The sequence below is a fragment of the Homarus americanus genome, unplaced genomic scaffold (genome assembly GCF_018991925.1).
Source record: "Homarus americanus isolate GMGI-L3 unplaced genomic scaffold, GMGI_Hamer_2.0 scaffold28, whole genome shotgun sequence".
Lineage (NCBI taxonomy): Eukaryota > Metazoa > Arthropoda > Malacostraca > Decapoda > Nephropidae > Homarus > Homarus americanus.
Genome location: NW_024742238.1, coordinates 4615037 through 4736932, shown reverse-complemented (window position 1 = coordinate 4736932; position 121896 = coordinate 4615037). Strand labels below are relative to the sequence as shown.

The 121896-nt window shown below is 39.9% G+C and overlaps 10 protein-coding genes across 16 annotated transcripts; 3 read left to right on the top strand and 7 right to left on the bottom strand.

Annotated features, from left to right (window-relative positions):
- Window positions 1-211: 211 nt before the first annotated feature.
- On the bottom strand, window positions 212-7394 carry LOC121876644 (succinate dehydrogenase cytochrome b560 subunit, mitochondrial-like). Its single transcript, XM_042381937.1, has 5 exons — window positions 7337-7394; window positions 7171-7233; window positions 3498-3700; window positions 2757-2899; window positions 212-734 (listed from the first exon to the last, which is right to left on the bottom strand). The coding sequence occupies exons 1-5, from the start codon at window positions 7351-7353 to the stop codon at window positions 630-632; spliced, it is 531 nt and encodes a 176-aa protein (XP_042237871.1). The 5' UTR covers window positions 7354-7394; the 3' UTR covers window positions 212-629.
- A 3030-nt stretch (window positions 7395-10424) lies between these two features.
- On the bottom strand, window positions 10425-22141 carry LOC121876643 (phosphatidylinositol 3-kinase catalytic subunit type 3-like). Its single transcript, XM_042381936.1, has 6 exons — window positions 20369-22141; window positions 18585-18719; window positions 17659-17787; window positions 15543-15695; window positions 14257-14385; window positions 10425-12590 (listed from the first exon to the last, which is right to left on the bottom strand). The coding sequence occupies exons 1-6, from the start codon at window positions 22010-22012 to the stop codon at window positions 12003-12005; spliced, it is 2778 nt and encodes a 925-aa protein (XP_042237870.1). The 5' UTR covers window positions 22013-22141; the 3' UTR covers window positions 10425-12002.
- A 4922-nt stretch (window positions 22142-27063) lies between these two features.
- On the top strand, window positions 27064-28928 carry LOC121876642 (C-type lectin domain family 17, member A-like). Its single transcript, XM_042381934.1, has 4 exons — window positions 27064-27145; window positions 27693-27899; window positions 28108-28230; window positions 28527-28928. The coding sequence occupies exons 1-4, from the start codon at window positions 27079-27081 to the stop codon at window positions 28649-28651; spliced, it is 522 nt and encodes a 173-aa protein (XP_042237868.1). The 5' UTR covers window positions 27064-27078; the 3' UTR covers window positions 28652-28928.
- Window positions 28929-33236: 4308 nt separating this feature from the next.
- Window positions 33237-43526, top strand: LOC121876561. Its single transcript, XM_042381761.1, has 15 exons — window positions 33237-33264; window positions 33717-33845; window positions 34185-34397; window positions 35045-35223; window positions 36351-36470; window positions 37009-37154; window positions 37361-37538; window positions 37821-37967; window positions 38559-38837; window positions 39494-39724; window positions 40216-40438; window positions 40662-40831; window positions 41480-41593; window positions 41859-41968; window positions 42226-43526. The coding sequence occupies exons 1-15, from the start codon at window positions 33237-33239 to the stop codon at window positions 42875-42877; spliced, it is 2919 nt and encodes a 972-aa protein (XP_042237695.1). The 3' UTR covers window positions 42878-43526.
- Window positions 43527-46689: 3163 nt separating this feature from the next.
- Window positions 46690-48279, top strand: LOC121876582 (C-type lectin domain family 17, member A-like). Its single transcript, XM_042381787.1, has 4 exons — window positions 46690-46838; window positions 47344-47523; window positions 47720-47845; window positions 47973-48279. Exons 1-4 carry the CDS (start codon window positions 46796-46798, stop codon window positions 48095-48097), a joined length of 474 nt encoding a protein of 157 aa, XP_042237721.1. The 5' UTR covers window positions 46690-46795; the 3' UTR covers window positions 48098-48279.
- Window positions 48280-49904: 1625 nt separating this feature from the next.
- On the bottom strand, window positions 49905-53150 carry LOC121876538 (vitelline membrane outer layer protein 1-like). 2 transcript variants are annotated; one of them, XM_042381731.1, is made up of 5 exons: window positions 53040-53150; window positions 51677-51795; window positions 51278-51440; window positions 50375-50560; window positions 49905-50134 (listed from the first exon to the last, which is right to left on the bottom strand). In XM_042381731.1, the coding sequence occupies exons 1-5, from the start codon at window positions 53080-53082 to the stop codon at window positions 50037-50039; spliced, it is 609 nt and encodes a 202-aa protein (XP_042237665.1). In that variant the 5' UTR covers window positions 53083-53150; the 3' UTR covers window positions 49905-50036. The 2 variants fall into 2 exon arrangements, with proteins under 2 accessions (XP_042237665.1, XP_042237666.1); XM_042381732.1 differs by having other exon boundaries at window positions 51677-51792; window positions 53040-53137.
- A 187-nt stretch (window positions 53151-53337) lies between these two features.
- Window positions 53338-58869, bottom strand: LOC121876537 (vitelline membrane outer layer protein 1-like). Of its 2 annotated transcripts, none has more exons than XM_042381729.1 (5): window positions 58551-58869; window positions 57320-57486; window positions 56967-57123; window positions 54998-55183; window positions 53338-54182 (listed from the first exon to the last, which is right to left on the bottom strand). In XM_042381729.1, the coding sequence occupies exons 1-5, from the start codon at window positions 58591-58593 to the stop codon at window positions 54079-54081; spliced, it is 657 nt and encodes a 218-aa protein (XP_042237663.1). In that variant the 5' UTR covers window positions 58594-58869; the 3' UTR covers window positions 53338-54078. The 2 variants fall into 2 exon arrangements, with proteins under 2 accessions (XP_042237663.1, XP_042237664.1); XM_042381730.1 differs by having other exon boundaries at window positions 57320-57459; window positions 58551-58861.
- Window positions 58870-59247: 378 nt separating this feature from the next.
- LOC121876536 (vitelline membrane outer layer protein 1-like) lies at window positions 59248-62415 on the bottom strand. 4 transcript variants are annotated; one of them, XM_042381725.1, is made up of 5 exons: window positions 62121-62415; window positions 61201-61367; window positions 60848-61004; window positions 60383-60568; window positions 59248-59550 (listed from the first exon to the last, which is right to left on the bottom strand). In XM_042381725.1, exons 1-5 carry the CDS (start codon window positions 62161-62163, stop codon window positions 59447-59449), a joined length of 657 nt encoding a protein of 218 aa, XP_042237659.1. In that variant the 5' UTR covers window positions 62164-62415; the 3' UTR covers window positions 59248-59446. The 4 variants fall into 4 exon arrangements, with proteins under 4 accessions (XP_042237659.1, XP_042237661.1, XP_042237658.1 ...); XM_042381727.1 differs by having other exon boundaries at window positions 61201-61340; window positions 62121-62400; XM_042381724.1 differs by lacking the exon at window positions 62121-62415 and adding an exon at window positions 61770-62009.
- A 1083-nt stretch (window positions 62416-63498) lies between these two features.
- Window positions 63499-70685, bottom strand: LOC121876535. Of its 2 annotated transcripts, none has more exons than XM_042381722.1 (7): window positions 70185-70685; window positions 69882-69985; window positions 69021-69233; window positions 67572-68669; window positions 66774-66958; window positions 66129-66456; window positions 63499-65725 (listed from the first exon to the last, which is right to left on the bottom strand). In XM_042381722.1, the coding sequence occupies exons 2-7, from the start codon at window positions 69964-69966 to the stop codon at window positions 65001-65003; spliced, it is 2634 nt and encodes an 877-aa protein (XP_042237656.1). In that variant the 5' UTR covers window positions 69967-69985; window positions 70185-70685; the 3' UTR covers window positions 63499-65000. The 2 variants fall into 2 exon arrangements, with proteins under 2 accessions (XP_042237656.1, XP_042237657.1); XM_042381723.1 differs by having other exon boundaries at window positions 69882-69982.
- Window positions 70686-74470: 3785 nt separating this feature from the next.
- On the bottom strand, window positions 74471-79330 carry LOC121876629 (annexin A13-like). Its single transcript, XM_042381907.1, has 7 exons — window positions 79221-79330; window positions 78746-78928; window positions 78348-78520; window positions 77258-77430; window positions 75900-76064; window positions 75012-75193; window positions 74471-74710 (listed from the first exon to the last, which is right to left on the bottom strand). The coding sequence occupies exons 1-7, from the start codon at window positions 79227-79229 to the stop codon at window positions 74657-74659; spliced, it is 939 nt and encodes a 312-aa protein (XP_042237841.1). The 5' UTR covers window positions 79230-79330; the 3' UTR covers window positions 74471-74656.
- Window positions 79331-121896: the final 42566 nt, after the last annotated feature.

Here is a 121896-nt window from a genome sequence, read left to right as displayed (position 1 = left end):
GGTCTTCGTGCTTAGAAATTTGCAATAATCTGGATATATTGCGAATCTGGATCACATTTTCCCCCAATTGATCTGGATTAACGAGGTTTCACTGTACAGCATGTTAAGCTAGCAGGTAAGTGGCTAGCTGCTTGTAACCTCAATGTTTCCTTGATAACAAATAAAAATTCTTAATTAAAAATAAGAGTTGCGATACAATAAAATTACTATAATACAATTAGCTTTATTATTAACATAATATTTATATACAGGACTGTACATACAAATTAAATTGAATAATTTTCCAATGGTGTTCTTAGAAATATATTATCGTTCTATTCTCGATGAGACATCTTTCATTTCTATTCAATAATGCATTTTTGTACAAAAGCATCCAAACTACCACTTTAAAAGGGATTTCATACAACATGTATGACCTTATATATTAATTTTATGGTTTTTCAACTCAGTACTATTATGGGGCGTTGTTATTACCAAATAAAATAGAAGGTTGTTACAACTTACTAAATAATTCTACAGAACTTAAAAATATATACAACATTGCATGAAAAAATTTATACAATGAAACCAATTCAAAGATGATAAATTTTACCTCATTAATCACAGCTGGCCCTCTGCTTAACTTATGTTTACATAACAGCAACTACACCTGACAGAACCAAGGAAAGCCCAATTACAAAATAACCAGTCTGGTACAGCGTTCGCAGTGTGAATCCGTAACCTAAGTCCCATACCTGGAAAAAAAATAAAAATTATTAGAATTTTAATTTACTCCTGAAAGCCCTCTCCCTGTTTTAAGTTGTGTAAAATGGAAAATCACTTCTTGTGCATAATGTAAGTGATAATAAAAAAAAATAAATAAAATAAAATTTAAGTTAGATAAATTATTTCTTTAAATGACAACCAGGCAACATTATTGATTTGAAGAAAAGCAGAAACAGTTTACTTACTCTGCTAGTTTTCTTTCTTCAGCCTTATTCAAACTGAAGTTCACTTTATGATCTAGTGTTTTTTTCTGCAGTTCACATGGCCTACCATTTTCTTATTGCTCATCTTCTACTTTAATCATTTAACCCTTAGGCCCTGGGTGATCTGACTAGCGTGTCCAGGATGACGTTCCAGAACGTCCGCCCATTTTCCCGCCATTTTATTTTTATTTGTAAGTTTTTAAACTATTTTTGGAAAGGTTGATTTTTTTCTCGATTTAACCCCGCGAGGGGAGGAGGGGGGGGGTACTGCCAGCAGCACCCTAACCCGGGGCTTATGGGTTAACTGTCATGCTTTCCTACTTTATAAATATAAAGTCAAAGAAAAAATTCATGTTCCAAAAGCCATGACAGAATTTGGGTAAAGTGACAGCAAAGGTTCAAGTCTAAATGGAGAACTTTACCTAAATTCTTCTTCTTGGATTTCAAAACATAAGGCACAGTATGTGTAATGTAACTTTTTTCTTTAACTGTACCTTCTGTCTTACCTCAACTACTGTATTATAATAAATCATTCTGCATCCCCAACTTGCTTTACTCTTCTCATGTAATCTAGCTATGCCTTAACTTTGCTCTGGAACAACCCAAACTAAAGACTAGAGCAGCAGTTCCCAAGCATGGAGTTGCATAGAGATCATGGGGTCAACAGGGTCACACAGAGCTCATAGGGTCGCTGGACTCCAATAGAGCTCAAGGGGTCGCTGGAGCCACCTGAGTCTTGCAGCAGTCAAATGTGACTGAAGGCTGTGGCCGGCAGGTGCTGTCTGCAATCTGTAAAATGCTGCTACGACCACATATTTGGCAAGGGCAATCCTTGGTGGAGACTCCCATTGCTTTAGAATACGATGAAGTAGCAGGCTTTGAATGAAATGCCAAGGGTTACTTTTGTTGTCCTTGTGGTAACGTGGTAGTGATCCCTGTTCACACGTAGAGTTCCTGGATTCGATGCCTGACTCATAAGTTATAGTACAGTACATACAGGCAATCCCCACACTACAGAATCACGGGTAATGGAAATTTGCTCGTGGAATTATTAAATTATGACCCAAAAATTTGTGATACAGACAAAAAGCTCATCTTTACGGAATTTTGGCAATTTTTTTTTTAATTTTCAAACATAAAATTCGCGATATTTAACAACGAAATTCACTGAAATTAGAAAAAAAATTTCACGTGGATTCTTGGTGGTAACTACAAGACGGTTGGAGGGCCACTGACCTTCCCAGTCGCCAGCCACCACCACAACAATAGAGCTGCTCAGTTTGAATTCTTTCCACAGCTTGTGTTCAGTTATGCGTGAGTGTTTAGGACTGCTGTCGCCTTCATAGAATTATGGTTAATTTATTAAGATTTTCAAAAGAAAGAATCATGACATAGAAAAAAAAATTTCACAGCTTTTTATCAATTTATTTCGTGTGGATTCTCATAGTGGCTACATGATCACTGGCAGACGGCTCACCTCTCCAGTTGCTAGCAGCCACAACAACAATGGCACTGCTCAATTTGAATTCTTTCCCCAGTTTGTGTTCAGTTATGTGTCTGTGTTACTGTGTACTCTTATTCAAGATGAATGGAAAAAGACCATTAAGTTCAAGTGGTGATAAAAAATTCCATAAAAAGGGATTGCATTGGACATGCAACATCACTGGATAAGGTCACACTGGAAAATGCTTTGGAATCCCTGGTCTAGACTCGAGAGGATTAGCACCACTACTACTATATTAAAAACTGAGGGAGTTGCACTACATTTCTCCGAAACAATAATCTTACCAAATGTCTGACACCATTACAAAGGTGATACATGAACGGCATAGCCAAGAGGAACTTCACACCACAGATAAGTACTCCACCAAATTCCATGGACTGGACCAAGCTCAAATAATGTGGATAAGATCCAGGCAGAGCCAACATTCCTGTGGGAAGGAGTAGAATAAAATAAGGTGATTTTATCTTAAACCAGGGACAAATATATACGATTTCTAAAAAGTTACAAATACCTGTACACAGTATGGAAGTCAACAGGCTTCTGTCAACACAGCACACTGAAATAAGTTTCAGCTAGAGCATCCCCATTCTGATGAAAATTGGCACACAGTCTGATACTCTCAATTTACTCTGCACTTTCTTAATGTTACAAAATGTTGGTACTATACTATATATCTCAAACAACCACATCAGACTACAATTTCCAATTCTGCACCATTTGCTATACAGTCCCATGGATGATGGTAGGAATTAAAAGCAAAATTTTAACACAGTATATGTGGGTCACCTAATTTTCAAGGAAACATGACCCGAGTCACAAAAGACAATGAAAAGTGCCACTACCCTACATAAACAAGGGACACAAGTACCACATCCCCATTGTCTGTAAAACAACATTATCCAATAGATGGTGTGTTCCATTTGAAAACTATTATCCAGCATTATCAATGAAGTGTGCTAAAGAATCTTTATTGGATGTTGTTGTTTTACAGACACTGGGATATCACCCTTGTGTTAGTAACTCACCAATGCTAAATCCAGACATCAGTCCAGAAAGAGCCAAGCCAGAAGCACGATGAGAAAGAGAGAGCATCGATGTTATCTGTGGCTTATATATCGTCATATGAGGCGAGACAGGGCGACGCAGACGTTTATTCTTAGCCCAATAGTCCTCAGCTGTTTGATTATTCATTGCTGTAATAGTGGGCGTGGTGAAGAGTGCACGTGACCTGTAAAGTATTTTATAATGTAGGATGTTACATAATAGGGTAATAATAAAAAAAAAAAAAAAAAGCTTACACTACCCAATGTTTTCCCAAAAAAAAGACAATGTACTGTATACTGTACAGTATAGCAAGGTACCAATCCGAGATGGAATAGCTGGCCCCAGTCATGCTACTGTCACTGAAGTAGCAAACCCTATACTCATGAGGCCATTACAGTATTCAATCACATTTTTTTTTTATGAGCTTACGAACTAATGCAAGACGTTCAAAGGATCTCCATACTAAATATGAAAAGGGTTTCCCTTTCGGTTTCAGATACAGTATTACTGTATATGATGATAAAAATTTAATTTTCAATTTTCATGGGGAAAGAAATGGGGGTAAAAATTATGGACAGTTGCTCAAGTTTTCAAGCCAACTGAAGAAGTCTCTTAATGTTTATGAGAAAAATAATTTCTTTTATCATGACTAGAGCCAATCGGATGGAGGAGTGGCCCTTTTCCTGTTCAGGAGTTTGGTTTTAGTTTTCCCGCATATAACAAAGAAAGACATCAGTATCACTCAACCATTTCGATGCCAACACCTTTTTTGCATAAAAAAATTAAAAATGTAATGCAAAATGACACCTATTAATAGACTTCCCCCCATAGGAAGAAGTCTTGTCTGTCATTTGCCAACATGAACTTAATACAATAGTAACCTAATTTGATGGATAATAATAAGATAAAATTTTCAAGTAAAATAGTGTACTGTAAATAATTTTTACATAACTCACAATATTCCGACATGATTACACAATCTCAGAATGATGTAACAGGTGCGACCCACACGGGATTCGTGGGGGCTCTGCCCGCCCCCAGTGACTGCCCGCCTGAACTGCGTCACGTCACCCAGAGGATGGTTTGAGTGTGGAAGGAGCTATTCTTTGTACATAAAATAATGTATATTGTACTAGTAAATGTGATGAATAAATAAAAATAATGCCAATAAACTAAACCCATTGCATTGCCATTTGTCAATTGTGTCACTACACACGAGATTGTGAACAGCTGAGGACCCCCACTCAACTCCTGCTCTATGTGATAACTTCAGTGCACGTAAGAAATGTTTTTGCCATTATGTTTTTTGCCTACCGGGTAATTTTTTTTTTGCACTTTTTGTATGAAAGATTATGTGCATGTAAAAAAAAACATTTATCCACCTGAAATAACATGTTGAAAAATAACTGCTCTGGCATCCTTATCTGTCTTGCACTGGTTCAGTAACCACCTCCCAGGAACCCCCTGGTAAAGTTGGTGCTGTAATTGCTAACAATACAGAACTGTACTGTAGTGCAGTAAGTTCCCATCACCTCTGACACCTACTACACAGCACCACAAATTTGAATTATCCTCTTCTTTTGCTTGCAGTGATGGTAAGTGTTAATGGATAAAGTTGAGGTTAGGAGGTGCCATGGCAAGACAAAGACTGGGAAGGATGAATGAGATTAAAAACTGGGTTCCCATAGAGATACAAAACCTTGGAGGATTGATAAAAACAGCCAGAGAACGTTTAGGGTATGGAACTTTGGTCAGCAACTCTAGGATATGAGGATGGTACTCTGATTGATTGATTACTATTTTGGTAATAGGTAAGCAGATACAGTAGTTAACACCAGAAATACTTTATGGAATTCGTTTCATATTTCAACAGGTATTGTTTGGATGATAGTAAGTACAATACAAGTACTGTAATAAAAAAATATATGCCAACTTAAAAATTGTCATATCGTTTTTATTTTAACTTTAATTTTAAGCATTTTTATATTTTTTATTTCCTTTATTTATGATCATAAATCGCCCATTGTGGGCAGGGCATGAAAGATGAGGGAAATTATGGGGTAAAACATGGCAAAAAAACTGATCACATAGCAGTAATTTCATGACCCTACATGCATTGTAGGCAAAGAAATACAAAAATTTAACGTACTGGGTAAATAATTCTTATTATGTTTATCTATCAGACCAAAGCATCCAGGCCAGTAGTAGTATAACATAGACTTGGCAGTAACCAGGGGAGCACGTATTCACCCACGGAAGTTGACCCAAGGGAGGTCAAGTTCACACGGGAACCAGAATTCTCACCGCCACTCAATCAGCTCAACCCGGCGTCATGACCTTGTTAATTCAAGGAACTGCTAACCGGCCAGCACTTCTGTTACCCAACCTAACACCCAGTTTAGTGTTAATTGGGAGAGGTCATCTGCCGGTTGGAGACCTCCAATATATAGGCCATGCAGCTCCTTTCACAACAGGAGTCTTGTAAGCATGAAGGGCCAGCAACTACGACCCCAGTCCCGCTCGTCGTCTCATCAAAGTTGTCCGTCACTAAGGGCAACGAGGTCTCAGCCGGGTCCATCGACAATGTGCTGTCGACTCAATGTGTAATAGTAAGTGCTGACTGTGTAGATGGTAGTAGTGGGGTGATCCTGAACCTCCCCAAAAATCGACTTAGTGGGAGTGCCCATTCTACTTGTTTGGTTATAAGAAAATATCATTATCTATTATACACTGTGTACGAACCCCCCCCCCCCGTTAATTCCACCTATTGAACTACAGTAGTAAAATAAAGCTGTAACACGCATTTGTGTTTTCTATACTACACTTGTATGGAGCCTGTGTTAATATACAGCATTATCTTCACACCCTCGAGTCACGCTACCTACTTCCCTCGCTATACGACTGTACTACTATAAACTCCTACCTTACCTCTTCATATGAGCTTTAACCTCATTATATTCTCCTGTGACGCCACATATTGTTGTCTGCCCTTAAACTAATAATTTTAAATCCAATCTTCGTGAAAATTAACCCCAACGCACCGGGCTAGGGTGCCGCTGGCCGTACCCCCCACGCGGGGTAAATCGAGAAAAATCAACTTTCAAAAATAATTTTTAACCTTTTCAAATGATAAAACAAAACAAAATAAGAGAAACTATATATTGACCTTCTAAAAACTTCCCTGGGGCTGCAGTGCAGTTGGAAACCTTTCATATACTATTACCAGCTACTTAAGGATCTTAAAGAAATTTTAAGGTTTATTATCGTTTCGGTCATCCAGCAAATTTTATGATGGGTTAGGTTAGGTTAAGTTGAAATTATATTGGTTAGGTTAGAATAGGTTTGGTTTGTTTAGATATCTAAATACAGGGATGACCGAAATGATAATTTATCATTTATACAAAACTATGTTCAAACTGTCCCATCAACTTTGCTTATTTCACATTAATATAAAGATTATAGTAACGTGTATCATTACCATGGTCAACAGATTCCCTTCACCACTAACGTAAACATTAAATTTTAACCAACTAACTACTATTACTTAATTACATTACATTAGGATTAAATGAATATGAAAACACCTAAGAGTAGTTATTGCTATTACATGGTTCACTTTTATTTCTTCATAGTAATGTTAAGGTCATCACTCACCATTGAGGACCCTGCAGGCTGGTGGGGTGTCTACTGGCCCCCCCACACCCTCTTGTCGCAAATCTGAAGAAAAAAATTCCCATTACTACCACGCAATACACCCCAACGTTAATTTCTATTCCAGGAGTGTAAATTCAACTAATGTACAGTAGAAAAGACTATTTACCGCAGCACCAGAGCCATCCTCGATGACGAAATCAAATGACAACAAAATTAAAGTTTATTATTATACTTTCCAAGTACCTGTATTTATAATCGTTAAAATGTTATAAAATCCTATTAAACTTTTTAAATGTTATCTAAATTATCTATGTGTTAAAAATAAATAAATATATATTTATAAATATTATAGCTGCTCGTTTACTCTTCAAAGATATTCATGGTTTGATTGGAGGGAATTTTGAAAACCCTTCAGCAGTATTACTTTCCGTTTCCTGTTCTACAACCTTCATATGATATATATTAAGGCTTCCTACAACATATATATTATCCATTACCCGAACCATGCATACTTTGTATGATAATGAAAATTTATGAAGTACGTACACAACTAATACACGAGACAATTTTTAGATCTAAAAGTTAATAAAATAATGAAGAAATAATAAGTGGACTCTATAACAGATAAAACTTCTATTTTGGGTAAGTTTTCAGTAAATAAAATACAACACAGTACTGTACTAATGCTGTTTCATGGATAAGTTGGGTAATGTGATACTTCTCCTTACTGTTGGTCTACCACAAGCTTAACCTGACAAGATATGCATTCAGTACTCTAATATGTAAGGCTTTTTCAGTTTGCAAGTCTTATTTACTTCAATCCTTTGAGGTAATTTTCTTAATATTTTAAAAATACATACTGTATTTTAAAGTGAGTTATTTAACATTTTATTCTTATTTAACTTTTTATTATACTGTATTTGCTTTGATATATATACCTACCTTTACTAATAAAACTTATTATTTTTTTGGCTGTCATCTAAACATAAACTGTTATCATAAAACATAGCTTCTGAAGAATAAGTCCCTCTGTTTAACCTCTTTAATTTAGCTTTATCATACTGTACTGTAGTACATAGTACGAGCTTTCAGAGGCGACGCTATGGAAGAGAATTTTCGTTTGCTATCCCTTTAGGGGTGAAATATTTATGGCCTTTTTTAAATGTACAAATGTAATTCGTTTCTGTGACAGTGAATCAAAATTTAGTGTAAATCTCTACCAAATTGTGTCTACTATTGAAACAGGATGGCTAATGGATTTGGGGAGAAGATGGATGGGTGGGATTGGGAAGACAAAGTAACGAGGCAGTTCATTCTTTCTTGCCACGTTCGTTGTGATGTCTTATCTTGGATGGTAGCGGCAGTTTGGACAGCATATTTCCAACCGAAACATCTGATATTGTTTGATAAGTTAGATCATACTTTAAGTGGATGCAACACTACGAACTACCATACATTATAAGAAGGTAAATCAGGCAAATAAATTATTGGGTCTTATAAGAAGGTCGTTCAGATATCTAGACGGTCCGTCCCTCGTGACGATCTTCAGGAGTGAAGTGCTTCCCCATCTGGAGTACTGTCACCCCATCTGGTCCCCGAGATATGCTAGGGACTGTCAGTTGGTTGAAAATGTTCAAAGGAGGGCCACCAGACTGGTGCCTGCACTTCGGCACCTCAGCTACCCTGAGAGATTGGAGCGCCTGAACTTGCCTAGCTTATACTACAGACGGGCAAGGGACCTAGTTGAGGTGTATAAGCATCTCAGGGGGCACTACTCAGTTGAGTGTCCTTCCTTGGAGCTGGCGGACGCTCGCCCCACAAGGGGTCACAGCTCAAGATTGAAGAAGCCGCAAGTCCAGAAAACCGTGAGGGCAAACTTTTTCGGAGTGAGGGTTGTAAACTCTTGGAACAATCTACCAGAGTGTTGTGACGGCACCGAGTGTGAGCTCTTTCAAGAGAAGACTTGACCAACACTGGAGCGGGTTCAGGTACATTCAGGAGCCGGTGCATGCCCAGTATTTGCCAACAGTGCGTGACAGAGACGTGACCGATCGCCCGGGCGGCTAGCGAGCCGATCTTTTGGTGAAGAATATAAATGAAAAGAGACGTGACCGATCGCCCAAGCGGCTAACAAGCCGATCAGTGGCGAAGAGGATAAAAGTAAAAAGTTATGTGATAGGGAAAATTTGTTTCTAAATGGTATAGTGAATCCAGACATTGTACAAGACCTAATTCAAGTATGTCAGCAGCTTGAAAGTCAGATATAACAACTGGAACAGTTCAAGAAGTCATCAATAATGCCCAGAATTTGATGTGTGTTGTCTAAGTCAAGCAATTTGGTAAATATCTTACAATCATGTATTTTGATCAAGGCTGATCAACCACAACCTGTCTTTCCAGACCCATTCAAGCTTGGTTGGGTGTCAGATGATAAAGTCAAACCACTATTGACCACAGTTTCACCAATACCAGAAATCCTTGCTACATCTGCATACAAGGGACTTTGTGGTTTTAAATAACTGTACCTTCAACATGGGTCGTGTGAACTCGTGTATATGTGGAGGCAAACCAGAGTCATTTTCACATACGTTACTTTCATATATAGACATGGATAATATTGATTTGTGAGTCATTAAGCTGGAGAGTATTTCTTGTAAATTTTAAAATATAATGCATATCTGGTATCTGACATATATATACAGTAGTATGTAGCACAGGTAATGCTATTCATTAAAAAAAAATACATACACTATCTCATATCAATTGGATATTGTTGAGCATTAGATGTTTGGAGTTTTGGACGGGGGTTGTGCCTTCCCCCCCTCCCCTGTAACGTGTGATCGGAACCACTAAACACCATAATAAATCCCAAGGTTCCGTCAGTCAAATATTAGTACCCCCACCTTAAATTGTCTAGACAGCATAATCTATTGAAAAGAACCGTAAAACCTCCTGCAGCTCACCTTGTAAGGTACCACTCAGACTACAGTACTAGTACAGTATTTTACATATTATACTGGTCAAGCTCACTGGTCGATAATTATACGTGGAGTGGTGAACTCCCTATGATCACCGAGGACAACCAGCTCTCTTCTTTTATCAGACCCAAGCAGGAATCAAACCCTGATATCAGTAGCGAGAGGCAAGAAGTTAACAATCGTAAATCAGGGGATACATGTACCCCTAATTCAGGGTTGACGCGTACATTCAAATTATACAGTACTATATATAATTAAGGTCCCATTAAAAATTGCTTGATATCAAATATTTTATTTCTTGTACAGCATACATATACAAACAAAGCAAAAAAATATGTGTAACTTTATATTCACAAATCTGAAAATTATAAAATCAATCAAATTTTTATACATTTGTGTTCAGAGAATAAGTTACATATATTAACCTGCTTTGTAAACCAGAAATAGGCATAATACAGTACAGTACTGTATACACAAACAGTAATGATAAAAAAAATTACAAATGTCATTCACACTATTGTATTGTAGTACTGTACACACAAATATAATTCTAGAAAGCTGTATATACTGTACAGTTATATGAAAAGAGAAAAATACAGTACAAAACATCATTAGCATCAAGGTTAAAAAATAAAGATACCTGTACTACTGCATAAAAGGAACATCTGCAGATAACAGCTGAGGTATCACAAGGTATCTACAACCAAGATGTTAATTTTCTTTACGCCTGATTCTGAGATCATTTCTACTCTAAGTCCAAAATCATAAATCTTTTATCTTCTATGATGTAATAATGTTCAAAATAATTATGTACACATTCTGACATGTCTAATAACAAATTCAGAAATGATCAATTACCCCTCGGACTCCTTCATGAATCATACCAAAACTACTACTACAACTGAACCTCACATCATAATACTAGACACAAACATACCCTTTCCATTCCTGCTACTAAATCTTAAATTATTTTCTTTATCTAAACAAATTACTTTCTCAGAATTTCTATCTACAGCAATGATATGCTGAATGACTTGAAACCTTAAAATGTCTATTGATAAAAATATCACTGTACAGTACAAGGTTTCTGATAATCAAGAAAAAGAAGAAAATGATCTCAAAATTTCAGGACACCAGCAGACTGAGAGGCACATCCCATATCCTAAATCTTAAGTCTCAAAGATTCAATGATTTTAATATATGCTAATGACTGGATTGAGCAGGCAGACAAGGAATTCTCAAAGCCAGCAAGTGGCATCAAATATGAATCATTGTGTACTAACTTCACATAAAAGGCATTTTCTTAGCTGATTTTTCACACTGAACAAGTGCTTAACCATAGACCTCATTATTAAGATATAATTTATTATGTGGAAGCATTTAGAGTATTGTGTATGCTAATGACTGCTTCATTTGCTCATTAATAATCTAGTTTAGTATCCACTAACTAATCAATGAATCACTTGCCAGGTCATAATAAAGATACAATATCATGATTCCTAATACATAGTATCACAATGGCACAGCTAAAATAGCTGGCTTTATGCTCATTAAAATTAAAATTCTCTCTCTATGTATAAACATACAGTTGACTAATATAACTTTCTGAAGAATGATGAAGCAGACTTGCAGGCTTGCATGCTTCTTTACACTGCTTTGTAAACTTTAAAGCCATTATTCTCGAATGTAACAGATTAATATAGGGTATAAGATTGAAAAATGATAGACAAATGTATAACTTCCTTTAAACATCTCATTACATTAAAAATATTTGAATCATAAAAACAAATTCATGATGGGCAAATTATCCAGATCAAAATATTTTGCAAAATGCTTAATACTCTTCACATGCATTTATTTTCTAATATACTGAGCAAACTTGTGCAGTTGTTCCACCACCACAGCTACAACAGCGTTAACCGAGTCATCGATGAGTCCCTGCATGTAGCTGACAGCTTCTTCATCGCTCAGGTCTAGCCGGAACTTGTCCTCTACTTTCTTCACAGTTTTATCAGGTTCAAGGGCAATATCTGGCACATTTGCATCCACCATAAGAGAAAACAAATTGAGTATTAAGTTTGCATGTCGGCGAAGTTGATGGAATGCTGTGTAACAAAGCTTGCGAAATTCATGGTAATGCTCTGACTGTGCACCACCCATCCCTTCAACCATTTCTTTGCTTAGCTTCATTGGAGGTGGAAGTGGCTTAGGGTCCCTTCCAAGGATGTATCCAAAATCAATATGAAAGAGGTTGCCATTCCTGGTTAAAAGCAGATTATCCAAATGTCGGTCACCAATACCAAGTAAATATGTGATGACACAGTACCCAGCACAAGACTTTATGTAAGTATCCATAACTTCAGGAGCAATACCATAAGCTGCTGTTTCTGATGGTGCATACTTTCGGAAGAAGTTCTGGATTCCTCCTTCAGTACGTAAGACCTACAAGAAACAGTCAACCAAATAATAACATAAAATTCAAACGAAAAACATGTACCATACTATACTATACACAGTACCAAATCTATTAATTTAAGTTAAACATGTTGGATATTGGTGAGGCTCATCTGTTAGGAAGGGGGAATGAAAGATGTAAGAGAGAGATTGAAGTGATACAAGTATATGAGATGGGATGAAGTTTGATGGTATAGTCTGGTTTTGAGGAAAGTATAAAGGGAAAAAGAAAAAGATTGGGTGGCTATAGGGGAAGAGTGTACGATAGGAATCAACAAGTATAAAATTTGTATGTATCTCTGCTCCAGAACAGTAAATAAATAAATAAATAATCATCACTCACCCTACACCCGAGAGACAGAATTGGTGGTAACCCTAATCTGCCACCTCACATTCTCGATTCCGACAATAATTAAACCAAGAAATAAATGCTAGTTTTAAATGTAACTGTACAGACAAATATAAGTAAAAAGCATGGGTGTGTATGTGCAGGAAGTGAACGTGTGTGGAGGTGGTGGGCTATAAATGCGTCGCTGACTCACCAGCCCAGCCGCGGCATTTATTGTTTCATGTGATGAAACTATAAAAGTTGTTGAAAAATTATTAAAAGTATAAAATAGGTAAAATGAAGAGCATGGGTGTGTCTGTGAGGGAAACGAATGTGTGTGGAGGTGGTGGGCTGTAACCAAGGCCTTGGCTATATCTACGTCATTGACTCTCCAGGTATTCCCCTATTTATGATGGGGTTAGGTTCCTGAAAAGCCCATTACAAGTTGAAATACAGTATCGTAAATCGGGATCAATATAACAAGGGCTCAATGATATACATTCTCAGCCAATCGGACACCCACATGTATCACAGAAAAAATTCTTACACTAATAATATACAGGTGTACCTACATCACAATTAAACAATAGTCACCATACTGCTTCAAAATGTCAAGCTTCACCTCCCGAGAACACGGTTTTCCTGGGTGCCTTGGCATTCCCGGATATTTTCAAATTACACTGCTTACTTCAGTCACAAAAACAGTGTGAAAGCACTGGTCACAAAAACAGAGAGATGATAACGTTATTGTGGCAGACACTGCTCACATTACGTTCACAACAGCAAAGGCAAAGCACTTTACAGTCACCAAAAAACTACCGAAAATCACTTTGCAGTTAACATTAGTCAATTCTCACTAATGATAAGTAACAACAACAATTCTGATCAATAATCACTGAGCTACACAATCACGGCCATGTTCAATCACAATGGAACAAAGCTTAGTATAGTGCATAGTGTTGCTGTGTCGAGGCGCTTGGGTAAACCACAGCTGACAAGTGAATCGAGAGAAGCATACGCGCTGGCCGGATGATAACCATCGTTCATGCGGATTGTTTATGTCATACTTAGGAGTGTGGTCTTAATATTACACCATTGCTAAAGCGGAATGCCGTAGATCAGGGTGTGTGTGTGTGTATATATATATATATATATATATATATATATATATATATATATATATATATATATATATATATATATATATATATATATATATATATATATATATATATATATATATATATAAACCGAAAAGACCCCAGCTAATTAATAAGGTGCTACAAAAAAGTCTATAAATGAGCTATATACCTGTACAGTACTTACATCTGCAACAGCATGAGACTCAATGAACTGGACAAAGCCGTGCTTGCTGCTTGTTGCTAAAACTTTATATGGAGTGAGTCTCAGGTCCAAGTTCTCTCGACGCAAAAGTCTGTCCATGAGTGTTATGATCTGAAAGAGACGAGACCTTGTTGTTCTACAGATGTATCAATGTCTTCACTCTCTTGTCACATCCTCCTTTTATCATTCCACACATCTCGTTGGCTGCCTCCAGTGTAGCACTCATAATATGATACTACAGTGGTTCTAACTAAGCTAGTCTACAGTGTCTGTTCAATGTCTAATCCATTTTTTAAAATCAAATATTCATAGCTTTATCCTCCAAATTATCAACCTTTGTTGTACGGAGTACTTGGCTTTTTATTTGCTTTTCTTATTCTGAACTACTTAGCTAAACTTTAATGCTCCCTCCCATGCATCCAACTGCCATGTGCTCAGACAGACCATCACCCAAACAGCTTTTAGTTATCTTACATCAATGTTATCATACATAATGTACTCTACCCATCCTTCATATTTCTCATACCAGAAACACATCTATTAAACTTCTTCCCAACCTGTCTTCCCAATGTCTATATAATTACTATAATATGTGATGTGTACAGTAAATGTTTGTGTTCAAAATAGGTGTCTTGTACCATACTTGGTACACACCCATAACTACAGTATTTTGCATTTCCTAAACCTATTCTTATTTTCTCCCAGCACTCCAAAATGTCCAGCTATTCCATACTTCACTCTTATTACCTATCCATTTAATCAGGTTTCTCAACACACTCAGCCTCTACCTTATCTCCACACTTTTAACTTCTCTTAACATAATCCAAGAACTAATTTGATTTAATTCTTCCCACCATTACACACAGCACTATTCTATCCACTTTGAATCTAACAACTATAAGAGTAATATTATACAATTGACATACTGATATACTATATATATATATATATATATATATATATATATATATATATATATATATATATATATATATATATATATATATATATATATATATATATATATATATATATATATATATATATATATATTCTTGTTAATCACTGCAATACCTTCAATCGTGTTTCACAAATTCCTAATGCATTTTTATCATCCTTTCTAAACATTTTCTTTGTATCCACTCTAACAATTCTTATTCATGCCACTTATGACAGTAGATACACCAAACTGATTATAGTCTCATAAATTTCATGGAACACAGAATCTCATAATGGTTTTACTTGTTAGAGTAATACACTGTTCTCACCTGAATAATGAGTTGATCCTGTCGCAAGTCATCTCCATGTTTGAAAATGGCAACATACTCCCCTCCTGATATTGTGTTAAATGTCAGTCGGGATGGCTCCAGTGCTGATTTGAATAAACTTGCACGTTCTGGCACAATTCCAGTAACTATTACCTGAAGATAAATACAAAAATATATACAGTACACATAATTATGTGTGTGTGTGGAGGGGACGGGTGTGTGTGCAAACATGACACTAAAAAGGTAATACTGTATTCAGGGCTGGATTAAGAGTTTTGTAGGACCTGGGCACTTTTCTATCATAGGCCTCTAAATGTGCCAATGTACTGTTGATTTATAAGCCTTATTTAAACTTAGATCAAAATTGTTTCCTTGGGAATGCACTTGTTTTCTTAGCACTATAGCTAACTAAACTATATATTGTTACGGTCATCTCCCCTTTCCCTCAATATTTGTTTCAGTTACCGATTGTATTTAGTTTCTGTTGTTTCCCGTTTTTCTTTAGAATCAAATTTCCAAGCTTATGGTAAAGACTTTAAAAATTGTCTTGTATGTATACTAGTATTTGTTTCATTATGTAAACTTTGTAGAATTTATTCTTATTTTTTTCATACAGTTATGAAAGACTGTAAGAAGCAGGTGTGAAGTATATAAGAAGAATTAGAAATTATATGTTGATTAAACAAGAAAGTATTGGAATATTGTTTTGGTTTTGAAGTACTCTCGGTAGCTAGGTTGAGGAGGATAGGAGGGCACTAGTAAAACATTCACAACAAATGTATTTATAATATATATGTAGGAATAAAACAAATTACAGGTCATTTTGTAATTTTGTCTGTTCTGTTCAGGGCAGTGTTACCAGATATTTTGTCTCAAACACGAACCGTAGGTGTATACTTATTCTTGTGGCCGACTGTACACACGTATTTAATTAATTTATTTTTTAGAAAATACACACAGTATCATACAGCATACTGTACAGGAACATTACAACATAGCTAAACAAATACTGGGGAATAAAGACCAAAAATAATCTATTATAGCTCCCAATATATGTTCACACCTGTGTACACATGTGTGGTATTTGTGTCACAGGTGTGGATGAATGAGGACACTAGGAGAGTACTGTACTGAATTCCCTATAAGTGAAACAATACAATGACTCATCAAAATTATAAGTACAAATGATTTAGATATATGTCAATAGATATGATAACTATTCCTTACAAGGGTGACCTAGAAATAGTTCATAATTTAACCATTAAAACTCTAATTAACACAACCATAACCTAAACCATCTTCCAGTCAATACATTAACAGGTCTGTAGAGCCTTGCTGAGTGATGCTGAACAAATATGGTGAAGAAATAAAGCAAACAACCACAAGAAGAGTACAAAGAAGAGTATCCAAAGAGTTTCAATCTGTACCGATAAATGATCAAGGAGGTCCAGACAAATCCTGAGCTGATATATATTTTCTTTTATGGACCAATACAAGTGCTGTACATGATACATGAAGAATGAAGACAAATATTTGATTACCATGTAAAGAATCACATTTTTAAAAAGGCACAGAAAAAGTTTAACATAAATAGATTACAGATGAAAATAATGTTCTCTATTCATTGAAATGTTCAGCACTATAGTAAATACAGTAAAGTATAATGTAAAAATCACTTCAATAAAATAAGAGCCAACCACATCACTGCCCTATTGACCTTTCTGGACCACAGCCATGGTCAACCATCTGTTGTTCATAAACTTTTCCAAAACTACAAGTTCACTTCTGAGGAAACTTTCCAAATGTGTTAAGTGGATAAATTTCTTTTAAAATTCTGTCAGTTACAGACAATGATGCAATACCCACTGCATTGCAATACAAAGTAGTGGTTAAATAAAATAGTCATATCTTATATAGTGATAAATGAATCTATTTACAGGTTTCCCTTGGGTTGGTGCTTTTTATCTACAGGTACAGTATACCCTTCTACCCCGATGTATTATGTACGTATTAGCAGGCAGTCTTTAAAACTATGTGGCATAGGCAAGAGAGAAATGTACATGATAGAACATACCGTAATATAAATATTGTGTCTGCAACTTTTGCCAGATCTTACCTCAGGGTCCAAGGGAAGAGCCAAGGGTTCAAAGCTGGCAAAGTTAATTTTCAAATTCTCAGAATCAGCTAACATGGTCTGTAATTTCTCAATTTTGCGCATGCGATTACCACTTTCACGTGCTACAGCCTGAAAAACACAAATACACAACAGTAATGATATTAAATATTATTCAACAAATTTTTACTACTTCTTCACTACTTCTAAGATTTTGTTTACATATCCACCAACATTTATTTTTTCAAAACATCTAAATAATGTGAATGATGGTGATGAAAAAGTAACTAATGAGTTTAGAAAAGTAAACAATCATGAAAGAATTCAAACAGTTTTAAGTCTTGTTAACTTTTGTAATGCTGCATCATTTGAGGATAGAGGACTTCATTAAGGTCTCTTGTAAGCTGTATTGCACATAAGAAATGAAGTATTGTATATAGTACAGTACAATTTACACACAGATAGAACCAATGAAAAAAGCCCTCAGTGTAAGAAAGAACTTTCCTTTACTTCTACCACAAGTGTTGCTATGAGCAATCAAGGACAATCAACTTCATTAACATTAACCAAGAGCTTTGTCATTCAACAAATATTTCGTAGCCACGAGTCTTCACTATTAAGGAAGGTGTTTTAACTCTACAATTTATGTAATCTTAAATATGAATCACATTCTTTGCCCAACTCACTTTGTGCCCCTTCTTAATCAGCCAGGCAAAAATGTGGTCATTTTGCGTAGTTTAAAATTTTCCTTAACATAAGAAAAATAAGTGTAATAAAATGTATAAGTAGGTCAGTATAAGGATGCCTAAGAAGCTTGTGAGAACATTTCTGCAGTCACTCTTGATGTAATTAAAAAAAAGTCAAAGATGTTAAGATATGCTTAAGGAAAAATAATTAATCTTATACTTAAAACAATAAAAACAACTTACCTTTACAAGAGCAACAAGTTGATCTAAGAAGTGATGTTGTCTTGTCAGTAAGAGTCGAGATGACCGTGCTTCTCGGCACCCTTGCTGCAGAGCTAACTTGAAGCGGCGCAGTACCCACACATACATTTCACGAACCTAAAGCAGAAAATGATTGCAGTTCTAATTTCATGAAATAATTGTTTTTAAATGGTAGCACAACCCTCTCTCTTAGTTGCAGCAGAAGAGCTGTCTCTCTGTCTACAATGGGTATACAGTACAGTACAGTGCAGTATTGAGTGTATCAAATTCACAGCTAATACTTTATATACCCTGTAATGTATTGTGTTTCTCTTTTTTGCAGCCGATAGCTAATCCAAACAATAACAGTGCTAATGAGAGGAGTTTTGACATGATGAATGTAAATAATTGAAAAACAACACGCAATTTTGAGAAGAGACCAACAAGCAGGAGGAAAGATGTCCAGTAAACTCCCTCGAACTCGCTTAATCTGGATCCCCTTGCAAACCAGACTGGAGTCCAGCACCAGGCATATGAATCCCCCAACCCAACAGAAAAAAACCAAAATCCAGTTAATGTGAAAGTTTGTTTAAGTGGGGGCTGCCACTGTGGTGGCACAGAAGGGTAACTTAATAGCTGCTTCTGAGGAGGCAGTAGAAGTGTCTAAGAAATATGAATAGTGTACAGTACATAATTATTGCCAATGAAATTAGCAATGAAAACATAGCCTCTGCTCTGCCTTTGGTGGTGTACATTGCGTCATACAATCATCTCTTGCCTCAACCACCTCAGAAACAACCACCTCATGATAATTAATAATAAAAAAGTACAGTAGCTACGTACATTATTATTAACATGTACTAATGTGCTTCTATTTATCATAAACAGACATATAATAGGGAAGTAAATAATGTATACCAAAAGAAATATTGTTAGCACCAGAAGGACTTATGGAATTGCATCAAATTTTCAGATGTTGTTTGGATGATACTGAGTAATAATATCAAAGTGACATCACTGTTGTATTTGTTCTTCTTTTTAGCCTATCTTTTGATCTTAAGTAACTTGTTAGTAGATAAGATATAAAAGAAGAGGGAAACAGCAGGGTAAAAACACTGTGAACACTGATAATATGGCAGTAATTTCACGACTCTACGTCCATTGTAGGCGAAGAAATAAAACATTTACCGTATTTATGGCACTTTCGGATCTCCCGTGGCGACCATGATTTGGTTCACGTCGTCTGTTATGCGGGAGCATCGGCAGTCTTTGTTTACATCAAGAAATAAACGATGATCTCATCAGGCATGTTTATTACAATTTATATCGGATTGAATGTACCTACAGTACTGTAGTAAAAAATCGAAACGACAATGCACAGGTTAGGAAGTTCGGTCAGGTTCTAATAGGGTCTGTGGATTCTCATTTCCATTTTCATGTTCAGTATAATGCAAATAGTATCTCCAGAGTTTGGGTTAAATTTCTGGTGCTAACAGTCTCCTCCACCTTTACCCCCCCCAATTCTTTAACCATCATACTATACTTACCTTTTCCTGTTTTCAAAATACGGAAGCTAAATACAGACTGACAGATCACCTGCAGTTTAGTTCCCCGGCTTACTTCACCTGACGATTAAACACCCTAATGCTACCTGGGGTAAGGTTAAGTTAGATTACCTTAGGTTAGCATTAGAGTAGTTAATCTTCAGGTGAAATAAACTGGTGGCTAATCTTCAGGTGATCCAAAATAACTCTTCTTATTTTGATCCAAGTTGTTCTCCCAATTACCTTAGCATCGTGTTTGAGCCCTGCATCTTGGTCCTCACACTCTACCAGCAGGTACCAGTACAGGTAATTTGCCAATGTTGGGTTTCTTGCAGCACGCTGAATAAGAAAGGAGGCCAAATCCAGGTCTGTGTCCATATCTGCTAATTCAGGCAACAACCCTGAATCTGGAGCAGTAGCTGATGGATCTGAACTGTCTGGCTCTGCTAGGAGTGAAGACGATGGGGATCGTTGGATTGTTGCCGCTTCACTCTCTTCTAGTGATGATGAAGTGGACTGTGTAAGATCACCACCAGTTGAGCCAGAAGATTCACACATTTTCTCCTGAATAGAATCCTCAGGAGTCCTCTCTTCTGTATGACATGTATCCCCACTTGTGTCACTTGCTGATGAATAATGTGATACATCACACAGGCTCATGTCAACATTATCTAGTGCCTCATATTTCAGAGCCTGGACAAGCTGCAACAGGTAGAGTAAAAGATCTTCATCAGTAGCAAGACTCAAGCGTTCAACAGCATAGCGTCGGACATCAGGATGAGTAAAGCCGGGACCGAGTAATTCTAGTGCATCGTCAGCATCTGGTGGGACCCAACGTCCCAACAACTCAATGGCTTGTTTTGCTTCACCTGTTAATTTCCAATTAACACATTTGAGAAATTTTGTCAAAGCCTTTTTCTGTGTGCTTAAGTAAAAACGGTACTTCCATACCATGTCCTGCTCATCACTTGACAGCTGTTTTGTGGGAGGATATTCCATAATTGTGTGAAGGCTGTCTCTGATGGCTGAATTTGGTTTTAAGTCTCTGTCAGTCACACCAGAACGCAGGGATCTTGCTAACCTGTGGTGCTTGGCTTCTTGAAGGTTCTCAAGAGCAATCTCAGGATCTGGCATACGAACCATATTACCCGAGGTTCGATGATCATACTCGACACTGCCCCCTCGCTCCCACCACACTATGGAGTAAATAACTCCTTCGTGCTCCACCCGAGGAAACTCCACCATCAGATACATTGAGTTTGATGAACGCTTCTCTTGTTCGTTTATCAGTTCAATTTCACGGAAAGTTAATCGGTCTAACCAATCCACTTTCATCATTTGACCATTACGGTGTTTCTTGGCAAGTTTCGCGAGGCGTTGCATTTGATCCTTTCCATGGTCTTGTCCCTTTCCAGGAGTGTGAATATGGTCAGCGATACGGTTTGGCCACACTCGTAAATCATGGAGCCCCTGCCGAAACACTCCATGTTTTCCAAAGAAGGATATGGTTGTGCCACCAATAGGCTCATTCCTGCGAGGTCCATAGGTATCATATATTGTGAGAGCCAACACAGCATTTCGTGGTAAATCACTAAAACGAAGGGGCAAAGTTAACCACTCATTCCAGTTCCAACGAGCGGAAAATGGTTTGTATGATGTGCGCACTGGAAGGGTGAGTTCTCGACCATCAGAAAATACCTGGCAAGACACATAGAGATCGGAGCAACCCGGTTGGTAGAGCCCAGAGTATTTAAGCAATGGATTTTTCAAGAGAGCCTCGTAGTTAGGCTTCTCTCTCTTCCCATCTAAAGTTCCAATTTTCACTTGTATATCCACATCTAAATCACAACTGTGCACATACCAGAATTTATCACTGTCAGGTTCCATTTTGTACTTAAATAATAAAGAAAGTCACACTCATTGCAGCATAAATGAAGACACATTCGTCAACTCAGATCAGCCTGACTCGCCTGACTCGCCTCCGTCCCTCAGCTGTAGGTAAACATCACACTGAGAGGCTACGGGCTTAAACTATTTACTGGCATGAAAGGAAAAACTGAACGGTGTTAATATTTACCATATATATTGAATAATTATGTTCATATAAAATATTTAAAAGTGAATTAAATTTTATAATAATTTAATATTGCATAGGGAATGAAAAAATTATAAATGTGCTTTATCCTATTTACTACGGCCGAACTTGGATTGTTTCCTTGTTGAATGGATATTTATCGAATATTTTAGTTTTTTCATCATGTGAGAAGAATCATAAACTTTTCCTATTATAGCATTGTCGTGTTAGAGAGCGACTGTCCTATCCTTTAAAGTAACAAGTAGAATAAAAACAAATATAATTCCTAAAATAACTCACAACTAAAGCTCTACTGAATAACTTTGATTAGAGCTAACTTTAACTATAATAATTTTCAGAACTAGTTATTCTTAATTTTGTAAATCAAATATTGAAAGAAATGGCCAGTTCCAAGATGGTGTAGTGCCCATAAATTGTCAGTATCCCGTCGCCGCCATTAATTGTCCTCTTACTGAAAAGGGTGAATGTGTAACATGACATTCCACTCGTTTGAAATCATTTATCTTGCTTGATTTGAGGCATTATTCAGGTTTTGTTTTCAAAACTTTCATTTTCTAAATAAGCATAAATAAGTTTGTGTTATGATATCTCGATGAATATCAATAGCTAATCGAGGATAATTGGAAGCACCTCAAAATAAATCTATAAAAAGAATATATACAGTTCTTAACCAAAAAACAAGTTAACAACTTAGTAGGCCTACTGATAAATTGTACATAATATACAAATAATAGTAAATATGAGTTAGGCTTTGACAAATCAGATTAAATGTAAGTAGAAAAAGAAACTAACAAGGCGAACACCAAACGACGTAATTTTTTAATTAAGAGTCCAGTGACAGCTGTGATAAGCAATATGAAATGCTACATCCTCTCTTCACAGAGGCAACTCCCGTCACCACTTCACGACTCCTACCCTCAAATATATACAGATACACACAATACTATTGTTACAATGTTATATGTAACAGATTATGTAACTCAAACTCATAGTAATAACCAGTAACAACTGTTGCTGCTTCACGTTGGTAAACATATATGCACACAAACACTTAAGAAACGCTTGGACACACACACCAATAAACACCTACATCAGACAACATTCTAGCTTATACCCCACACACCTACGTATAACTTGTCTTCCTTCAATTACACAGTCGAATGTGTTACTATGAGGTAAGAGTCCTTCGTCACTCCCCCATCTTAATTACAGTGTTTATCACCAATGTACTGTGCGTCAGTAAGCCCGGATCAGATTACAGATTGCCCACGAGGGGGCTAGTTTATTGGGCACCCCCTTACATCCTGTGTAAGGTGAAGCGCAGAAGCGTTTACAGCGCCCAACTGGGAAGCATGCGGAGTTCATGCTTGCCTTTATGACTCATGCATTAAGGGCGTAAAGACCTGAAGGGTCATTGGTTTTGTCAGCAAGTTACATAAAGTGACATAATGATGAGTGTGTGGGGAATTCGGTACAATTTATCTGTTTATGGCAAAGTGTGGCAGGTCTAGGATGGCAGAGGTTCTTGGCTGACCTAGAATCTTAATCTCGCCAGGCAGTGAACTAAATAAATAAACATTACAATTAAAACACCAAGTAAAAAGATTGACACGAGGAGACGGAGGAGATTACTGTAATCGTAGTAGCAAGACAAAGATTTCCTCTCTGAACTAGAACATGATCATTGGCCACGGCAACTTACTGTGAACTTATGATAGTAGGACGCTCAACATTGTGTACAATGACGGGAAAGCAAAGTTAAAATTAAACAGCATTACTCACACACAAAACCAAAATTAAACTCCTTTGGTATAGTTTAATAATCATAAACACGACAAAATAGTAATTCATATACAGGAGCTAAGTGAAATATATATCAATGTTTGTTAACAAGAATATATCACACTTGTATGTTTTTTTTTATCTCCCCTTGTCGTGTACAGCATGAGGTACGATATGTCTGGTCATCCAGGGATTTCCGCCTTGTCTGAAAAAAGAAAAAAAAAAAACTATCAAGTGTGTGCGTTGATACTCCGAAAAATAAACCAAGCTGTTATATTCATGATTTTAATCTCTAAAGCATATAGAAATCCAGATATGCTCAACTGTTAAATAATGTGAGACTGAGAAATGTGTAAAAGAGGAAGGTACACAAGAGCAGTGACTCAGGACAGGTGTAGTGACTGGTAAACACGGGGAATGCCAGGGTGGCCTCATACAGCCACAAACAAGGGTCACGTCACAAGACAGACTGTGAATTTGTTTCAGAATATAATGAGGACGATGTTAATGCAACCACAAGATTACTGATACTGGATGAGTGTACAATTACAAGATTTGCTGTACCGTACATCAGTTAGTATCAAGACTGAGTTTACGTGCAGCGTTGTGCAATGTATCTTGACTAGCTGAAAAATTCAACCTAGTAACGTTTAATAATCAGCATTACGTAAAAATAAAACTAGGCTAAAAATTATATGTAAATTCAACAACTAGGATCTGAAATCTCTCCTACTGACCTCCCAGAGTCTCTGGCCAAAACTTCATAATGATATGATCTAAAACTTTAACAATTCACAGTGTTCTTGGTAAACCTTATACTGCAGTGATAGACCCAATAATGCTCGGAATTTTGTATAAAAAAAAATTCGTCTTGATTAATCGCCATAAAATTCTGTTTCGCATCAGACAATCTGCGACGACAAATCAGAGGACGCTCAGTACAGGATATATACCCCAAATTAGTACACTTTACATTAGCTAAATAAACAATTAACAGCTAAACAGTATACAAATGACGTCCTAAAAAATCACCATTGATTTTTGCCTCCGATTGTATATTTTGAAATCCTTACAGTAAAGGAGATATTTTTGTATTTACAGTAACTTGTATCAGAGAAGAAACGTCCACATTTTGTGTCAACTGAGAAATATATAGGCCCTAAATTTAAAAGCCACTAAAATGTATCCACGAATAGAAATAAAGTAATATCAACGTGTCCTTTAATTTTAAGCCAAAGGTAAATATAATTATTTTTAAGAGCACCATGGCAGGTAATCATTATAGCCGAAGGTTGTCGTGTCGCTGGGTCAGCCTTGTCATAATGTACTTATACATTTATTTATAGATAAAGGATCGGTCCAGATATGAAGGTATAGCCTGCGAATGTAATTACTGAAAAAAAGATAAAAAAATAATTTCCACCTCATAGAGAGGAATATAAAAATAGCAGGCAACGGGTAAGTGATAAGTTTGCTGAATGATTGTTGTTTTGTCAATTGAAGGAAACTAAGGAAAAAAAGAAGAAAGGATTAAAACTCTGCACTGGGATTCACTGGACACATTTTAATCCAAGACGAATACAGTATATTTCAGTCAATCTTACTCGACTTTTTTAGATATGATAAAAAATAAATTGAAAGTGTATAAATAATTACTCCCCATGCAAACCATAGAGTACCTGAATAAAAAACTAAAATGAATAACTAAATAAATAATAAATAAATTGTTTTTGCCACAACACTGTTAGTCGCTACCGTGTGGTCTGATGTAGTGTAGTGTAGTGTAGTGTGGTGGGAACGATACAAGTGTTCATTGTTTCTACGTAACCCAGATAATGCCATATTTTACCCTCCCATAACTCCTCCATTCCCTCCCATTCCTTTCCTTTATCCCTCTTCCACCACACCACTCTCATTACCCCTCTCTCTTCACCCTATATTTATCCCTCTCTTATAACTTTCTTTTTACCCTTGTCTTCTTCAACCTCTCTATATTTCTCTTATTCCCTTTCTATTATCCTCCCTTCACACTGTCTTCCTTCATTTACCCTCTTACTATCAATTCTCCTTTTATTCCTCCCCATCATCATCCCCTTATGGTCATCTATCACTTCTCCCTTCCCCCCCTCGTCTCCCAGCTGGTCCTTCACACACTACCCGTCTGATAGTCATTTGTTTCACATTAGACATTTAGGTATGAAGAAGATATTCGAACGAGGATAGCTATTACTCTCCCTTTTATTTACTGTTTACAATATAGTTAATTATTATCCTTTATTTTATTATTCTCTATTTACCACACAGTTGATCAAGAAATATACGTAGTGACCTGTTGAAATATTTGGGCCTAAAGCATGTGTGAGTAGATGTGAGTATATCCACGCCTGGGGTGAAGTGGAATGGGTACTGCTTTCCCTTTTTGTCTGTATATTCACAAACGTAACGTAACGTAACGTAACCTAACCTAGAAAGATGTGGGGAGCATTAAATGAAAAGTGGGTAGTGACGTCAGGGAGGATGAGGAGAGAGAACCACTGAGTTGGAGGAATACAGTGAGTAAGGTCGGGGGAGGTGAGACAAGGCAAGTCCAAGGAAAACACGAGAAAGGGTATAGGAGGAGTCCACGGTGGTATATCCAGCGTATCAACAGAGATATTAAAATGAAAACGATTAAAAAAAAACATACAACAGCAAAAAAGAGGAGTGTATTGATATAGTAATAGTGAGGTTTTCCTGCTCGAAATTTTACATTAGGTTGGATTATCAGGTAAACATGTTTTCGTGGCCCACTGTTGATGTAAGTTTCATGAGGTCTAATTGCGTTTGCGGGAATTATGAAGGAAACACAGATACTGTAGGTACATGAATATTAATAAGTATACATGAATATTGTCATTTATACGCCCACTTCATAGTCAACAAGGTAAATTTATGAAATGAATTCACTTTCGCAAAGCATGACTAAATTTTAAAGGCACATTTTCATCATTATGTCTGATACTGAACTTGTTATGACATCCATGGGAAAGTGATTACGTCGCCCCGTGTGAGAGATATATAAGGCGCTCTTGTTGTCATGGCTCCAGCTGCCTCACACACCAACATGATCCTCTACACCGCGCTAGTGGCCGCGCTCCTCACAGGTACAGTAAGTCGCTTATAACAGAAACAAACGAAATCAATATAGTGTCGGGTTACAAGACTCAGAGGTGTGTAGACTCATAAGTGCTTGTCATAACTGGTGACATAAACAACGACATGGCGCTACGGGGTACTTTACCTAACTTGCTGACCTACACCAGGGGGTGAAATAACTCCCTGAGGCAACCAATTTAATAGATAGATAGATATTTCTTAAGTAAAATCGTCATATAAGGTCACAATGATTCTACACGTACATTGACAGAGCAAGTAGGTATATAAACAATGGTAAACAGTAAGTCGATCCGATAAAATATCTTTACACAACCCGTGGCCCAAAAATCTAAAAATCATAAAATTCTAGCTTTTAACACAAGCATTACCCAAGAACTTAAAAAACAACAACAACAACCAAACGTTAAATTTTGAAATAATAATGATATTCTATTCGCTATAACACAAATTGAATATGGTGTAGTCGACCTATAATCTTTAAAATGTAAAACAATGATACACAGTTGACGAAACAGGATACTTTGCTCATCATAGCTCCGACGGCTACCCTGACAGGAGTGAACGGGTGCTCTCCTGGGTTTGTGGACATCAACGGTGAGTGCTTCTCCTTCAGACCGGAGGTGTCCTTGGACTGGGAAGACTCTCAGGTCTACTGTACCAACACCAGTTACTCCATCGGCCTGGCTGAGGTCAAGAACGCCAACACCCACAGGGAAGTCTATGAGTACATCAAAACCTATGGTGAGTGTGTGTGTGTGTGCGAAGGAAAAGTTTGTGTAAGAGAGAAGGTGTTTGTGTGTGGAAGACAGTACCCGGGGGATCAGGGGATATCTGCGCTTTTGTGGAGAAGTGTTCGTGTGTTTGAGTGCGTATGTATGGGTGCGTTTACAGATTCCCGGTTGTATTAAACTAAGCATCATCTTAAATTTCATGTGTGTCTCCCCGCCAGGTCTTACTGGTTCCTTCTGGCTGGGGGCGTCAGACCTTGAATACGACGGTGACTGGGTGTGGCTGGACGGCACCAGGGTCGAGAGAGGCACTCCCTTCTGGTCTCTCCACTACGGGGTCCTTGGCACGTATCTCCGTCTCAATAGTTTTCTCTCTCTCCAATCGATAGCTTGTACCAACTTCCTCTCTCGAATTAACCAACTCCTCAACTCCCTGCCTTGTTTCATTAACACATACCACAACTTCTTAATGTCACCATTGTCTTGTTACCATGCAGTAAGCACGACAGTATTAACTTGACAACTTGTAAGGCCTACACAAGGATCTATAAAGGTTTCATCCAACGTAAAATCCTTATCTAACATAAACTCTCCTGACCATTAAAACTCAACCCTCCTCCGTCTTCATGGCGTCTTACAGGCTGGTCCCAGGAACCTACCGGCGGCGCGGAGGAGAACTGCCTGGCGTTGGACAGCGGACGCTTCTTTTACTTCAATGATGTCGCCTGTGACAAAATGAACCACCCTATCTGCCAGGAGGCATAGACGAAGATTTTGTGATGAGAAGGTGGCGACGGCGCTGCTGGAGTAGCGATTATGAATGAAGTAGAGACCATCGGGTGACGAAGCTGCTGTATAATCTATTGCAGGTATACTCGTTGCTACCGCTGAAGGCAGATCCCCAAAAGTTATCGTATTACTGTACTCTAAGCAGTAATATTAAATTTATTGTAGGAAATTGAAAATAAATTACCGATGGACCTTCCGTAGTGTTGTATGAGACGTAACAGTGTAAAATAAACAATAAATATAAGACAACGAACTATAGGTTTTCCCTGGAAAGTAAATTTACATCCCGACATTCCAGACCTTCTTATTCTATAATATAGTAAACGGAGAAATTAAAAAAAAAGTTTATTATTCATCCTTTAGTTAATAAACACCAATAAATTGTTAATATTAATGGAGCAAAAGAGACACGGCAGACAATACATCTTGTTATTGTTTATGATCTTGTGAACAATATAGTATGTACGTGTATATACTACTGTACTGCACGTAATAAACCATATCATATCCCTTCGAAAAAGTCGTGAGAAAGGACACCAATTTCCCCCACCTTTTCTTAATTCTGTCTCGTGTCATTTTCTTCGTTGTCACTTCTTCCTTCTTAACACTTTTTGTACTGTTTTCCTCTACTCACTCTTTCTTTACTCTATTGTAAATCCCTCTTCTCTTACTCAATCTCTTTTTAATGTATTTTTTTTATTCTCTCTCTCTCTCTCTCTCTCTCTCTCTCTCTCTCTCTCTCTCTCTCTCTCTCTCTCTCTCCAGTGACCTCTTCCACTGAGTTTGAATGAATGAGTTTAAAATAAATAATATAACTTGAAAATATAAAGTCATAGTTTTTTAATATATACCAACAGCTTACTATATAAAGTAAAATATCAATTTACCAAATATACTTTAGATTTATAACGCATAATTTTATTTTACAATGTAGAGTTTGAGTTAAAATGTATAGTTTAAATTTATAGTGTATAGTGTTCGTTTATAAGCAGTAGTGCACCTGCCTTATACAGTGTTGCATTTAAGACCCTTTAGTCCTGGTAATTAAAGCTCATTCTCCCTCATTACTCCCGGACTGGCTTGAGAGGTGGTGGAGTGCCTCAAGGGAACACACTTCCCACTTTGTTCTTAGTCAAGTGCCTCTACACCAACCTAAAAAAGAAAGACAATTTGTAACGAGAAGAATCTATATGCTGTGAATAACCAATATAAACGAATGAATAATATAAACAGAATGACTGGATGGATAAGGGGGATAATATAAGGACGAATTATAACAAAGGATTAAATATACATTGTTCATTATGCATATTAAGGTACAATAAAGGTAGTATTTCTTCATCAGCTGTTGTCTGGATTTTAGAAACTTTTTAGTGAATGGATATCTTGTCTCGATGACGTAAGAACACTGGCAGTATTTACGTGTAATGGAATATATCTGTTTTCAAGCCCAGTTTATTTAGGACTGACGCTCATATTTCATCAGTATATAATTATTGACTTTGCTGATAGCGTTGGTATATTCGTGGAGGTGACCTTGGCAAGACTAGTGCGTGTTTGCTTCGCTTGAAAACAATAATGTATAAAATTATGCTCTTTTTCCCTTGACGGGCGGCTCGCGTTTAGGCTAAGTGGTGTTTTTTGCTGGATGAGTGGCATAGCTGGTAGAGGTAGGTGGAGGTGGGTGGTGGGGCAGGTGGAGGTGGGTAGTGGGGTAGGTGGAGGTGGGTGGTGAGGCAGTTGGAGGTGGGTAGTGGGGCAGGTGGAGGACGGTAGTGGGGTAGGTGGAGGTGGGTGGTGAGGCAGTTGGAGGTGGGTAGTGGGGCAGGTGGAGGAAGGTAGTGGGGTAGGTGGAGGTGGGTGGTGAGGCAGTTGGAGGTGGGTAGTGGGGTAGGTGGAGGTGGTGAGGCAGTTGGAGGTGGGTAGTGGGGCAGGTGGAGGAAGGTAGTGGGGTAGGTGGAGGTGGGTGGTGAGGCAGTTGGAGGTGGGTAGTGGGGTATGTGGAGGTGGGTGGTGGGGGTAGGGGAGAGGGGAGATGATGGATGGGGCATTGTATAGTTGAAAGGTATCGCAAAAATCGCCAGGAAATTCACACTAATTCAGCACGACCATAAACAGTACAGACATAGAAACGATAAAGAGTACAGTATGTGGATTTAACCGATGACCGCCCAGGAAAGCTGTTGGAGGCTTATATCTTCTGTGGTCCTAATGACTCTATCAAACTATATTGTGTTTAGACTGATTAAGACTACAAGGGTCTCCCAATAGTACATTACTGTATATCAGTAATTTAAATGCCTTTCAATATTGCCACAGCGTCATCACCGTATTGTTTGGGTCTATTTTTAAAAGGCTCTATTTTCAAACGTAAGTAGACCTTGTATTCTATAGAAACCATGCACCTTACAACACTGACCTTTGAATTAAACTTTGACCTGTGCGCTAATACAAAATTCATCTCCCAAGGAAAACATTTACATATTGTTGTTTATATACCAGTTTATTAATATTTTATTTTAACCTCATTCTGATGCCAAAAGAAACATCAAGCACAGTACAATTTGCTCTAGATTCATCATAATTCTGTTACAACACCTGACACATTCTCGAATTTTAACACGTGAATTTTGACTTGTACAAGACCAGACCCAGCTGTGAGTGACGGCTGGCTCAACACTTATCACAACTTAATATTTTCCTTCAATTTAAATCACAGAAATCTCCTCCTCTCAGGTTTCTTTATATCACGAAAGAAATGAGATTTGGTTCTTATTACTCACCGTTGCCTTACGTGTGTGTGTGTGTGTGTGTGTGTGTGTGTGTGTGTGCTTAATAATGGTTGCCCCTCTTGTACAAGGATGAGACGCCCTATGAGCCACCTAGGCGTGAGTCTGTTTAAGGTGTAGAAGCTGTCGCCAACACAAGAACCACACCCTCAGTTAATGGGCTGCTGACCCAGTGTCAAGGAATAGTCCAAGAAGACCGGACAATTCGAGTGACATACAGGTTCCCAATTACTGCTGGGTTGACAGAGGTAAATGGCATAAAGAAACTTGCCCATAGTTTTACCTTGCTGAGTCAGCATGCTCGACCAATACACCGGTGTGTATTGTTGATGGTGAAATGCAACATCTAAAAATTAGCCCTCCCCAATTTATCTCACCCTAAAATTAACTTGGGAATGTTAAGTTAGGCTAGGTTAGGTGAAATCAGGCTAGGTCAGGTCAGGTTAGGTTAGGTTAGCTTTGCGTTAGGGTGTTTAATCATCAGGTGATGTAAGGTGTGATGCTAATCTTCATGTGATCCAAATTATTTGGTAATGTATACTTTAAAATATGTATAAATATTCCTCAGCACCGAGCCATTATTAGTGAGGGTTAGTTAAGTAGGTCGCCATGCCACTACGTCTTAACCGAACCTAAACATCAAGAAATGTCACGAGTCTTAATAAAAGGTGTTTTAGCCCAAACAATAGACTGCGTCAACTAAAAATATTGTGCGTGATATCCTGCCATCTTGAGTACACAGTTACACCTGAACTTATTTATGTTTTTCTTGCGGGACAATTTATTTTTTATTTTTATTTTTTAGTGTGGATTAACGAACCTAACAAATAATTCTTAGTAAGTTTAAGCTTATCCTTGTATCGTTGAAAATATTATATTGTTTTATTTTATTTTTCTTTCTCTTTGACCATTTCTTGACCACTGACCCACGTCACCTTGACCTGGATACACCTTCTTCAACCTCCTACACAAACAGGTGACCTTGACCTTGAGGGAAGTTCATAAGGATCTCATTTCTACAAAACCTCTCCCGCTCTGTTGTACTTGGGATAATGACAGTCCTAGGGTGGGTGTGGACAGTCAGTATTATTACTCCTGTACTGTGATTGGATGCTGAATATGTCTTGGATATCATACACTCACTCACAGCTTTCAATCACCCTGCTATTATTCTAAAAGCATTCTATATGAGTTTAAAATGCCCAAGCCAATCATGCAAGCAGAACTGTGTGGCTGAGAAAACCCCCCCGGAGGAGGTGTTGTCAGAGCGGCTCACCACCCCGGCCAGGTAGGTCCTCCTCTTTCCTCCTGCTGCCAACACCCCCTGGAGACCATAATAGTAACAAGTGATCCACATTATCAATGTAAAGTAAGTAAAAATACATAACGTCTCACACCAGATCCATTGACCACTGAAGCCCTTATTAAAAATCCTGATGTCTCCAAAATTTCGTGGTGAAAATACGTTACTGAATTTTGTAGTTAAGGAAGATATGAGTGGGAGAACATCCGTATGAAGAAGTACTAATATTAGCAAAAACTTCAAGAGAAATAATTGAAATGCAAATAAAAATAAAAGGAAGATACTTTGGTCATAAGATTAGTGATGAGGGGATAATAACAAATATTAATGAGCAAATGTGAGGGTAGGAGGGCCAGGGGAAGACAGAGACTGCGGTGGATGAATTAAATTAAAAACTGGGTCCCCAGTGAGATACGAAACCTTAGAGGATTGATAAAAAACAGCCGGAGAACGTTTAGGGTGTAGGACTATGGCCGGCATATTTGAATATGAGGATGGTATTTTGATTGACCAACAAAATACTAACTCAGACTGTTGTCGTTGGTATGATTATAAAATTATCGTCACGGGAATACATCCAGGGGTGGCAGCGACCTTCTCAGTCTGCAGAATGTAAATCGTTTAATACAATTTTCGAGAAAATTCCGACACAATCATGAATACGGCAACATTTGTAGCTCATTAAGTGTACCTTACCTTTAATTTCCAAATTTATGGCAGTGAAATGTATGATTGTTTGATGAATGATGTATTAATGTATATGTATAATTGGGCAGAGTTTTAAATACGCCTGACCCAAAATTATTGAAATTTGTCGATTTTCCCTATTTAGCGTGAAATATCTTTATGAACTGTGTGTGGCAGAGAGAGAGAGAGAGAGAGAGAGAGAGAGAGAGAGAGAGTTATGCTCTTGATAGCTTATTATGTTTATTCAATGTAAACATGACAGGTGACCACGAGGCGACCATCCCCGTGACCACCACCAGGAGGAACTTCCCCCCTCCAGCAGTGATCATGTGCCCGTTGTCTGCCGCCCTCTTCCTCTACTGCCTCCTGGTGGCCGCGCCCCTCGGCCCAGGTAGGTGGCTCACACCTCACAACCCTTGGAAGAGAACTTAGCACAAATAGCATAAGTTTCCCATAACCAGACGAATTACTACGTTGTTGTTGTCATAATGTAAAAGATGTGCTATTGCATAGGTCAGAGAAGCTGTTATGACATCTACACTTCACTAAAACTACATAATTGGGTGTTGTAGTTAACTTGACATCGTCGAGGTTCTGGACACCATTCTATAGTAAAAATATAAATTAAAAGACAAGGTATTCGATTTATATTCTTGTTATACAGTATTAATTTCAACAAACTTTTCTTTCTATAACTAAACTAAAACTGGTAGTTGTCTCACTGTGCCAGGAGGCGGTATAGTCATGATAGCAGCTGGTGAGACTAGCATGTTCGGCCTACACACTGAGGAGTCACCCAGGAGGAGACAAATGTGGATGCAGAAGGAGTTCGAGTTCCCGGAGACGACAAGTGAGGTGACCGTGTGTCTCCACTACCAGCTGATGGTCACCTACGGCCCTACAGCCTATATCTTCACCCTCGCCAAGAACCTCGGCTTCCTTGGTCAGTCGTCTCTCTACAATAAAAGACTTGAGTGAATCACATTAAGATTATCTCTCGCCATATCCTAATTCAACCTGATCTAATATAACATAACCTAACCTAACCCAATCTAATCTAACATAACATAACCTAAACTAACAGTAACCTGTCCCACCAGGTAGCGTTAGGGTGCTTAATCATCAGGTGAAATAAGCTGAAGGGACTAGTAGTCTCCACGTGATCCATTCCAATATTTAGTAATGTTTGTCTTTTGTCCATTCGCCTTTCATTTCCTCTCCCTCAACAATACACTGACTTATTTCAAGATTTTCCATCTTGTCATCTGTTTACTTTCATTTATATTCATTTCCTTGAACATTACACACCTCTCCCACCTACCGACATCCTCCCGTCTTCCCCGGATCAGCCATAAACAAATGAGAGCTGTGTGACCTCCCGCACATTAGGTCGTCGTATAGCGCACAGGTCTTTAGAGTTATATGATTATTATGATCCATTTACGGACATCTTCCTTCATTTCCTTCAAGATTGGGAGTTTCATTTAATAAGTCTCCTCCTTACATCGTGTTTCTTTCACGGTATATGACAAGCTGTAAGGGTAGTATTTTATTAAGTTTGTCACTTGTTGTTTTGACGTGTGGCCACAGTTAAGGACGAGCAGTACGGGGTGGCGCTGGACAAGATGCACCTGGAGCTGGAGGAGACACCTGTACCCTGGAGGTGGACGCACGCCTGTGTGGTGTTCGGGCAGGACCCAGCCGTCTACCTGAACGGTAAAACCACCCAAGGCGAGCTCATGGGACCAGGACTATCACTGAATATGGCGGTGAGGGCATTCTTTGACAACTTAAGAATTCATTAATTATATATGATACAAAATATATATAAAATAACTTAATGATTTATACCTATATTTTGCCTTGTACGTAGGAAACTTAATTAAAAACACGTATTGTGTCTTATTCTGGCTTTAGAGAAAGCAATTCTCTTTGTCAATGAAAATTGAAGAGGATATCAGCGTGTGTTTGGTTAGAAATATATATATTTTCATATTCTGTATATAATTGTAAAGTTCCTATGGCATGTACTGTACTGGGTTGAGTGCCTCTAAAAGTGAGTTTAGTACAACATGATTTTCTTAAATATGAAATCCAGCCTTGACATGTTAGCTGTCAAGAATTCTATTACTGTCACGAAATATGTTTATAATTTTTTTTTTTACACTGAGTGCCAATCCAGTGATTGGAGAGTTCAATCGTGATGTCACAGCTGTCAGCTAATAACTTTTCATGTCGTGAACAGCTCCGTTGGGTTAGAAATCTGGTGGTGACTTTTTGATGATTTATTGTAACCATAACAACCAACACACACCACTGCCCCAGGCGGTGGTGACTGAGGCAGGTGTTTGTTCTGAAAGTGCTCATAAGACAGACGAGTGATCCGTACATGGCTTTCAATTGGCTGTTGGTCGACTTTACTGAAGAAAGTAAGACGAATATTCAATTGACGGATAAGTTTTATTTACCTGTATCTAATACTTTAACAGCTTCCAACAGAGGAAACACAAAGCATAATAAGTTGCCGTCTTGAGTTTTGAGATAAATAATCGACTTTGATATTGTTTTGTCCTTGTGAGAAAATATATTAACATAATGTAACACAGTACCTGGAGAACGTTCATCAAGACTTAAGAGGTAACTGTTGTGATTTTTTTCTGAAGCATTTATTTGTTTTAACAATAAAATAATAACTGCACTATATACCACTGGACTAATCACTACCCTTGTAAAAATCCCACCTACAACTTATCAAGATTTCCACCTGTATTTTGCAATTACTCTCACCTGGATTTCATAAATAATTTCACGTGTGTCTGCCTTGATTCACATAATTAGAAAAAATGCCATTAGTAACAGCCTCAGTTTACACCCATGGGTCTCCCTTCCCCCACAGGCGAACTTCAAGGTGACTGTGGGTGTTCCTTCAGACTACTACGACGTGAGCCACCACCCTGCAGCAGGCGTCTTCGTCACCGTGCCCAGGGTATACCCCCGCACCCTCTCTCCTGCTGAGGTAGGAAAGGACAGGTGATTGGGTAGAATTCATGAGTGTGTGTCCTGATTGGTGTGTCCTCAACTTCTGTTTCTCCTACTACTTCCCTCATACACCTGACACCAATCTAACCTAACCTTATGTGACCCTGACCTACCTTAGACTAACTTAACCTAACCTAATCTAACCTACAAAGATTAAACCTAATTTATCACTATAAACTAGATATGTCGGTGAAGTATAAAGATGCAGGAGCCAATCAGCGTAAAGTACGTCATGTATAGATATTAATGGACTTTGTCTATGTCGTTATATGGTGGTTGAGGTGTTGTGTTATATAAGTATTACAGTATTATTGTGTCTTTTATTGCCGTTATGTTGTAATATATTCACTGATATTTATCTTGGGTTTTGTGATAAAGATTATGTCATTCAATTGTCATCAGTATGCACGTGAGATAGACTGTCTCCTTTGTTACAGAGAGAGAGAGAGAGAGAGAGAGAGAGAGAGAGAGAGAGATAAACTTAATGTATCTACCCCAGTGTTTTCATTACACAGGTCGCTTCACTATCAGGGTGCGGCCCAATACCCGTTGGTGACCTGGGGGAGGGGGAGTGGATCGTGCTGGGAGATGACTTCGTGGAGCTGGGCGTAATCACCAATACCCCCGAGAGCGTTACCTACACACCTCAACCACCCACGGGGTAAGGTGTCCCTGACGAGGATTTATCTCCCCCCCCCTTCTCTCTCTCTTAGTCTTCAATACTATCCCACTCTGCAGAACACCCCTTTCAAAACATGGCAAAATCTCCTTCCCTGTGTTTTCACACCCCTCTCCTCCTTCCCATTATTCTTTCATCCTATTTTTTCTGTGTTCGTCAATACTTTCGTTAATGACACTAACCATCAGGTACCTGGTTGAGGAGAAGGTCGACTTGGCAGAGATATGTCCGCCGTACCCCGCCCACGATTACCTGGTGGTGGAGGGGTCGCAGGTGAGCTACCCCGACGCCGCCAGGCACTGCGCTGCCTACGGGGGAGAGTTGCCCGCAGCTGACGACCCTGCCCTGCTGGACAAGGCCAAGAAGGTCAGCCTTTTTCTTTAGGGTGGTGGCTACGTGTGTGTGTGTGTGTGTGTGTTATTTCTCTCTTTATTTACACCTCTCTCTCTCTCTACTCCCGTTGTCTGACTGTCTGTCCCTCTCTTTCGTTCTTTGTCTCTTCATTCCTGTTTGTCTTTCTGTCTGACACTCCGTCCGTCCGCCTGTCTGTCTGTCTATTCGTCGGTACGTCCATCCGCCTATCTATCTACCTACATACTTATCTAATTTTTTCCCCTATATCTATCATCTTTCTATCTCCCGGACCAGGTGTTAGACGACAACCCACACGTGTCCCTGGAGTACTGGGGAGCTGGGGAGGGGAAGGCGTGCCCCATGATGCTCCTGAAGGAAGGGTGGGCTGCACACCACATCCTCGACAAGTGTGACCAGCTCCTCAAGTACCTCGCCTGCAAGGTACTGCCGGAGGGGGGAAAGGGGGGGTGGAGTTGAGGAAGGACGGGGTGAGGGTGTGGGTGGGAGTGAATGAAGGAGAGAAGGGGAGGAAGGGAAGAGGTGGGTGATGGAAGGAAGGAGGGAAGGGAGGGAAAGGGTGAAGTAGGAGAGGGGGAGAAGTAACTAGAGATAGGACGGGGAGAGAGGGTAGGACTGAGGTAGTAGGGAGGGAGTGAGAGTGAGGAATATACCAAAAAGCTGCGATAACACAACTGCTACACCCATGTTTGTTAAGATGGCAGACCCGATGTTAGGGAACAGCCCGGAAAGACTGGACAACTCATTAACCGCATTAGTTATTTATATCCCAGAAACAAGATCCTCTAACTGATTTACATTTAGGACTTTGCAGAGAGACAAATGGAACTTTCCATAGTTCCACTCTGGCCGGGAATCGAACCCAGGTCCTCTCGTTTGTGAGGCTTGAATGCTAACAAATATATTGGTCATTTTTGCTATTGTTATTATCGTTATGTTACGGCAGGTTTTCTTTACAGTATGAAAGTCATATCTGAGGTGTACGCTAACAGCTCTTCCCCCCCCCCCCTTCAGGTACCGCTCAGCGCCCCCTTGAAGCTCCTGCGTAACAGCCCAGCAGGCACTGACTACGACGACACCTTCTATGTAGTGGCCCGGGATACCAAGGTTAGACTGGTGTCTCTGGCTGGCCGGCAAATCAAACAAGAAGGACAGAGTCTGTTTCTGACCAACACTGAGAGGGATATAGTGGCTACCGCCCCCGCCACCAACAGCCAGCCTGTGGGCCGCTACTCTTGGACTTACATAAACAACGACACCACTGTCACCATGGTCATCACCAGCTGCTCCGTGGTAATGTACCTTCCTCACCACACACACACACACACACACACACATACACATTTATGTAAGCTAATGAAAGAATGTAACCCCATGTATCTACGCCCAAGCGGCTAACGAGCCGATCAGTGGTGAAGAGGATAAAAGTAAGTAAAGGTGACAAACGCTTACGGAACCTTCTACATGAAGGCGTCTTCCCGCTTTCTTTAGAAACGGAAGGTCACAGCAGACACGAGATAACACATACAAAGGGAGAGAAAATATGGATGTGTGAGGCTAGTAAATAGTACAAGTGTGTGAATGTTCTAAAAAAGTAGTTGTGAGTGGAGGAGTAATGGAGGGTGAAGCGCTGGACGATGCGACGTGTCACAGTTGTTGCGGAATGGAAGCGACAGTACTGCTAGGGAGAGTGTGTGTGAAAATTGTGTATTTATGAGGTAGAGTAGAGTACTCTGTAAGTTTAATTTGAAACTTAATTATGTTTTTACTTTATATATTAAGACAATAAAGATATTTGATGAATAAATGTATAAAAGGGAACCTTCGAGTAAAGTTGGAGTGAAGGCAGAGGAAATGGTAAGTACGATGTAATGGGTAAGTTATATAGTGTCCCTTGGTGTTGTGAACTGAAGGTGGGTGTAGGACTAACCCGTCACCATCACCTTCAGGAGCAGTTCACGTGCTCGGACGGGTCCTGCCTGCCACTGTCTCACCGCTGTGATGGAATGACTCACTGTCACGATGACTCAGACGAGACCTGCACCCTCCTAGCGCCCCTACCAGACTCCTACCGCAGGAACCGTCCCCACAAGCCCCGCACTCCCCTCCAGCTGTCCGCCAACCTCCTCAGGATCCACAACGTCGACGTGGAGAACACAGTCATGGCCACTTGCCTTCAGGTACCTCACTAACTCACTAACAATTACTTTTTTATTACCCCGCTTGTCGGCCCTAGACGATAAAGCAGTATGAAAACTGTCTTTTTGTTAACCATTTGCTTGTCCTCCCCTGAAAGGAAATTTTTATTTTACTTGAGGAACATTTTTTTTTTAACTTTTCACTGTGGTTGTAATAAGATCATCTCTAGCTGATTTATTTCTTAATTGAGATAGGTTTTAGCCCTTTGGCTGCTGTAGGTTTCCTTATGCTGAATAAAATCGTCTGGCGATAGCCGGAATATTATTATACAGCTGTCTTATAATTCCTTTAGTGTTCCAGTAATTTTTCCAGTGTCAAGCTAAATCATCCATTCAGCTCATATATTTTTTTTTCAACGACTTGTAACTCCTCCAGCGTTTCTATGTATCCCAACCAGTGTTGTTTCAGTTCATCCAACGCTCGTACAGAGCTTTGATCAGCATCTTACCGCTAGTCATTACTCCTCGTCCAGCTCATCACGAAATGGGAGGACGATCGTGTGAAACTCTCCCAGCTGAGCCCCAACCCAGCTGACAACGGTATGCCGGACCTGATTGTATGGGAGCCCAGCTACAGGCTCAAGAACGCTGCCTTCTTCGACGCCATGGCCTATATCGACAGGGAAAGTACTGAGACCTTCATCAGGGCTCACCGCTCAGGCAACGGTGTCGTCAACATTGTGGATGGCACCGAGGGTAAGATCTGCCTTGACTTCCTTCATTTACGTCATGATCTGTCGTAGATAAGCGAAGCCGTTTGTTTACTATCGTCTTTCAGCGGATGTGACACCAGTTATAGGTTTCGGTGTGCTTACAAGCCAAAGTGGTGAAAATCAGGCACTTTCTCTCAGTATCCGTCTCCTTTCTTCTATCTTTCATTCCTTCATCTTGCTCTCTCACCGTTTTTCTCTCACCTTAGGATACGTGTACACAGCCGGGAGCAACGCCTTCCTTGAGAGGACGGAGGGCTTCAAGGCCTCCTACGTGTGCAGCTTCCAGATGGACATTTACCCCTTCGACGTGCACGAGTGTCAGATGCACATTGGCATCCAACACACCGGGGAGTTTAAGGCCTTCTTCGACCTCTCCGTAGGTGTCTCCTGTGCCTAGATATGAAGGAGAGGGAGAGTAGAAGGACAGAAGAAGGGAGAGAAGGAATAGGGATAAAGGGAGAAAAGAAAGGAGAAGGGTAATAGAGGGAGAGAAGGAGGAAGACGATAAATAGAGAGAGAAGGAAAATGTGGAGGAAGAATAGAGAAGCAGTGTCAGGGGTTAAGGAATATATATATATATATATATATATATATATATATATATATATATATATATATATATATATATATATATATATATATATATATATATATATAGAGAGAGAGAGAGAGAGAGAGAGAGAGAGAGAGAGAGAGAGAGATGAGGAAAGAAGGAGAAAGATAATTCCACTCAACCGTCATATTCTCAACTTCATAATACCCGCGGACCTTCGCTTAGTTTTCTGTATACTTATGGTTCTTAGTCGAGATAGCTGACACGTCGGTTGTCTAATAAAAAGCCTTCCTGTAAAATGAATCGTAAAACGTCAACATTATTGGGGTATTTTGACAGCAACCATAAAAAAAAGGCAGATTAATATTATTATTATTTTCCTGACCTTTATTCTTATATTACCTGACACTTAATTTTGTTGAATCAATGAGAATTTGCCGACACTAATTCCTGGATGACTTTGTTGTACAGAAACTGACGATCGTGGACTCTGAGCCATCAGTTCTGACGCTCTTTACCAGCTCCAAGATGTGTTACACTTACACCGTGGACGAGGACGACCTCATCACCTCTCTCACCTTCAGGGTCAGTCCTCGCTCTCTCTTGCCACCACCACGGCAAACTGTTATGTCCTTAACACCTTCAAGAAAAGCTCTCTCTTGTGCCATAGATAATTGTTGTATTAATTATCATAATTCTTAAGAAAATATCTGCTCTCCCACCCACACTACAGCCACCCTTGAATCTTGTACTCTCACAAGAAAAGCTACAGCAGAATTTTTCAGTATTTTACAGCAGTGTCATGATGAGAATGCGCTAATTCACTCTTCATCTGGGGTCTCTGGTACAGGTGTTGCTGACCCGTCGCTACGGTGCCTACGTTTTCACCACCTTCGTCCCCTGCATTATCCTCAGTATCATCGGCTCCTTCACGCAGTTCTTCGGCTACACCAACTTCAGGTGAGTCTTAGTGCACGCAGGTTAAACTAAAATCTTATTAGCAAGAACTCGATGTCCATAAACGTTCACTAAGTTATTGTCATTAAATTGCGTCTAATGTCCGTTTTTATCATCACACGTGTTTCAGTTATATTTATTTCTAAAGCCTTTATTATTAACTTGCATTATATTTGTTTCAGTTTACTTTAATTAATAGAATAGTTAATGCTCTTGTCACTGATCTGATCCACAGTGTTAACACTTTCCCTCCCTGCTAGTGACCGCATCATGGTGACACTGTCCTGCCTCATCGTGGTGGCCGCCCTCTTCTCCCAGGTGGCCGTCACCGCCCCAGCCTCAGCCGCTCCTAAAGCCATCGACATTTTCTTCTTCTACTCCACCATCCGCATGTTCATCACCTTCCTCCACCATTCGTGTCTCTTCTTGGTGCAGACTCACGTGAACCTCCAGAGAGATAAGAAGAAACAAGAGGCAAAGGAACGCCAGGACACTGTACAGGTCATCAGCACCAAGCCCAAGAGCGCCCTGGAGCGTGACCAGGACGACATCCCCGAAGCTGCCAGCTATGATAAACCCCCGAAGGTGTACCTCCCGACCCTGTCCTTCCCCTGGATGGGGTCTGATCCCTCAAGCGGCGTAAAGAAAGACGACGTTAAGTATCCAGAATACGACAGAATTTTTAACATCATCAGCATCATTCTAGGCTACCTATTGGATCTCGTCTGCGCATGTGCGTTCTTCTACTGGGTGGTTTACAATCGCAGCGCAGTCACCGAGAAGTTCTCAAATGCCAGCAAGAGTTGTAGTGAAGCTCTGAATCCAAGGGAGGCCGAACCCGTACCCGAGTTCGAACCCATACCCATGTTCCAACCAGAACCTGAACCCGAACTCCAAGCTCCGATAATTTAATGGTAACCTTCAGCCTCACCAGTCTCCCCGGAAAATAATTTGAGATGAAATTCTACGTTGTTGATGTCGTGTATATACTGATAAACTGTGTCCATAAAGACCTCAGTTGTTAATGTTTAGTAGTACAGTAATACATTATATTATCAACAACACTATTTTACATATTAACAGTAATACCAAACTTTATATAAGCTATTATAACAAGACAAATACTGAACTATAACATCATAAAAGTTACCAAGTATTACCATATGTAACAGTTCTAGTATGATCTTTGTGGGACGAAATTAACAAGGGCCAAAACCTAACCTAACCTAATATAATGTAATCTAAGCACCTAACCTAATCTAACCTTAATACCTAACCTAACCCCCCAGGTAGCGTTAGGATGTTTAATCAACAGGTGAAATAAGCTGGGATGGTCTAATCTCCAGATGACTCGACAACAGCAATTAGGATCGACGACTGTAACCTTGAATTCCTTGTGTGTTGTTTGGCATATGTTTCAGTATACCACAAGACCACGAGTAACACAAACAAGTATATCCCCCAGTAGATGTTATACCAGCAGGAGATGTAGATGTAGTGTGTATACTTGTGGTAGCCACAGTCCCCTTTCATAGTGCGTTTACAGGGGTTCGTCATATAAACATTCCATAAATCATTATATTGAAATATTTGTTTTTAATATTGTTTAACTTTGATTCCATAGTATGTTTACTACAGCGAGTTTCCTTGTCGAATGTAATCAAACACAGGGTTGCCACGCTGCACAAAACCTGACGAGCCCCTGCACTAGAGAAGGGGACTGTACATCGTGTTCGCACCTATATACTGTTCCTGAGTGGTGTTGTGATATCTCTAGCACGTTTTGTAGGTGTTAAGTTTGCCAGTATTAATTTATAACATTGTTTGAGTGGTATACCTATATAACTGTTTATTTTCATTACACACACACAAATAACACGCGCACACACATACGCACACACATAAACACTAACACACACACACACACACACACACACACACACACACAAACATTTGTAGGAGACCTAACGCATCAGCAAGTGAGGACAATGCTGCTTTTACCATACAATAAACCACGCCATCTCCATGAATATTTATAAGGCAGTGACAATAACTATTTTTGAAACACCCTGTATGTTAAACCTTACCTCTGGCGGCCAATGCTTATAAATTATACAATTAGACAACAAGATAAATTAATCCCCAAATATAACTTACCATGATGTATAATTTAAAGGAGGAAATAGCTGAGAAGAGTGTTAGTATGTTACCTGAGCTGAACTGTATGTCTTTGTTCTTTGTTTGTCTTTAAGAATAAAAAACACATTAAATTTTGTAAGTATTATACTTGTGGCAGTATGTGGGTTACCTGATGTTCATCCTCCCAGGTTATTTTACCTAAAGATTCGCCATTTTAATGCTAATCTAACACAACACAACACAACACCTACCCTAATACAACCTAACCTAACCTAACCTAACCTAACCTAACCTAACCCCCCCAGGTAGCATTTAGGTGTTTAAGCATCAGGTAAAATAAACTAGGGGCTAAAATTCAAGTAAATCCCAAAATATATATGAACCACAGACAAACTTATCAGTCATATAATAATTCACAGCAATAAAAATCACCATAAAAATGTAACCAGACACTCAATGAGAGTCTGAGAATAGAGGAGAGTAGTGGTGGTGATACTATAAGTTATGGTAACACTGGTAGCGGTGTGAGAGGTCAGGTGAGTTGGTAATACTGGTGTAAGCGTGGGAATTTTAGTGAGTTGGTAGCACTGACGGGATTACAAGTATAGTCGGAATGGTTGACAGCACTGTGAGAGAGTACAAGGGTGAGAGGGGCCTGAGGGAGAATACGAGGGTGATGGGTACCTGAAGGAGAGTACAAGGGTGAGGGCAGAGCTGAGGGAGAGTACAGAGGTGAGGGGCGCTGAGAGAGAGTATGAGGAGGGAGACTTTTGCCACAACTTTGGGATATAGAGTTGGAAAGATGTTATGAGAAAGGGAGATTAAGGGGGAGGGAAGAGGGATGGAGGGCTAAAAGGAAGGAGGAAGGAAGATAAGGAGGGGGAGAGGGAAGGAAGGATACAGCTCGTGTGATAGGGGCGGTTCACCTGGTGATGACTCATGAAACAATGGAGAGAGAGAGAGAGAGAGAGAGAGAGAGAGAGAGAGAGAGAGAGAGAGAGAGAGAGAATCTATATAATCAAAGTTAGAACAAAATTAGACCCAGTAGGCGGTGTTAAAAGCAAGGTTCACTAAAAACATGGACAACTAAATAAGGGTCCAGAAGGCAGCTATAGGCGGGGGTCATGGTGAGAGACGGAGATATAAAAAAAAAGTGCCCTCCCTCACCCTTCTGACATACAGTTTATGTACATGTGTGTGTGTGTGTGTGTGTGTGTGTGTGTGTGTGTGTGTGTGCGCTCCATGTGTTTCCTTTCCCACTGACGATGGTTTGGTTCTCCGAGATGTGAAGATCATGACTCAGGGACTACATAAGTACTTCCCCACTGTGAACACATCAGAACAACGACCAGCTGTTCTCCTGTGCTTTTTTGTTCTCCATGGACAGAACATTTAGCGATGTGGAGAATAAATGAACACAAGAAGCATGTTATTGAGTCTTAAAGAACATTTGGTAATAATTAAGATCCGAAGAGAACGTCGAGGGATTTAGAAAAGTAATGGTCCTTGTACAGTATTTTTTATCACTAGGAGAATGTTCACCCCGCGCCTGTACTTTACTTGGACCAATCAGAAAACTCGACGTAATCTTGAACACGTTTATCAGCGGCCCCCGACAGCGACGATGAGAGAGCAGTAAATAACAACAAAAATAATATAAAATTATGTTAGTATAACTACGGATGAATGTAACCCATAATAGCTTGTCTCCAATAGTCGTAGCTGAGTTAATTCTGATTTGTCAATAAGGTTACGTAATGATGGTCCAATAGTTCCTTAAATGGTCTTACCTACACATACGATAGCTCGTTAAATGAAACACACTAGATAATTTATCATACCATGCATACTGTCTTGGTCGAATCATTAAGAAAAGTATGAATTATTGTATACTAGAGCATTAACTTTAGACTACGGCTTAGGGATACTGCGGGAACTGTATGCTGTGTTCGAGCTGTAAAGAACATTTGAAGCAAGAAACTAAACAGAACTCGAAGTGCATTTCTCAGCGCTTGACTGAAGACGTTTGAGATGTAAGTATGAAGGTGTAATGGTCAGCATCCTCGCCTCGCAAGCGAGCGGAACCAAGTTCGATCCTTGGGCAGGGTGAAACTATGGGCAAGTTCTTTTACGCCATTTACCTCTGTCTAACCACTATTCCGTGACACTGTGTCATGCAACTCGTTAACTTAGGGTGTGGTTGTGTTTGAGACGGCTTTTACACTTTGACAAATTCACACTGAGGAGGCCCTTGGGCCGGCCATCCTCGATTTCCCGGGGCTTCCATTATATAACATTGGCGCTGTACTATGACTGGTCAAGTTGGGATATATTTTATTGTATGGATTTTCTTTTCATCTAAATGAATCAAATGTCGCCATGAAATAAAATCGAGTTGTGGTGTTCCGTGTTGGAGCTCGAGACAAGAGAGTAACACAGAGACATTACGAGTCGAAAACATAAATATAAAACGCCTGAACAACTTCGAACTTACCTCGGTTGTCGTGGGCGTCACAGGGGCACAACTGACCCTCCCCCCGTTTTCCCCTGATAAAACCAAGGGGTGGGGGTAGTATATAACCAAAAGAGACACCTGGCGGTACACTCAATCACTCACTGCGACCCACTAAGCTCTGGTAGGACACTAAACACGAGTACAAGAAACACTGCTACAGACAAGTGAACATCAACATGCGGGGAATATCTTGCCTTGTTGCAGTTATCTTAGTAGCTGGTAAGTGTGTTTGTGTTGACAGCGTGGTTTTATTTTCTTCTCCGAGACTAGATAATTATTAAGCAGATGGTTGGTTATAAATTTAGTCAAAATATGAAAAAGCGATGTTAACTTTAACCTAGATACTTTTTTTGTAAAATGTGAGAACAAGACAAGATGATAACACCTCCAGTCGTCACTACACAATACCTTATTACTTACGGGTCATGACAGGTAAAAATTCATGTAGTGTTTTCTTATCTGTTGGGAGTATTTCACCTTTTCCAGAATGGCCATAGATCGAATGACAACATATTTCCCTTATGTAATAAATACACCATACACAACCACTGTATAATGTACTATACCTCGACACCACACCAAGTGTCTTCTCTTCACTGCTTAGTGTGTCCTAAGGCGCCTGTAACATATATTTCTCCTTTTCACTTGGTCACACTGTGTAACTTTTACGATGCCATAATCTCTAATGTTAACCTGTGTGATTGGGCTGTGTGGTGTGGTGCAGGCTGCTACGGGTGTGATCCAGGCTGGGTAGACATCGAAGGATCATGTTACATGTTCCACATGTCGACGGCGATGCCGTGGAGCGACGCTCGCGCCTTCTGCCAAGAATCTGGAGCTGATCTGGCTAAGGTGATCGACTCTAACGTCCACAGGGCCTTCTGGGAGTACATCCATACCTACGGTAGGTGAAGGAAAGGGCTCCTTCCACAGGCACCCGCCTTATACTTCATGTTTATACAACTACTTATACAGTATAAGGTTTGAAATATTGATGTATAATCTGAAGAAAATAAACCCCAACTTATTAAGTATTCTTTAAACTTCCTTTGTACGCTTCAAAACGTATCCATTAAGAGGTTACTGTACCCATGTGCCAGGCTTGAGTGGTTCATTCTGGCTGGGAGCTTCTGACGAGGCCGTGGAGGGCGACTGGCTGTGGGTATTTGACAACACCAGGGTGGAGAAGGGCACCAACTACTGGGCACTCCGCACTACTGTCCTCGGTGAGTTGTTCTTCTTGGATCATAGCTTCCTGTTTTACTGCCATTCTGTCCTCTCTCTGCTTCTTTCTTTCTTTCCACCTTTTAGTCTCACAGTCTCTCTAAATTACGGTTGTTGTGTTCCCTGAAGGAGGCTACCAGCTGGAGCCCTCTGGCGGGTCCCAGGAGAACTGTCTGGCATTGGATGAGGGGCGTAAGCACTACTTCAACGACGCAGCCTGTGAGACTTCCTACCACCCCATCTGTATGAAGTAACACCTGCAACCTGATGTAACACCTGCATTCTAATGTAATACCTGCAACCTGATGTAACACTTGCATCCCGATGTAACATCTGTATCCTGATGAAACACCTCCATCCTGATGTAACACCTGTATCCTGGTGTAACACACTTTGATAATATATAAAAATGAAAATAAAAAACTTTCTCATACAATATGTACACTTCATACTCTGATAATGTGATAATGTTCAGGTATTTTGTAAGCGTTACTGTTGTACAGTTCTCCTGCTGACACATATACAGTACATACATATATATCATAAGTAGAGAGACGTACTTGAAAAAAAAAATCATGCTCACATAGAACATTGTCGGTCAGTCAGTCAGGAAGGGCAAGCATTGGGTTTACTCACGCATCCAAACATTATGTGAAATATTAGTTTTTATACAAGAACCTCTAATCACACGTACTGTATATCTTCAGTAAAACCAGAGAGTTTGGAGCCAATGAAAGTAATAGATAATATTAATAAAGGATAAGTAATGAGAGAGAGAGAGAGAGAGAGAGAGAGAGAGAGAGAGAGAGAGAGAGAGAGAGAGAGAGAGCATTAACTTGCACCCTGAGTATACTGTCGTGTAAAATACAGAATATAAGACAACCGCTGGTCACGGTTGTATAATTTATATCATGGCGTCAAATATTTCGTGACCAAATACTCTCTCTGATATGATCTGTCGCTACACACTCCAGCACCTCACCACATTTTCTTGATAAATGTCAAAATAGAATAAAGAAACTCACTTTTATTTTTTATTAATTTTAATGAATTGTGATGGACTTTGAAAACACACTCTCAGATACGTTAGGTACAAGGTTCACGTTCCTTATCTTTATTTAGTGTTTTTCTTATACTGTGGTGGTCAAAATATTGTTAAGAAGAGGAGAGGAGCCTTCCTAGTATGGTACTGGTAAAGAACACGAATAGGTCATGAAGCCTGGTATCAATACCTGATCTAACCCTATGACCTTGACCATGAATCACTTTCAACTGACTGTGAACCGCTTCAAGGATTAGGGCACAAATATACACCTTGACAGTTACATCACTTGAAGCGTTTGGAAGATACTGTACAGCAGCAGCTGATCCACCGATTAATCCAGACATTTTTTTTTAGATGAATAATTTTCACCAGATTTTTATTTAATTTTTTTAAATTTAATATTAAAAAAGAAAAATAATGACAATGAATGTGTTGATGTGGCGGCACGAGTCACCAACAACCAGTAACCAATCAACTTTCATAAATAGTAGAGGTTGCTAGGGGATTAGCCCACCCGGGCACAGGTTACTGACCCACATCAGGGCCTGGGGGGGGGGGGATGTAATAATAATAATACAGTAATTCATAGCAAATAAAATTTATAATAAAAAGTAAAATAAAATAATAAATGATAACACTAATAATAATAATAATAATACCAACACTGTAATAATAATAATAAAGATATACAAAGAAAAAATATTCAATAGTGAGAAACGCTATATGTATGTTGAGTTATTGAGACCCTGCAATTGTGTGTAAATGAGGTAGAAAGTCAGATCAACAACCTGGGACTTGGTCACAATATTCTTGATGCCATATAGCAGCAGGGTCTACCATTAGACAATACATTATGCTTCCAATATCTTCCCAGGCGGTAGTACCTCCCTGTTTGGTAGCTGCCTACTACCTACAAAAGGTAGTGAAGGTTCCTCAGTGATACGGAGACTGACCTTAAATGATCATTAAGAATATGAATTACAAACAAAATATTGGGAAATGAATAAATACCAAAATTAAGAAGCTTCAAATATTTAATTCACGTTTCTTGCAAAAAGGCAAATTTTTTTTTGTCTGATCATGGCATAGACTCGTTGCTGAAGCTCCCGAGTGTGTCTGTAGCCACTAGGACACGGTTGAGAGGAAACTTATACCTGACGACAGAACATATGCACGTTGTTCAGCGCTGTGTTGTCTGTTGAGGAGAACTCTTGGACACGGGTCTGGATGGCATATATTGCCATTCCTGTAACATAATATAAACGTTTTATATTATACACACAACAATGTTTTATCTAGGCTATAATAATGTTCCTCGCAGCCGTGACTATTTCCTGAATGAAAGTTCCCCTTGGGATTATTACTGATTGGCAGGCGTCTAAGTTGCCAGTGATCACTATTCAATAATATATGTTCATATGTCTTGTTTGCTTATTGTATTCACTACGCAACAAATAGAGAAGTTTCGTGTTAAAAAACTACGTACCATAAGGACAATTAGCATAGTTGCTCCAATTTCCCCTGTGGTTACCGCCGCCAATCAAGGTCTCATTACCATAATTACACTGCATCTCCAGGTCATTGGCGGTTGTGTCGTCCCCGAAGGCTCCCTGGTCAGACTCGCTCCTCATCCTGAAGCCCGTCAGGAAACCCTTGTAGCACTCCCGCTTACCTGTCCCAGGAAGAGATACTCGCTGTACATATAAAAATCTGCCAGGGGATACAGCAAAGGGCCTGTCGCGGGATGATTATTAAAGGCAAAAGCCATAGGAGATAGCTTTTCAGATTTCTTAATATACTCTCCATATATTCACATATGTTCTGCTAGACCAAACCAATACCAACACACTCTTACCTCTTACAAACTACTGGGAAGTGAACGTCGTAGTATCGGATGGTCAGTTTGGACGACCAGAGTAATAGGGAGGAATAGAAGTCTGAAAGACTCATCGTAAAGTCGGAGCTCAAGATGGCGGCTGTTAAACAGCAAGTGACTTTACTATATCGGAAAAAAAAAGACCAGGCGTCTGCTGGCTTTTGTCACGGGCCTAAAAGATTTGTGAGCCAGAAATGTTTACAAAGTACAAGTACTGTGTGTGAACCAACCAAGTGATATTATTTTCATGGGACCAGGATGAACAGTGTGTGTGTAAAACGATTAAGAAACAAAGATTTGATGTTTCCAAGGTGTAAAAAAAGAACGCTAGAGTTTCTTCAGTGCCTCCCTGTGATTGATGCACAAATTCCGTCTGTAATATCGACCAAATTTTCATGTTTTTAATCTTTACAAGGGCCAATGGAGCCGTAAAACTGTGTATTATACCAAGAATGTTTTTATAACCAGTAAATATAAAATCATCATGGAGCAGCTCACACATGGAGGTCTTACCCCGCCATATCCCCCACTGGTCGACGAAGGAGCTGATAATATAATCCGGAGCATCTGCTTCAGGTAAGTTGTCGCCATAATAGTAATTGGCATCACTGGGGTTGCTGCAGTACAAATTGATGCCGTTCATGGACGTCTCGTCGATGACGCCCTCTGAATCTACCTGCGAAAACAAAAGGCACTCATGGTTTTCAACCCTCACCTGTATGTTTAAGTTTTATTTGTCCGAAGTCAATATTTATCACTTTAAAACACTTAACCTTTTATCTACATGATACTCCCTTGTGTAAAATTTCTACAATTAGTGAGAATTACAATTACTTTGTTATTTAAGATTTTAAGTTTAAGACTAGATACTCAATCAAAGTCTCATTTGAGTCTCTCCTCTTCCTTGCCCACCTTGATGTCGAAGGCATAAACAAAGGATCCAGCGGGGCACTGCTCTTTTTCATGCCAACTCCCCCAGTTCATGGCCCAATCTACTTCAAGCCTTTCGTCGGCCAACACACCTGCAGCTACTTTGGGGTGAGTGAGACAAGGTTAATGTTGCGTGGTAGAGACCCATTGGAAGGGAGGCAGAATGCGTGATAATTGGGAGGAGGTGAAGGTACTGGTGTTAATGGTGAAGGTGTTGGTGTGTGGTGGAGGTGTTGGTGTTAGTGGAGGAGATGGAGGTGTTAGTGGTGGAGGTGTTGGTGGTGGAGGTGGTGGAGGTGTTGGAGGTGGTGGAGGTGTTGGTGGTGGAGTGTTGGTGTTAGTGGAGGAGATGGAGGTGTGAGTGGTGGAGGTGTTGGTGGTGGAGGTGGTGGAGGTATTGGAGGTGTTGGTGGTGTTGGTGGTGGAGGTGTTAGGTGGAGGAGGGAGGGAGGAGGAGGGGTGGTGGAGGTGTTGGTGGAGGTGTTGGTGGTGGAGGTGTTGGTGGTGGAGGTGTTGGTGGGTGGAGGTGTTGGTGGTGGAGGTGGTGGAGGTGTTGGTGGTGGAGGTGTTGGTGGTGGAGGTGGTGGAGGTGTTGGTGGTGGAGGTGTTAGTGGAGGAGGTGTTAGTGGAGGAGGTGTTAGTGGTGGAGGTGTTGTTCGTGGTAGGAGTCTCGAGGTGAGACAGTGGCAACACTTGTAAAAAAAATGATAAAAATAAAAGTTATCATGAGAAGAAGTTCACCTGTTAGTGACAAGCTGATATGTGGGTAAAGGGGGGGGGGAGGAGACACTGGTGAGGAGGAATATACTACATCACGTGCTCCTCCCTGGGTGTCGAGGATCATACTTATTGATGCTGTTGGGTGTAAGTCACAGCGAGTTGATCTATTTTAACATTAACACATTTAATGAGGATGTGGGACTAAAATATTTCTGTTCACGCTGATTATTTTCTGGTGGAAAATTTGAAGCATCGGTACAGTAACGTCTGAAAAGTGAACTAAAGAAATTTAAATATGCTAAATTCCGACTATATCTCGTTACTTAGTGTACGTTGGGTATACTTGATTTTACTAAACACTAATTATTAACGCCGAATCATTCTTCGTAAATTATAGGACTGAAAACTTCCTGGACGATTTGACCAATAATTCACCAAAACTACAAAACTTATTATTAACTTTAATTTCAAACAACACTCTCATCATCTTGCTTCATTAATCAACACATAAATAGAATATAATTTTGAAAATAACTGAAACATATATAGTCACACACACACACACACACACAAAGAAAAAACCATATCATGTATAACACAACAGAAGAACTCAGCGCCAACTTACCCAACAGACAGACACACACAGCTGACCACCAGAAGGCTGCCATGATGATGATGATGGAGGAGAATATGCGGTAGCGGCGGCCACACCCAGTATATATACCCACCTGCAGGTATCCTTGTGACACACTCACGCAGTTGGTTCAAAACACCAGCTGGTCAGGTTCTCAACACCAATAGATATTTCAAGAGCATCCAGATAGCCAAACTTCTTTGTGCATTATTTCAGGAAAGTGGTGAGAGCTTAACACAGCACAGCAGTTTAATATACACTATATAAAAGGAAAACGTTAAAATATATCTTCATTAGACTCCAAATTTATTTGAAGAATGGAGGACAGTTAAAACCTTCGGTATTATAAACTACATAGTTTACAAGCTCTTAAAACTATAACAATGTCGTTTTTAGTAACAACTGATTTTGCCTCAACTGTTCATGTTTCAGGGTTTGGTAACCTCGGGATCGATTTTACAGGATGGCAGTTGCCACTTCCTAAAATAGACTGCCAAGAGGAACAAAAGATTCACCAGGCAGGTCACAACGTAGTGGTGGCGGAGGACGGGCGAATATGAACCTACTTACAGCCCCAGTAATAAGACTAAAGAGAACCAGAAACCCGCTGTGGAGGTTACAAGGACTTGGAAGTCGTCGAGGCTACAAACCGACTAATATATCAAAATGAAGAAAGTTTATACCCAAAGTGAGCTCTCAGAGAAACTTCATTGCGGCTTTCTCAAGAGAGATCGAGTAATTATTGGATTAGTGGTGAAAATCTCCAATATCACTTTTAAAGAGAAAAATAAAGCCAAAAGTAATCTCTGAGGCCATTTACTTTCCCTTCTTGTCGTCTAGACAACTCTTAGTTAGTGGTTGATGACAGAAGAGGAAGGTTACAGCCTAGACTTCTCCTGCTGTAGCTGAATTATCCTCTAAAGCTGCTGGTGATAGAGGTTACTTGTGGCTGATGGTGGTGATGAAGTCTTTGAGTTTTCTGCAACAAAACATCGGGATGTGGAGGTCATTCCGGGGGTTGTGAGGTCATCTAAGAGGTCGTGTCACAACAAAACATGCGCACGTCGTTCAGAGCTGTGTCATCTGAAGCAGTTTCAGCCTCGACGCGGGTCTCGATGCCACATATTACCCAACCTGTTAGAATGGAATACACCGTAGTTTTGTGCACTGTATAAATATATATTTTTTATTCCTTTATGTTATTTTGGAGAGAATTATACTTATAATATTAATGGCGTAGTTTTCTCTTCAAAATTTATAATTATTCACTCAGTTGAGTATTATGTGAGTATCATTCATCCTATTTCATTGGTTAAAGAAAGGTTTTATAAACGTCATATGAAGACCTTGGCAAATAAAGCATTTTGTATATGAAAACAAGGAAATCTTTAACAAGGTTTTTATCCGCAAAGAAAGATTGTAAGAATGATATGAAATGATCCATCAGTATAACTCGGGTCGAGCACATGTACACAAGACTGCCTCAGCCCGCCTCAAGTCATCTTCTCGCAGCTGAGACTTAAATCTTTCAGGTTTTTGTACGACATATTAATTTAGCTCAAATAAATGAGTGGTGAAAATATGTTCAAAAGATAATAACATAGGATATGATATGAGATCCTGTTACAGAGGAAGCAACATCCCTACACCCACACATCAGAGGAACCATTTTAGTGAACGTGTAAGTGAAGAAGCGACAGTGTATTGTACAACGTTTGTAATGGTAGATATCCGAAAAGTGTTGGTCTGTCACAGTATAATATATTCATTACTATTGTGACCTCATTATCCTAATAAACGTTCTACTTAGGATTATTATTAATTGACAGGCGTCTCAGTTGCCATTGATCACTATTCACTGTCATATGCTCATATATTTCTATTTGATCACAACGAAGATAATTTCTACACAAAGGAGAGTTAAGTACAATGTAAACAAGACTTCTTACCATCAGGACAATCAGCATAGTCACTCCAGTGTCCCCAGTGGTTGCCGCCGCCGTTCAGGGTCTCGGTGCTCCAGTTACACTGCATCTCCAGGTCATTGGCAGCTGTGTCGTCCTCGAAGAGCCCCTGGTCTTCCTCGCTCTTCATTTTTAGGCCCGTCAGGAACCCCTCATAACACTCACGCTTACCTGGCCCAGGCGGGAGAAACACTCATTGTACACCACGAAAGAGACGAGTGATACAACATACAGATTGTCGCCGGATAATTTCACAAAGGTAGAACCGCAGGAGACGCGACTGGAGAAAATCAATCATTTTACGTCATAAACCTAGATTTACGTTAATATTTTTTTAACATTCTTAGCAGATATGTGATCAACATTTTCTGGACAGTATGTAGCCAAAGCTTGGTATGGAGAGTGTGCATCCTAACTTAAAATTTGTGTTCAATAAACTGCTTCACCGAAAAGCAAGACCAAACCAATACCAACACACTCTTACCTTTTACAGACTCCTGGGAAGTGAACGTCTTAGTATCGGATGGTCAGTTTTGACGATCAAAGTAATAGGGAGGACTAGAAGTCTGAAAGATTCATCGTAAAGTCGGAGTTCAAGATGGCGGCTGCTAAACAGCAAGTGACTTTACTATATCAGAAACAAGACCAGGCGTTTGCTGGCGTTTATCACAGGCCTAAAAATTTTGAGAGCCAGAAATATTTACTAAGTACTGTGTATGAACCAACCAAATGATATTACATTCCTGGGACCAGGATGAACAGTGTGTGTAAAACAATGAAGAAACAAAGATTTGAGGTCCCCGGCATCGTATGGTTTGTTCAAACCACCCCGGGCGAAAACCGTTTTTTGTTGGAAAGCACTATTTTCGGCCTAGCTCTATACGATGGTAGTTGATAAGATCTCCATGCTACACTGTAAATAAGGTTGAAATACCTTTGAAAATAGGGTAGAACATCGATTTGTGGCAGACAGAAAAGTATGGGCTTAGCTTTCGTGTCGTCAGGTGCTCTTGTCCCATCAGTGAGCAGCTTTTCAAAAAGTCATGGGTTGAACGACGCCATTTACGATGACCTTCTTGCCCTGATATTTTGTTCAGGAATACCACCTTTTCGAAGCTCTGGAGAGATCTCGAAGTTTCGATATTTTGAGTACGGTACGAGCTAATAATTCCCACCAGGAAACTTGCTTCGAGACTCCTCCAAAGCTTCGAAAAGTGCAGAGTTCCATGTGTTAAAGGCTATATTGCTGAAAAAAGATCAGGGCAAGAAGGTCATCGTAAATGGCGTCGTACACCCCATAACTGTTCTTGAGTGAGGAGCGGGCGGTCAATCACAGGAGCCGGCCTGCAGCCTCCTCCCCCCGTCTCGGCCAATGACAGTGAGCGTCTGCTATCTACGTCGCGGCCCCTCCAGCCAATGAGGAGGAATTCCTCTCCCTTAGTTCTCTTTTGTTGTGGTGGGATCTACATTCTGATATCGAGTAAAGTAAAAAAAAGAAGTGGGTGGGAGCTTTATTGCTTCAAGTCAACATTGAAACAACCGAGTACATTATTTTATGACGCGCTACCTACCATCTGCAAGTACAGTCCTTTAGCTTCAAAATGAAAAAAAAAAAAAAAATACTATATCTCAAAAAACAACAAAATTATGCATGTTTGAAGTTGGAAAAACTTTAAACTCCGGTTTCTCGGCATTTAAATTTTGGCGGGAATAACCCATACGATGCGGGGCGCCTCATTTTGATGTTTCTATGGTGTAAAAATATGACAATACTGTACTAGAGTTTCTTCAGTGCCTCCCTGTGATTGATGCGCAATGTCCATATATATTCCATATGAATAACCAAGTATCCTTGTTCTCACTCTTTACAAAGACCAAAGGAATCACGAAACTGAGTCATATACACATTCGCATCAGTACAACTTCAATAATATGAACAAGGTGGAGGTCTTACCCCGCCAGTCTCCCCACCGCTGGACGGTGGAGGTGATGGTGTATTCCCCAGCGTCCACCTTAGGCGAGATACCGTCATGGCCGACATCACCCGGGGCGCGGCAGTACAACATGATGCCGTTTATGGATGTGTCGTCAGAAGCGCCCTCTGACTCTACCTGCGGTAAACACCCTCAGGTAACCTTTATCTGTAGATCTGTTAATTGCTCTATTTGCCAAGAGTAAATATTTAAAACACTCAACCCTTCCTCTCATACATGATATTTCTCCGCGTGAAACTTCTTAAATTAGTGGTAATATTAAAATCAGTTTATTATAGGGAAAGCTTAGGTTCCAGATTATGTTCTATCCCACCTTGATGTTGAAGCCGTAGGCGTAGGTTCCTGTAGGACAGTAGGCCTTAGGGCCCCAGACTCCCCAGCTCATGGCCCAGTCCAGCGTCAGGGTTAAGTAGTTGTCGCCCACGGGGTTCTCCTCCCCCCCAGCCCCCATACCTGTTGCCACACATAGGTCAACGGTCACTGATAGAAAGACAATATAAAATAAAGGAGAATAATTAGAGGAAGAACTGTGCTAAGCGGGAGGGAATGGTGGAGACATCGTTGGTGGTGGGGGTTTGAGTGGTAGCTGTGAGCTATTGATGACAGAAGTAGTAGGAGTAAGGGTTACGTAAAGAGACGGGAGGTAGTATGGAGCCTCGGGGGTGAGGGGGTGGCAGCACTTTTATAAATAAAACCAACATCTCCAAAATAAAGTTATCATGAGAATAGGTTCACATGTTGACAAGGTGATGTGGCAATGTGTGAATGTGGCGGACGGGGGGGGGGGGGGGTGGGGGGGTATAGAGTGGGATACGTGGTGTTAGGGCAGTATAATTAAAAGTTCTGTACTTACCTTTTAAATAGCGAGGTTTTAAGTCACTAAGCTGCATTATATTTTTATATCCGTGATATTGAATGGTAGAAGATTCGTTATTTTTGTTTTTTCTTTTTGTAATCAACTTATTAACGATTTAATTTACAGGTTTTTCTAAATATTTAATGCAGCACAAATCTGTAGAACTATACCGTAACTTTAATTCAAAATAATACAAAATGGAACTGTGGATGGACTCCAGTTACCTGTGTTTCCTCTAAGACAAACAAATGTAATATTCATTATGTTGGGCTATACTGTCCACGCTGAATATTGTCTGGTAGAAATTTGGAAGCATCGGTACAGCAGCGTCTCAGAACTGATTAGCGAAACTAAACGCACTTTATCCAATCTAGATTCTTTTACAAAAGATTCACCAGGTTAGGTTAAGTTAGGAATGGTGGAATTTACAGAAAAAATCGAAAATCGAATCTTCCTATGTAAATTTAAAGGCTGAAAATTAGCAGGATGACTTCATCACAATTCAACTAATTATATCTCAAGTAGCGTCTAAATATGAGAATCACAGAGACGTGTCCAGTAGTTCACACACATTCACTTTATGTTGACATACAGATCTGAAAGAAAGCTAAACGTACTTACACACACACACACACAAGAGGAAACCATATCATGTATAACACAACAGAAGAACTCAGCGCCAACTTACCCAACAGACAGACACACACAGCTGACCACCAGAAGGCTGCCATGATGATGATGGAGGAGAATATGCGGTAGCAGCGGCCACACCCAGTATATATACCCACCTGCAGGTATCCTTGTGACACACTCACGCAGTTGGTTCAAAACACCAGCTGGTCAGGTTCCCAACACAAACAGATATTTTCAGAACCTCCAGATATCCAGACTTGTGTTGTGCAGCCTCCAGGAAGGTCGTCGGTGGTTAACGCAGTGGCTTCATAGAGGAAACTATAACCACAGTGTTTATCGGATTTCAATTAAATATCCATAAAAAATTATTTTGCTTTGGGAATGCCATTCACAACTTCATATATCTGAAATTAACCTCTAAAACAAGCATCTTCTAGTAAACTTATACGCTAGTGAACCAGGTGAGTATATAGGTGACCATTAGTTTTTTGAGTTGCTTACGCATTGTATAAAAGGAAAGCGTACAGTACATTTCTTCAGTTTCATAATTTATTGAAACTAAAAAACAAAACAAATATTACCCTGGCCACAAATAAACTCAACTAATATTAATGTCGATATTAGTAACAGCTTAGGTTGCTTCAACTGTTTATTGATTTTATATGATGGCAGTTGCCACTTCCTAAAGGAGCCTGCTGAGAGGAACAAAATCTGCCAAACAATTTTCTGTGTTGGTGAATGCAAAAATGGAGAAGCTTCAAGTCTTTATTTCAGGTTTCTTTCAAAAAGGTGAAATATTATTTCTACTATTTGCCTGACCATACTTTTGATTTTTTACTCGTGTCAACTGTTGACAGTGGTTGCTGGGAGACGTCTGTGAGAAGACTCAGTTCCAGTGGGAGGTGAAGTCATCTAAGGGTGTGGAGGTCACTCCGGGAGTTGTGAGGTCACCTAAGAGGTCGTGTCACAACAAAACATGCGCACATCGTTCAGAGCTGTGTCATCTGTAGCAGTTTCAGCCTCGACGCGGGTCTCGATGCCACATATTACCCAACCTGTTAGAATGGAATACACCGTAGTTTTGTGCACTGTATAAATATATATTTTTTATTCCTTTATGTTATTTTGGGGAGAATTATACTTATAATATTAATGGCGTAGTTTTCTCTTCAAAAGCTTTAAGTATTCAGTCAGTTGAGTATTAAGTGAATATTATTCCTCCTAATTAATTGGTTAAGGTTTTGTAAACGTCATATGACGACCTTGTCAGATAAAGCATTTTGTATATGAAAACATCAATATTAACACCAAGGAAAGAGGAAATCTTTAACAAGGTTTTTATCCGCAAAGAAAGATTGTAAGAATGATATGAAATGATCCATCAGTATAACTCGGGTCGAGCACATGTACACAAGACTGCCTCAGCCCGCCTCAAGTCATCTTCTCGCAGCTGAGACTTAAATCTTTCAGGTTTTTGTACGACATATTAATTTAGCTCAAATAAATGAGTGGTGAAAATATGTTCAAAAGATAATAACATAGGATATGATATGAGATCCTGTTACAGAGGAAGCAACATCCCTACACCCACACATCAGAGGAACCATTTTAGTGAACGTGTAAGTGAAGAAGCGACAGTGTATTGTACAACGTTTGTAATGGTAGATATCCGAAAAGTGTTGGTCTGTCACAGTATAATATATTCATTACTATTGTGACCTCATTATCCTAATAAACGTTCTACTTAGGATTATTATTAATTGACAGGCGTCTCAGTTGCCATCGATCACTATTCACTGTCATATGCTCATATATTTCTATTTGATCACAACGAAGATAATTTCTACACAAAGGAGAGTTAAGTACAATGTAAACAAGACTTCTTACCATCAGGACAATCAGCATAGTCACTCCAGTATCCCCAGTGGTTGCCGCCGCCGTTCAGGGTCTCGGTGCTCCAGTTACACTGCATCTCCAGGTCATTGGCAGCTGTGTCGTCCTCGATTATGCCCTGATATTCCTCACTCTTCATTTTCAGGCCCGTTAAGAAACCCTGAAAACACTCTCTCTTACCTGGCGAAGCGGGAGAAACTCTCACTCGGCTGTAACAAACTGACAGCTAATTTACCAACCTTAAAGCCACCAGAGAAAAGAAGGGTGGAATTAAAAATTCATTTCATGGCATTAATCTGTATTATAACAACCAAATTCTCATATTTTTAGTCCTTACAAAGACCAAAGGAGGCGCTATACTGCATCTTGTTTTTCACTCGGTATGCATAAAAAATTCCCGTAATAGTTCACATGCGCATCAGTAAAACTCCAAAAATATGAACAAGGTGGAAGTCTTACCCCGCCAGTCTCCCCACCGCTGGACGGTGGAGGTGATGGTGTATTCCCCAGCGTCCACCTTAGGCGAGATACCGTCATGGCCGACATCACCCGGGGCGCGGCAGTACAACATGATGCCGTTTATGGATGTGTCGTCGACGGCGCCCTCTGACTCTACCTGCGGTAAACACCCTCAGGTAACCTTTATCTGCAGATCTGTTAATTGCTCTATTTGCCAAGAGTAAATATTTAAAACACTCAACCCTTCCTCTCATACATGATATTTCTCCGCGTGAAACTTCCTAAATTAGTGGTAATATTAAAATCAGTTTATTATAGGGAAAGCTTAGGTTCCAGATTAGGTTCTATCCCACCTTGATGTTGAAGCCGTAGGCGTAGGTTCCTGTAGGACAGTAGGCCTTAGGGCCCCAGACTCCCCAGCTCATGGCCCAGTCCAGCGTCAGGGTTAAGTAGTTGTCGCCCACGGGGTTCTCCTCCCCCCCAGCCCCCATACCTGTTGCCACACATAGGTCAACGGTCACTGATAGAAAGACAATATAAAGTAAAAGGGAATAATTAGAGGAAGAACTGTGGGATCATATGAAGGTCCTCCCCCCTCCAGAGTAGCCAACAGAAGAATCTCCCTGACTCACCCTGTTCTAACTGATGGATTGCTTTTCCTCACTAGTTTTGGTACCGTAAGTCAACCAAGGAATGTATTCAGGACATACAAATAAAACATAAGCCTAATAATTATAGTAAAGAGTGTATGTAGATGCAATATAGAATTGGTTACGGTACGTTAGCTTAGGGGCTCACTTTACCTAACCTCTCACTAAGTAAAAGTAATCCCCACCTCCCTGCGACCTGTCACTGACCACATTACTCCAGTGTTAGATCAAGGTGATCAACTGAATACTATGCACCCAGATAGCATACGTACATCTGAAGAATCCCCCCCTTCCCCCAACGCGACCTGGGGGAGGGGCGGGGGGGAGATTCTTCATGTGATCCGAAGTGTGTTAGATGGGAAGGAATCGTGGAGGCGTTGGTGGTGGTGGAGCAGGTGGTGGTTGTGTTGGTGGTCGTTGTGTTAGTGGAGGTGGTAGTGGTTGCAAGCTAGAGTTGCCAGAGATGGCTGGAGGTGTGATAAATCGTGAGAAGACGTTCACCTGTTCTTGAAAAGTTAATGTGGGCCAGTCTGTGTTGAGGGGGGGGGGGTGACAGTGGTACACACACACAAGAGGAAACCATATCATGTATAACGCAACAGAAAAACTCAGCGCCAACTTACCCAACAGACAGACACACACAGCTGACCACCAGAAAGCTGCCATGATGATGATGATGGAGGAGAATATGCGGTAGCGGCGGCCACACCCAGTATATATACCCACCTGCAGGTATCCTTGTGACACACTCACGCAGTTGGTTCAAAACACCAGCTGGTCAGGTTCCCAACACAAACAGATATTTTCAGAGCCTCCAGCTCCAGGATAATGTGATTCTTATCCTCTTGGTCGTTCACCACACCTGTGTCAGCACGGCCCGGTTCTGACCTACACAGTACAACAGTTGTCATGGTGACCTACCTAAAACACACACTTGTGAGGAAGACACCCCTCAGATACTGCACACCATCGTTGACAAATGGTGTAGAAGTTACCAATTTTGGGGCAGACTCTTACATTCGACCTCAGTAAGTACTGGAGGTCCTGGGAGGAGGTTTGTGGGGGGTAAGATACCGATGGGATGGCCTGGGGGGTACTTGGGTTGGATTGGGGGATGAGGTGATTGTGGGTCGTAGGGAGAAGCATCAGATACTCATAGCTTCATACGTTCATTGTTACCACTTAACTAGAGCCATTAGGAGAACACGTCTAACTGGTTCATTTAAAGCAATGAGAAGATATGTCGAAATTGACCTAAGAATAAACTATAACTTAGAGTTTTATTTTAATTAGGTGTAAAAGTAATCTTACGAGTTTCTGAGTTCCTGAGAATTCGGAAAAAAATGCCGTACGTATCTAGTTGCCGTGAAACTTGCCCGAGGTGAGAACTGACCAGGTGTAACGGGCATACGTACTCGGAGGGGTGGATCATGGAGGTTATACACTTCTCTATACACCTTTACCGTAGGCACTGTATAGATGAAATATTTACACAAGTTTGAATTAACAGACAAACTGAAAAGCTAAATAAAATCCCCAGAGAAAAAAAAAGAGAAAAATATCACAACTAGATTCTTCATTGTAAACAAAGAAGATACTGTAGTGTACTGTACCTCCGTAGAACACAAACTCAGTAGTGACGTCGTTGGTACAGACTCACCCTAAAGTTCGTTAACTCTCCCAGCCACTTATGTGAACAGACCAGCACTGCTTGTGAACAGCCATTCAGGGTTAGTTCAGTGTCGTGGGCATAACATTGGCCACAGATGGGTGAGGAAGTCAGTTTGGTAGTTCGGCGACTCGTGAAAAGTGATCGTCTAAGGTACTGTAAAAACAAACATTCTCAAGTGTTACTCCGTATTACTATTATATAATACTTCCACTCAAAAGTCTTCAAAACGCCCGAAGGAAACAATATCTGGGGTGCCTAATGTTTATGTGATCCGTTTAAACATATCTGTAACATCAGTCTGAGATAACATACGTGGCAGAAATACCTTGTTAACATTGACACTTTATTTTGTATACATTCAGTAACACATAGACCAGAACCGTGAGTATTATTCAGGTATAATGTATCACCTCTACATGGTGGCCACACTACCAATATAATTCAGTGTAGAAATCTAAACACGATACAAACAAGTGTCTGGGAATTGTTAAGTGTTGGTGTGTCTGCTGCAGCAGCGATATGTTTACTAAACTGGGTAGGTCTACTGAGGATATGATAGAATAGCACAAAGGTGGTTTATCTTCTTCCATAATAAAAACGACATTTCATGAAAATAATTTTTAGTACAGAATATTTTTATATTAAATAGTGCGTAAATATGGTGTAAAATAGAGAAATGAATAAGTAAATAAAGACACGTTAAATATCTTGAGTGTAGGGTATATAAACCCTTAAAGAAGTGTATTACTTTCTTTAAATTTACCCGAATGGTTCTAAAACACATCATTATAATCTACTACAAACCAAAACAACAACTGTTAAGAGCCATCACCGTGTGGCTCACGTGTGGTCCTGGTGTTTGTCGTGAAGTACACACACAAGCCTGTGGACAATATACTTTGAGGCCGGATTAAAAGACAGAGTTTACATGAGATAAATGGCCTAAACTATTGAATACATATTACTTATGTTTTAGTAAGGAGGTACAAGATGTCTTATTAATGTGTTGTAATACTGTTCAATATTTATATCACATAGCAAAAACAATTATAATTTCACTGAGGCTCATTCACTGTGGGAACTACAGACGTGTAAGTGGGCCACAGAGGCCCGCCAGTTCGTTAGTGGCAGTGTGGATACAGTACATTGTATACTAAGCCTTCGGTACACAACGAGGTAGCACAGTCGGTACTGCATTCGACCGACCTCACTTCCCCAGCTGGGTGGACTGGGGGTACCCCAGGATCTGATTAGTGACCCTTAGGACAAGGGAAGAGTGCAGTATCTACTAGGCCGTGATATAACATTGTAAGGCGTTGTCGAAATTGTGGAATGAGTTCATCGTGCACACACACAGGCTATCCGGGACAACCCTGGAACAGCTGTTTAGAGGGACATTGTCATGACAACAGAAGGGCAGCTGTTAACTAAAGTCCTGCCTACCTTCGTACCTCTCAGGTGACCACCACACTTTAACAAAACCATTACCTTTTTTTCCTTTTACTGTTTACTATAATCGTCTTTTTATTAAGGTAAACTGTAGTTTAACGATATTTTTCGAAGAAAGGCGATGGGGGTAACGGATAAATAATTTCAAGTGCTAGACATTTATAAATATACTTGCCAGAATAGTGTGTTTGTTGATCCTGAGTGTAAAGGCACACAGTACAGTATCGTGTGGTGATCCTTAGTGTAAAGGCACAGTATCGTGAGGTGTTGGCTTGTTATGAGTTACTCACAGGTAAACAGTATCCGAGAGAACAAGAAAGAAGAGGGCGGGTCGTCGATAGGTTTTTTATACGAGTTATATAACCCAGTCTTCACACTCTCCTTACATCTCATTGACGGAGACGCCGACGTAGGCGATGACAAGGATCAAGAGGATAATGGGAACGACGATCTGGGAGAACAGGTTGGTCTTGCGGCTACGTTCTGGCGGTGGGTACATCACCTTCTTCTTGGAGAACGGCATTACCAAGTTGCTGCTTTCCCGCATCTTCTGGTAGTTGATGATCACCAGCAGGATGACGATGGAGAAGTTGATGAGAATGCACGCCACAAACCACGTGTCCAGGAGCTTGAGGTAGGAAGTCTTGGGCGTAGTCTCGGTGATCTGGGTGAAGAGGGTAGCCAGGACGAGCAGGGCGGTCAGCGACACCATGATCCGGTCGTTGAAGTCGTCCAGCTCAAAGTAGAAGGTAGAGTAGCAGATGAGGACCATGAGGAAGGTCGGGACGTAGGTGCTGCTCACGTAGAACCCCGACAGGTTCTCTAGCCGGAACCTGATCTCCTGGCCACTATGGCTGTTCCAATCGGACTGGACCATCTCCACGTGTCTCATCTCGTATTCCCTGAGGTTCTTGGCGCCACGGTACTCGACCAAGATGTCGGAGCCTTTGAAAGCCACCAGATCCTTGGTGAAGTACTGCAGCCGTATAATGAAACTACAGAGCTGGCTGTCGAAGGGGTAAGACACCAGGTTCATCTGGCACGACACTATCACATGATACGTCTGTGTCAGCTTCAGTGAATTCTTATCCCCCGGATACACCTCATCTGGCGGAGCACATAACAAGGTTATTCTTCATTAGTCAACGAGGGTAATGTACGTAGGTGCGTGAGTGTATGAGTGTATGAGTGTGTGTGTGTGTGTGTGTGTGTGTGTGTGTGTGTGTGTGTGAAAACGGTAAAGAACTTGTGGTTATGTACTTAAGTATAAAAATAAATCATTGTGTAATTATAAATTCCTTCATAATCTCCTGTGTTAAAGTAGACATAATACAGAGACAAATATCCTGACTATTGTAGTAACGTTTCTATACAACTTTAAGCATCATTACACTTTAAAAGATGTAGTGAGACGAATTAAGCTAAAATTCCTAAACAATATGTATACAGTAAACCCAACCCAGAAAGACTGAGGTCAGAGTAACTAGTATTTGTCTTTCCCTGGACTGACCTTCTCTGACCCTAGTGATGTCATCAGGGTCAGGACCAGACTGCATCACAGCCACGAAGGTCTCCCACTGCAGTTTGGTCTCCGCCTCAGTGCCGGTCACATCCTGAAAGATGATCTCCGGCCTCCAAATATTCTCCTCGTCGTGGATAACGTTAAGAGTCTCCGCGTAGTTCAGGCTCTCCATGTCGAGTCTGGGATCCCGCCAAATAAGGTCAAGACTCAGGTCAAAGGTCAGCTTCATGTTTCGGGTATCGATGGGTTGCATGGACAAGATAGTCACGTTGATGTGGATCCTCGCTGGCTCCGTGCCCACCCGTGCCGGCGGTACCTGACACGGGGTATGACTGTCTGTAGGTTTGTGGTTTTCACGGCAGAGTGTAAGGAACAGGAGGGATGGATAGAAGTAACGAGTAGTGGAAGGGAAGGAGCAGAGGGCAGGGGTAGGGCAGGTGTAAGGCGTATTGAAAAGGAAGGAATAAAGAACAGAAGGAAGGGGCAAGGGTAATGAGTAGTCGAGGAGCAGAGAAATGAGTAGTGGAGGGACAAGAGAGAGGGCCACGAGTAAGGGAGGGCCACGAGTAAGGAAAGGCTAGGAGTAAGGCTCAGAGGGAGGAGGAAGAGGGATATAGCTTAGGAACTACCTACCTCCTTGATGTAGTCTCTGGGGACTACTACAGCGTTACAGAGTCTCTCGTCGCTCTGGTCGGGGCAGTTCACCTCCAGGTCACATCGCTGCATCTTGAGGATACAGGTGCCGTCGTTGCAGGTGTACTGGTCAGCGCGGCAGGCGGTTAAGAGCAGCTCTGGCTGTGTCGTGGGGCACGAGTCACCTGAGGAGAACACCTGTGTCACCTGGGACTGAGACATGTAAACTGTGTAAACTGGGAATGACGCCTGAAGAGAACAGTTAAGAGGACACGCGCTTACCTTAGGACAGGGGTCACCAAACTACGGCCCGCGGGCCGGATCCGGCCCGCGACGTCAGTTCATCAGGCCCGCCGTGGTAGCTCCGCCTACGCTCTGACGTTACCATGGTTTCCATGGCTTTCGTTCTGGCTTGCAAGTATGGAACAGAATGATTATGCGGCCCGCGCTCGTCATTCTTTCAGTTATCTGGCCCACTGTGAAAAAAGTTTGGTGACCCCTGCCTTAGGAGAACGCTTGTGAGAACGTTTGTCTCTTCTGAGAGAGACGTTTGAGAACAGTTTTTGTATCTCAAGAGAACATCTGTCACCTGGATGAGATAGTATACATGTGGGGTTGAATATCAAGGTGGAAAAAAGGGTGAAAGTTATACAGCAGTAGGAAATATCCGATACATGCCATAGCAGAGTGGACTTTAGACCACTTGACTGACATTAAAGTTAACAGTTTCGTTCTATATCGTATTGATTACTTAAACTTGACTCAACAAAGTTCCTACAAAAGTCTAGGTATGTTTACCTGTGATGTTCCAACGTTGGAGTCCTAGTGGGTATTGCATAATGTTGGTCATCTCCATAGTGGCGGTGATCTTGCTAAAGAAGAGGTCCCGCATTACCCAGGTCGTGTTATCCCAGTAGATCTGGGTGTGGCTGATGCCGTCAAACAGTGCCTTGTTGTTCTTCATACCGTTGATGATAAACTGTCGGTTGAGCAGCGTGTCACCACACAGCCCCCGGAGCCTGAGTGTGGTGTGACTGGTGAAAGTACACACGGTACAGGTCTTGATGTTACACGGGTACACCACCCACTTGCCCTCCGCCAGCGAGTCCATAAACACGCAGCGGAAAGTGGAGATGGACCTGGCGTATCCATGGCGGAAGTTGTTATACTGGATAGTTGCGTTGGTCTCCAGGTTGATGTACTCCCAGGTATCGTCCCCACGACTTACACCGATCCCCAGCCACAGGTACACACCGTAGCCAGTGGTGCAAGTCGCCACGAGGCTCTTGGTGTCTTCTACGACCTGTCTGTTCTCCGCCTCACTCTCTGGGACGGCGACCATTCCCTTCAACATTTGGCACAACACTTGAGACTGGTATAAAGTGCGGTGCTCTGGGAACATGACGTGAGTCTTTGGGGGTTCCCCACACACTTCTTGTTTTGGGACAAAAAAAAGTTCAACGTCTCCAGAAGCTTGCCAGTCTTCCGTCATCAAAACAAAGGAAACTGTGGCTGTGTCGAACCTCCTAAAGTCACAGGAGACAAACTCGTTGATGAGCTGTTCTCTCAGAAACTGTGGGTAAATGAGAAAGTTGGCAATGTAGGCCTCGAGGCTCTGCTCGAGGTTGAAACCTTCGCCATGCAGGTCCTGTTCTTGCCCCAGGAGGAGTATTCCACCGCCCTGCATTATCAGTTCCTCCCCGGACAGTGTGATCACCTCCCCGCTGTAACCTTTAGAATCTACCATTAGGGTGTAACGCCAGGCTTGGAGGTCCAGTGCGAGGCAGATGTGTACCCAGGTGTGGAGGATAGAGAAGGTGAACACTCCCTCAAGCTCCACATGACCATCACCACCACAGCACACCACCACCACGGCCCCAGTGTCCCAGTTGACGTCTGCGGCGACAAGATGGTTGATTAAAAAACTGATAAAACACCTTGGTAGTGAAGACCCACAGTCCCTCGTGGGAAACACAGTTTGTAATAAAGTTGCTCTCTCTCTCTATGTATGTATATATATATGTATATATATATATATATATATATATATATATATATATATATATATATATATATATATATATATATATATATATATATATATATATATATATATATAATTGTCTATCTTTTAAACTGTATACCTAATTATTTAATTTAGTTGTTTTTGTCTCTATCTGTCTCTGCCTGATTGTCTTGAGTCTCTTATTCCCCTACCCTCCCTTCCTCCCACTCTCCAGTACTCACACACTAGTAGCTCATCTGGGAACTCTGGGACGGAGTAGCTGAGAAGAGGCATTAGGTTGGAGCGAGTGTGGAGGAGGTAGAGGTGGAGGCAGACGGTGAGGGTGGAGAGGGTGGGCACGGACTTCTTCCACTGGACGAAAGACTTGTTGTTGGAGACGCCCTGTGATTGCAGGTATACGGCGGGGTAAGTGTCCTCCTCCCCGCCGATCACATCTGAAGGAGATGAAGAAGGTGTTCAGTATGCTTGTTAATTCCCCATATTCAGGTGGTGGGTAAATGAGGATGCTGAATTGGGCAGTTATTCACTCAGCCGTTTACTTTCTTACCCAAGCCAAGCCAAATCCTGACTTTCAACATATTTTCATTCAAAATTAAGTACAGAGTACTTTCATTCTTGTTTGCCACCCAACCTACTTGCCAAGTTTCATCAAAACTGGTAGTTCAGGTGAGAGATATTGTGTGTGTGTGTGTGTGTGGAGTATAGAATCGGGGACGAGACCTGTACCATTACCATATTTGCTGGTAATCTCCTGCTATGAGACTCGTTTGTCCTCAAACAGAATTTGATCTTGGTATTTGTTTCGTCAGTTGTCACCTGATGCTGCGACGATGACCCCCCCAAGAGCACCTACTGTACACTGCCCAGCATCAGTATGATTACCAGAGCCTTAACACGGGGACTCTTTAAGTGACGATGACCAGAATAACTAGAATCTAATCACATAAAGGTGACGTATTCATGTAGTATATCTGATCATCATGCTATTTTTGGTTTCAAGAATTATTTCACAATAAACTATTCTTAGTTATTAATTTACGAAGCAGTTTTAGTCATAACACACGAGCATGCACTATACGTACCCAGCTGTGCCTGCGTGAGGAAGAGGGAGAGAACTAGCAGCAGGAGGGTGAGGGTAGCGGGAGGACCGTCGGCCACCGTGCTCATGGTCCTGCCTGGTTCGCTACTGGTGAATTGAATTGAATTGAAACATTTTATTTAGCCAGAAAAATACAGATACAGAGTGGATAATAATAACAATATTAACATGGCTCAACCAGTTGAGAACCTAAGCTCTCTTTGAGGCACCTGATATATACTATACATTTATCTCAAGGAAGTATTATGTAACATTTAGTATCATCTGTGTTGCGTCTCTCTCTTACCTTGCTACTTGACCTCGCGCTCTGGGAGACGGTGGTTTCGTCACCTGTGTTTGGAGCCTCTCTGTTGTTTCACATCTAGGATCTTCTTCTTCTCGTTCTTAGATTACCGACTTCGACTTTTAGCATTCGAAGATTTTTAGCCTTGTACCTTCTTTGTTACCACACTATTCCTCTCTGATATTTCAATAGTCTTCCTGTTCTTAAGACTTTTCTCCTCCTTTATATCCACGTCTGTGCCCGAGAACTTTTGGAGATTTGAAGGAATCTGGTCGTATATATCGTCTATCAAGTACTGCCCCGCTCCTTCACTTCTAAGGTCAAGCGCCTCAATGTTTACAGCCCTCTCATCTTACGCACCTCTTTAGTCTTGCGCCTCCACCTGTACTGTCACCCCGCACCTCCGTCCTCCAGGTCCCTCCAGCGTCTCGGGGATAATGAGAGCTTAGTCATGGTGCAGGAAGGGCATGGGTGGGAGGAGGGTGGGAGGAGGGGGGGGAAGAGGGGAGGAGAGGATGAGGGGAGGAGTGAGGAGAGGGGGAGGGTAAAGAGTGAGGGGAGAGTGGAGGATGGAGGGGGGGGGGGGGCAGTGACTGACACTTCAACCGTCTCTGTCGCTCGATATATCTATACCAGCAATAGACATTCGACATATGGTGATAAATAGCGCTTTATACCCAGAAGGCGAGGCAAGAGAAGTGAGAGACGTGAAGCTCAAGTCACCTTAATTACCACATTAAGAGTCTAATTAATATCGCTACTGTATTGGCTCCGATGTACAGTATGAGCTGCGAGGTGAGGGTCAGGACTGGGAGTGGGACAAGGAACAGGAGGAAGCTTTTATTAAGGCTAAGGAACTAGTACTGGAATATCTTTATCTGGCTCATTTGATGTGTCATTGGAGACTAGCGTGGCATGTGATGCCAGTCCACATGGCACAGCATGAGTTGTATCACAGGTTGGTAGGAGTTGTGTTTTGTTCCCGGTTCATGAATGACAGTGAACGACGATACGCCAAGACTGATCGGGAAGGGTCGAGTGTAATGGCAGGGATAAAAAAGTTTCACTCTTAAGACTGATTACAAGCCACTGTTAGGAGAGGATGCGCAGGGTTGAGCAGTGTTACCTCACACGAGGCTCCTGACGCACAGCCAGCCAGTTTTAATACATAAATTATTTCCTTATTTCTCTTCCCTTTTAACTCTAAAATAAATCTAATTTCTATCAGTTAAAGATTCTTAAACAACCATTTCCAACCAAACAATGAGAAACATTTTTTTTATTGTTTATCTTGGGGAATTTTCTTGAAAAATTAATTCTTGACAAAACAAAATACTTAGTTAAATTCTATCCACAGGTTACATGAGGTTAGTTTGAAATATTTTCATACTTTCTCCTGACGGATCAACTGCCTGCTGCTATATACTCACCTGGGGGACAGCGTAACAGGAGGTGCTCCTCACTCACCCTCAGAGTGTAGTGAGACAGCACCTCGTCTTCTGTTCACTCTCTTGATATATACATATATCAGCGGGTGTAGTAAACCACTGAATCATTTTAACGCTATTTAAAAATTCATATGGGAATTTTTTTTTTTAAAGGAGTTCCTCCCTGTTTCACGGGCTCCCCTGAGGCTGTTTTGTAGACATGGTGAAATGTCTTGCAAAAAAAATGTTCATTATAGTCTTGAATGAACTCGTCCCTTACAAGCTTCAATGACGCAGTCACTTCCAAGTACAGTAAGTGTACCATCAATCACAAAGGTGAGAGCAGATAATAAAAACGACAACATCGATAATTGATACATTAAACCTGTGAAGGGGAAGGATAGTGGGGTCTCTATTACACAGTTTGAGGCCCTCAGAATCAATGACTTCACATAGACGTTGAGGCCCTCTTGTTGTGGCGGCCAGAGCCGCTCCGCCACCCTGCCAGCTGGAACATGTCACGATAGCCAAAGCTTATTGCGTCTTTTCAATGCTGATCGTTAAATTATTCCTAATATTTCGTTCAGCCGTAACATCATATTGTCTCTCTGCGAGCTTATGTATATCTCTTATTAAATATGAAGCTGGTGGTACACTGGCGGTGAAGTGTGCATAGTCTGTTGTACAGTCACCCAAAAAGTCGTGTCGCCTCTCATCCTGAACCATGAACCCCGAGATTCAGACTCTTGAATCCGAAGGATTTATGGACAGACTAATGTATCAGTGTCTACTGCTTCGGGTTCACGAGTCTGAATCTCGGGGCTCGTGGTTTAGGATGAGAGGTGACAGGAATTTTTTGGGTGACTGTACCCTTCCTGGACGACTGGTCACTACGCCGACCCTCCCACCAACACACACCGTGGAACTGACAACGGAGATTGGAAGGATATTAATGTGAATATTGGCCAACGTTACTACTGATGAATAATGAAGATGAGATAATATCTTGCTTACGAGAGCAGAAATCTAAAGTGATAGGAGTATCCATTCGAATATCAGAATACAATAGGGAAATTAGTTTAGAATGAACAATCGCCTTATGTGTGATTAACGGCAGCAGTACGACGAAAACGACTAGGAGCAGCAATCACCTTACGTGTTATTAACGCCAGCAGTGGGGGGAAAACGAAAAATGGCAGCAATCACCTACGTGTGATTAATGGCAGCAGTGAGGCGAAAACGAAAAATGGCTGCAATCACCTTACGCAACAGAGCCAGTACATGCCCAGTACTTGTCAACAGTGTGTAACAGAGAGCCAGAACACGCCCAGTTCTTGCCAACAGTAACAGAGGCAATACATGCCCAGTACTTGTCAACAGTGTGTAACAGAGAGCCAAAACATGCCCAATACTTGCCAACAGTAACAGAGGCAATACATGCCCAGTACTTGTCAACAGTGTGTAACAGAGAGCCAGTACATGCCCAATACTTGCCAACAGTAACAGAGAGCCAGAACATGCCCAGTACTTGTCAACAGTGTGTAACAGAGAGCCAGAACATGCCCAATACTTGCCAACAGTAACAGAGCCAGTACATGCCCAGTACTTGTCAACAGTGTGTAACAGAGAGCCAGAACATGCCCAGTTCTTGCCAACAGTAACAGAGGCAATACATGCCCAGTACTTGTCAACAGTGTATAACAGAGCCAGTACATGCCCAGTACTTGCCAACAGTGTGTAACAGAGCCAGTACATGCCCAGTACTAGCCAACAGTGTAACAGAGCAAGTACATGCCCAGTAGGCCCTACTTGTCAACAGTGTGTAACAGAGAGCATGTACATGCCCAGTATTTGCCAACAATGTGTAACAGAGAGCCAGTACATGCCCAGTATTTGCAAACAATGTGTAACAGAGAGCCAGTACATGCCCAAACACACATGAGGTACATATTTACCCACCCAAACACACATGAGGTACATATTTACCCACCCAAACACACATGAGGTACATATTTACCCACCCAAACACACATGAGGTACATATTTACCCACCCAAACACACATGAGGTACATATTTACCCACCCAAACACACATGAGGTACATATTTACCCACCCAAACACACATAGAGTACTTATTTACTGGCGCATGGCAGGCAAAGCCATTTGCCACTTTACTTCATTATCATCATCATCAAAGACAGTCAGTGCTAGTTCACGGTCCTCCTGTTCTCGCCCCTTTAAAGGAATGAGAGAAAACTTGACGAAATGGATGGTAGACAAAAGTATACTTGTATGTCTGTATGTATGGTAGTACACCTTTTCACATACCCGTTGAGACATTGTTACATAACTATTTGACAAATTCCATAACCGAATGAGAAGGACACATATCGAATGACAATCTAAAATAACTGTTGGTGGTATGTCATTCTCCAATTGTTACATTCTCAAACTATATGTACACTGTCGGTTTATTGTTCACGTCAGTCAACTTCATAACTCATGTCAATCATTTCCGTTAGCATGAACGAACAGTTATTTTAGATTGTCATTCGATATGTGTTCTGTCATTCGGTTATGAAATTTGTCAAATAGTTATGTAACAATGTCTCAACGGATATGTGAAAAGGTGTAGTGAAGGACCTTCACAAAATTTATTTTTATATTTCTGTGACAAGAAAGAGTTTAGGATGAAAAATTAATACAGTAATTATATATCGTACTGTCGAAATTTTACACAATTAAAATCTATAACTTGAATTTTTCTTCAGTAATCTGGATCATAATTCTTAGAGAATCAATCTTTAAATTTTACTCAAAACTTGTGAGAAAATGTCTAGTTATGACAGTGTCAGTGTCATTTCAAAACTGTTTTGGTGTTCAGCTTAATGCCAAGGCTTGAATAGGGCAGCTGGTACACTGTCATCAAGAACCAGGTGAAACAATAGAGAAATTTGTGTCTGGGAATGATCAACTGTATTGGTTTGCTGGTTCTGTTTACAAGTGAGTACGGTACTGCCACCTATGAGCGTCGTGTGTCCACTTCACTACTCGTCGAGGAGGGCAAGTAGAATCTTCTTGTAGTCCCCTGATGTGTCACCCTTGAGGAAGAAGAAATATATAATACAAGAATGATCTTAATAAACTGTAGAGGATTTGTAAGACTTAAGGACCTATATGTATCAGCCGATTAATAACTCTCCAACTTCTCTTGTTACGAATTCCAATATTCATTCATTCATTCCTATCACCGTACACATCCTTCACTATAATCGCATTGGAATACCTATAACTGATGCACCTCACTATGACTATAGGATCTTCACGTCGTGTGATCCTACACAGGTCTAATGTGTCACTCCCTCCCCCTACACATCTTTAAAACACCTTTCAAATCCTCACCTTAATGTCCTTCGACAAGGGTTTGTTATACATGTTTTCGTACTCGGTCTTGATGTTGCCGAGGTCTATCTCACTGCGGGTCACCACCAGCCTGATGAGATCCTGGTCCCTGGTGCCCGACCCCGCCATGGCTTTGTGCAGCTCTTCAGCCAAGAACGCGAAACGATTATCCAGGCATTGGACTGTTGCAGGCAGGATGAGGTTAGTATCGAGGGGATGGGGGATAGAGATTTATGGTTAAGGTACGAGAGGCACACCCACGAGACTTCACCTTACGTGATGGATAATTTAATTCTAGGGATGGACAGAGGTTAATGGAGTGGGATGAGGATAGTATTGGTGGGATGAGGATAGTATTGGTGGGATAAGGATAGTATTAGTGGGATGGATACTAAACGCATATGACCAGGGATAGAAAACAAAGGCCAATTAGGGACGTATCTCTGTCGCTCTCTGTCTCTCATTTTGAAGGAACAACAATAAAAAAAAATAGCAACAACATAGTGATAACCGACAAAGGAACTCATCGACAAGAAGTAAATGAGTTATTATTTGATTCACGAAGTGGCATAAACAACAACAGCGGCACAGCTAAGAATGTTGCAACATGGACAGTCAACATCACCAACCAGACCGCAACAACAACTTTTAGCAACTGAAATAACCAAACATTGACAATAGAAGGTTAAGGTACTGAGTCAGTAAAATAACCAACCAATAACATCTAAATCACTACAATGACCAAACATTAACCACAACAGAAGTTACGTCACTAAACAATAACAACTGTATGGGATAAGGCTCTTTGTCACAAAAATACAACAACAGCAACATCTAAGTCACTACAATAACCAGACATTAACTACAACAGAAGTTAAGGCTACGTACAAACTTCCTTCAAATAGGTTTTATTGTTGCCGGTGTACTGACAGTCGAAAGTGTCACCGAGAGTCCTGTCCGCCTGCTTATAGTACTCGACGAGCACCTCACGTAGCTGCCTGAAGGAGTACTTGCAGAGCACCTTCACTAGTTCCTCCTCCTCCAGCCCTAAACCTGTAGAAGGTGGTGAGTCAAGACGTGTGTAGGGTTTAGTACACTGTGCACACCGTAATCTTCTACAACATGACACAGCCTGTTATGTAACATGGCAGGGTATTGAATATAAGGATCACCTGATGCTTAGCACCTCCAGCTTATTTCACCTGATGATTAAACACCCTAACGCTACATGGGGGGCTAGATTAGGTCTCAAGGTGATTAATGAGCTGGGGGCAATCTTCAGGTGTTTCAAATATATAGTAAGTTAACTTAATGTACTTTTATACACAATTATATATATTATTCTGTCAGGTACCCCCATCACACTCTCTCTGTAAACGATAGTATACCTCACAGTATACACAGCAACACCATACCCTACACGCCACACACACACACACACACACACACGCCAGACTTCATACTCCAAAAGGTAGCAGGCACGAGATAGCCTGATAACCACTAGAGATAATACTATCCTGGTAATAAAGTCGAAATTGTTCAGGTGGCGAGTCACTGATGACTAAGATAACATCCTGGGCCGGTAACACCAAGGCAAGATAACCATACACCCGGGGATTTTGGCAGAAGATAACTAAAAGTCAAATGTGTTTTATGTGATTTGTTCTTCTGTAGGTTAGTATAATGGTGCTGTAATTAATGTACCTGTCCTTACACGTGTACCTGTACTTGCATCTCTCCCTTTATTTATACATACAGTAAATCTGTAATAACCGAACACCCACTTATCCCTTTCATGACAAGCTGTTTCTGAAACTTATCTTCGTGACCGACACTCCCCCGCCGCCAACTTTGACCTCTTGATAACAGGTAGGTTCTTATGACCCAACATACCTGAGTTATTATACATCCTGCTTGATAACTCCTGAGCTCTGCCCAACGCTTCAAGTCGTTTGAGATTAATGTAAGCCTGAATTATTACTCCGTTTTCCTTAGCCCTGTGCCAGAAAATTTTATCTCCAAGTCTTGGTTTGCATTTTGGGTATAATTAATTAAATCTCATGAAATATGATGTTAAGAGTGGCTGAGTTTCTTGCGGACATAATAATCTAGGTCGGCTGTAAAGTCGCGACGACAAGAAAACTTTGAGAATTTAGCTACAATTCTTCGTCGTGTCGTAATATCCCACCATGAAGGACAGAGTGTCTCTCAGCAGACAACAGGGCCGATAAGAGCTGGAGACTTACCATCGTTGTAGAGTTTTTTGGCAACGCTGTGGCTGAGTTCTTCGTTGTAGGTGTCACTGCGCTCTGCTGCCGCCATCCCCAACATCACTGCCTGGAAGGTCTCCGTGGTGGCCTCTGTCAGTGCCTCCTCCAGGCTACTGTCAAATAGACGCTCGTAGGCTGACTTGATGGACCTGTGAAGAGGACGACGAGGGTGAGAGAGCTGAGGGAAGATGACTGTGTTGATGAGTGTTTAGTTTAATGTTTGTGATCACATGTCTATTGTACTGAAAATCACTCAAAGTAAGGTGTTTTGTCACGTGGGGCCCATTTCTAATGGACCCCGATATCCTGACCTAATGGGACCCAATTCTAATGAGGCTCAGTTTTAAAGAGTCAGTTCTAATATGGCTATAGTCTCGTAATCCCCAGTCCAATTACAATAAGCAGGGTTGGGGGCCCCTGTTAGGACGGAAGCCCATTATGAGCTGTACCACATTTAATAACCACGGTGAGGAGTGGGTCTTGGGTCAGGTTCCATTGTTTTTATATATTAGATGATTGAAGCAGGAAAGACGACATTTAAACAACCACAAAGACTCAGACATTCAACAGATAAAACAGACAGTTGTGGACTAAAACTACATGGACATTTTTGGCAACATCTTTCATCTAATTGAGGGGTCGTATAGGTAGGTAAAGGAGATTAGAATTTTAACTTCAATTTATTCCGATTTGTCTTTTGTATTATAACAGAGATCAATGTTCACCAGCTATAAACAATTCACATATATGGACCACAAGTTGATGCCAGCCAGATACTGTATCTCCAAATGTCAAGTAAGAATGAGAAAACATATAATGGTTAGAAGTACGGAGAGAACCTTTCAAGAACGATTCCAACTGGATTATTAACAGAAATGAGTGAGTAAAGAAATTATAATAAAGTAAAGTATAGAGAAAGAGGAAAACAAAGACACACCCACTGAGACAGATGATGTGCAGAGCAATATAAAGTAGATGATAATAACTGAGTAAAACGAGAGAGAGAGAGAGAGAGAGAGAGAGAGAGAGAGAGAGAGAGAGAGAGAGATCACACACACAGACGTACTTGATGGTAGAGTTCTCAGCTGTACAGAGCATCTCGATCATGGTGTTGGCATTCTTCTTCTTGCAGGCGTGATGGAGTTGTTGAGCCAGGTACTCGTTCCTTCTGGTCATCAGAACTAAGATTATGTCCTCAAAGTGTCCAGTTAGCTCTTTCTTCAAGTCCTTAACCAGGTCCTGGAGGGCGAGGTCACACTCATGGTTAAAGGGTAATCGTTTGTATTTTTTTAGGTTTTGTTGTCTCTCATTTGATATTTTTTGGGGGTCATCATAAAAGTGAAAACTAAGTCTAATCTTTATTGTTTTTCTTAATCATCTACCTCATCTATCCTACGTTCGTTGTGTGTGTGTGTGTGTGTGTGTGTGTGTGTGTGTGTGTGAGTGAGATCCACCAACACTCACCCTGCTGAAGGTGCTCTGGTACTGCTGCAGGACCACCTGTCGCTGGTCAGAGGAGCAGGAGGTGAGGAGGTTGATGATGGTCGCCTCGTCGGTGCCCATCCCCTTCATGGCCTTCCTCAGACCCTCCACGTACCCGGCCACGTCCATGGGTATCTTGGTCTTAACTGTAGGGTGGTCATGTTGCTGTGGGAGAGAGGGGGTGAGAGGGAGCTTAAAAGACTCAGTATTATCTAAAAGAAACACCCGAAAATGTACGTTCAATAATAAAGGCTTGATGGAGAACAATCAAAATACAACTATGTTTTGTATAATTGTAGCAGACACTGTGTTTAAGTATTTAATGTGTGCTGCATACTTCACTTGTAGTTGTTTGTGTTAAGTGAAGTACCTGTTAGAGTCTATTAAGCACCGCTCAACGCGTCTTAGTTTTCAGAACACTAAACTTGCAAATCTTAGAAAAAAAGTTCCGTCTTACCTCAGCCATTTTGCGAATAATTTAAGTCATCAAGTGTGTTGGGGAATACTTGACCTGTTCTCTACCCACGCCAGCTGCTGAGTGATTGAGGTTCTCACTGATAGGGCCTCCGTTGTGAACGACCTATCTCGTGATTGGCTGATGGGCCAATGCCTCGTACACGTAGGGACAACACTTTACGTTGATTGGTCAGAGATTCGTGATATCGTCAAGTGTTTCAGGAAGCGTTGCGGATATCAGACTGTAATCTGATGAATTTGGACGGCCGCCTACGGGTCAGGTATGACAGATGGAACATAAGCCAGTTGATGTTATAGATACGATTCGTTGATCTACAGAAATATCGTTGTCTTTAAAACGATGGCTTACACATTATTTTAAGAAGATGGTAAAGGTTATAGAGAACGAGTGAAGGTGATTCAAGATAAAAATTGCACCGAGCAGCTGGTATATCCAGATAATATTGTGTTTGTGCAAGAATAAAAACAAAAAGTTCACAAGCATGTTTAAATCTTCCATTTATTTTGATGATTAAACACCCTGTGGCTAACCTAACCTAACCCCTCCAGGTAGCGCCAGGGTGTTTTTAATCACCAGGTGAAATAAGTTGGAGGCCTAACCTTTACTTTAACCAAACAAACATATATTTACCAACTTTTGGCTGTGTATTTCTGAGATTTTTTTTGAGTGTAGTAGCATCATTGGTGAAATTTATTGAATAACTGACGGAGACGTGTAAGTGGTGGTGGTGGTGGTACCCGGAGGCCAGCACCGCTATCATACTCAAAGGTTATCTTATCTCTCCATTACTCATTGTCAGGGGAGGTACAACCATTCACTCTAGGTCTCCTACACTATGACCTAATATATACTATTGTCCGAAATAAAGTAACGATAACAACAAGTTTCTAACGGACCCTGCCATTAACCGTAAGGTGTCTATGATATTATAAAACCTGAACTTGGAAGAATCTACCTAACCTAACCTAACAAAGCTTTAAGATCCATCACTCAAAGGCCCATATTTCCCCCTATCCACCCCTGTTCCTATTGTGGTCATTGTGTCTATGTGTAAGTAACAAGAGTGCAGAGGTCTTATTGCAACTATATCTTGCGCTAGTCAGGCCGCACCTCGATTATGCGGTTCAGTTCTGGTGCCCTATTATAGAATGGATATAAATTCACTAGAGTCGGTGCAGCGAAGAATGACAAAAAATGATTCCGGGACTTAGAAACCTTCCATATCAGGATAGGTTAAAGAAACTTAACTTGCATTCCCTAGAAAGACGAAGAGTGCGGGGAGATATGATAGAAGTATTTAAGTAGGTGAAAGGAATCAATAAAGGGGATATAGATAAAGTTCTTATAATATCCGAGCAGGATAGGACTCGGAGCAACGGATTCAAGTTGGATAAGTTTAGGTTTAGGAGGGAGATAGGAAGAAACTGGTTCACAAATAGGGTGGTGGACGAGTGGAACAAGCTTAGCAACTTTGTAGTAAGTGCTGGAAGGCTGGAAAGTTTCAAAGGGAGGCTAGATAGATTCATGGATGATCGACAGGAGCTGCCATGCACAGGCCAACCGGCCTATTGCAGACTCTTTATTTTCTTATGTTCTTATGAGACAAATTTCCTTTTATATTCAGCGTTTCTAAGACAATCCTGTATAATGTAATCTGAGGCCTCCACATACCGCCACACATCAAGGGTATAGACGGCCTGACTAACAAGTTTATACGGAGCTAATACCTTCACTGATTCTCTTGACCTTTAAGAAAATGAAGTGATGGTAGAAATTTTTATTATTATTATTATTATTATTATTATATCATATTATTATAATTATTATTGTTATTATCGTTATTGTTATTATTATTATCATTATTATCATTATCGCTATTGTTATTATTATCATTATTATCGTTATTATTATTATTTTGATTTTGTTAGTGGATTGCAGAACCACCTTGAATTATAACTAGGATAACTTAAGAAAAATTAATAGGGTAAGGCAGGTTAGAGGCGCCTTGTGGAGGAAGTTACTGCTGAAGTGAAGGATTGTCTTGACGTCTGTTGAAGCTTAGTATTCATATGTGACGTCAGTACTATTCTCTCCAGGCCTTTACTATCTTACTATGTGACGTCAGTACTATTCTCCAGGCCTCACTATCTTACTTGACGTCAGTACTATTCTCCAAGCATCACTATAACGGTGACGTCAACAACATCCCTCCAGGCCTTACCATCTTTCCTATGACGTCACTAAGCTTCCCTACTAATTAACCCATCTTCAATCATCCACTGTTTTTGTTTACATCCCCATTTACTCCACAGCAAGGACGTCACACTGTTCATTTACTGCACAACATGACGTCACACTGTTCATTTACTCCACAACCTGGCGTCACACTGTTCATTTACTCCACAACTTGACGTCACACTGTTCATTTACTCCCCAGCATGACTTCACACTGTTCATTTACTCCACAACCTGACGTCACACTGTTCATTTACCCCACAACCTGACGTCACACTGTTCATTTACTCCACAACCTGACGTCACACTGTTCATTTACTCCACAACATGACGTCACACTGTTCATTTACTGCCCTGCATGACGTCACACTGTTATTAATACAGCCTCAGCTCCCCGGCTGTTATTTACCCGTCATTCAATTGTCTGTTTCAATTAGCGAGCAATTTTGTAGTTATTACCTTTATTAATTGTTTGTGATTATTATTTAACGAGATAAGTTTCAGGGATAAAGTGTGGCAGTCGATCACAGGTTTATTGTTGTGTTATGAGGCTGTTTATTGGGTGTTGAGAACCTCTTGATTACTTATTAGATAAAGAAATAATCGTCTATGTCATTATCTAATTATACAATGATCGTCCAGATTTTATTAGATTATATAAAGTATTATTAATTATTTCCGATTAAGACGATATGAAGTAGACAATAAAATAAATGAATCAGAAGAAGCAAAATAGAAACGTAAACAAAGAGATAACAAAGAAGATAAAGTGACTAAAACAAATTAAAAGGAAACAGAATCACAACAGCTTTGATTTCTTCATTATATCAGGTTCTTATCGGACTTTTTTACTCTCTCGAATTCCTCCAGCCCGATATGTTATTGCCGCGAAGCTATTCCAACGCCGTCCCCAAAGCCGTGGCTGCCGTGTATTCCCTTAATTTCCCCAGAGTCGTCCGTCGTAAGCTGGCGTTTATTAGATCCGCCATAAAATTTGTTATTGAAGGTAGGCGGGGATGGAAGAAGGAAAAAAAAACATCATGTACAGTCCTTCCAGTAAATTAGTGTGACCCCCTGAGAGTAATAATTCCAGGCAAGGGGTGAGATAATTTTACAATTGGGCGTAAATTAACTGCCGGTACCTCATTCAGTACGACAGTTTTACGCGCCTCGTACGATTCTTTACATCCAGTTGTTTATCCGAGTTCATTTGTTGTTGATTGTTTTTTTTTTTACTGTGGCTTCACACACACACACACACACACACACACACAGAAAACATAATTCGGGATATGTCATTTACATATCGACTAGTTAGCGCTTGACAATAATACTCAGCATGTTGATGTAGTTAACCTGTTAGACCAAACAACATCAGCGATGAATGTAGAAAAAGTTTTAATTACAAAATACAAATTTTCAAGGTTAGTCTCTGAATTTTGAACAGCGTCACTGTTTTATATAGTACGCAATGGACATTTAAACCAAGCATATATTCGGTGCTAAATATCTATAGTGTACACCATATTAGTTGCTATCTTGACCACTAGAGATAATCTGTCCTTCTGAGTTCCGAAAACAATATAATCTGTCCTTCTGAAATCCGAAAAGTACACAAACAAAATCAACTTAACAAAGAGGATGAACTTTGAATACCCTCAACATTCCTGGTCTGAGGATACACTTCATAACTTTGGATACAATTTAAAGTGTTATACCAGAGTCATTATTCCACCGTGTAAATAGAAATAAACAAACATTAAACACTTCACCTCAGAAAAAAAAATCTTTTTGTCTGTTCAATTTTCCCGTGTTTTTATATTCCTTCCTTTATTATCTTCACAGAGAGAAACTAAATGAAAACACAAAAAAACAGAATGAAGAAGAAAAGAGAGAGCCCGACACACAAATAGACAGACAGAAAAAATAATCACACACTATCAGAAATACCTAACCTAACCTAACCTAACCTAACCTAACCTAACCTAACCTAACCTAACCTAACCTAACCTAACCTAACCTAACCTAACCTAACCTAACCTAACCTCTTCAGCTGACGGAGGGAAGAATTAATGTAATATCTCGGCATCGGGTGTTTAACTAGGAGACATAGGCAGCCAGAGGTGAGGAGGAGATACGTGGAGACATGGACCCACAGGAGACAGCGGAGGAGATAAGAAGGGAGAAGTGGATTAGAGAAATATACAAGACCATCCGCGCTTCCCTGTGTTGACGTCACAAGATTACCCGAGGAAATTCCCTTTTGAAAGCACAAGACGAAGGTGGAGTTCACGGTACATTATTGCCCCTTGATTGAACTGGTTTATATTCATGTGTTGACAAGACGATGGAGGCAGCGGCAGGGGCCTCACTCTGGCTCATGGTGGGAGAAATAAGAGGATCTGGGTGGATGGGTGGGTCGGTGGGTGGGTGGGTAGGGTAAGACGAGGTGGGTGGGGAGAAATGAGAAGATGTGGGGTGGAGTGGTGGGGGTTACACGAGGTAGGTGGGTGGGGGTAGTGGTGTGGGGGGGGGGAAGGAGATGATGTGGATTGTGGGTGGGGAGGAATAAAGGGCAAGACGGAGAGTGATGCAGGGAGAGAGAGAGAGAGAGAGAGAGAGAGAGCACATCAGGCCAAGTGAAGGGCTGCTTACCATTCACTATACACAGTACATCTACACTGTCTATGTACTGTTTGTTTACCTACACTGTTTATAGCCATGCTGAATCAATGTGAATATACATGATGATTTTGCTCAGTATGTATGTATGTATGTATGTATGTATGTATGTATGTATGTATGTATGTATGTATGTATGTATGTATGTGTAGCGAATCGGTTTTCATTGCCTTATACTCTTCGCCTCCAGTATCTTTAAACAGTTATCACATATTACAGATATAAGGTGGAGCTTTGATAACGTTAGGTGAATATATTTCATAGTATAATTAGAATGACGTCAAGATTAAACCCTCACTTACTTCACCTGATGATAAAACACCTTAACGCTACCTGGGGGTGTTTACGTTAGGGTAGGTTTGGTTTGTTTCAGATTGTTTTGCTTAAATTATGTTATGTTATGTTATGTCAGGGTAGGTTAGGTTAGTTTTGTTCGGTTCTATTATGTCAGGTTACCGTTAGGTTAAGTTAGCATTAGTGTATTTAATCATTAGGTGAACTAATCTGGTTTATCTAATCTTCAAGAGATTCGTTTCATGTTTGCTAATGACATTGGTAACCCTCATGGCTGGCTGCCTTTCGATAATGGACCAGACCCGCATATGTAATGTTATTACACCGCCGCCACCAGGAGTGAGGCTCCGAGGGGCTGTATCCCACACTCACTCCACACATACTCAGGGAACTATAATATTCACATTACTAACTATATTATCACTAAGGTTTTGTCATACACCTAACCTAACCTAATTTGAGCCAACTTAAGCCTTACCGAACCGAACTTAGATTAACCCCCCCCCAAAAAAAACCCCCACCTAATTTAACCTAAACTAAGCTAACCTAACCTAACTTAACCGAACCCGACATAACTTAACCTAAACGTCAAATATCGCTCCACATAAGTGAATTGAATAGCCAATGAATCTGACTCATCGCCAATATGTGTTGTCTGGTAGCTGAGTCGTATGCTGCCTTGGTCACATCTTCAACCAGGGGAAGGAACACCACCAGCCGACGATTGCTTGTTCAGTTATATAATACAATAGTTTCTCGTGTAAATATCTACATCAGTATAGGATCATGTGGAGATTAGGCACCCCAGCCCATTTTTCACCTGATGCTTAAACATTATAATGCTACCTGGAAGGGTTATGTTATGTCATTTTATGTTATGTTATGTTATGTTATATTGTGTTATGTTATGTTATGTGATGTTATGTTATGTTATATTGTGTTATGTTATGTTATGTGATGTTATGTTATATTAAGTTATGTTATGTTATGTTATGCTATGTTATGTTATGTTATGTTGTGTTAGGTTATGTTACGTTATTTTATGTTATGTTATGTTATGTTATGTTATGTTATGTTATGTTATGTTATGTTATATTGTGTTATGTTATGTTATGTGATGTGATGTTATGTTATGTTAAGTTATGTTATGTTGTGTTATGCTATGTTATGTTATGTTATGTTGTGTTAGGTTATGTTACGTTATTTTATGTTATGTTATGTTATGTTATGTTATGTTATGTTATGTTATGTTATGTTATGTTGTGTTATGTTATGTTGTGTTGTGTTGTGTTATGTTATGTTGTGTTATGTTATGTTGTGTTGTGTTGTTATGTTATGTTATATTATGTTATGTTATGTTGTGTTATGTTAGTGTTGTGTTATGTTATGTTGTGTTATGTTAAGTTGTGTTATATTGTGTTGTGTTATGTTGTTATAATATGTTATGTTATGTTGTGTTATGTTGTGTTATGTTATGTTGTGTTATGTTATGTTGTGTTATGTTATGTTGTGTTATGTTATGTTAAAAGGTTATGTTGTGTTAAGTGTTGTTATTAAGTTAGAAGTGCTAGAAGTAAGTGTTTATGTTATGTGATGTTATGTTAAGTTATGTTATGTTGTGTTATGCTATGTTATGTTATTTTATGTTATATTGTTATGTTATGTTGTGTTATATTGTGTTATGTTATGTTATATTATGTTATGTTATGTTGTGTTATGTTAGTGTTAGGATGTTTAATTATTACGTGAAATAAGCCCATCAAGAATCTCAGAGTGTGTGTGCGTGTGTGTGTGTGCGTGTGTGTGTGTGTAAACAATTCAAGTGGGGTCGTCGTCAGCGTTATGTAAAGCTCACCCGACGTCAGGAACAGAGGTCTCGTGGGAGTCTTCTATGTGGATGTATAACTCTACTGTCAATTTACGAGCGAGGGAAACACAAGGTATGACGGGTAAAACACTTGATGGTACTCTGGTTGACGGCCGGAGAGGTAGGAGAGGGGGGAAGGGAGGGAAGAGGTCGAGGGGCAGGGTGGAGGAAACGGGGAGGGGAGAGGGAGAGGAGGGAAGGTGTGTGGAGGGGAACAGAGAGAAATAGGGAGAGAGGAGAGGGAGGGGGGAGGTAGAGGGAGGAGAGGAAGTAATGGGGATGCTGCTGGCTGTCTGGATGGGTGCTAACGTGGGGAGTGAGGAATTTGTCTGCAGTCTACCTGTCTAATTACGAGTAGCCCACTCTCTCTCTCTCTCTCTCTCTTCTCTCTAAATATATATATATATATATATATATATATATATATATATATATATATATATATATATATATATATATATATATATATATATATATTCCTGTTTATCTATCCACATCTACCTAGTATCTGTCAATTTATTTCCTGTGTTCATAAACTAAACGAGATAAAAAAAACGACAAGAATTACTAAGAGTCAGGGTTCTCTCCTAAAAAAAAACTTTTTTTTACACCTCCCATCCAGAGAGAGAGAGAGAGAGAGAGAGAGAGAGAGAGGAGAGAGAGAGAGAGAGAGAGAGAGAGAGAGAGAGGAGAGAGAGAGAGAGAGAGAGAGAGAGACTATATACTCGTTTCTCTCTCTCATTGGCTATAAAGAGAATTTGTGATATATACATATATATAAAACCCTTTCACCTTGGGGGAGAGACTGAGATAATTGAGCGTGTGTATTCCCCCAAGAGCTGGAAGAAAACAGAGCTAAAATTGGGAGCGTCATGTGTTGTTCAATTAATTTAATCCATTGGTGATACATAGTTATCTATTGTGAGAGAGAAAATATTATTAATTGGTATGCGACGAATTACTGTGCAACCAGATGAGTTTTGAAGGTGTATGACGTGTTTTATGGAGATTAATAATAATAACAATAATAATAATAATGTGTAAGGGGGGGGGGGGTGCAGGGCTCATGTATCGGGGTCAATTTGCTAGAAGATCATCTTATACCAATGTGGAGGTGTACGAATGATGGCAACAGCGCAGCCAGCGTCCACCATAACCAATGTCATCAGTTAATATCCACCTAACCTAACCTAACCAATGTGATCAGTTAATATCCACAAAACACCATAGCTAACAAGTTTTGGGGGTAATAACTTGAGCCAAAGAGGACAACCAAATTGCCGAGCATTACCAAAAATCATCGATAATTTCAGCAAAAGTCATAAAGAATAATTTCCCCAACAATAGCGTCATGCAGTGTTAACAAGGCGGGTTGGTGGGGGGGACACACCTGAGCCAAGGGACACTTCACCTTATGGCAGATGACACTTTACACATCCCAAAGTGAAGATGTTGTTGTTGTTGTTGTTGTTGTTGTGATAGCCGATAGTGTTATTGTTGTGGTGACTCAAGTTGCCATACGTAGCGCCGCTAAATATTTAATACAAAAAATTATGTTGGATATTGTAAGTGAATGTGTGTAATTTTTTTCAAACACACACACGCACACACATACAAAACACATATAGATAGATAGACAGATAGATAGATAGATAAATAGATAGACAGATCCCGTGGTTACATAGATACATCAAACCAACAGATGAGATAGATGGATATATTTAGAGAGGAAAAAAAAAAGGTAATGACAGACAGAAGGAGAGAAGAGGTAAGAGGAACAACGCTAAACCTCCCACAGACTCAGTAATTACTTATTGATTAAACTACCTTAGATCAAACCTTAACTCACTCCATTAGTTCCTCACCTGAGTAACTTAAATCTTACTACTCTTTTTCCTATCTGATTCATAAACACTCGTAGAAGTTACATTATTTTCCTTGATATTAATGATAAAGGTCTGCTTGGTGTGGCTGTTTGGATGATCTGAAGATTAGCCCCGAGCTTATTTCACCTTAAGATTAACTACAGTAACGCTAATCTAACCTAACCTACCCACGCGCCTCTCCATGAAGCATTAGGGTAGTTTAATCATCAGGCCAAAATAAGCTGGGGGGGGGGGCTAATCTTCAGGTGATCCAATTTCAGGTTTTACAATGATAACTAATCTTCCATTTGGCTTCATGTAAACAATTTCTTCTATTTAGTTCATTAATTACCTCCGACGGCAAGGAAACGGAGATGAACAGGAGGAAACGAAGATAACGAGGATAGAGAAATAGATAAACTAAGAATAAAAACAGATGAACGAGCACAATGAAGAAGTTTGGGGAAAGTGAAAGGGGTGGGGACATTGCCTGATGACTCGAAAACAGCACAGAGAAGAAGGGATGAGAGAGGAAACGAGGAAAGCGAAAGGGAGAGTGGAAGGGGAGAAGGAGGAGAATAGGAGATAAAAGATGTTAGGAATAATGGTAAACAAGAAATATAGATGGAAGCAGTGACAAAAACTAGGAAGATTGGAAGGGGAAAGACGATAGAATAGGAGATGAAGGAGGTAAAAATAATATCAATAAAAAAGATTTGAGGAAACTGAGAGATCTAGGGAGAGTAAAGGAGGAGAAGAAAGAGATGGAATAAAAGTGGGATAAGAAGGTTTGATACTTTCTGATAAACCCCCAAAAACAAAACGAAGGAGTAACACGAGTAAAGAAGAGAGAGGTAATAAGTGAAGAAAACAGGAAAGATGAAGAGGGAAAAAACTAATAAAGAATGAATAAAGATGAAGCAGCAATGACGAAGAAAGAAGAATAACGAAGAAGTAAAGAAGAAGATTTAATGATAATATGGAAGTGATGGAGAAGAATTAATGATAACGAAGAAAGGCTGAAGAAGAAGAAGAAGAAGAAGAAGAAGAAGAAGAAGAAGAAGAAGAAGAAGAAGAAGAAGAAGAAGAAGAAGAAGAAGAAGAAGAAGAATGTAAAAACCCGACATAAAGATAAAGAGAAAATCACAAAGAAAAACATAAACAATATTAAGTACCGTAACAGATCGTTCAAGATGACAACAAAAAAAGAACGATACACTTTCCTCTCGTTCCTCAACCATTACGTCAGGTCACATCAGGTCAGATACAACTCCCTTCCCCTACCATCTTGACCAATGACCCAACCAGTAGTAATCTCTAAACTTCTACGTCATCAATTATCAAGTTTCCTGTGAACATAAAAGAAAGAGGGATTAAGAAGAGTGAAACAGGTTCATTATGTAGGGTGTGAAAGGTGGGAGGGGAAGGGGAGGGAGAGGGTGAGGGTGAGAAAGGGAGGGAAGGGTAAGAGAAGGAGGGAGGGGAGGGGATGGGAAGAGGTGAAAGGGGAGAGAGGGAGGGAAGTGGAGGAAAGAGATGAAGGGGAGGGGATGGGAGAGAGTGAGAGAGGGAGGGGATGGGAAAGGGGAGTCTTTCTCCTCGTCTTTAGTTGACATTTCATTGTTTACTAATTTCGGTGAGACTGGTTTTTTTTACATTTTGTGAGGCTGATGAAGGAGCATTAACACTTGATGAGACTTTCATTGCCCTCTCTCTCTCTCTCTCTCTCTCTCTCTCTCTCTCTCTCTCTCTCTCTCTTTCCTCTATGCTGCATCTCTCATCGTTAAAACATCATCATTATATTCTACATCATATCTTTCCTCGTGACTCATAGTTTCCCTTTGTTTCTTCTTTTACATGTGGCTCCAATTTACGGCACACTGAAATAAATTAGTCGTAAAAACAAAGATAATTAGATTCTGCATTTTTATTAATTTTGACTTCACTGTGAATCACCCTCCTTCCCTTCTGTCCTCCCTCCCTCCCTTCCGTCCTGTAGGTTAGGTTAAGTTATTAATTTTTACTCTTAAGACAACCCCCCCCCCTCAGCGAAGGTACACAAACACTGTATCTAGACAGCGTGAGTACAAAATGTACCTAGACAGCGCGGGTACACAAACAATGTACCTAGACAGCGCGGGTACACAAACAATGTACCTAGACAGCGCGGGTACACAAACACTGTGCCTAGACAGTGCGGGTACACAAACAATGTGCCTAGACAGCGCGGGTAGACAGCGCGGGCACACAAACAATGTGCCCAGACAGCGCGGGTACACAAACAATGTGCCTGACAGCGCGGCACACAATGTGCCCTGACAGTGCACACAAACAATGTGCCCAGACAGCGCGGGCACACAAACAATGTAGCAGCTACACAAACAATGAGACAGCGCGGGTACACAAACAATGTAAAACAGACAGCGGGTACACAAACAATGTGCCTAGACAGCGCGGGTACACAAACAATGTGCCTAGACAGTGCGGGTACACAAACAATGTGCCTAGACAGTGCGGGTACACAAACAATGTGCCTAGACAGTGCGGGTACACAAACAATGTGCCTAGACAGTGCGGGTACACAAACAATGTGCCTAGACAGTGCGGGTACACAAACAATGATAAAACAGTAAATCGATTCGACCGAGGATAACCAACAATGTCATTTGATACTTTTTCCAGTTAGGTCCTTTATCTATCCTGACGTTTCACTCTGTACCAAGAAAGGAAGAAGGAGGAGAAAGGAGGAGGAAAGAGGAGGAGAAATAAGAAGAACTAGAGGAGGTAGAAGAAAGGGTGGAGAAAGAAGAAGAAAAGAGGAGAAAATGAAGGAAGGTGAAGAAAGAAGAAAGGATAAAAAGAAGAAAGGAAGAGGGAGAAGAAAACAGGGGAAAGAAGAAGATAAAGAAGAGGAGAAGGAAGAAGAATAAGAGAAGACTCCTCTCTCCCGAAATCATATACCGTTGCTCTCCTTTTTAGAACCTTCAAGTCAGTATGAGTCAGGTAAATTTCGTCTTTATGATCACGTTATGAGGAAAAAACAGCACAGCTTCTTCTTACTTCAAGGATAACATGTTTACCGTCGGGTCCTCTGTCGGCTACATCGTCCCGTCGTGGAAAAAAGTTAAAATGGAGATAAGATGGAGAATGGAACAGTCAAAACATGCTGTGGAGGCTGTCTTCTCATGGTTAATAGTTAAAAGGGAGGTATGATGGTGGATGGAACAGCCACATGGACGAAAGATCCTTATTCCGTGGAAGATTTGTCACAAGGGAGGTGGTATGGTAGATAGAACAGCCAAAACATGACGTAAAGGTCATTTTCTCCTGGAGGATATGTTGAATGGGAGGAGAAGTGGTGAATGGAACAGCCAAAACATGAAACAAAGATAATCTCATGGAAATGTTTGCTACAATGGCAATATATTGGATGGAATAAACAAAACATGTTATGAGGGGGGGGGGGGAAATCTCTTCGTGAGATATTATTTAAACGGGAGTTGATCTGGTGGATGATATAGCTGAAACATATCAGTGAGGATAATGGCTGATAACAGAAACAAAACCTCAGGTAAGTTAATAATGGACAGCTGGAAAAAGAAAAACAAAACACCATACAAAACGAAATATAAGCCAAACGAATACGAACACAAACACCAAAAGGAAACATTAATGATACGAATAAGGATTTTGTTTAACCAACCAAAACCCAGACATAGTTTAACAAGAGAGAAACTTTTAAACTTACAAGTAAAATTTGTTTGTAAATACGCGAGTCTTCTTTACCTATTTTGGACCCCCCAGTTTACGTCTTAACCTAACGAGGGTATATGAAACAACCTTCCTATACCTGTCGTAGTTGTGATTCCTGTGTGGCGATATGTAACCATTATGGTAAATTATCATCTCATATTTATTTTGAAGGAAAACTGGTGATAGTGATGAGTGAGGGGTGACGGGGGTAAACCATAGAGATGCCTGAACAAAGGTATACAATGTGTTTACGTGTGTTTACCCTTGACAACAACATCCTAACAGTGTGTGTGTGTGTGTGTGTGTGTGTGTGTGTGTGTGTGTGTGTGTGTGTGTGTGTGTCAGTCATCCAGATCTTTCCTTCTCAATCCTGCGGTCACCTCTAACACCCGAGGCTTCCGAGTCCCACTGTCAGAGGATTAGGCTCCAACACTGACCTTTAACCTGCGGCAACATTCACTGTCAAGGTGTTAAGGGTGAAGGTGTGTCTTAAAGACCTACAGGGTGTGAAGGTGTGGAGGAGGTGGTAACACTGTAGCTCTGTCTTACTGCTGGTACAGTCTCTCTCTCTCTCTCTCTCTCTACGTCTCTCACTCTTTCTACTAAGGTCATTTACGAACTTCTCTCTATCTCTTTTTACTTCGTTTATCTAATTCTCTTTGTATATTTCTTTCTCTCTCCTAAATTATGAGTAGTGTATATGTATGACGGAACTACATGTTCATTGTAATACCAATTGCTAATCGTTTTACATTAACAGCAATACACACTCTACACTACAGATTACTCCACTGTTCAACAAGCAACCAGAACATCCACAATTAAAAGCATTTATCATTTTATGCACATAATTTCTAGTATGTGCAATCACGAACATGAGATCCTTTACACTCCCGATAAACACAATTAAACTCCACCAAAAACAAGAAAAATAACTTTAAATTCCGCTAATCAATATATTCAGATCCACTTAATCATCACGTTAAAACTAAGTTGAGAGTGTGTTGAGCCGTTAAGACAAACCTTAACAAAAACTCCTGCTATAGCACGTGCTTCCCTCCGCCTACTGCTACTACCAACTACTAAACAGCCTCCTTAGTGCCACTTATGCGCGCTTAACTGTTCGAATACTGAGTGAGTGTGACCTGCAAGCTGACTGCCAACTAGTTCCAAATTGCCAATCACTTAGCTTAATTGGTCTAATAAGCAGAAATTGCATTTGGCCAATAAGCTTGGTGAATACAGCCCATGGGCCTCAATGATCATGATCATGATCATGTGAGAGAGAGAGAGAGAGAGAGAGAGAGAGAGAGAGAGACAGACTTTCCCACAAGAAAATTGCAAAGTTTTTGAGTGATGAGATGTAAACAAACACGAGGAAAAAGAAGAAGAGGAAGAAGAAAGAGAGAGTGTTGAGGAGGAAGGAAGAGAAGAAGAGAGAGAGAGAGAGAGAGAGAGAGAGAGAGAGAGAGAGAGAGAGAGAGAGAGAGGAGATATATATTGCCCACCCATACAAAAACATAATCAGAAGGCTTGGAACAATGGACGGGGGTGGGGGGGTGGGGAGTTGTGAAAAAAGTGGGGAAATCTTTATGAGAAATTGTAGCTACATTACTATGGCTACGTAACGTATACCGTCTATTAAAAATTGAATAGTAATCTGCCCACATAGAAAAACAATTTTACTCTATACTAACTCTGTGAAGTAGACGTCCTGTATAACTGGCTGAGGAAATTTCCCTAGGGCTGGGTTATTCTGGGTCATGGGTCGTTCTATATACATCAGTGTGGGCGTTACTGTTACCTATTTAGGCAAGCCCACTTCTCCAGACGCCCCTCTGAATTAAGTCTACGGACACTTATTGATTGTTTTGGGGGATTAATTGAGTTTGTCTACCACATGAAAAAAATTTGGTGAAATTTTAAATGATTTTTGTTGTTGTTGTGATAACTTATGTTGTTGTTTTTATCATGATGACCAATGTTGTTATTATTGTCATGGTGATCGATGCTGTGGCTGTTGTCATGGGGACTAATGTTGCCATATGTTTCACTGAATATTGAAAAGCTTTTGTGATGTTGTTATCTCTCGGTAAAGCAATCTGCATAGTAGAGAGAGAGAGAGAGAGAGATAGAGAGAGAGAGAGAGAGAGATGGGGTGAGGGAGGAAAAGAGAAAAAGTGGAAGATAAGAGGGGAAGGGGGTTAGGGAGGAAGGAAAGGAGGGGAGAGGAAGAGAAGGGGAGGGGACAGACAACAAGGTCACCTCTCTGTTCAGGGGTGGAGAGGAAAGGTCAGCCAGACACAGCTTCCTTGTTAACGTCACACTGTCCACCCCTCAGGTCAATTGCTTGAGTAATTCCCCCGTTTTTTCTTTCTCTCACTCAATGTTCATCATATCTGACGTTAATATGTGTGTGTGTGTGTGTGTGTGTGTGTGTGTGTGTGTGTGTGTGTGTGAAAGTCAGTTCTAATGTAGGAAAATGTGAGGGAACTATTAGAACGATGTGTACAGTATGTGTTAGAATGATTCGATCACCTGAAGATTATTCCCCCTCAGGTTATTTCACCTGAGGTTAGATTAGGTTAGGTTAGGTTAGGTAAAAAAGCTGGGGACTAATCTTCAAGAGATCATACAATCTCTACCACGATGTACAGCATGTCTTGTTTACAGTACTGCTGCGGTCACCAACCTCCCAGGGGCCTCCTTCCCTCCCTCTTACTAAACCTTTTAATGTTCTTACTGCGACGGGCCTCTACCTCCCTCTCTCTTCTTCCTGGAGGTCTTTCTTTCACTCTTTTCCTTTCCTCCCCCATGCCTTTCTGAGGTTTCTCTCTCTCTTCACTGTTCTTTTTCCCTCTTCGTTCTTACAACAAAAACAACAATGACAAAAATAATGATCCTACTACTACTACTACTTGTAACAATAATTATAACTGTAACAATTAAAGCATTACTGTGAGCAGATATTCCAGTAATTTGTGCCTACTTTACCACAAGTAGCAGGAGTTAAGAAATTTATAGATTTTTTGAAGTTATTAACATGATTTTTTAGCTGTAATTTTTTTCCCGTTATATATACAGATATAGAAATCAGTTTAAATTTTCGACAAAAAAACTGTTAAAATTATCGGTGCGTCACAATTCTCAGTAAAACACAAGTCACAGAAAGACAAAACAGATATTTTAATTGTAGTTTTCCCTGAGTCCTCTTTTTCACACGTAGTCCAAATTTGTTTACACCACATTAATTTTTCCAATCTCAGTTACCTCATCATGCATAACATTATTTTGATTAATTGATAAACTAATTAATAATATAATTAATTTTTGACAGAAATGGCTGTGTGTGTGTGTGTGTGTGTGTTTGTAATATGGTCTGTAAATCTTGTTTTCCAGTACACTCTAACTTATGAAAACTTTCCCTGGCGTGTACTAAGATAACAACGGTCGTAATCAAAAGTTACCCGACGATTATTACACGTAAAGTTAAACTATGAATCCATCCAGGTAATAAATGAAGTAAACACAGGAATATGACTCACGAGAAAGTTGTGGGGTTCGTGACTAACTCGCCCAGTAGTTTCCTCGGGTTCAGTGTTATTGGTTGATCACTTCACAGTCTGTTAGTTCAGGTGTGGTTTGAGGTGGGCGCTAAAGCTTTCTGTTGACAGGATAGATTTGGTAGAATTTTAATATCTCTCTCATTAATGCTTCCCCCCTCCCATTCCTTCCCTAGACACACACACAAGTTTATAAAGGCTACACCTAATACTAGTTCCAGACCTGACCAAAGTCTTGTCTAATATTAATACTCAATAATCGAACATTTAATCTTTTTTTGTTACTGTTTATGTACTCTGTCTCGCTATCTTTTTCTTTGTTACGTCCAAAGAGCAACAAACACATAGGGTGATACGGTCTATCCCAAAGGCTATTAACAGAAAGGGTTTTCCTCTTCTATAATTACCTTTATCACAAACTAATGAATAAATAAACTTTCCTATTTTCTGGGCCATGATATTACGTGTGAGGTCATAATAAGGTTAGCTAATAGGATTTTGAAAGTAATTTGAGTAAAAGGATTTAAACCATTTTTCTATGCACGTCAAAATACTTGTACTGTACATGTTATTATTAGATCGAATATATATCTCATAATTTCCACGTTAAGACGTTATGATGTTGTTAAAGTGAATCTATATTTAATAATTTTCAACGTGTGGAAATATATATCGTTAAATGTGTAATTTTCATACTGTATATTTCAACCTATCAGAATATATATTACATCTATGTCAAAGGAAAAATACATCTAGTATTATTTTTCCTATCAAAAGATATGATACAATTATTATTATTAAATCTACATCCAATACTTTTCATGTCAAAAGATATGATACAATTGTTAAGCTGAACATATTTACAACATTTTTCAACGTGTCAAAAGATATGGGAACAAATTCTGTTCGACACCAAACCTGAATTACTTTATGCTACTGACTTAATTATATTATGGCTGGAGAGAGAGAGAGAGAGAGAGAGAGAGAGATTCATTACAAACATACACCTCTTTCACATTATATTCTCTCTCTCTCTCTCTCTCTCTCATTTTCTTGTTCTTATTTTCAAACAGATATTGTATATACCTGATAGTATATATATATACCTAATAGACTGTGTATATACCTAATAACAAGTGTATATACTTAATAGTAAGCGGATATAACAAAGAAAGAACACATATACCTAATAGTGTATACCCCTAATAATGCTGTATCTAATAATGTATACATACCTATTTGTGAGTGTATATACCCATTGAGGTGTATATATATACCTAACAGAGTGTACAGTACTGGAGGGTGGTACAGAGGGGTGTTATTACTGACCATGTTGACTGATGATCTCATTGCTCTGCTCTCACTCCCTCCCTCCTTCTTCATCTCTCTCTTCCTCCTCTCCTTCCCTATCTCTATCCCCTTTTCCCCTCCACTTTCTTCCCCACCTGCCTTACTCCCTCCCTCCTTTGTTACCACGCTTGTCTCACCGCCGCCGCCATAAGCGTCACCACCACACCACCACCACCCATAACAATATCGCCACCATATCTCCCACACCATCATTACACCACTACCGTCACACCACACCACACCACACCACAACAAGAGCCCCACTTTACTGTACACAAAACATTGGGTATGAAGCTTATTTATTCATTAATTAACCCTAAATATTAGAGTAATCCCGCCACATAATTCAGGCCAGCGTGATTGTGTCGTTGTAAAAAATATCTTCAATTGGCAGTAAAAGCTGGATTTAATTTTATGACATTGTTACCAAACCTGATAATGTTAATCCACGCTATTTGTTCTAATGGGGATTTGTTGGGCCCGACACACACACACACACACACACACACACACACACACACACACTAATCCATTAACTATTGGTATTCATAATCCCAATATAATCATTTTAATAAACTGCTTTGAGTGTATTTATTATATTAATATATATGTTGTGGCATAGAGTACTGATATTAATTTTTATGTATACTTTGAAAATTTAATTCTGTGATTTTTTGGGGGGGTGGGGGGTGGTCATTTATGGGATACGACTATTATTTTTATTGTGGATAATCTCAGATATCATTTCCCACTGTAGGATTGGTGGTTCTTGTAACATTCTACCGACAATATGTTACGTCGTTTAAAGTGTCTGTGGAATGGATGTTATCGTGTGACAATTTGACAAAAAGTTCAAGTTGTACATTAAGACAGTTAGGTGGTGGATGTTGGGGTGATGGATGTTGAGGTGATGGATGTTGGGGTGATGGACGCAAATGGACGCACATACACCTTTAGATACATGGACATACATACCTCCAGACCCAGTAGTAGTGGATAAGGTAAGACTAGAGGAGGAGCAGACACCAACACAGACAGATAGACAGACAGACGGGCAGACAGACACTAAGGTGAGAGGTGGGAAGTCTCACTGGGGAGGAGCTGAGGAAACTTTTCTTCACCAATCATCAAGAATTTACGAGGAGGGGACCCCACTACCTAGCGAGGCACAGGAGAGGGATGAGTTGGGTGGATTGGGTGATGAGGTGGGTGGATTGGGTGGTGAGTTGTGTTGATGAGGTGGGTGGATTGGGTTGATAAGGTGGGGATTGGGTGATGAGGTGGGTGGATTGAGTGGTGAGTTGATAGATTGGGTTCCTCTACTCTGGGTCCTCCACTCTCTCCGTCTTCCCTCAATTTTCCACGCTCTCCCCTACCTTCCCCCAACCCTTCCCTACCTCCCCCTCTTCCCTCAGCCCTCCCCTACCTTCCCCAGCCCTCCCCACCTCCCCCCTCTTCCCTCAACCCTCCCTACCCCCCTTCCCTCAGCCCTCCCCACCTCCCAGCCCTCCCCACCTCCCCCTTCCCCAACCCTTCCCTCCCCTCCCCCTCAGCCCTCCCCTACCTTCCCCAGCCCTCCCCACCTCCCTCTTCCCTCAACCCTTCCCTACCCCCCCCTTCCCCTCAGCCCTCCCCTACCTTCCTCCAGCCCTTCCCTACCCCCTCTTCCCTCAGCCCTCCCCTACCTTCCCCAGCCCTCCTCCCAACCCTCCCTACCTCCCTCTTCCCTCAGCCCTCCCCTCACCCCTCTTCCTCAGCCCTCCCTCCTCCCTCTTCCCTCAGCTCCTCCCCCTACCACCCCAATCCTCCACTCTCCCCCACCTCTCACCAGGAAGTAAACACTCCCTATCTCACCACCTTTCACTTCCCCCGTTGGCAACAGATCTGGGTTCGCTCAAGCTGATATGAATTGCAGATCTTCCATACCATCGATTTGGGGGTTTTGTTAAGACGTGTTATGGTGCGCTTCATCATCCTGTGGGCTGGATAAGCTTAAGTGAGGAAGGAGGGCAGGAGGCTCTTGGCGTATTGTCCATATAACACATATCACTAATACATTCACTCCAGCTTTTGTGGGAAGTGTGTGTGTGTGTGTGTGTGTGTGTGTGTGTGTGTGTGTGTGTGTGTGTGTGTGTGTGTGTGTGTGTGTGTGTGTGTGTGTGTGTGTTGCCAGTAACCGAAAAGGGTATAGACACATATCAGAGAAGGCACAAGGATGATACTATTACTCATACTACTACTACTACTACTACTACTACCATATAAACATGAATAATAGTTACATTGTAGTCTACTTAAAAATGCAAAGAATATTCGGATATTTGGAGAAAAAAAGAGGAATAATATTTTATACATGAAGCAACCTAAAAAAATGGGGGTAAGTTTATTAAATCCTCAACGCTGTGTGTGTGTGTGTGTGTGTGTGTGTGTGTGTGTGTGCCAGAGCAGCTGTTGGTAAGCATCGAGACCTGAGGCAAAAAGACTTAGGGTACAGAGAGAACAGTTCCGGTGCTGCTTGCTACGAGAGAGAGAGAGAGAGAGAGAGAGAGAGAGAGAGAGAGAGAGAGAGAGAGAGAGAGAGAGAGAGAGAGAGAGAGAGAGAGGAGAGAGAGAGAGAGAGAGAGAGAGAGTTTTATGTTTATTCTTTCTTCTCAAAATAGTTCACAAGACCAGAGTACCTAAGTTCTTTAAAATATCATCAAGGGATTAGTGTTCACGATGTCTTAGGAGTGAAGAGGAGGAGGAAGAGAAAAGGGGGGAGGAGGAGGAGGAGGAGGAAGAAAAGATGTTCCTGAAAACTAGATTAGATTTTTTTTTTTTCTAAATTTCACAGAAGGCTTTAGGTTGCCGTCGTGTACACGTGGATGGCTTACCGACTCGGATTAGGTTAGGAATTGGGGCAATTTTGTAATATTTCCATTTGTCTGGGGTGATTCAGGTAAAAAAAAAATCGACCTTTTAAAACATTTAAAAAATATTCGAGAATTAAGACATTATTATTCGAAACATATATATGAAGGAAGAAATATTTGCAGTAGGAAATTTTGAAAGATAAAATTCCAATATTGGAATTCGCAAAAGTGATCTGCGAATAATCGTAAAAACTTCGAGATGAAGGCCATTGTTATCCTAAGCATATGTGAAGAGGCACTAATGATGTTAAACAATTCTTGAATTTTGGCCGAATTCTCAGAAAAACAGGTTAGGTTAGGTTAGGGAAAGATGTGTCAAGCTAGGTTAGCGTTAGTTTAGTTAATCAATCTTCAGGTGAAATAAACTGGCGCGTCTTATCAGGTGACCCCTTTTGTCTTTGAGGGGAGGAGGAGGTGGCTGTAATTTCAAAATTTTCGTTGCCATGGTGATGACCTCAAACAAGTACGGAGTCAATTCCTTTATGTCATTTCAATCATTCTATTGGCAGGTCTTCTATATATTAGGAGAGAAGGGAAAGAAGATAAGATGCAGAGGAATAGGAATGTAGAAGAGAGGATGAGGAATATGTAATGATTTAGGGAATAAGAGGAAGTGGGATAGGTGAAAGGAGATAGTGTATTGAAGATAGTTAATTAGGGGAGAGATAATTGTACACAAAGAATAAGAGATAAGGAATATAAAATAAAGTTTAGGAGATAAGGAACTGTAGATAAGAGATAGAAAATTGTGCAAGAGACAAAAAATGAGAGATAAAGATCAGAAAATAGAGGATATGGAGATAAAGAATACATACATAGGGAATGGAGATAGTAGACATGGCTGGAGAAGGAGAGAAAACAGAAGATAAAATATAGGAAACAGAAAAAGGAGATAAGAGACGGAAGGATAGAGAGGTGGAACAATATAAACAACAAAGGAAAAAAACAGTAAAATATGGATGAGTCTTTCTCTTTCGTCCTGATTCAGTTATATTTGTTTGAGTTTGACTGTGTGTGTTATTGTTGTGCTGAGCCAAGTGGGGAAAAAAGCATCTATCAGGAGGCTTGGGTGAGTGGGGGTGGGGGGACGGGTGAGGGTTAAAAGAGGGTAAAGATAAACCCCTGGGGAGGAAAGAAAGGCAGAATTATTTACAAAACAAGAGAGAGAGAGTTAATATTTACCATATCTTCCTTACTTTAAAAACTCAACGTATGTATTTCCCGTACAGGTTCAGATAGCTCAACTCTCTGGTTATATCTAGAAGTTTAAAGTGGGATAGCAAGATCCAAGTTCTAAAATCAAAGACTTTATATTTTTCTAAGACAGATTTACAAAACAATGTACAAAATATTGAGGGAGGGATACTGTCTCATTGACGTAGCTACTCGGTGTTTACTTTTTAAGAGATTTTGAAGGACATGAACCAAGGGGTCCGACAAATTACCCAAATGTAGCCAAATGTAGCCGGAATGAAGTCAAATAATGGTCCTAGATGAAAAAATCGGACTGCCAATCACTTCTCGACTAGTATTTGGTGTCAGAGTCACAAAAAATTGGAAAACTTACTTTAATCTGAGTTAATAGATCGCGTGCATGTACTGACGGAGCGAGGAATTACCCAAATGTAGCCAAATGTAGTCGCAATGAAGTCAAATAATGGTCCTAGATGAAAAAAATCGGACTGCCAATCACTTCTCGACTAGTATTTGGTGTCAGAAAGTCACCAAAAATTAGAAAACTTACTTTAATCTGAGTTAATAGATCGAGTGCATGTACCTAACCTAACCTAACCTAACCTAACCTAACCTCGACTAGTATTTGGTGTCACGAAGTCAAAAAAAATTGGTAAACTTAATTTAATCTGAGTTAATAGATCAAGTGCATGTACCTAACCTAACCTAACCTAACACAACACAAATCAGATTAAATTAAGTTTACCAATTTTTTTTACTTTATGACACCAAATAATAATCGAGAAGTGATTCACAGCCCGAATTACGCTTGTACGACCATCATTTGACTTCATTGTGGCTACATTTGGGTAATTCCTTGCTCCGTCGGTACATGCACGCGATCTATTAACTCAGATTAAAGTAAGTTTTCCAATTTTTTGTGACTCTGACACCAAATAACACCAGAGGAAAGAGTTAAGCTAATAGTCATGTACGGAGAGCCACGTTCTACACACTGATCAGTTGCAAAAAAGAATTAATCAACAAACCCCATAATAAACTGACTGTTTCCTCTACTGTTAATTCCTCTACCGTCTACGTTGAACTTTAGGTATATAAGTTATCAAATGCAGTACTAAATCATACCAACCTTTATTACTGAGGAAATTCCATTCAGCAGTGAGTGTTTCATCCTTGAGCCGCTGGTACAGGACACACGTTTGCTCACCCCATCTCTTTGTTATTTCTAGTTAATACATCATACATTTTCTTTTGTATTGGTACAATGTCATGTTATACTTTCCGTTATAGTCAAAATATTTAAGAGCTATCTAGATTCGCACCAAAATACGCTGATTTTCACTGCTTTAAACCACAACACTTTTGCACCGGTGTCACTGTTTACATACATGACGTCATGTTCCATCACGGGTTCGTACGTGAGCTACTTGTTGCGTGTTCATCCTTTGTTTTAAATGTATTCAATTTTATTGCACATATTATTCATTGTTATCTAGATAAACAATAAATATTTAAATCTTTGAATATTTAATACTTGGTAGATTTCCGATTTAAAATTTCTGATTTATGTAATTGTTGTTGAAAATTATTTAATTCTTGTAAACGAAATAAATAAAAAGACATATTGTAATTTTCATCAATATTTTATATGTCAATATTTTATAGATAATTAAGAATACGAATTCATGATAAATATTATTTTGTAAAATAATGAACGCCATATCCGATTTCAGAACTTATGAAATGTATATTAGTTTTATGAAAAGTCCATTGTAAAACATCAAACATACGTTTCAATACATATCAAATTTTAAATTTTATTTAATATGTTATTAATTAACTAGTTAAACGACAAAAACATTTTAGTAATTAAGATTTTTGAAATTCTTTAGGCCTGATGATGTTCCCGCCAACACTGCCTGGTCGGGGTGCGGAGTGTCACTCGTCAGCAGTCCGTCACCGGGGTGAGTAGAGACACATTTTTGGTGAACAGTTTTTTGAGAGTTTGTCCTTAAAATCTGTGTTATTTTCTCTCTTAAAGAACGTATAAATGTAAAATTGAGAATATGAAGTCACTAAAACATAAAAAGCGACTCCGAAAAAGACTTAATTTTTCAGATGAATGAGAAAAGAAGAGCGGCGGACTGAGCGCGGCTCCTGTAGAGTGCAAGAGGTAAGTCATTTCTTGTTGATAATTATTTTTGTGGCTGTACTTTTATTTTTACCAATATTTAGCGAATTTTAGGCAACTAAAGGATAATAGTATAGGTAAATTTCAATCGAATATGTGATAATTTTACAGTATTAATGTATTTAATGAACTCGGTGAACTTAACTCAACCTGGCAGTCGTTGACAAATGAGCGATTTTTAAATTATTTTACACAACGAATACAATATTATGATTTAAGAGAAGTTAAATTTTATAGAAAATAATTGAGTATTAGATATTATTTATATTTGATAAATAATTAAAAAGACAACGTGAAATATAAGCTGACACTAATAGTCTCTCCCCGCGGTCTCTATGGCGAGTGAACCAACCAATCATATACTTATATTTTACTGTATACAATTAAAAGTTAATAATTTTCAATAGTATAAAGAGTTCTGGATAACGTTCAGTATAATATTAGATAAGGTAATACATGATACGAAGTTTTGGATACGCTTATTAAAGTTCCACTGTTAATTCACAGTGCAACTCAGTGGTATGAGGAAGAAAATGAAATCATGTAATTGGTTGTGAATAAACAATATACTACATGCCTTTCTTACACTGAAGTGACTGAGTATGAGTGACTAGATGTGAATGTGACTGGCTGAGTGACTGAATGAATTACTGGTTGTGTGACTGACTGGTTGTGTGACTGACTGGTTGTGTCACTGACTGGTTAGTGTTTGTGATGACACTGGCTGACTGGGATGGTGGCTACATATGACTGTAATTATTACTGGTGGTGATTTTGAATGACTGGGTGCGAGTGATTGTGATTGTTACTGACCGATTGTAAGTAACTTTTTTGTGGTTGATAGTGATGGCTGACTGACTGGGGTTGTGATTGATTAAGGCAGCAATTATGATTGTGAGTGACTCACTCGGCGTGAATAAATTTGACTCAATCAGACGGTCAGTGAGTTTCACAGTCGTCAGTCTCTCAGTCACTCGTCTGTCAATGGACCAGTTTTCGTCTGTTCTGTATTAAAAACCTTTGAATTGTGTCTTGCGTAACTATTATTTTTATAAAAATTACTAATAAGTAGCCAACGTGAGGTTCATAAGTTTTGATTAAATTTAAAATGTTCATAAAATCAAATGAATTGTTTTTTATATTCTGATTTCAATGTAAATATTAATATTTAGTTAGGTAAAAGAGGATTTTTACCGTTCAGTATTTAAACCGTTGCGTTCATTTTCGAATGAAAATTTGAATTACGGTATGTAATTGTTTCGGTTAATTGGTTCGTTTCTATAGATGAGATAAATTTTATAAACATATAAGATTCTTTTTTATATACTATAGCTCTGTTCTTTCTAGTTAAATGGCATTAAATGTCGCTGATGAATATACATATTTCATTAAGAGCAGAGCATAACTAATTATTAAAATTTCAAAATGTATATTAATTTTATGAAAAATTATTCCTTTCTAAAACATCAAACGTGTGTGTGTGTATATATATATATATATATATATATATATATATATATATATATATATATATATATATATATATATATATATATATATATATATTGGATAAGGAAGAAATGGGAGGGAGTAATAAAAAAAATCGGAGGAAGAGGGAAGAAAGGAAGGAGGGAGGGGCGATGATGGAGCAAGAAAGAAGGAGAAAGGACAAAGTAAGGAAGAAGTGGGGGGGGGATGATGAAAGGCGTGGTAGTACTTAAACGGGCAAATTAAGTGATGTAGAACTTGGAGGTCCATTAGAATGTACCAAATCCTCCTCCTCCTCCTCTCTTCGCTCTCTCTCCTCCTCCTCCTCCTCCTCCTCCTCCTCCTCCTCCTCCTCCTCCTCCTCCTCCTCCTCGAGAGGACCAATAATTTGTTTTTTCACTAGATATAATTTAGTGAAGAAATATTAAATGATACAGACAAATCTGGAGTACAGTATATCGTAATCCAAACCAAACTCAACCTATGCTAACCTAACTCATCCTAACACTCTAAATTAACCTAACTAAGCTTAGACTGGCCTAATCTAATGCATCCAAATTAACCTAATTGACCTACCCTGACCTACCTAAATCTATCCTAACTTGGCCTAACTTAATCTAATCTAAGTTTGGTTAGATCGTTGTTGCTCTTGGCTTTGGGTGCTTAAACTAACATTATTATTTTCACCGTTTTTATATTATCCGCTCAGTGTGGACTCACCTGTTTGTATTCTGATTAAACTCAGGTGCTTATACATTGTGGGAACTCACCTGTTTATATACTATGTGGACTCACCTGTTTATATACTGTGGGGACTCACCTGTTTATATACTATGGGGACTCACCTGTTTATATACTGTGGGGGACTCACCAGTTGTATACTGTGTGGAATCATATGTTAGTGGAATCTGCGTGGATTCACCTCTTTGTGAACCCTGTGTGAACTCGTTCGTACTTCGCGAAAACTCAAGTGTTTGTTATCTTGTGCTTGCCTGTCGTTGGTAGAGGTCGGAGGACGAGGAAATTCTCCTTGAGTACTGAAAGATAAACAAAGAAAATGCAATAAAGTTCTTTTGGGCTCCTGGGGTCCTTCGGGTAAGAGAGTGAGAGAGAGTATATTTTGTTGCTTTTGTAACATTTGATGTATTTTAGATATACAGTAGATTGTATGTGAAGATATTAATTTTTGGAGGTTCATATGCTCCACCATAAAACCTTCCTCATGCATAAGCATAATACATACACCTTTCCTCCTCCCCCACAAACACTCCCACACACACATTAAACCTCCCTCCTCCCACACAAACACAATGTAACCACTCATAAATGCACACACACACACTCACTCACATGCACACAAAACTATACTCATCAAAAGGTTAGTTAACAAGTCTATGAATTTACTGACAGCACCAATACATCAAAGCCCACACTGTTAGCCACCCCGTTCATTAATTGTCAGATGATCCTAGGTCAGGTTATTAAACAGATTAATGGATATACCACCCACGATATCAGGAGCCTTAGTTTAAGCCGTGGGATATGATCATCCATAATTCAGAACAGATTATCTAGCGAGGTTATTGTCTGAGTGAAGTGTGTTTAAATGGTGGAGTGAAGGGTGTTATGTTTGTAAGAGAGTATTAGACAAATTTAGGATAATATTTTTAGAACATTATCTTGTGGGAATATAGTCTGAGTGATGCGCGTTTAAATGCAACTTATTGGCAGTCTTAATGGTCTTGAAAAATTAGTAAATGATGATATATGAGGTATGATATATTATTTGTTTATAAATAATAGACAAATTTTAGATAACATTTACAGACTTGTAATGGATGATGTTTTAGAGGTGAATTGTATTGATAATATATACATGTAAGCAAAAAATAGGATATATTTGTTTAACTGTTAAGATATTTTTGTTAATCATCAATGTGTAAAGCAAAGTAACCCTCTTGGAGATTAGATTACAAAAATGAAACAAATTAAAAGAGGAAAATCTGCACCCAAAATTGTTTACTATACGAGAGAATCAGTCAGGACTGGCATTCATAAAGCTATCTGAAGCGTTTAGAAAACTACAAAGGTTAACATAACATAACAGAAAGAGTGTGTGGTCTACTGTACTGAAAAATAAACAGAAGATATCCTGATCAACCTTATCGAAACAAATTGTGTAGATAATTAATTTGCAGTAACATTTATGTGTTCATTATTATGTGGGACAATCACTATAGTGTGCACCCGGACGCCTTACATGTTACCAACTGAAGCAGAAAAATTGAAGCTTACTGTAGTGTGGCCTGTTAGGGAGGGCGTGGTTCCTACCCACTGGTTATGGTGGTTTCGTTCGTTCATTCGTCGTAGTAGACCAATTACTTAATGTATATTAATACATATTCAGCAGTATGACTCTTTTCTTTAGATGTATTTAAGGATCTTAGATGACCTATTATTGTTCAGATAAGTTAATGATCCGTTAGATCTTGTAGTCTATCATAACTCTGTTATCAGTTTATCTCATCTTCTTGGGGTTTGAAGATGAAGTAATTCTGATAATTGACACAAATGTTTCATACAGTACAGGATAAAGTACACGACTATAAATACAAATCTATGTGTCAGAGGTCAAGGTCACAGCTGGGGGACAAAGATCTTTTTGTTTGTAATGACTCTTGCATGAAAACAAATATTTTGATGGGGATTTACTATAACAAAATCATAACTAGGCGAGATTAGATTAGATTAAGTCTGGCAACGAGTGGTGCCGTGTTCTGGTTTCTGTGTTCACCCGACGTATAACTTCCAGGTTTCATATTAGTGGTGATAAAAAAAAATATTAGAAATCATTGTTAGGTTTCAGGACAACGTATGTCAGGCATAAATCGTAAAACAAAACATGAAATTCTTTATGAGAACGAGCGGCGCCGTACACAAACACGGAGAAACACTAACACCACGACAACGTATACACACACACAGGCGACAGACAGCTAGTGCCTTCAACATACTAGAATACTCAAATCTCTCTCGTTATTATTCTCTTTCTCATTTTATCTCAGTATCCATCTGTCCATTTATCATCGGACTATCTCTTTCTTACCATTTTTCTCCTATCTTTCATTAATTGTTTTTGCTCCTTTTTTCTCTCCTCATTTCCTCTCCCATCTCCTCCTCCACCTCCTACTCTCCTTCTCATTTCCTCTCCCATCCCCTCCTCCTTCTTCTCGATTCCTGACCACCTTTATTTTTCTCCTTCCTTTTATATTCTACTTCCCGTTTTCTCCTCCTCTACCCCACATCTAATCCTACTCTTTTCCTGGCTACTTGTCTGTCTCTGTTCCCCCCTCTCCTCCTCTTGCTCTCTCCTTCCCTCTCCCTTTCTTCTCGCTTTCTCTTTTTAGCTCTCCCTTTTTCTAATTCCAATTCTGTTTGTCTCATTACCCTCGCTAGCCTCCTCTCCCTTATTCTTGGTATTACTCCTATCTCGCTTCTTCTCCTTTTCTCTCCTTGTCCCATTTCTCACCTGTTCTCTCCCTCTATTTTTCCCTGTCCTTCCCTCTCCCTTTCCTCTGCAGCGTGTTATCCCTCTCATCTTATAAATGTGGACATGTCGCCTTTCTCTTCCTCTCCTTTTCCTCTTCTTTTCTTCAACATTTCCTCGTCCCCTCTCATCTCTTCCCCTTTTTCTTTCCTTCCCTCTCCTTGTCTGTAGCGAATTATCTCTCATCATATAAATGTTGACACTTAGCATCTTGATCTCTCCTTTCTCCTCTTTCCCTCTCTATTTTCTTGTCCCCTTTCTCCTCTCTTCCCTCCTTTCTTCTCTTCCCCTTTTCCTCTCCTCCTCTGTAGCGAGTTATCCCTCTCATCTTATAAGTGTGGGCACTATTTCCGTCCTGGTAAATACTTGTCGCATAAAAGGTTTCACAGCCTTCAGCTTTTGTTCGCCTCTTATGCAAAGCCGAGGCGAGCGTGTGTAAATTATGGTGGTGTTAGTGTTGGCAGTGATGGTAGAGTGTTGGCAATGGTAGAAGATTTCTGCCAGCGGAGGATGTTTAGAGATTGCTCCAGTGAGTGTGATTAAATTGATTGCGGCGTTAGCGTTGGTAATGGCGGTATAGAGGTGGCAGTCGTGAGAGATCAGCCGAGTGTGTGTGTGTTTGTTTGAAATATGGTGATGGTAATGTTGGAAGTTCTACGTATGATCGGCAGTGGTGTGTGGGTCAGAAGAGTGGACACAACATACATCACAAGGTGGCTAGAAGTCCTTGAAATGATATATCACAGGAAGATGCTAAAGACAAAGTTATTCTGACAAAATAAAATCGAGTAAAATGCTGCAACACATATGGAATAAGGAATAATTTGGTCTTATAACTACGGAAAGGGGAAACATTTAAAGAGTTATTAATGGGTAAAATTGAGGGTAGGAGGGCTAGGGATAGGCAGAGACTAGGGTGCGTGGATGGTTTTAGAAACTGGATCCTGAAAGAGATACAAAATCTGGGAGGATTGATAAAACATTCCGAAAATGTTTGCAGTGGAGGGGTATGGACGCCAATCCGCAGACACGGAGGCTTGTTACCTTGACTGATCGATTGCGTGTTGGTAGTGGTGGCGGCGGAGTGTTGGCAGTAGTGGGTGGTGGAGTGTTGGCAGTAGTGAATGGTGGAGTGTTGGCAGTAGTGGATGGTGGAGTGTTGGCAGTAGTGGGTGGTGGAATGTTGGCAGTAGTGGGTGGTGGAGTGTTGGCAGTAGTGGGTGGTGGGTGTTGGCAGCAGTGGGTGGTGGGTGTTGGCAGTAGTGGGTGTGGAATGTTGGCCTTGGTAGTGGTGGAGTGTTGGCAGTAGTGAATGGTGGCGTGTTGGCAGTAGTGGGTGGTGAATGTTGGCAGTAGTGGGTGGTGGAGTGTTGGCAGTGTGGGTGGTGGGTGTTGGCAGTAGTGGTGGTGGTGTTGGCAGTAGTGAGTGGTGGGTGTTGGCAGTAGTGGGTAGTGAGTGTTGGCAGTAGTGGTGGTGGAGTGTTGGCAGTAGTGGGTGGTGGAGTGTTGTCAGTAGTGGGTGGTGGGCGTGTGGATGGTGGAGTGTTGGCAGTAGTGGGTGGTGGGTGTTGGCAGTGGTGGGTGGTGGAGTGTTGGCAGTAGTGGGTGGTGGAGTGTTGGCAGTAGTGGATGGTGGAGTGTTGGCAGTAGTGGGTGGTGGAGTGTTGGAGTGTGGATGGGTGGAGTGTTGGCAGTAGTGGTGGTGGAGTGTTGGCAGTAGTGGTGGTGGGTGTTGGCAGTGTGGTGGTGGAGTGTTGGCAGTAGTGGGTGGTGGAGTGTTGGCAGTAGTGGGTGGTGGAGTGTTGGCAGTAGTGGGTGGTGGAGTGTTGGCAGTAGTGGGTGGTGGGATGTTGGGTGTGACGATATCTCAGGTTAATGTTTGTTGTTTATGGATGATGATGCAGTTTATAGCGGTGGTACGGAGATGGCGATGGTGACAGTGTTGGTATAGTGTTGACATAATGTTGGTAGTTGTGACATAGTGTTGGGAATGGTTACATAGTGTTGGTAGTGGTGACATTGTTGGCAATGGTGAAATAGTGTTGGTAGTGATGGCATGGTGGTGGCAGTGGTGACAATGTTGGCAGTGTTGGGAGTGGTGACGCAGTGTTGGCAGGGTGGTGACGGTGTTGGTAGTGGTGACATAGTGTTGGGAGTGGTGACAGTGTTGGCAGGGTGGTGACGGTGTTGGTAGTGGCGACATAGTGTTGGGAGTGGTGACGCAGTGTTGGCAGGGTGGTGACGGTGTTGGTAGTGGTGACATAGTGTTGGGAGTGGTGACAGTGTTGGCAGGGTGGTGACGGTGTTGGTAGTGGCGACATAGTGTTGGGAGTGGTGACAGTGTTGACATAGTGGTGGCAGTGGTGACAGTGTTGGTAGTGGCGACATAGTATTGGGAGTGGTGACATAGTGTTGGCAGGGGTGACCTTTTTGTCAGTGGTGATACAGTGATGGTAGTGACGCTCGCTATAGTTGGGAATTCTGTTTTTTTTAACCCCTTCCTCCCCGAATTCACTCTCTTTTCTCTCGCCTATCTTATTTTTTGCCTCCTTTCTCCTTCACGTTCTTTTTTCCACTCCACCTTTGCTGTAATTTATCATCACTTTCCCTAAACTCAAGGACTCGGGGTAAAACACAAAATGATTTATCGCAGAATTTTTCCCTCCTAGCGCGAGCCACTCACAGGCCCTGACAATTTTTCCCAGATCTGCAATTTTCCCTGCTGCAAAACTCCCTAATTTTCCTTGACTCTTTGGGTTCTTATGTGTTAGAATATAATTGAACTTAATTTTATTTTTTGTCTTGAGTGACTATGTTACGTCAGATGTTTTCAATATCATTTTGTATTGTAAAATATCATATTTTTTTATGTAATGAGTGGTTTAAATGACATGATATATGTGTTCAGTTTAATCTTATATGCTAAAATGTCATGTAACATATTTTTATATTTGTTTTTTTTTAAGTAAAGTACGATATCATTTCTTTAAGAACCTGTATGAATCTATATTGAAAATTTTATGCAGCTTGAGTACGAGGCAAAGCCTGACTATATTAAGCAGCAAAGTATATTGGAAATTCTGTTCAGTTACTTACGTCAAGTGCCACTTAACCTGACTCCTGTAGTAGGGTCTACTGTATATTATATGGGTAATTGTATTGGATATATTTTATAGCCTATGAACGAGGTTGACCCTTGTTATATTACGCAGCAAACTGTATTTAACATTCTAAAGCCTTGTACAATACTAAAATGTCTTATAACCTGAGTTCTGCTGTACTATAATCATGAGTGACTATATTGCCGAGGTACTGTACAGTACATTATAATAGCTCACACACACACACACACACACACACACACACACACACACACACACACACACACACACACACTGTTCCATTAAGAAAAATATTTAAACTACTAAAGGAGGTTGTAGTTGTTTTTATTACGTGCTTCAACTACTGTTCATTAATTCCTTATATCCATGACCAATAACTTTTTTACGATATTAATCGAAATATTAAATTTGGCTCCAGCAAAACCTTCTAAACCCCACGTGGCTGAAGCCTGCTATCCACCAGGCCTGAGTTCACTTAACACCTTGATATGATCACCTCTTGCATCTTGACTATAACATAAAATTTCTAACCTCTTTCTGGAGTCTACTGAGTGTGTCCCTGCTTCTGACCCTTACAACAGTCGTGCCTATACATAGCATTTCATGAGCCTTTATTAGATCTTTTAGATTATTAAATACTGTAATTGTTTGACCCATCCTAATGGACCTCGGACTAAGCAAGATAATTTTAGGTTAACCAGGGGCCTCTTACTCTGGTAAATTAATATTCACGATACAAAGCTGTATATAAGTTTTATTTAGACTTTCCCAATTATTAAAAAAAAAAACATATTTCATATGAACTGACGGACGAGCAGGAGTAAAACTTATATGTACCGCTTTATATGCGCCAGGGTTAAAAAAAATCCTTTCCCTCGTGCAAGGTATTCCCACAACCCAAACCTTTATTATGGTGTGACATGAAAATAATGCATCATTCATATCCCCAAAATGGCACTTTGATTATTTGGCCGCTGCAGGCCAGGGGCTGGATTATAGATACCCGACGAATTTTGACCGCGAGCCTTCACCAATGGGGGAGGGAGGGCGGGGGGGAAGGGGAGCTGTGGAAGCATAATAGACTGATAGCCTACATGTTGGCAATATAATCTGTGGTCTATATTTCATCCCCCAGGTTGCAGCACTTAGTGTAGGACACTTCAACTAAAAAGAACATGAAATTATTTAGGTTGATTCTCACATCTTCTGCAATCACTAGTGTTGAGAGATGGTATGAGATGTGAAAATTTAATATAACTGCTGCGCTTATTTCACCAAAGCTTCATGGGAAATTGAATCTCGTCATGCTTAACTGAAACCTTTTATTTTAATTTACGCCAGTAAGAAGCTCTTTCAGTTCTTTTTTTTTAAATGTATTAAATTCGGGGACCATAATTCATGACAAGGTGAGCCATAGTCAAAGATGAAATTTTTTTGAAAAATGTCTGTACTGAGATCATTTAACCCATCGACTATGTTAAGCCCACTTTTGACGTCCTTAATAACCTTCACAGTTAGTGAACGAAAGTTGATTGGTTGTTAAGTGCAACCAACAACCAATCAGCTTCCAAAAATTTGTTGTTAAGGAACTTCAAAAGTGGATGAAACTTAGTTAACAGGTAAAGTGAATATTATTTGGAGAAACTTTGACTTCCAGTGCTAAGCCTCTGTCAACCCTCACGTGTCTCTGTCTGTCAGCAACATTGTTCAAAAACTTTTAATATGATGTGAGACAAAATTTGGTAGATGGATCAAAGGTCAGCCGAGGTTTAATTATTCTTTGTTTTATGAAGACATGACAGGTTCATGTAACTTCGGTAAGGAAGTTGTTTTTTTATCTAATAGGAAATCTGTGAGTGCAGTACATATATAAAGTACAATATATAGACTGAGGTGTATAGTCTGTGGGGAATATAGTTTGAGGAATATAGACTGAGGAGTATAGCTTGTATATAACCATAACCCTTTAATTATAATAAAAACATGTTGGTCATTTCTATTTCCAGAGACATTTATATGAAAAATAAAGCAAAAAAAAAAATCCCTTCATATTCGATTTGAAGTTTTAATATTCTTGAATGAAACTCAGGGTAGGGATTTACAGAGATTTTCCTGCGATGTTTTTATCCCTTGACTGGTGCGAAGTGAACATGTCTGATTAAGGTAGTCTCACTGAAATCTTGTCTCCATTTAAGATGATTTTTTTATATATGTATGAGGTTGAATCAGCCAGTTAGGTGCATTATAACATGTCCATTTATTTGGGAAAATTTAACTTGTGTGGATCTCTGAATAACCATAACCAGGAGTGTGATTTTTATTATTGTTATTATTATTATTATTATTATTATTATTATTATTATTATTATTATTATTATTATTATTATTATTATTATTATTATTATAATTATTATTATTATTATTATTATTATCATTATTATTATTATTACTATTATTATTATTATTATTATTATTATTATTATTATTATTATTATCATTATTATTATTATTATTATCATTATTATTATTATTACTATTATTATTATTATTATTATTATTATTATTGTTATTATTAATTCTGAAGAAAAAAATATGAGCCTTTGAGAATCTGGAAAATTTGAACTCTGACCTTCAGGGCAGGTCAAGGTTCTTGTTTCCTTTTGAATATATAATCTGTATCCATGGGGGAAGGAACAGATTTTTTCTTTATTTTTTTTATTATTTATTTATTTTTCGTCAGCCCCCCTCCCCTCCGCCCTCCTTTCTTTCCAACACGGACAACTGAAAGCCATTTCTCTTTTATTTCAGTGTCGTTGACGTTGAAAATTGATGGGAAAACATCTTAGTTTTATATGACGCCCACAAACGCCTATTTTATGTAAGTATTCTTTTTCTTTATACTGTATATTCTTTTATTTCGTCTTAGTCTCTCTTCCAGTTTTGAAACCTGTCTAGTATGTATATATATTTTTTTTCAATTTAATTTAGTTTCATTTTATGGCATTTTACTTTTTTATATTTTATTTTATTTCTGTCTTGTCCTGTGTTATAATTTTGAGAGGTTAAAGTTGATACATTGGTTTAGTCTTTACCTTCTGTTGTGTTGATTTTTTTAAGTCTCTCGGCTCCAATTTTATGTGGCCAAAGGTATGCAGACATCTATTGGGTTAATTAATGTAAATAACTATTCATTTTTATTTTCTTGAGATTTTAATTAAGTTTTTGATGATATTTATTTCCTGTTCATCTATTTTATCAACAGTCTTTATCTAATTTTATATATGCATAAGTTTGTTCATTTTGTTTTGTTCATTTCACGTTACTGTTGTTATTCACCCATTCTCTTGTTTTATTTGAATCACTCCTCTAATTATATTAGTAGAAAAACTCAAAATTTTGCTGTAATTTTATTGCTTTATATTTTTATTTAACTTTGTCAAGTCTTCTTTTCCAATTTTGAGGTGTTATTTTGTTTACCACTATGTTCGCGATGTGTAAACAGGCGAGTACTGTATACACATTTTATTAAAGTGTTGAACTTTAACAAGGTGAGTCTAAGTGTTTTATTCAAGTGTTGATTTTAACATGGTGGGTGTGAGTATTTTATTCAAATGTTGATCTTTAAACACAGTGGATGTGACAGGTGAACTGAGCAGTAAAGTTTTAGAGATTTTTATCTCTCTCCTCCAGCGCGGGGAGGGGAGATATATTGAATTCCTTCGCTTTTGTCAGAATATATATATATATATATATATATATATATATATATATATATATATATATATATATATATATATATACCGCCATTTGCCAGCACAAATAAATAATAATAATAATAATAATAATAATAATAATAATAATGATACATTAGGTCAAGTCAGGTAAATATCAAACCAGATTTAGCCATTTGCCAGCACAAATAAATAATAATAATAATAATAATAATAATAATAATAATAATGATACATTAGGTCAAGTCAGGTAAATATCAAACCAGATTTAGATGAAGGAAAGTTTAAATAATATCACTTTTAGGTTTAGGGAAGTTTCATGTGAGGTCAATTTATGTTTTGTGCCGGTTTTAAGAGAGGTCACTTGTCTGTCAGTTTCATGTGTTAATATGGTTAGTTTTAGCTGTTAATTTGGTGTTAATATAGTCAATATCTGCAGTTAATTTAGACAGTTTTGGTTGTTAATTGTGAGTTTTTAATTGGGAAGATACAGGTGATAATTTAGGTATTTCCAGGTGCTGCATGTATCAAATTCAGGTGTCGATTTTGACCGGTGTAGATATTTATTTTGACAGTCTCAGGTGTTTATTTACACAGTCAGGTGTTACTCTGAGTCTAACCTATCCCCTCTCACTGTATCCTATTCCGTATTTTTCTACCTTCCTCCGTCCCTCCAGCATCCACTCCACATCACACTCATGTCTTCCCTTCCCTTTGTCTCTCTCTTCTCTTACTCCTCTACTCCAATTTTCTCCCACTCCACCTTCTCCCCTCCCTTCATCTTTTATTCTTTTTCTTCCTCTGCATCTCCACCTTTCTTTTTTTTTCTTACATTTCACCCCTCTTCACTTTCACTCCCTTTACTTCTCCCTTATTTCCTTATTTTTCCTTTCGTGTTTGCCATTCTTACTAATTTTTCTTCTTCCTTTAACCCTCCCTCCCCTCCTCTTCGGTCTCTCTCCCTTCACTTTCTCCACTATTTTTTTCCACCTTTTCAAATCTCATCATTTTTATTTTTCCTTTTTTCTCTTTCCCATCACCTAACCCTTTCCCTTCCCGTCATATTGAAGCCCTTTTTTTTTGCTTTTCCTCTTGCCCTCTCTTCCATTTAAATTTCAGGCTTTCTCACTCTCTATACTTCTTTCCTCTCTCTTCTCTTTCTCCACTTTTTTTTCACTTGCCTCCTCCCTTCAATCCTTCCCTTCTCTCTTTGCCCCCCTTCCCTTCTCTCTGTCCCCTCGTCCCCCTCTCTTTGCCCCCTCCTTCCCCCCCCTCAGACCACCTCCTTCCTTCTCTCTGGCTGCTTCTTCCTCTCTCTGGCTCCTTCATCCCCCTTTCTTACCCCTCATCCTCCTCTCTTTGACCTCTCCTTCCTTTTGTTCCGACTCCTCCTTCCCTCTCTCTGGCTCACCTTCCCCTCTTTCTGGACCTTCTTTCCTCCTTCCTCCTGCTCCCCCCCCCCTGTTCCCTCTTTTCCACCTGCCCTCCTTCTCCTACTCCCTTCTTTACCCTCCACGACACAGCTGCTCCATGGATGAATAAGTGAATCTACAGCTGACTCTTCCAGGACAGTAAATCAAATGTGTGACGTGGATATTAACAAGAGAGAGAGAGAGAGAGAGAGAGAGGGGAGGGGGTGGGATGAAGTAAAACAGTTGGATAAAGCAAGATTATCACGTATACAAAGAAAAAATATCTCCCCTCCCTCCCTCTCATCTTGTTCTCTCATTCCCTCTCATCCTCTTCTCTTTCTCTCCCTCTCGTCTTGTTTTTTTCCTTCTCATCTTGTTCTCGTTCCTTCCCCCTTTCTTTCACCCTTCCGTAAAAAAAAAACAATAATAAAATAACACTGGAAAAAATGTATAGAATAAATTTTCATTATAGTAAAGGGTGAGTGGAGGTCAACCTTGACGAAATTTGGGGATAATTCATGGTGGTGTTTTGCCCGGTGGGACCATATATCTTGTTGACGTGATCAGCTGTGTCCGTCCATCTATTTTCTTCACCCAGTGTTCAGTATATATATCTTCTTCCTCTTCTTCTTCTTCTTCTTCTTCTTCTTCTTTGTGGTTTTCTTCCTCTAAAACCGACCTCCCCTAAAACCGATCTTCCCTAAAATTGACCGGACCTAAAGTTTACCCAACCTAAAACTGTGACGTGATGTAAAACAGAGGTGACCAGAGAATGAGGGAAATTTTAGAGTTGAGCATCTAATAGAGTGAACATCTCAGGCCCTCCTCACCACCATCATTATTCTCTGTCTGTTGCTGGAACCTCCCTGGAATCTTATCTTGTTTCTCTCTCTCTCTCTCTCTCTGTCTCTTTCCTATCTCTCATTCTGTCTCACTTGCTCGCATATCTCTGTTTGCCTCATTTTCCTGTCTCTCACTCTCCCACTTTCCGTTCTCTTGTTTTGTCTCCCCCTTACACCTCTCCAACCCCTTTTTTCTTCTCATTTCTCCCCTTCCCACCTCCCACTTTTCCATCTCCTCTTGAGTCACCCTATTTTCCATCACTCTCTTCCCCATCTTAGTAATGTCCACTTCACCATCTTTTACTGCATTCGCTTTCGCACTTTTCTTCACGCCTCTCCCATTTCTATTTCTCACTCCCTGTCAGTTTATTTCTCTCTATCTCTCTTGGACCATGAAGCTTCCTCATTAGAAATAACCCTGTCTGCCTTGCGTGCTACCTTGAAAGTTAATTTTTTTTAGTTTCTTTTGTTAGGTCAGAGAGAGAGAGAGAGAGAGATGAGAGTTTGGTCAGTTTTAGGTTAGGTCACGTTTAGGTACAGAGAGAGAGAGAGAGATGAAACAAGCGTGTGTCAGTGTCCTGTCATGCATATTATTATTTCCAAACCAATTTTTACTTCCCACGAAAAACATATATAATTATCGTCACATTATAAATATGATTTGACATGATTAGCGTGATGTGATCCAACAGGTGTATAATATTCCACTCCAGTTAATACTTTCATAATTAATTCAATTATTTTATTCTTAACACAAATGAATTTCATTATTAAATATTATGTTATGGCTCAATGTGAACCCATCCTCGGCAGATCATATATAGATGACCTGATACAGTCTAAAAAATATGTAAAACTATTTCGAAAATCATGGCAATGTGCGTTTGATTAGAGGAGATAGGAATGATATTTCTTTTACTTTCAGTTTTGAGCTAAATCATTCTGTTATTAATATTTCGCCTTAAGACTGTGGAAATGCGTTACACGCTACTGCCAAATAGACAATACCGATAGATACGAAATTCGCGAATTTTGTTGTTGAAAATTCAAACCGGTCTTTATAGACGCGATCACATTATTATAAATTATAAACCATCAATAAATATCATCACTACTTTCTTAACTTCACCTCACCTAACAAATTATAAGTGAAGTATAGAGTTGTCTTTCTAGGGTCACACACACACACACACACACACACACACACACACACACACACACACACACACACACACACACACACACACACACACACACACACACACACACACACACACACACACACACACACACACACACACACACACACACACACACACACACACACACACACACACACACACACACACACACACACACACACACACACACACACACACACACACACACACACATTATTTCGGAGATGACCACAGCAAAAAATTCAACAGTAGCGGCGAATGTAAATTAGATTACACCATCACTCCCTGGAACCAACATGACAACCGAATAACACTGTGAAGTACAGCTAACACATAAGATTTAACAAATTAATTAATTTTTAAAGCTTGGCGGCAAGGATTTTGGCGTGGCAGTAAAATTTCAAGCATAATGGGATTAAAATCTAGCTTACAGGACCCTCACGCTAAAGTCCCTTGTGGTGTTTCCTGCATTTGTTAACCTCAAATACTCTGGAATGCTTAAATTTAGACTACACTACGACTCTTAAAAGTCTCGCCTGGCTCAAGGGATCACACTCTGAATAATCATGTTCTTACTTGGCGAATATACAGTATACACAATTTATCTTGGCTAGTAAATTATATTGTCGTCATTGTTATTACTATTATTAATATTCGTGTTATTATTATTATTATTATTATTATTATTATTATTATTATTATTATTATTATTATTATTATTATTATTACACAGTATTATTATTGATAATATTATGGTATATTTGTCTCAGCTTCTCGGGCCCAATGTATTTGTTGTTATATAATCGTGGCTGGTCTAATATTTATTGTCCTAACTTTTAAGTTTAAACACATTCATTGATATCGTATCACTTGCAAAAATTATGTGACCCAGTTTGTTGGTTAAGTTAATGTTTCGTGTCATTTTAGTTAAAAGACCCCTAACTCCCAAGTCCAGATGAGTGTTTGTAAAAAAAAAAAAAAAAGTAAATCGGGTTTAAGTATTACGTATAAAGATGACTCGGTTATCTTCGTTTAATAGGACTAGACAGCCTGAAGTCGCCCCGGGTGATGTCTACTATTGTCAGGTGAAGTTAGTTGAGTATAATCTGGGTCAGAACGGATACTGTCTGATCACATTTAGTCAATAATTTTGGGCCAAAATCGGTTTGTGTCACTGTAGACTGTATCAAATAAGGCAGTCGGTTTTACGAATTGTTCGATGTAATATGAAGCTGCTAAGGACTAATTCAATTTAGCCTCTTTGCTTACTCTTTCTAATTTTGCTGAACCATATTATCTAACCTGATTTAATTTGTCTGATATGATGCCGATCTATCTGACCAGTTTTATTTCAGGATGATCTGACAAATTATCTGTAATCTCCAGTAAATATTTCCCAGGATTATATGTACAATTCTGTGAACAATTTGAACTCTGTAATTCAAGAGATACGTTTGCCATATTGACCCTTGCGAATCTCTCAAGCATTCTATACGGTTCTGGTAATGTGCGATCCTGTGTAGTTTAAGAAAATATTTTGTTGTTTGATTTATAAGATTTTAAATTACGAAAGGAAATAGTGTTTTTTCCACTGTAAACCCGAATTAATCCTCTTCTTGACTTAATCTCTCCTGGTCTAACTCGTATAATAACTACAATTATGAATGTAAAGTCAAAATGAAAAAAAAAGTCAGAAAAAAGACCATTATTGAATTTTGGGTGAAAAAAAGAAAGAAAGAAGAAAAGGTCACAAGAAGGTCGAACAGTAATTATCATCTGTTGTTGACATTCCTCTCCCTTTCGTTAACAACCTTTGCGTCTTTTAAGTTAATTTTTATTCCATCGTATAGTTTTTATCACTTATTTTTTGTTATTCTGTGTTTAATATACAGCATTCTCAATTATTGTTGTAAAGAGGTTAATTATTATTACCAGTTATTTACATTCTTCCTCAGCTTCGTTATCTTTTCTCTCATTCCGCAGCTTTCGTTTTTCTCTCCCTTTTAATTTCACTTTTAATAAATTTTTGGGGCACCGAAAAGGTTACGAGGGGAGGTCAGGCGGTAATTATCGTCTGCTGTCAATGTTCTACCTTCTTCCGTAAACAACCTTTTGTTTCTTCTCCTCTTCAGTCGTTTTGGCATTTTTCTCTCCTTTTACTACACGTGTTATGCATTCTCAGTTAATGTAAGAATCAAGTAAATGTCATGAGGGAATATCACTATACAGAGAGAGAGAGTAAAAACAAGCTAGGCAACTCCTCATGAATAAGTTTGTGTGGAAGGGTAAAATTTTCTGCTTATTCAGACCAAGGGAGAAGGTCAAGGAAGGAAGAGAGAGGGAAGAAAAGGGAAGGGAAGGGGAGAGGGGAAAGGGAGAAGGGAAGAAAAGGACTAAGGGAGAGACGAAAGAAAGAAAAAGAGGTTAGAAGGATGTGGGAGGGAATGGAAGAGGAGGGAGAGAGAAATAAGCAAGGGAGAGACGGAGAGAGGAGAAGGGAAAGGATAGAGCATGGGGGAGGATCAAAAAGACAGCTAAGGTTGCGGGAGGACGAGAGAGGAAGGAGAAGGAAATAAACGAGGAAGAAATATCGAGGGAAGAGATAAAACGAAAAGGAAAGTAGAGGGAAGAGGGGAAGAAGGAGTAGAAAAAGATGATGGGAATAAGGAGAGGAGAGAAAAGGCATAGAAAGTCACTTGTCTCCTCGTGTGTTTCTGTCTCCCTCCCATTCTTATCTCCTTGTGTGTGATCTCCCTGTGCCTTTCTTAGTCCTAAATTCTCTTATTCCTCCTCATGTGATCCCTCAGTCTGTCTCTGTCTCTCACACACTCTTGTTCCTCCTCATGTGATCCCTCAGTCTGTCTCTGTCTCTCACACACTCTTATTCCTCCTCATGTGATCCCTCAGTCTGTCTCTGTCTCTCAAACACTCTTATTCCTCCTCATGTGATCCCTCAGTCTGTCTCTGTCTCTCACACACTCTTATTCCTCCTCATGTGATCCCTCAGTCTGTCTCTGTCTCTCACACACTCTTATTCCTCCTCATGTGATCCCTCAGTCTGTCTCTGTCTCTCACACACTCTTATTCCTCCTCATGTGATCCCTCAGTCTGTCTCTGTCTCTCACACACTCTTATTCCTCCTCATGTGATCCCTCAGTCTGTCTCTGTCTCTCACACACTCTTATTCCTCCTCATGTGATCCCTCAGTCTGTCTCTGTCTCTCACACACTCTTATTCCTCCTCATGTGATCCCTCAGTCTGTCTCTGTCTCTCACACACTCTTGTTCCTCCTCATGTGATCCCTCAGTCTGTCTCTGTCTCTCACACACTCTTGTTCCTCCTCATGTGATCCCTCAGTCTGTCTCTGTCTCTCACACACTCTCGTCTCCCCTCGTGTGGTTTCGCTCTTAACTTACTCACATAGTT

Bases quoted from the DNA above. Each gene is read 5' to 3' on its own strand.
- LOC121876644 (XM_042381937.1), bottom strand. The intron at 3,701-7,170 runs GTGAGTGATGAC...AATACTTTACAG, and splicing joins AGCCTGCAGGGTCCTCAATG to GTCACGTGCACTCTTCACCA. The intron at 2,900-3,497 runs GTGAGTTACTAA...TCCTTCCCACAG, and splicing joins GATGTCTGGATTTAGCATTG to GAATGTTGGCTCTGCCTGGA.
- LOC121876643 (XM_042381936.1), bottom strand. From the start codon at position 22,012: ATGGAACCTGACAGTGATAAATTCTGGTATGTGCACAGTTGTGATTTA. The intron at 18,720-20,368 runs GTAATTGGGAGA...TTTCTGCTTTAG, and splicing joins GGCTCAAACACGATGCTAAG to GTTCGTGAAATGTATGTGTG. The intron at 14,386-15,542 runs GTGAGAACAGTG...CGTCTCTTTCAG, and splicing joins AGGATCAACTCATTATTCAG to ATCATAACACTCATGGACAG.
- LOC121876642 (XM_042381934.1), top strand. From the start codon at position 27,079: ATGGCTCCAGCTGCCTCACACACCAACATGATCCTCTACACCGCGCTA. The intron at 27,146-27,692 runs GTACAGTAAGTC...TGCTCATCATAG, and splicing joins AGTGGCCGCGCTCCTCACAG to CTCCGACGGCTACCCTGACA. The intron at 28,231-28,526 runs GCACGTATCTCC...GGCGTCTTACAG, and splicing joins TCTCCACTACGGGGTCCTTG to GCTGGTCCCAGGAACCTACC.
- LOC121876561 (XM_042381761.1), top strand. From the start codon at position 33,237: ATGGCCGGCATATTTGAATATGAGGATG. The intron at 38,838-39,493 runs GTAATGTACCTT...CATCACCTTCAG, and splicing joins TCATCACCAGCTGCTCCGTG to GAGCAGTTCACGTGCTCGGA. The intron at 41,969-42,225 runs GTGAGTCTTAGT...CCTCCCTGCTAG, and splicing joins TTCGGCTACACCAACTTCAG to TGACCGCATCATGGTGACAC.
- LOC121876582 (XM_042381787.1), top strand. From the start codon at position 46,796: ATGCGGGGAATATCTTGCCTTGTTGCAGTTATCTTAGTAGCTG. The intron at 47,524-47,719 runs GTAGGTGAAGGA...CCCATGTGCCAG, and splicing joins GGAGTACATCCATACCTACG to GCTTGAGTGGTTCATTCTGG. The intron at 47,846-47,972 runs GTGAGTTGTTCT...TGTTCCCTGAAG, and splicing joins ACTCCGCACTACTGTCCTCG to GAGGCTACCAGCTGGAGCCC.
- LOC121876538 (XM_042381731.1), bottom strand. From the start codon at position 53,082: ATGGCAGCCTTCTGGTGGTCAGCTGTGTGTGTCTGTCTGTTGG. The intron at 51,796-53,039 runs GTAAGTTGGCGC...CTCACCCCAAAG, and splicing joins TGTGTGTGTCTGTCTGTTGG to TAGCTGCAGGTGTGTTGGCC. The intron at 50,561-51,277 runs GTAAGACCTCCA...TTCCTGGGACAG, and splicing joins CCAGTGGGGGATATGGCGGG to GTAAGCGGGAGTGCTACAAG.
- LOC121876537 (XM_042381729.1), bottom strand. From the start codon at position 58,593: ATGGCAGCCTTCTGGTGGTCAGCTGTGTGTGTCTGTCTGTTGG. The intron at 57,487-58,550 runs GTAAGTTGGCGC...TCTTTCTATCAG, and splicing joins TGTGTGTGTCTGTCTGTTGG to TGACCGTTGACCTATGTGTG. The intron at 54,183-54,997 runs GTAAGAAGTCTT...CCATTCTAACAG, and splicing joins CTATGCTGATTGTCCTGATG to GTTGGGTAATATGTGGCATC.
- LOC121876536 (XM_042381724.1), bottom strand. From the start codon at position 61,833: ATGAAGAATCTCCCCCCCGCCCCTCCCCCAGGTCGCGTTGGGGGAAGG. The intron at 61,368-61,769 runs GTACGTATGCTA...TCTTTCTATCAG, and splicing joins AAGGGGGGGATTCTTCAGAT to TGACCGTTGACCTATGTGTG. The intron at 61,005-61,200 runs GTGGGATAGAAC...TGTTTACCGCAG, and splicing joins CCTACGGCTTCAACATCAAG to GTAGAGTCAGAGGGCGCCGT.
- LOC121876535 (XM_042381722.1), bottom strand. From the start codon at position 69,966: ATGAGCACGGTGGCCGACGGTCCTCCCGCTACCCTCACCCTCCTGCTG. The intron at 68,670-69,020 runs GTGAGTACTGGA...TTGTCGCCGCAG, and splicing joins CCCAGATGAGCTACTAGTGT to ACGTCAACTGGGACACTGGG. The intron at 65,726-66,128 runs GTCAGTCCAGGG...GTGCTCCGCCAG, and splicing joins CATCACTAGGGTCAGAGAAG to ATGAGGTGTATCCGGGGGAT.
- LOC121876629 (XM_042381907.1), bottom strand. The intron at 77,431-78,347 runs GTACGTCTGTGT...TCCTCTTCACAG, and splicing joins GCTGAGAACTCTACCATCAA to GTCCATCAAGTCAGCCTACG. The intron at 74,711-75,011 runs GTGAGGATTTGA...TTCTTCCTCAAG, and splicing joins CCTTGTCGAAGGACATTAAG to GGTGACACATCAGGGGACTA.